The sequence below is a fragment of the Silurus aristotelis genome, assembly GCF_946808225.1.
Source record: "Silurus aristotelis genome assembly, chromosome: 5".
Lineage (NCBI taxonomy): Eukaryota > Metazoa > Chordata > Actinopteri > Siluriformes > Siluridae > Silurus > Silurus aristotelis.
The window spans coordinates 8,777,029-8,919,004 of record NC_139578.1 but is presented as its reverse complement, the minus strand read 5'-3'; the positions used below and the strand labels follow the sequence as shown (position 1 = coordinate 8,919,004).

Here is a 141,976-nt window from a genome sequence, read left to right as displayed (position 1 = left end):
CACTACATGTGTGGAGTTTTGACATTGGACCTCCTGGAGTGTTTAAAGGCTCTGGCATGGAGAAGCTGGTGCTGGATCTGTGATGATCACAAATGTTGAGCTCAGTAGCTCCTAGTTTTATAACCATAAAGACTGTATAAGACTGTAGAAAGAACATTACTTATAATCTTATACTCCAGTACTCATGTTAGTTCTCATTCTCCAGTGTTCTGTACTGTTGAAAGATTTATGATCAAACTCTTGATGTCACCCAAATGAGAATGAGGCTTCCCTTTTGAGTCTGGTTCCTCTCAAGGTTTCTTCCTCATAACATCTGAGGGAGTTTTTCCTTGCCACATTCACCACGGCTGCTCATCAGGGATAAATACACACCATTCACCTTAACTGTTGATTTCTGTAAAGCTGCTTTGAGACAATGTCTGTTGTGAAAAGCGCTATAGATATAAACTTGACTTGACTTGACATTGGAAATAATTGGTCATTTGAATCAAAGATGATTATTAATTGAATGAAAGGAAACAATAATGTTCAGGGATTTAGAGTGATCAGTATTTATTGGGAAAAAATGCAGTTGAATGGTCAAGAATGAACCTATACTCTTAGATTCTTTACTTTATTAACCATGGAGCAACAGTGATGTGAGCTGAAACACTAAATCTGAAACTGCTGTCTCCACAAAAAAATAGATTTGTCACTAGGCACATTTATTTTTATTGCAAAACTCATTCGATTAGCAAATTGTGTTTGGCTGACTAGTGTCTTAACCCAGCAGTGACACTGAAGTGTTTCACGTCTTCCCCTTTTTCTTTGACGAGAAAAAAAGGCTGCTCTAATCATGTATTTTATTTCACCTGGACAGGAGCAGTGCAGCGAGAGTGCATATGTTTTTAAATTGGCTTTACTGTACCCAGATTTAACTCCCATCTGTGGTGAAAGGCTTACTAACTATTTGCGGCTTATGAACCATATCACCACTTTCACTTGTGGTTGCTTTAACACAACAAGGCTGTGAACAAGGAGTCACTTTGATTTTTATGGTTGGTGTAAAGGGGAAGCTGATATAATCTGATCTGATGGTTAATGCTTGGTAGAATATTCATTCATTCATTCATTCATTCATTCATTCATTTACATGCATTACACATCTTGCTTTAATCAAATTTTATATATACGTGTGTGTTTGCGCTACAGCTTTTCATTTTAGAGCCTATCTATCTGTCTGTCTGTCTGTCTGTCTGTCTGTCTGTCTGTCTGTCTGTCTGTCTATCTATCTATCTATCTATCTATCTATCTATCTATCTATCTATCTATCTATCTATCTATCTATCCATCCATCCATCCATCCATCCATCCATCCATCCATCCATCCATCCATCCTTCTATCTATCTATCTATCTATCTATCTATCTATCTATCTATCTATCTATCTATCTATCTATCTATCTATCTATCTATCTATCTATCTATCTATCTAATAAAGGTTCTTTTAAATGATCCTTATAGAGATTTTTGTTTGCTGGATCCATCTATCTATCATGATTAGAGTAGCCTTTTTTTCTTGTCAAAGAAAAAGGGGAAGAAAAGAGGACGACGTGAAACAATTCAGTGTCACTGCTGGGTTAAGACACTAGTCAGCCAAACACAATTTGCTAATCGAATGAGTTTTGCAATTAAAAAAAAAAGTGCCTAGTGACAAATCTATTTTTTGTGGATATATATATATATATATATATATATATATATATATATATATATATATATATATATATATATATATATATATATATATATATATATATATATATATATATATATATATATATATATATATATATATATATATATATATATATATATATATATATATTGGGGAGTGGTGGCTCCAGCGGTTAAGGCGCTGGGTTGCCGATCGGAAGTTCGGGGGTTCGAGCCCCGGTATCGTCAAGCTGCCACTCTTGGGCCCTTGAGCAAGGCCCTTAACCCTCTATGCTCCGGGGGTCCCTTACGAGGGGAAATATCAAGGTCCGTGACGTCGGAGTGACGTGGGGCCGCCTTCCCGTGGGCTCACCACCTGCAGGAGGGAACATAAGGGACGGTGCTGTGAGGATTGGGCAGCAGTCGAAGGCGGGGGCCTGCTTAGACTGCTGCCCCCGCGACCCGAATTACGGATAAGCGGGAGAAAATGAATGAATGAATATTTTTTTTTGGTGGAACATTTTAGTCTCCTCCAAAATGTTTTTCTCTTAAAAAAAAAAAACATCTACTTTAGTAAAACGGATATAGTTATTTTATACCTTTATTTTTTTTAAAAAAGGAAAAATAATTACCTTTAAGTTTTAAATCTGTGCTTTTCTGAATGAGTTATTTAAATTTTTAAAGATATCCCACTCGTGTGTGTTTACATTATGGGTAAAATGTGTTCAGAGAAGTAACCAAAATATTATTTATGCTCTTAAACGAAATCTTTTAAAAGACTGTGAAAACTATAGCTAGATTATGAGATCAGAAAAATAATCGTGTGTGTGTGTGTGTGTGTGTGTGTGCGCACGAGCGCGCGTGTGTTCCCTCCCCTGGGTTCTGGAAGGAAGTTGAACTCCAGATGTGCAGTTTTACGCACTGAGCTTTAGTGAGCCTCTCAGCTTTCAGTTGGTTTCTCTTTAATATTCGGCGCCTGGCTGGATGCTCTCTCATAAAGTGAAAAACAAGCAGAGCAACACACAGCCTGCACACTTCTCCTCAACTTCCTCCTGCTACTCTTTCTCCATCCTTCAGCTTCTTTCAGATCATATACTTTTGCATGGAGAAAGAGACTTTTTGGTAAAAAAAAAAACAAAAAAACAACAACATTAATTTGTGTTGCTTCCTTGGAGCAGTCTGTGGAGCTTTCTGCAGCACTCGTGCCCACCTTCTAACCAAAAGAGTGCTCTCACGTCTCAGGTGGAGCAGCAAACGTTGGACATCTTGCGAGACAAATACGTTTGGAGCCAGGACTTTTTGACAGCTTTCATTTTTTCTTGAATCGTCTTTTATTTTTGCCATGCAGTTGATGTGAACTCAAGCCAGCAACGTCAAGGCAAAGGTGTCCAATGCATTATTCAACAATGAAGGGTAAGTTTTGCATAAATTGCATAAATTAAAAATAAAAAATAATAATAATTGAACGTAACTTTACAGATATATCATTTTCCACATGTAATACTGGGTAATCATTGTAATTATTTTTTTATATAGACCTATTATTTATATTCTATAGCAGTGATCTGTTTTACACACTTAATAATATGGAAGTATGGAATACAAAGAAGTGGTAACCAAAAGCACCGTACTACTTTGCATACTATTTAGTACGGCAGTATAGATTTCAAAGAAAGGGAAACCTGCAGCAGTGTACTATCTTACTTACTACTAAGTATGGTAGTATGGAATACAAATTAGATGATGGCGTACTATTTTACGTGCTATTTAGTACGGAAGTATGTAGTACAGATAGATGGGAACCTAAAGCAGGTACTATATGAGGTATGATAGTATGGAGTACAAGATATAGGAACATAAAGTTCAGTACTCTTTTACTTGCTATTTAGTAAGGTAGTATGGAGTAAAAACAGGTGGAAACATATAAAAAATTTTTTAGTAATGTAGTATAGAGTACAAATATTAGGAATCATACAGCTGTATTTTACTTACTATGCAGTATGGTAGTATGGAGTACAAATAGATAGAACAATATAGGTACTATTTTACATACAATCTAGTATAGTAGTAGAGTATAAATAGTACCTACATTGTTCTATCTATTTGTACTCCATACTACCATACTGCATAGTATGTAAAATACAGCTGTTTTAAGTACTATTACTATTACTAAGTTCTAAAATTCCCATTTTAAGTACTTTTAAGTAGGGTAGTATAGAGATAAAGCTGAATTATTTCACATGCTATTGTGTATAGTAGCATGGAGAACAAATAGTATGTGAAATAATTCAGCTTTATCTCTAATACCCTACTTAAAAGTACTTAAAATAGTAATATTTCCATCTATTTACATAGGTACTATTTTACATATTATTTGGTATTGTGGTATGGAGTATAAATAGATGAAGAATATAGATACTATTTTACATACTATTTAGTATGGTAGTTTGGAATTTAATATATAGGGAAATATAGGTACTATTTTTAGATACTTTTAGTATGGTAATATAGAGTAAAAATAGCTGTAAAACAGCAGTATAGTTTTTACATACTATTCAGTATGTTAGTCTGGAGTACAAAACGATTGAAACATATAGCAGCGTACCATATTTCATATTTATTGCATACTATTTAGTAGGGTAGTATGGAGTACTAAAAGATGGAAACATGATGGAGTAAAAAATAGGTGGAGAAAATAAGCAAGGTTCTATTTGACATACTATATAGTATAGTAGTGTTGAGCACTTGATTGGAAACCTATAACAGTATACTATTATGACCTATTATGTGTTAAAAACAGCTGGAGCAATATTTTGATAGTCTTTAGGCTGTCTGTTTAATACGATACTGTCAGCAAGGAATCTTTATGGAAACCTTTCTATTTTGACTTAGACTACTCAGCAGTATGGCAGTGTGTATATGTGTCGTAACTTCTCTTTCCGTTTTCCAAAAAGAATGTGTGTTACTCCAACATCTGGCCTCTATTAACTTCCCATGGTGTGTCAAGGCTGGTTGGCCGTGTGTGTGTTTTTGGCCGAGTTGCCTGATTTTAAAGAGTTGAACACAAGCATCTGTACAGAAAACACTGTCAGTGACCTCGGTCATTTTTAGAAACTGTTTACCCACAATACGAAAGGTTTATTGTTTAGACAAAGGGCAAGCATTGGTTCAAACATTTCAACATCTGCTTGGCTTTGTGCTAGCCTTTTTTGACTTTATATATAACACATAGTATTGTTGTATTTTTGTGTATTTCTAGCTGTTTGAATTATACATCAAGTTTTGCAAAAATACAAAGCTGAAGTTAGGAGGCATCACCATGAGTTTTAATTCTAGTATAACTTTTCCTGGCTTTAAAAAAAGGTATGCATGTTTAGGAACAGTGGAAAATAAGGAGTCAGGATTATGTAATCTAAAGAAAAAAGAGCCCCAGTGTGTTCCTGTAAACCAAAATGGAGGACTGGGAAGTTTAAAAGTTTGTTTAAATGAGTCATTTTCTTTGAAGGACATTCTAAGAAAAATGTAGTAATGAAAATTGGTAAGCAAGGCAAAACTATACACGTAGTGGCCCTGAGAGCACAGAAAACATCATTAAACCAAACAGATTTTGACAGAATTGACAAATATTTTGTATCAGCACTGACGTTCTTTAACCTCAAGATATTGTTTTACTTTTGGATTTTTGGACCCTACCATTAAGGTAATTCTGAAATTTATGTCACATTTCTCCTTCTCAGACTCAAACAAATGAAAAACAGTCAATTACCATATAATCAACAATTCACAGTCAAAGCAACACCCTTTTAACAGATATAATTATTTCTGGGTGTGAAGCAGGCCCACAGTTGGATAATACAGTATGTAACTTGAGATATTATTATTTTTTTTTTTAGCTGTATCTTTATAAAGTATTAATACCATTTACTAGCAGGTACTTATTATTGCCTCAATTATCAGATTCAGTGTAATGTCTTGTTTGGATTTTTGCAAAATATATCATTAGAAATCAACATTTTTATATGGTAAGAATTTACCAAAAAAAAAGTAATTTTGCACTTATAAACAACATTGGTTTATCATCTCTTATGCAAACTATTGTGTTTCAGCCTGTGGGGCCCTGGTGGTCTAGTGGTTAGGATGCGGCGCTCTCACCGCCGAGGCCCGGGTTTGATCCCGGTCAGGGAACCAACCCCAGCCACTCTTAGTGCCGTTCCCAAGCCCGGATAAATGGGGAGGGTCGCATTAGAAAGGGCATCCAGAGTAAAAACATGTGCCAAATCAAACATGCGGCGAATCCGCTGTGGCGACCCCTAATGGGAGAAGCCGAAAGAAAGTATTGTGTTTCAGCCTGTAACTATGTGGAAGTCTTCATGCCTCCTCCATGACTAGCTTATTATGCTTGTGCTGTTTTCCACTTGCATGTTATGTGTTCTTGCAGGTTTGTTTGTCAATGACGGTGCATTTGCATGAGTCAACAGGGGTGGTTAGGTGCATGACTGTCTTCTTTAAATAACTGTCTGGGGTCATAGTGTGTGCACCTTGCAGGATATTAGAAAGAAGAAAAGCCTTTAGACAAAGAAAGGCTCAATATTCAAGACCCTGTGGTCATCCCTTTTTCATGCAGGTGTGATACTTGTATAAACACTATTAGACCAAAGTTGTCACAGGAAGTGAGGATGGTATCATTTTATAAAACTGGGGATGGACTTTGCAGCCAGTGTTAATTAAATAGTCACAGCAGGAGAACACATGTTTCTACAAAGTATTTCTGCCCTTGGACTCATAACACTGTTATTACATGCTGGGTTTGGCAGTTTTGGGCTGAGAGAAATCCAAATAAATCCTGTTAGTATTATTAATGGTTGGCAAAAGGAGCCATCAGTTTGACAATTTGGATTGTTCAGACTCACATTTACTACAATAGTCTTCTGGTTTACTTAATTAAATCTGTTGAAATTGTTTAACATTTTTACTTTTATCACAATGGTATTGAATTGCTTGGAATTTGCAATGGAAGAACTGTCATTTTTTCTGATATTTTTACCATTTTATTCTCTCTACAGACGACTTTACAGACGAAGAGGAAGTGCAATCCTTTGGCTACAAACGGTTTGGTGAGTAGCCTACACTTCACCCCACAGCGTTTATCCGGCTTTTGAAACAAACCAAAAATTCTCCTCCTTTTGAATTCCATTTCTTTCCCTCTTGAAGTGTTTTAAAGATGTACTAAGCTGTATGGGGAAAGCAGATGAAAAACGGGGTCGTGTCCCAACATTTCACACAGTTCTCCATGTCATCATGTGCTAGAGTCATTAGTCTATCTGAGGTACGAGGGCGTGAACCGATCTCTACACTTTTAACCATTTTGAAGAGCACCGTTTTCTATATATAGCAGGAGGAAGAAAAAGTTGTGCTTTTCGTATCAGAAAAGTCGTGTTTAGTCGTGTCATTTTTTCATAGTGCTTTGATTTACTTTGAATTGCACTACTGGTCCTTTTTCTGGTTCTTACCTTATGCAACTTGCAGTGGTTTTCTCTAATGAAGTACTAAAGAGACTTTACGTCTTGGCTATCTTGACATTGCACGTCCTGTGCATTCCAGAGTATTGCCTAAGTTTCAAATTACTCAAGTCAGAGTCACCGTTTCTCCAAATTTCTAAACTTAATGCCAAAAAACACTTACAGCAGATGTTCTTACTGTTCTTCAACACATGTAAATAATTATTTCTGTAAAAAAAAGACTAAAAGGTAAACTTGCGGATTCTATTACTTCAAGTTTTACCTTATCTTAACGGGATATTGTTCATGCTTTAAATCTTTCTTGCATAAATGAACAAACGTATGCAGATTTTTTACAAGATTACTCAAGTAAACATAATGAAGTAGTGTGGAGGTGACTCCAATCTAATATACAGTATGTTTGAAAAACTTCCTTAAATTAACTATGTCAGTGTGGACACTGTACAGGAAAGGGTTAAGCAGCTGAGGTCCTGGGTATAAGCTCCATATGCAGAATCCAGATGCCTGTTCATAGCATCAGGGAGCCAAGCCAGTAGATCGGAGGATTCATGACAGGGATTGTGATATTTGTGACGTGAGAAGGTCCAGGCAAGGGATCAAAGCACTTTAATCATGCTTTTTTTTTTTTTTCTTTCTTTTTTTTAACTGGCAGGCACAAATTTTTACTGTCTTTTACTGGCATGCAAAGTGGAAATGATTGACCTGAGTAGAGAATGACAGATTTGTGAGAACACCAGAAAAGTACTGGACCTTTTTTTTTTCTGCAGTTGCGTCCAAATGGTTTTGATTTAAATATGCATGAGCATAAAGTAAGCATGCTCTGAAGTAAACGATTAAAACGTTCAGGGCTCTGCAAAGATGATGGAAGTGCCATCCAGATAATCCTCAACATTGGGAGAAATGTAGCTCAGCTATTTAATTTGCCATATCGTTGATGAATGACTGTAGACATTGTACCACATGACCCTTCCCTTTTCTCACATACACACATACACACCTACACACACGTGAGTCTGCAGGAGAGAAAAACAGTGTCAGTGAAATCATATTCCCATATTATTTGACATGTAGTAATATGTAAATGTATGAAATGAACGACCAGGGCGATTGTCGATGCTTTCTGCATAAAGCAAGTTTATCAAGCCCACAGATGGAATACGAGTTGAAGAAGTACATAAATACTAATTATTTAACCAGCCATTCATGTTGCTGGTTTGCTTTTGTAACTTTGGCATACTGTGCTCATGTGCACCCTAATCTGTTTAAAGTTGTACATTAAATAGCATATGTCTGCTCAGGATTTGGTCACTACAGTACAAGATGTGCCAGTTAATAAGTAATTTAAAATCTCATTGAGGTATTTGGTGGGATAAGGTACATTTGATGGTACCAGTATAAAAATGAAAGGAATACATAAATGTACATACTGTTGCACACTGTCTAATGAAAACCAAACCAAAACTGTGATTCTGTTTTTGCCAGTAGTAGTGCAGCCCTTTTCCTGACCCATTAAAGACATTAAGTGGACACTGCTGAGTTTTAGTTTGATGTTACTTCACGTTATTTTCAGCCCACTGAGTCAGCAGCAGAGAAATACCACAGATGTCCTTTATGGCTAGCAACAAAACAGACTAACATTTGTAACTCATTTGTCCTCTCCAAATGAAAGTGTCATGTAACTAAATGCAGTTTTTCATTAAGCCACCAATGCATATACATCGCAGGACCTCACTGAGGCCAGAGTAATTAGATCCACCTTGAGATCTGAACTGTTTAAATAACTGTGTTGAGTTTAAATCCAAAGAGGTGCTGACCTGTTTCCTGCACCGATCTCAAGGGGGTTTGTTTAACTGATCCTCATATTGGCCAAGGAGGGGGGCTGGGAGCTTGGGAGCTGGAGAAGCTGGAGAGAGTGGGGGTCGACTTGCCGAACTCTTGCTGTGTTTGGTGCTGGAGCAAGGAATTGTGGGGGTGCGTGTGCTAGTGGATATTCAGCATCCTAGCACAGGGCATGGTTTTGGAGCCAGTGAAAACATAGACAGAGAAAATATGCCGTTCTCTTTTCCTAAAGCACACCCACATTCTGAGCAAGTAGAGAAACCATTATGACTGAATTCCACATGAGAATGATTAGGTCCCAGAACATTTTCAAACCATAATCAGCACTTTTTTATGTCATAGTCATATAGTTGTGGGCATAAATGCATTGGTGATTTGTGTGAGAGTGTGGTGGCATGAGAGATCAGAATTCAATTGTTTTTTTATTTACATTCATTTTTTACTTTTACGGCATTTAGCAGACGACTTCATCTGGAACAACGTACAAAAGTGAGTCGCCATCAATGAAAATACATCAACACTGGTTCACTAGTTTGCATACTTAGGATACCATCAGACTAAAATCTGTTGAATGGAATTATAGCATAAACAGACAAACAGGAAAAGAAGTGCTAGCTTAGGTGTTTTTGGGAAGAGGTAGGCCTTCAACCGTCATTTGAAGATTGAAGACAGTTGTTCAGACATTTAGGGGAAGTTCAATCCACCACCTTGGTGCCAGAAGAGAAAAGAGTTATGTTGTATCTGCTAAAAAAAAAAAAAAAAAACACTTCTATAGGTCAAAGTGAAAATACAATGACAAAGAGTTTGTACTTGTGTTTATGGTCTATTCCATCTGTGTTTCTGCTTTGTGCTGGTGTGTTTCCTGACAAAATGAATGCTTGACAATTGACAAATTTAAAGGAAAAATCAGTGGCTCCATTATGCTGTGTGAAACATTGTGTTGCTATAATTTGGGTCCACTGGTCTCTTCAGAGCAAATGGTCACTTCTAATTTACGGTATCTAGCATCATTCTATTGATTACTACAAAACCATACTATTTGTATTTGTTTGGTCTATTTTAGGATAAAAAACCTCCACCAGCTCCACTTCCCAAGGCATGAGGACTCTTTGATTGATATTTTGAGCTTGAAAACAAAGCTATGCTCATATGCTAGACTTCTCACAATCATCGAATCAATAGTGATGGCAGATTTGGGGGGGCCGGTGTTCAAGCAACATTATTAAAATACTAATTTAGGGTGTTTTTTTAAATGCTGTTGAATTTCCAGTACAATTCCAAAGGTTTGCACAATCTATGCTAAAGCCATTGAAGCTGTTGTGGCCACTCTTCCAATTGGTTTATTAGTGTCACTCATTAGCTGGATATACAGGTAATGTCATAGTACATTATTTCACATGTGGACCTACATAATTAATTACAAATGCAGCTTTGTTACGAACAGTTGATAAATGTTTTTAATTCTGTCATCACTGTAGTTTTGATTAAACAGTGCACAGCATTGCAACAGAAACTCTAAAAGCTCTGGCATAGATGATTGTGTTGGTGTAACAATCTTGTACATAAATGTCCCGCGCCAATTCTGGTCTGAAATAATTGCCACTAATCAGGTTTTTTTTTTTAGCTTTTTTTATTTATTTTTTGGTGATTTCAGTCAAAAAAAAATAACCAGACATTTTTCTAAAATCCACTCTGGGATCTTGTTTCATGTATATGACTTGCAAATTTTTATCACATGATGGTTGTGAATAGTTCAGGATGTTTTTAGAAGAACATGAGTGTTACTTAAACACTGTAAAAATGTAGAGAAAACTGCCCCGTTTGGTCAAACCTGCTAAGGCATACAGAACCAGTGCCAAAATAAATAACCCACCGCGGATTCAGTTTGGTTAAATTTAATTAACACTCGGAAATATTTATTTTTTATGTTGATTTTAAGCTCTATATGATTCTTACCCCTGCGGCCGAGTTGACACAAGCTGGATAAGGCCAGTTATTAAGGATCGATATGGAACGCTGCCTGCATTAGCAAATGTATATGCAATTTTCTTGACGGGCCAGAACTTTCGATCCTTTTCTTGTGGTAGATTTCAGACACATGCAAATGGCTTTATCTGGACTTTTGGAGTGGTGCTCTGCGTTTGTCTGTTTATTTAAATTATTTTCAGAGGAATAAATAGACCAAATGATCGTTTCCTTATCACCAGCTTCCTCAGTTGAATCTCTATAGGGGGATGGTCTGTATAGTTTTACCATATCTTGCTCCCCAGATTAGGAGAATGGAACAACCACTTTTACCAGAAAACGGGATGCTTTTTATTCCTTGAATCTGAGTTCAGCCCAGGCTTGAATGACGGATATCCAGCAGGAAGTTCTTAGCATGAGCCATGGGGCTGTGGCAAGGGGATTAGTTTAGGAAAACAAAGTCTTTGGAAATGACAAATACAGTCACACAAGGATGAATTTTATCTCACTAAGTATCTCATATCTCTAAGTATTTTTTCATAAGATGAGCCCTTGTGTTTTGATAAGGAGCTAAAACCATAATAACACAGGTAAAAATGATGAGAGTTCCAAATAAACTTGTTCTAAGTATATCAGGATCAATGACCAATGGAGCTAAACTAAAGGTCAGGAAGGGTTGGTCTCTGGGATTAAGCCACCGGTGATTCCCTAACACTCTGCTCTGGACAAATGGATATAAATTGACATTTTAAAGCAGGCCATCTGTTGTTCCCTTTACCAGATGTGAAAAACATGCTCAGATCCAAATCTGAGTTCAGATACCTAGCTTCCAAGAAACAGCATCACAGCAACAGACCTCCAGGGATGCCTGTGTTCATAAGCAGCACCCCTTAACAAGCTTTCATAGCGTAGTGCGCTGCACTGTGATGGATAGACGTACTGTATTTGTTCCATATCAAGCATCAAGTAAAAAATTACACATATGCTAGTGTGTTGCATTTATTTAATTGCAGTCCCAAAGTGCTACACCCCATCTGATATATTAATGAAAGTCTTTTGGCACATCCCCCAGCCAAAACCAACTCCGTACTTCCTGATCTGCGAAAAAGAGTGCTAGCATAAGTAAGATGTGTATTTTCATTCACTTTGTTAAGAATCAAAAGCACTGCTTACTGGAGATTCCATTTTCAGATCTGGCCAAGACAGAGGCACTCTGCTTTTAATATTTATTTTTACTTTTTGATGACTTTGGCAGTCAGGAGGACCTGCCTTCAGGTCATGTTTCATTCATTTTTATTATCCTTTTTCCCAAATGTTTTAAATCATAGTGATTAAGGTGGCACTACATAACTAGCTTTCCATAGGATTTTTCTAATGACTTGCTGAAAATGTGGCACTTAATGAATATAAGACAAGGATCACACATGTATGCATTACTGTACTTTTGTATTCATATATATTTTAGTAATATTTTTGGCTTCATTAGCTCCAGCACGCTTTCTCAGTACTTATTGCACCTTTCTTAATTACGATGCACTCATGCTTATTGCATTGGCTTAGTTGAATATTGTGGTTTTTATCTGCTGAAGGAAGCAGTGGATGCATTTCAGTGTTCAGCTATGGCAGTAACAGACACCCTTTTAATGTGTTTAAGGCCAGTGCTGAGTCAGAAAACAAGGCAGAAGGCTGGACCACCCAGTTGCATGAGCCTCTCCTACTCCAAACCACCAAAACTCCATACTTAGTGTGGGTTGAAATTAAGAGGTTGGGAGAATTTAAAATCTTAGAGTTCCTACATAACCAAAAAAATGTCAATATAAGATACATGTCTTTGTTTGTGTTTGTTTGATTTATTTAATTTGGCTTTTCTGAATACATTTTCTTTTGCCACGGTGTAAAAATGCCTTTGATTATTATTGGATAATGTTTCATTGCTATCCTTCTTCAAAGCTAAAATACTTTTACTCAAGTGAAGGTTTAAAGGAACCAACCCCAGCCATTAGGGTTGCACAAGCCAGTGCACTCTTAGTGCCGGTCCCAAGCCCGGATAAATGGGGAGGGTTGCGTTAGGAAGGGCATCCAGCGTAAAACATGTGCCAAATCATATATGCGGATCATGAATACGGATGATCCACTGTGGCGACCCCTAATGGGAGAAAACTTTAAGAAAGTTTTAAGTGAATGTTTGCAGGAAGCTCTTTTACTTTAACTGGAGTTATATTTTACCAAGTGTATCTCTACTGTAACTCAAGCACATGGTTTGTGTACTTCGTCCACCATTGTACTAGTGACTGAATAACTATGTTGTTTGCAGGGGCCAGAGGTGTATGGAGCAATAGTATGACATCACATAATCACACAGATGTCAAAATAGCTGCATAGGGATGTCCTGGATGGATGTCCTAAAAATTTATCTTGGCTTTATTGCCAAGTGTTATTTCACCAGTCCCTGTGGTGCACATTTTTTGTCCCATTACTTTAACGCTATTAGTGATAGATGATTAAATCCAGGAGCTTTTTTTTTCTGGACTATGCCCTCTATTATTTAGGCCATTACTATCACATTACTTCACTTGAGACAGTTTAAAGTTAATGCACTTCCCATTGTCCTGAAATTGATATCCCTTATGCCATGTCCCCAAACCTGGTAGATGTTTTTTTAATCAGGTTAATATGTGTACAGTATGAATGCATGGTTGCATTTATTGTTTTGTTGGCCTGCTGCACTCTTGGTGGTTGGGACAGTCTGCTTCCCACAGGCCTGTTTTGTAACTTTACCCCATATGGTCTTGCTTTACAGGATATGACCTCATTTTCATATGCTAGCAAATGAGGAAAGAGTAAGATGGGGATAGTTTAATGTTTTTATGGTGCTGTATTATTGGTATGAAGGCGACTGGTACTATTCCAAACTCAAGATGCTTAGCATGCACAGTAAAAAATGACTCCATTTTACAGTAAACATATTTACAATGAAACACTATGAAATCATACATAGTATGAAATAAAACATAATCCAGTAGAATTTCTGGTGCAGAAGGGACTTGCTAAAGAACCAGCCATGGCAGCTGTGGGATTGGAAGCCAGAACTTAATCCCAAACACACAGCCCTAACCACTGAGCCACTATTAGTCTTCCTTGAGTGAATCACTTGTATTCAGCTGCACAGAATCGATGCATTCTATTTGAAGCTTCTTGTAATGGCTCATTGGCTACACATAGGTAGTCTTACTGCTCATATGTTTTGGTGTTTAAATCCCAGCAATGTCAAACTGCCATAACCTTTAGATCGTTTGTATTCTGCATCAATTGTAAGTCTCATTTTAAAAGCATTAGACAAATCAGCAGATGTGCTGACTTATGTTTCATATTACTATACTTTATGGCAAATCTGTTTTTCATGGTCAAATTTCTTTATTACAGTGTGTATAAGGACACATTCCTGAATATTACATGATACTTTGTAGCTGTTAGAAATGGACACTAACCTGGCATAATTATATTTAATTCATGACAACTTACCTGTTGAAATGAGCAACCATTTATTGATGGGAATGGAGTATAAGTAGGTTCTGCTGCTGCTAAGTAAGTACTGAGACTTGTGCTGTCAAATATGCCCAGACATTGTGGTGTTAAGAATCATGCTGCTGATATAAACAGGTAGTGCATGGGAGGTGAAGGGTGAAACAGAGATTTGTTTGCAGATTTACTACATAGCTGGAGAAGCACCACGAGCATCAATAGATCCAGTGGGCAGATAGAATTTCAGGCCTGAACCTGACATATTTGAAGGAATGCTCCATGTTATTTCCCCCAGCAAATGCAGTTGTGTGTTAAGGATCTGTTCAATAACCCAACAGTGATAGTTTGTTGGTGCATGGATATAAACTCGCAATTATATAAAACATAGCCAGAGTCTAAAGATGAATAGCATAATGTATTTCAGTCCAGGATATTTTAGCCACATATACAATAACAATAACAAAACACCGGGTTGCTTTTGCTTTTAGGTTCAGAATGAGACAAATAAAGATTTTTCCGACAAACGGCATATAACATGACTTCAAACATATATCTAAATGAACTGGCAAATGGCTGCACTAACAACAGCATTGCTCAGTCTCAGTTTTTGGATTTGAATCCAAATGTTAATGTGTGTAGACCTCAGATTATTAAAAAGGAATGGTTCAAGATCTCTTTACAGATGTTTGCTGAGGGTGTTGGAAATGATTAAAGAAATGACCAGGCTTTATAAAAAAAAAAAAAATTATGTTGACAGTAAAATGGACAGCACATTCATACATTTTCTATATTAGTTGACACAAAAAAAAGTGAGAAAAGCAAAACCTGCAACATGAAAACAAACAAAAGACAAAGAGTGTAGTGAATGATGAGACTATATACAAGTACTAATTAACCAGAATGTGAATCAGGTGCACAAACAAATATGTGACCCAGAGTTGCAGTGGCTGATGGGACACAATTTGTGTCCATTATCCTGACAAAATGACTAATGGCATCTGTTCTAGAAGTAAAAAATTAAGCAGGGATTTTTGTGATGCTCGTTGAACGAATATCATCTGCTTTTGAGCGTTTTAAGCAAGTTTGAGTTCCCGCCTGAGATCCTAATCCGAATCTGTCTTCCAGGTTTGGAAAGATTTTTGTTAAAAGGTTTGAATTTTTTTTATGAATCCTCTTTCCCACCTGCTGCTTCGGATTAGAGGTAAGTGACTTGTTTAACGGCGTGCCTTATGATAACAGACGGCAAATGGCTCCCCTGGGGCTGGACATAATCACCTCTAAAACCTGCCTCTAATCTGAAGTCTTGAGCCATGTCTCCTCTGACACAACAAACAATGGCAGTGGTGAAATCGAATGTTTCGGGGCAGACCCTCATGTGGCGTCAACACTAGCACTTTCTGTTAAAAAAAATTTAGCCTGGATTGGCTAGGTTTCGTCCAAATGACTTTTTGTTGCATGAGACCATGATCGCATATGGAAGCGATTGGAGCCGAAAACAGTTCACACATGGCCTAATAACCTTGCCAGTATATAAGCAAGAACTTATTGCCTTTGCCTGAGCTCACGAGAGGACACATTCCTGCTCTTCTTTGCGCGTTCTTTTTTAAGTTAGGTGATGTCATGGCGGTTATTAAAGTAGCGAGGACTTATTTTGTTCCGTAGGCAGCACCGTATCTGTCATTTCCTGCAGAAACTTCTTGTTTATGATGACATCCTGTTCAATAGTGTTTCTTTCAGTTGTTAGAAAAATTACAGCAATTTATAATATTTTGTGTCTTTGCTTTTTCATGTACAGTGTAAAAAAAACTTCTTTGCACCTTTTCTTGTTTTGCCACCTGTGTGATCTTATACCTGTTAAACCGTTACTTTGACAGGAATAGCGTTCCACAATGGCACCATTTACAGACGAGCTGTCCGGATCGCAACTGTAATTCGAATTGACATTTTAGATGTTTATCCCGCAGTCATTGGCATGTTGGTGTATCAAATGGTCTCATGCATACTTTGATTCATGCAATGTTTAATGAGCTCCAGATGCTCTCGGAGGCCTGGCCTATTTAAAGAGGTATAAACCTGTTTGTAGTTTTTTTTGTTTCTAAAGCAGGATTTTAAGAACAGACCCCAAACAGAACAGTGCCCAGGATTGCCGGTGTAATAGTGTGGTAATTTGTCTTTATGACGATTTCCCTTTTTTTGCTAGTGTTTACTTGTTAACATTCTTCAGCATGTAGATGTATGTATGAGGGGTAAATATAGGGCCCCTGAAGTGCACTGTAAAATGTTTACAATAAAACAAAGAAAACATATCTAATGTTTAAACTAAAAAATTTATCATTTTAAGAAACACATAGGAAATTTTGAAAAGAAGAAAGAAAAAAAAAAACTGTGACAGGGCTGTGTTTACCACTATGTAGCATCACATGTTCTGTCCATATACATCTGGAACTAAGGAGACCAGATGCTGAAGTTTTGGGAGAGGAATGTTGTCCCATATGGTTCTGATGCCAAATGTTTTCAGCTGGTGAAAGGTGTAGTTTAGCAACCGGACTCTTCTACTATGAAGACTGGGGTTATAATATATAGAGTATATCCTGAATATATACTGTATATTATATACTATATAATATATACTGATATACTAACAATATACATATACAGTGGGTATGGAAAGTATTCAGACCCCCTTAAATTTTTCACTCTTTGTTATATTGCAGCCATTTGCTAAAATCATTGTAATTCATTCTTCTTCCTCATGAATGTACACACAGCTCCCCATATTGACAGAAAAACACAGAATTGTTGACATTGTTGCAGATTTATTAAAAAAGAAAAACTGAAATATCACATGGTCCTAAGTATTCAGACCCTTTGCTGTGACACTCATATATTTAACTCAGGTGCTTTCCATTTCTTCTGATCATCCTTGAGATGGTTCTACACCTTCATTTGAGTCCAGCTGTGTTTGATTATACTGATTGGACTTGATTAGGAAAGCCACACACCTGTCTATATAAGACCTTCCAGATCACAATGCATGTCAGAGCAAATGAGAATCATGAGGTCAAAGGAACTGCCTGAAGAGCTCAGAGACAGAATTGTGGCAAGGCACAGATCTGGTCAAGGTTACAAAAAGATTTCTGCTGCACTTAAGGTTCCTAAGAGCACAGTGGCCTCCATAATCCTCAAATGGAAGACGTTTGGGACGACCAGAACCCTTCCTAGAGCTGGCCGTCCGGCCAAACTGAGCTATCAGGGGAGAAGAGCCTTGGTGAGAGAGGTAAAGAAGAACCCAAAGATTACTGTGGCTGAGCTCCAGAGATGCAGTCAGGAGATGGGAGAAAGTTGTAGAAAGTCAACCATCACTGCAGCCCTCCACCAGTCGGGGCTTTATGGCAGAGTGGCCCGACGGAAGCCTCTCCTCAGTGTAAGACACATGAAAGCCCGCATGGAGTTTGCTAAAAAACACCTGAAGGACTCCAAGATGGTGAGAAATAAGATTCTCTGGTCTGATGAGACCAAAATAGAACTTTTTGGCCTTAATTCTAAGCGGTATGTGTGGAGAAAACCAGGCACTGCTCATCACCTGTCCAATACAGTCCCAACAGTGAAGCATGGTGGTGGCAGCATCATGCTGTGGGGGTGTTTTTCAGCTGCAGGGACAGGACGACTGGTTGCAATCGAGGGAAAGATGAATGCGGCCAAGTACAGGGATATCCTGGACAAAAACCTTCTCCAGAGTGCTCTGGACCTCAGACTGGGCCGAAGGTTTACCTTCCAACAAGACAATAACCCTAATCACACAGCTAAAATAACGAAGGAGTGGCTTCACAACAACTCCGTGACTGTTCTTGAATGGCCCAGCCAGAGCCCAGACTTAAACCCAATTGAGCATCTCTGGAGAGACCTAAAAATGGCTGTCCACCAACGTTTACCATCCAACCTGACAGAACTGGAGAGGATCTGCAAGGAGGAATGGCAGAGGATCCCCAAATCCAGGTGTGAAAGACTTGTTGCATCTTTTCCAAAAAGACTCCTGGCTGTATTAGATCAAAAGGGGGCTTCTACTAAATACTGAGCAAAGGGTCTGAATACTTAGGACAATGTGATATTTCAGTTTTTCTTTTTTAATAAATCTGCAACAATGTCAACAATTCTGTGTTTTTCTGTGTCAGTATGGGGTGCTATGTGTACATTCATGAGGAAGAAGAATGAACCTAAATAATTTTAGCAAATGGCTGCAATACAACAAAGAGTGAAAAATTTAGGGGGGTCTGAATACTTTCCGTACCCACTGTATATACATTTTCTTTAATGTACTCCTATATAATAATATACCTTTCAAATAATGCTTACTTGAACTAATCACCAAAAAATGTAAAAAAAAAAAAAAGCAAGAATAACACAAATGAATTGCAGGTTCAGCAAGCTAAAAGGCATCTCTAACAAAGCTGACCTCGGGCAAAAGCTCGTTGAAACTGGCACTAACAATCACCGCTGTGTTTAATAAAAAATTTTAAGAAGATTATCTGAAAAGGAGGAATGTTTAGCACTTTGTAAACAATAGTGTATATAATCGCCTGGCTCTGGTAATTCTATGACAAAGAATTGGCCTCTGCAGCAATTTTCATACCTGCACTGCCAACAGGATGCTTATAGTTCTTATCCAGTTTGACTGGAACCTGCTGCTGATTCGCTTCTGCTGAGTCATCATCATCGCTATTATCTGTAATGTAAAAAAAATAAATAAATAAATTTGGTGAATTTAGGAGACACTTGCCTTTCCCATCCTTGTGATGTCTTGTGCTTCCTCTAAGACCTATAAATTCAGCAAATATCTTTTTGGATGGAAAATGTGTATGCCATCCCTACAGCCCAAAAATCACCCAATAACTTTAAATTCCTGTCATGCCAATAAGTTTGATTCTTGACCCACAATTTTGTTGGCCACTTTGGTGAACAAAAATAAATAGTTAATGTGAAGATATTAGAGAAATTTAGTTTATAGGCTACAAACTAATACATAAACCATTAGAATTAATCATTAAAGATACCAGGTACTTCATTTACTATCTAAAGCTTTGTTTTTTTACATGTACATTATGGCACACGGTGAAATTCTTCCTTTACATATCCCAGTGATGTTAGAATGCTGGGGTCAGACATGACACTGCACCTCTGGAGCACAGAGGGTTAGGGGCTTTGATCAAGTGCCCAAGAGTGGCAGTTTGGCAATGCTTCAACACCAGACCTCCCAATCACTAACCCCAGAGCCTTAATAACTGAGCTAACAGTAACCACTGCAATGAAATTAATGGAGTGTTTTCACAATTAACATTCATTCATTCATTCATTCATTTTCTCCCGCTTATCCGTAATTCGGGTCGCGGGGGCAGCAGTCTAAGGCATACCCCGCCTTCGACTGCTGCCCAATCCTCACAGCACCATCCCTTACGGTCCCTCCTGCAGGTGGTGAGCCCACGGGAAGACAATTAACATATATAAGGTAATATATATGGAGGTGGTATCCTACTGTTTAATGCATTGGACTGTTGATCTGAAGGTCATGAGCTTAAATCCCAGCCAGAGCAAGCTGGCAATCCTGGGCCCCTGAACAAGGCCCCTAACCCAATAAATGCTCAGTTGTATAAGTTAGTTACATGTATTTTGCTCTGAATAAGGGCATCTGCCAAATGCCATGATTGTAAATGTAAATGTATATGCATATGCTTCTGAAATCTATAGCACAGGAACATCTGGACCGACTCACAGTGACGGCCTGATTGTACTGTATAAATGATAGGTAATTGCTCAGAGTTTGACTCTGCTTCTATGATGATGAATGTTCATTATAAATTAATCTGCTTTGTATCAAAATTCATGATGTCTTTTTTCTTTACTAGCAGCTAGTAGAGTGTGATTTTTCTTATGGTTGAATGCGGCCTTTTTTTTATTATTATTATTAACAAATGTGCCAAACATGCGTATCATATTTGGGTCCATAGCATGATTCAAGTTTTATTGATGCTTTTTAAAGTTACGGCGCCGTACTCTGCAGGTTGTTCTTTTTGTACATCCCTTTAGCAGCTTTTTATTTGCGAAATATCATCAATATCATCAGGTTTTTTAATTAGGCCAGTGTTTACAGGCCAATATGCACAGATTACTAAATAGACATTCTTAAAAAAAAAAAAAAGAATGGGATTTTTGATGCATTTTTTTCCCTTCTGTATTCTCTATGGAAAATGGTCTGTGATAGATTTTGTTCCTGGAGCATCTGTGGTCAGGATATAGTTGTTTTTTTCTTTCCATCACCACTGACTGGGCTCGTGCTCCAGGTACAGGCAAAAAAAACAAAAAAAACAAAAAAACGAGCAATACAGGAATTCTCTAACTGACTTCCTGAGTCCAAATGAAACACAGCTGTTTTACATGCATTGATGTGAACCTCAGCATTCTTTCTCTATCTTCTCTTTCACTCTCCCCCCACCCCCTTTCATTCACATACCCCTCTGAGCTTTCAATGGCTCCAACACCTCCTCCACAGAGCTCTTTCACAGTGGTTACTTCTTTCATCAGCCTCCATCAACAACATAAAATGCAGAATGTTTATGACTCCCATCTGCAATCTACAGCCTTTATTTTTTTTCATATTTGAGCTTCACCACTGTAACAGGAAAAGGATTACTTTTAAACACGTTCCTTGACAGTTATGGCATGGAGAGCACCAAATTATTTTCTGCTATACCTTAACACACAAACAGGAAGTTGTAGTATTTATTTACTCTTTGGGAATTTCCTGGCATATACCCTGCAATTAAGGCCAGGTCTGCTGAGCAATACATCTGGCTTTCTTATAGCCTTTATTTAATAAGCATGTCAGTTCACTATACCTAAACTAAGCTGTCTGTTCACCTCGGGGTCCATCAGATTTCTGTGTTGCTTTGCTGTGATTGGATTGTACCGTTTGAGTACAATAACATATTGGTGCAAAAATCACAAAATATAACAATGTTCTGAATTCTAATGTTTTAAATAACCGTCAGCACATTCTTATTCTCCACATATTCGTATAAATAGGAAAGAAAAAATTTGATTCAAATCCAGTAGATTCAACTTTATTGTCATTGTGCAAAGTACATGTACAATGGCCAATGAAAGGCAGTTAGCATCTAAGCAGAAGTACATAACTGGCATTTTTGCAAAAAAATAGCAATGTGGTATATGAGGGTATGGGTCTATGTTTACAGGGGTGAGAGTGATTAATGTACAGAAGGTGCAGGAGATTATAAGGTTTTCAGAATTTAGCAGCATATCTAAAATAACATCAAATGAATCATTTATTTAGCCTAATGAGTTCTTCTAACTGTAACACTTACCAGTCAATTAAGCCTCTCTGGCTCTGAGTGACATGCCCTGTAGCCAATCAGCAAAAAGAGCCCACCCTTTCCGCTTTGAGTTTATGCTAATGTGTCTTTGTTTTTTGTTTTTCAGTTGTGTTCTTCCATCTATGGCAGCTGTCTTGGTTTTGCTGTTGCATTTCAATTTGGTTGTTTTTCATTCCTATGCTTCATATTCGCTTTTGTTTGGTGCGTTTTCCAATATGCAATCTATGAGTGACAATAACTGAGACAATAACCAAAAACTTGACCGTTTAACAATTCTGTCCAAAGTCACACATTCGTTCGCCACATCAGTAGAACTTCGGCTAGCAGTGTGCTGTTCAAAAGACTGATTTATGCCCCAGATCAAAGGATGCAGAAAGAATGGAATAACTTCGCTGGGAAAATACTTTTCATTCAATGGACCAAATAGGACTGTAAACACATACAGGGCAGTGTACCCACTAGTGCAGTATTTTCCACAGACTGTTCCCCCTCTGTTTTTCTATCTTTGTTTAGTGGCAGTGCTTGTTTACGTTCTGATGTTAAACTTGAGCTTTTAGCTGATAAGATCTTAAAGGGGAGCCTTTATTCCCCCCACACACAGACCACTTTACAGAGTTCTCAATGTGAGCAGGGCCACTGGGGGCCACAGTTCCCACATCCGGGGCCCTTTGAGGCGATGTTTACACAGATGTTTGGCTCCAAAGATGTGACCTGCCCTCTTCATCCCCTCCATCTCCCTCCTGGGGCTCTTATTAGAGCACAACCTAAATGCCAGGGCTGCCACTGTGACCATCTGCTGATGAAGGCTTACATTCGGATCAAATTGGGAAAAGGGGGGGAGAACGTCAGGGCAGCTGTGGTATGTCTGAATGTATTGTGGTTGTGAATGTTTATTTGCTGAAGCTTGACCACATCAGCTTCAACTCCACATGACTCCTCCCCTGCCTACACAGACAGCTTCTGCTGACTATGAACATTGTTGTGTTTTTGCTGAAACATGAGCTTAAATATGGATTTTGACATTGCATCATGATTTACATGAAACAGATTTGCAAAGGAAATTTGCTTACACTGGAGACTTTATATATTTTTGGCTTGAAAACCTGAACGACTACTATTTACATGTATTATTCATTATATTACAACAACCTTGGATTCTTAGTTCTAAATGATCTGTTGATTTCATTTTTTTTCCAACTTCATTGCTATGCCATTTCCACCTGCAAATTTCACCTTCACATTTCACCTTCAAATTAAACAGTTGCTTGTATGGGAAATATGCCATTAGCAGATTTAAAAAACTTGCGGATTCCTAAGGACATCGTGAACTTTTCTGTGAAGAAATGTTTATTTAGCATTTATGGAAAGTCTGTGCTTTTCCAAGACATAAAAGTCTACAGGTTGGAGCACTTTGTGGTTTCTTGGGAACATGGCAGACCGCTTTTTTTTTTTTATTATTATTAACACTGAGTGAGAAAAAAAAGAGAGGATCATGAATGATGTTTTATGTGTTATATAACTGAAGGGAATATTTTTTTTGTGGATGTTTCTCAATGTAAAATGTAATTTTGAATGGATGACAATAAACAAAAGCTTGGATGCTGTTTGGGTATGAGAGAAATTAAATGATGCTATTACAGGAATATAGTCGAAACATTATTTTAGTATAGTTAGTATTTGCTCAGCCACTTTCTAACTGCATGAGTAGAAAACATATAATGAGGTTTTAAAATTTTAAATTAAAATGCGTAAAAAAGGAAAAACTTCCATTGTCTTGATCATTCATTCTAAGAGTCTGTGAATGAGACTGTTAAATTGGTTGATTTGGTCCTTTTTCTTTCAAATGATTCTCAAATTTTTCTAACGAAGAAGGTTCAGATCAGATAAAGAAATTCATCAGACTTTACAGAAGAACTCAAATCAATGCAAGATTCAGTTACAGCATCTTATAGCTGAGTAGAATGTGCTTTATCTCCTCTTTTCACTTTTCCAGCATTGTGAAACTGAAGTGTCTTTCTTTTCTTTTTGTTACAGGTATCCAGGAGGGGAATGAATGTACTAAATGTAAAAATGACTGGGCGCTAAGGGCGGCCATTGCTCTTCTGTATGTCCTGTGTGCACTGCTCACAATAGCTGTGGCTGTTTTAGGATACAAAGGTATGAACTGCCTTTTTCTTTAATATTCTTATACAGATCATATAATCAGTTATTTATAAATAAAAAATAAATACACATACACAGTTCCCTTCAAGAGTATTGGAATATATTTGTTTTTGCTATATGCTGAAGAGATTTGGGAAAGAGATCAAAAATGGATACAAGATAGATCACTTATTCATCCTGATATTTACATTTCAGTGTAATAAGCAAACTTAGAACAGGACACCTTTGGTGGAAGACCACACAGATTATAGAAGAAAATACAAAAACAGAGATTTTAAAATAACGTAGAATAAATTAAAGTTTGGTTGTATATTGCTTTCTTGCGGTATGACTACATAAACTGGTATGCAAATATACCAAATATATTAAAGTGATGCATTTGTCTTTTGTAATGCTCTGCCAGGCTTTTACCACAGCTTCTTTTGGTTGTTTTTGTTTCGAGGGTTTGTCCCTACTGTATAAAACCCTTCACTTTTTCCCTGATGTACATTATTTTAGTGTGTTTTTGATCATTGTTTTGCTGCCTAATGAAGTTCATTTTAATTAATCTGAAGGCATTCATCTATAAACGGGCAGTTTGGTTTTTGTAGAATTCTGAATTCATTCTCCCTCCACCATGTTTTACCAGTGATCTTGTATGTTTTGCCTCATGTTCAGATCCTTTCTTACTCCACACCTTGCCATTTCCACTACTTTAGTAGAGCTTAATTTTGGTTCCAGAAATTATGTGGCTCATCTCTGTATTTCTTTGTGTACGCCAAAATGGCTCTTGGGCGAAAAAAGCGCCAAGCTCATGCAACAATATTAAGCTTTTCTACTTCAAACAAGTGTGTTTTCATCTTGGATTCTAAATCTGCTATTTTGAAACACGGTTAATGGTGAAGTTTTTTTTTTTGTTGTTTTGTTGTTTTTACAGCTCTTGCAATGTTTCTGCTGTCAAACGTTTTGATGTCTGGTTGTTAGTACAAAAGTGGTTTTCTTTCTTCTTCAGGACCATTCAGTTCCTCTGCAATTCCTCTGAGAGATTTGTTGTTTTCTCTCCTTTAAAATAGCTGAAAATATTTTCAGGATTTCTCGGTTCCTCTGCAATTCCTCTGAAAAATGTTCTGTTTTCGCTGCTTTAAAATAGCAGAAAATATTTTTCAGGATTTTTCGGTTCCTCTGCAATTCCTCTAAAAAAATTTCTGTTTTCTCTGCTTTAAAATAGACTGCTTTTCCCCATAAACAGCTCTCTGTTCCTCATTTCGGTTTATACTTTTTAACAAATGCAGCCTTCGCAAGGGAAAGTCAAGGTTCAATCCAAGAATAGTCAATTCAGCTAAAATTTTGCTTTATAGTCTTTATAAAGACTTTTCCTCATAAAGACTTAATAAAGACTTTTCCTTTATTTTTGCTGTACACTAAAGACATTTGTTTTTGAGATCAAAGGATTATCATCCTTTTATATCAAGTCTTTTGTCACTGCAATACATTTGGAACGTAATGCGTGATATTCTTTTTGATTTATTTGTACACAGTAACAGGAAGTTGAATTGAATACAGTTACATTAATGCATGATGTATCTAGCCAATGATTAATGTTCAGGCAAAACAATAACTTCTGTCTGAACACTTTGCTTGTTTAGTCTACAAGCAGCTGTAAATTGTCAAAACGTTTCCACTGTTTGTTTCGAACATTTGTGTTATACTGCCAAACTTTTTTGTCCGAAGACCATATTGTTTCTTAGAAACGGGATGTTATTACAAACATCAGCTTCATGATCTTAATTCTAGTGACATTTCTCCTCCTTGTGATTATTGTAAAATCCACTTGAGAATCATGTTCATGTTGTGTATTTTTTGTATATTTGTTAACCATGGCTTTTAGGCAGAAGGGTTTTAAGTAAAAATGTCACAATCTTACTTACTTTATTTTTTTTGGATTATTTTGGTTATATACGCCTTTTCAGTGTCAGTTTCTACTGATTTCTGAATAGTTTAGTATTTTGGACAGACCAAAACTAAATATTAAATATTTGGTTAGTGAGAATTCCCCTTCAGGAACTCGAGCTGCGTCGAAACGCTATGGGAACGCCCCTGCGTGACCACGCTCTGAACCATGTGTGAAATCTAGCCAATAGGCAAGCCGTGACGTCATAGACAGGCGACGTCGCGTAAACCAGGAAGCTACAAGATGGCTGTGCGGTGGTAGCGACATTAGCTTCTGCAAAGAGAGAAGGTAATCGCCGCAGGGATGCAGGGAGTGTGGCACGGAGACGCAGCGTCTCGTTCCCTCGGGGAACTATGGTTACAATCGTAACCTAGAGACGTTCCCCTTCAGGAACTCGAGCTGCGTCGAAATGCTATGTGTTGGTCCGCGCGGACAATACTGCGGTGGTCTCGTACATCTACCACCAGGGGGGCCTCCGGTCTCGCCCCTGCAAACAGCTGGCGCAGGGGGTCCTCTTGTGGGCCGTTTACGTCCCGGGACGGTTGGATGTCTAAACAGATGCCCTGTCGAGACAGTGGCTGCCATGGGACGGTCTTGGCCGAGGCTACGCCTGTACGCCTTTCCCCCCAGTCGCGCTGCTCTCGGGAGTTCTGGTATGAGTTCGCCGGGAGGAAGTCTTCTCCTCCTGGTGGCACCTCGATGGCGGGCGGAACCCTGGTTCACCCCCGCCCGGGGTTGTGGAGGCTGTGGCCCCTAAGAGTCACAGCTGTTCTCTCTACCGAGGTAGTAGAGGCCCTTCTCCTCTCCAGAGCTCCCTCCACGAGGAGTTCATACGCCGCACGGTGGCGACTGTTCGCGTCACGGTGTGAGCACCATGACTTGGACCCAGTTAACTGCCCGGTCGGTTCAGTTCTGGTGTTTTTGCAGGTACAGTTTGCCGCAGGGTTAACCCCTTCGACCCTGAGGGTTTCCGTGTTCACTGGGTAGGTCCCATTAGTGACACGTTTCCTCCGTGGCGCCCGGAGGCTGTGGCCTGGAGTTGCCCCCTGGCATGGCCAGGGTGTTACTTACACGCTGGGTGCTCCCACACGATGTGTCGTGTTACAGGCATTCTGCCCTCCTCTGTTTATAGCCCCCGGCCAGGGGTTACGAGACCCGGCTGTGTCCAGTGCGAGCACTGGGTGCTTATCTCCACAGGACGAGTCCTTGGAGGTGGTGGGTGCAGTTGTTTGGCTGCGAGTCCTGGTCCCCGCTCCGATCGCGGTCAGGGCTCGCTCCGCCGGAGTGTGGCGGCCTCTGCGGCCGGATCCACTGGAGTGTCACTCTGGGACGTCTGTGACGCTGCGGGTTGGTCCACCCCGCTGTCCTTTGTCTGGTTTTATGGCCTTGACCTCAGAGCCACCCCGGGCTCCTCTGTTCTGCGTGCTGGTGCCGAGGCCCTCACTCTTTCGGCAGGGTCTGGTCAGTGTGGCGTGATTGGACACTCATTCCCATAGCGTTTCGACGCAGCTCGAGTTCCTGAAGGGGAACGTCTCTAGGTTACGATTGTAACCATAGTTCCCCGAGGGAACGAGACGCTGCGTCTCCGTGCCACACTCCCTGCATCCCTGGGGCGCTTACCTTCTCTCTTTGCAGAAGCTAATGTCGCTACCACCGCACAGCCATCTTGTAGCTTCCTGGTTTACGCGACGTCGCCTGTCTATGACGTCACGGCTTGCCTATTGGCTAGATTTCACACGTGGTTCAGAGCGTGGTCACGCAGGGGCGTTCCCATAGCGTTTCGACGCAGCGTCTCGTTCCCTCGGGGAACTATGGTTACGGTCGTAACCTAGAGACGTTACCTCTCTACTGAAATAAAATAGAATGTACCGAGATGTTGGACTTGGTAAAATGTGTTGTGTTTTTTTTTTAATGAATATTCTTTATGGCATAGCACAAAATAATTGCATTTCTTCTAGTAGCAACCACACACTGACAATTGATGTGGTTGCCTCAATGAATGTATTTTTTGCCTTCCAATACTCTCAAAATACTGTTAACCGGCTACACATTAATCATTACTCAAGCGTCACCCTCTTTCCCCCAACAAAACTGAAATCTTAATAAGTCAGCATATATTCATTTATTTATTTTAATTGCTTTTATTATGGCCATGAAAAATCTGATGATGGTGTTTTAAAGTAGCAGATTGACTATAAGGCATTTATGGCCTCTGGTCAGAACAAGAATTCGAGTGGCGTGACATTATTGTTTGGCCCTGTATGCCTGAGGATGGAAGTGAGGATAGAGACAGACAGCAAGACAGCTTGGGCCTCCCACTGATGGGCGCCTAGTGAGAAGCGAATAAACAAGCCTTTGAAATGGACCTCCATGTTATGTTGTTCTGCAAAGCATGTTATTGCTTTGTGTTTGGTTACACAAGTGCTGTGTGGAATGATATAATTCAGGGTTATTTTTTTTTTCCTTTGTAACGATGATGAAATACTGACTAACAAATCAGTGGAAGAAAAACACAATTCAGTGAGGAGTCAAAAAAAGGATTACTGCTTCCATTTTTCTGAGTTTTTAACTCGTTTCTATTTGTTTTAATCAGAATACAAAATAAATAAATGTGCTAGGTTAATAAGCAGGTTTGTCATCATAGTTATGAGTCTTGAAACAGAAGCAGAACTATTGTTTTCTCCTGCTTTTTTCTGTTTATGAAAAGATACAAGTGAGGACGATGAATATTGCCCCCTCTAGTGTTGAAAGAAATATAGGACAAGAATCGAAATGTGAATAAGAAAATAAAAAAAAATCTTTATCTCTGTGAATATTTGTGTATTGCGTTGACTGGTCATACTAATTCCAAAATGGTTTAAATGCTTTATTCCAGTGTAATAAGTACATAATTTAATACATAATTGAGAAATTTCCCCACTGTGGGATGAATAAAGGTATATCTTAGGTATATCTTAAAACATAATATACAACAACATGGCTTGAAATTGTGTTACTCTACTTATACTACACTTATTTGCTGATGATTACAATTTCTTATTTATTAAACAACAAACACAACATTTTATCTTGTAACATCATGGTCCTGGAGGAATTGTTTCATTTAATTGTCTACTTGTACAACCTGTACATAACTGACATGACGAAGAAGCCACTTGACATTTAATTTAACTCACTGAAAGATTCACAACAAAAGCACTTGTTCATTTTTTTATTTTCTATTGCATTAGATTATGTGGCATGTTTTCTATGCAAGTCCCTGCGAAAGAGCTGTTACTATAAAAACAATAACATATTGAAACGATATCAATTGATTACTTATATCAGAGCCTGTTTTAATCAGCAGCTTCTGATTCAAGAAATCAGACATGCTGTGGTATAACTTACAGTAACAAGTTCAAAATGAAGATGCTACCCAGTAAATTCTAGAAATGTAAAATATAAAATATAAAATAAAAATGATAAAAAAAAAAAAAAAACACAAAAAGAACAATGCTTAATTAAGCAGTTGAATGAGGCTGGTGACAGGGAACACCAGTTCAGGAGACACCCAAACATTTGGAACATGACCTCTTAGTGGATGCTTCACATTCCAGAGGAAATTAAATGTCATGCATTTCTTATGTGCATATGCTATGCATTCCCACTGTGCATGGTAAGCATGTGTGTGTTTGGCTTTTTTTTTTTCTTCAGACTCCTACAATTCTACATACTCTTTGGCTTACACTTCTACACGCTGTACAAATTGTCTGGTAATTCTTTTTCCCCAGCTGGGATACATTGTCTGCAATTTATTAAGAGAGGATAGGTTAATGGATGTGGTGAGGGAAGACATGCAGGTAGTTGGGTTGAAAGAGGCAGATGTAGAGGACAGGGGTGTATGGAGACGGATGATCTGCTGTGGCGACCCCTAATGGGAGCAGCTGAAAGAAGAAGAAGTAGTTACACAGTTAAATGACTTCACAGTTAAATGACATCAACTTGCTCAATAAATAACCAGATTAATCCAGTTCCATAATTTGTTGCTGTATTGGTCAACTGTTTTTAAGGACCATGGTGTGCTACTTTAATTTGCTAAATATTAGTTGACTAAGAAATAAAGCAACTGGATGAATATTTTATTGTTGGTTAATTATTGAACAATTTTTGTTGTTGACAAATGTACAAATGAAAATTTAAGTGTAAAGTAGTTTAATTCAGTGCTCAGAACCTGAAAACATAACTTTGCTAAAAATGCAGATAGAAATAAAAATAATAATAATAATAAATGAAGCATGAAGAACACTGAGCTAACACATACTAACTTACTATGTATTGATTTACTATCTATTATACAAATAATTATATAAAAAACGTATTGTCTCTTTTTGTTTTTTGTCTTTTTGACAGTACAAATGTTCTGGAAACATTGTGATTCTGTAGTTGTCCAGCTTTGTCTTAGTTTGCTGTCTTGTAGCTCAGTTTAATTGTACATGTAAAAATCAACAACCCAAAATACGCAGCTAACAAACGGGCTAGAACTAGAACCGGATTGCATGGTTTGGTTTCCAGCATAGTGTGATTGCTGTGTTTTCGCTCTTCTAAACAAACCACAACAAATATGAAGACACTTTAGAGTCTGGGCAGGCTAAGTGATAAAACTGTGTGTGAGATATTCTGAACCAAGATGGATCTAAGGTGTTATAGATTTGTCAGTAAAGATGGCTGATGTTTCTATTTGTTTCCACATATGTGTATTTTATATGATTTTTTTTTCCCGTGAAATAATTCTAAATAAAATGTTTTAGGTTTTTGGTTTAGTCTAAATTCCCTTTCTTGTGTTTTTATTGTGTGTGTGTGTGTGTGTGTGTGTGTGTGTGTGTGTGTGTGTGTGTGTGTGTGTGTGTGTGTGTGTGTGTGTGTGTGTGTGTGTCTTAGTGGTCCAGAGGATGGATTATGTGACTGAGGGGCTGGAGAACTATGAAGGCAAAATTATTTCTGTAGAGAACGACTTGAAAAAGCTTGGTCAGTACTATCCAAAGGCAAACTCCATCTTCTCCTCTGACGTGCTTTTATTTTCATTTGGGATTTATGCATGTGTGATTTAACGGAATTTATTATTTCAATCCAGATGATCAAACAGGTGAGAAGTCAGAGAATGCTACAAGTGAAATCTTATCATTCAAGGCAGAAATCCAGACGTTGCAGAACCAAATTACTGACATTGCCCAGAGTGCATCTAAAAACAGGGCCGCTTTGGAGGAGCTACGGATTTTAGGTGAGGACATGCAAAGTGGCCATGTATCACTGAGAGACCTTCTAGAAAGCAATACCAACATTATTCTCACTGTCAACCGTACACTGACCAAATACAACAACCTGATTGGTGGACTGAAGTCAGATACAGAACGGCTCCAGTCAGACCTTCAGGTACAGACAAAGGATCAGAGTCGCTCCGTCCACAGCCTTAACATCCTCAACTTCACACAGAGCCAGCAAAGAACTCTCATCAGCACCCTCCAGAGTTCAGTGGAGGATACTAGCCAGGCAGTCCAGAAGCTAAAGAATGACTACCAGAGCCTACAACAGGTGGCCAGGCAGACCAAGGCAGATGCTGACTGGCTCAGAGAAAAAGTGCAGAACCTCCAGCTGCTCACTGCGAATAACTCAGCACTGGCCCGTTCTAACAGTGATGCACTTGAGGACATAACATCACAGCTCAGTTCACTGTCCGAGCAGTTTCAGAATGCCTCAGCTATTACGGATAATCATGACCAGAATCTGCGTGAGCTCATGGATCAACAGCGTGATCATGATAATGCCACCACCAACAGGTTTAACACTTTGGAGGTGCGTCTGGATCACAATGAGGAGAATACGGACCGCATCACAGGGAATGTGAGTTTTGCTACACAGCTGCTTGGATCTATCAGTACTGACCTGAATGGTCTCCGCACCTGTGCTGAGACAGTAACAAGGCACTCGGACCTGCTGCTGGCCCTCAACAGCAGCATCATGGAAGCCAGGACAGATGGCACTGAACTCAAAACCCAGCAAGAAGAGCTTGCTGCAAGGCTTGACAAAGAAGTAACCAGCCTCTCCATAGTAATGGAAGAAATGAAACTGGTGGACAGCAAGCACTCCCAACTCATAACCAACTTCACTATCCTTCAAGGTAGTGATTAAATATACTAGAGGTTTAAATATTGATTGCTTTTGTAAAAGTATAAACTAAACGAGTTTTTATTATATTCTGTTTATAGGTCCTCCTGGTCCTAGAGGCCCTCGGGGTGATAGAGGGCCCCAGGGTCCTGCAGGAAAACAAGGTGAGAAAGGTGACAGTGGAGAAAAGGGTGCTCCCGGTGTGCCAGGACCCAAAGGAGACAAAGGGCCCCCTGGAATTCCAGGGATCCCTGGCTTTAAAGGTCCTCCTGGGTCAAGGGGAAACCCTGGGTCAAAAGGCTCCAGAGGATCAGGGGGGCGTGCTGGGCCTCCAGGGGAGAGGGGTGACCCTGGTTTACCTGGTCTTGCTGGCAGAGATGGTCAACCGGGTCCTCAAGGGCCCCAGGGACCCCCAGGGCTACAAGGGCCAGTGGGACCTGCAGGACCACAAGGACCTTCTGGCCCTGCTGGTCCTATCGGCCTACAGGGACCACCGGGCCCAACTGGACCTCCTCTTCAAGTGGCTAAACCTTTGCGACCGATAGAACCACAAGGCTCACTTTCTCGTCAAGTTCAAGACGATCCTGCCACCAGCACACCAGGTAAAAACTTCTGGAAAAGTTAAGGTCTTGTTATAACAATTACAACAAATTGAATAATCTTTCATTGCACCAAAAGGGTACCACCAACGATTCATTGAATGGGTCACTTTAATTAAAAATGCAATAATCAAATGGTTAATAACATTACTTACCAGTAACATTATTATGCATGTGAATAAAATGTATACAAATTGAGCCTTATCTCATTGCATTGTCTGATCAAAATATTGCTGGGAAAACTGGACTTGCTGGTCTACAATATGTTTTGTATCCTCAGCAGATATTATGTGCTACAGTTGATAAGCAGACCGGTGGTGCTTGTTTTGAAAAGTAATTTGAGAAGCCTGGGATGAAAGACAATTTTCTGCAACTATCAGCAAATTTAAAATATTGAGAATACTAGAACAAAGGCAACTGAATTATTTTGGAAGTAGAGTACTAATGTAAAAAAAAGGGTTGTTCTGGTTTCCAAGCCATATGTGTCCAATTATGTGAAAGATTTATTTTATTTTTACTCTATTTTACATGAAATATAGACAGGAAATAATCAATACTTTTCATTTCTTTCTTTTTTTCTATTTAGGATGCCCACCCCAGTGGAAGGCCTACAAAGACAAATGCTACTACTTTTCAGATCCATCAGAGGAATTTAATTTCGAAGAGGCAAAAGAAATGTGTAAAAATAAGACTTCTACTATGCTCACCATTCATAATGAGGATGAACAGGTATACAACAGTTTACAAATTTTGTTTTAGTTGGTAGCAAATTTTTTGAAGATTGGCAAAAAAACTAAATAAAAACTAAAATAAAAAAAAAATAAAACTAATATATTTTTTTCCATGGACAAAACTTACTGCAAAATTAAGCAAAACACAAACCTGTTTATATGCAAATGTGTGTATCTGTGTGTTGGTTTTAGAATTGGATTCGGAGGCAAATTGCAGGAAAAGGCTACTTTTGGCTGGGTCTTACAGACCTGGAAGAGGAAAACATCTGGAAATGGACTGATGGGACCCTCATCTCCTTTATGTGAGTAAATTTTAAACATCATATCAAACAAAGGGATAATATATCTTATAGATTTGTACATTAGTATCCCTGTGAGCCTTTTACATATAGTATATAATAAATCTATGATATCCACATGTCCCTTTAGGAATTGGAAACCAGGCCAACCAGATAACTGGAACCATGGACATGAAGAAGGAGAAGATTGCGCAGGACTCATCCACGAAGCTAAGTGGAATGACTTTTTCTGCACAGACCGCATTGGATACATTTGTCAACGTGCGAATGAACGTAAGTAATAAATTCACTTGCAACATGTATTTATTTGTAAAGGAAATTCTAAACCGTCTTGTTAAAATTGCAGGTTAAGTACTCCAGTTGTTTCAATTAAATCATTTCACAATCAGATTTACATCTTGGCTTTGACTAGGCAAATCCAAGACATTAATCTACATCTAAAGTTTTTCTTCAACTTTTGATGGCTAACAGAGGCTTGTAGGTTTTAAGTAAAAAAAAAAGATTGGTATTTCGTGGCTGTGTATGAGTACATCCAGCCTCATTAGGTGAAGCCACCACCACCATTCTTCATGTGGTCTTTGGGTGATAAGCCTTTGTTGCTCCTGACACATCCTTTAGAATTATACCCTAAATGTTTTGGTCTCTTGGTCTCAGAATGTAGCAAATCTTGCCACATGGCCTTGATTTCTGTATTTAAAAAAAAGGCTTCTGTCTGGTCGCCCTATGCAGTTTTATTGTATTTGTGTAGGTGTTATTTAGGTTTTTTTCGCAATGAACATCGTCAAAAAGAAAAATTAATGTATACAGTGCTGTACGTTTTGAAAATTTTGCCTGGGAGAGACTGTTGTCGCACACTTCCTGCCCAACGCAATAGAGAAGAGTTGCTAAGTGACACCAAGGCAGGAATCAGACAGTGAAATTTCTCTCTCTCTAAAGTTTATTCAGAGAACAAAGAATATATATACTACAACAAAAAAATGTCTCAAAAATGTGTGGCTTAGACTAAAGCTTTTGATTTAAAACAACAAATCCTGAAGCATGCTTGCCATATATGGAACAATGCAACGGTAAGATCCACCAGACAATAAAAAAATGCATAGAAAGGCTTTTTTTATATTGAAAATGAAAAATTTTGCATGTGATTTATGATTCATAAAAACATGCCATTCTGACATGGTAATTCCTCTTTATCCCTACAGTGCAAGTTCCAGTGTTATAGCATCAGTTGCTGAGAAAAGAGAAGAATTGACATGACAGTCAAGGAGAATACTCAGGTGGTCACTGTTCCTAAGCAAGGAGCATCATGGTTTTGCCAAAAGACATTTTTATATGATACTAGATGAACAAGAAAGAAGGCAACAAATGATAAGTCAAATGCCATTGGCCACAAACTGTGTTAGACTTAAAGCTTGCCAGTCATGTTCATGTAAACATGGAAATGCTGTAATGTATTATAAGCACACAACTGTAAATAACTTTTTTTATGAATTATGTAAGAAACAAAATACATGCCAGTTATCCAGTGCAATATAGCAAGCTTTATCTACTTTAATTGCATTGAGCTAAAATCACTTAATATCTTAAGCTACACAGATAAAAAAAAAATCAATTGTTTATTCATTTGTGAATATTCTGTTGTTCACGTGAAGGCCACTAGATTATATTTTTGTGTCATTTATTTTTCTTGTTTAGATTATCAGTGGTATGATTTATGAATAATGAATCTCACAAATATATGCAGTAGCTAGTTATAAATCAAACGGTACATTTGAACTTGCAGTATGCATGTAATCATCCTAGAAAACCTTTCTTTTCTTTTCTTTTTTTTTTATCTGAAATAAACCACAGTTGGTATTTTTCCAATAATTGTCGAGTTAATGAATGGAGTGTTTGGCTGAAAATGGAAAAAGTCTGTAAGGTAATGACTAAATGATTTTTTACAAATCTACTAGCCCTATAAAAATCTATCGCCACATAGGATGTGAGTGTATAGACTTTTTTGGAATAACAATTATATTCTTACTCAGCAGACTGAATTTAATTGAGACATTATTATTACTCCATGTAATTATCCATGGAATCAATATGATTAATTGTCATTCTGTAATAATGTTTCTTTTGTGCAATGGATGTACATTATGATGCAACTTTCAAGCCTGCTGCTCTATAAACAGTTTATTGTCTGCAATGATTGTAATCAAAAATGTCAAAGGAAGTGTTGAAGCTCTGAAATGTTTTCCATATGTAATGCAATAAATCAGATATACACAAACACAGCATGTAGTCTAACCTACTACTACTAGCCACTACTAGCAATTAATTATTTTTTTTTTCTTATAAATTACTAATTTAAATAAAAGTGTGAGCAATTGTTTTTTTTCTAAAAAATGAAACAACAGTTTTGAGTTTAATATATAAACCACAGTGCAAAAAATTGATTTTCTGCTAAGAAGTCATCGAATCAATTTTATGACTTTTGTGTAGAAATTGTTAAAACGGTTTTTCTGCTATTACCACATAAACCTGTCAGGAATCCCCCTGCCACGCCCCCTTCGGAGGCTGTCATACCCCGGGATTCCCCGACGCACCTCGCTCTTGCTCTCGGGCGTGCCCCGCCCGCATGAGGCTCATTGCAATCGGGCTCATCCCGATCACCTGGGACTAATTTCATGCACCCATCACACCACCTATAAAAGCCTCACACTCACATACGCTTGCTGTCCGTTATTGTATGTTCGTGCGTGCATGTTCGTGTGTGTCTGTGCAGGTTCACGGTGATGCTTCTCTCCGCGTATGCTTCTCCCGCTACGCTCCGTCTCTTCCCGGACTCCGCGCTCTCTCCACGGTAGCGTGCATCATCCCCAGTGCACCTCGGACTACCGACGCTTCCCCGTCGCTGCCTCCGCGCCGCGCTTCCTTCCTCCTGCACCGTGGATATTATTTACGGACTGCCGTTTGCCGGTTTATCCCGCGCTGCGGGTGCTTTATGTTGGCTCTGCCTTTTTTGGTTTAATAAAACGCGAATTTGCTTTCACTTTGGCTTCCGCCTTCGTTCACGCCTGACAGAATAACGGACCCCTGAAAAGGAATAAAGGACTGAGAAAAAAGAAAGGACATGATCGGATTAACGCCGTGTTCCCGGCGCGAATCGCACCTCGGTGGGCGGGTTCGCTCGGCCGCGATGCCGAAGCAGCCAAGCCCCGCCTCCAGGAAAACCCGGAAGCTCGCGGCCGGCTCGCGGTCATGTTCGGCGGCGCCACACCCCTACGATGACGTCACGGGATTCCCAAAGCGCTTCTCTGGCAACAGACATGAATGGGGCGAATTTGAGAAAGTATATGGAGACGAATCCGTCCCGTTTCCCGACGGAGAGAGCCAGGGTCGCGTGGGTCACGTCTCTTCTAACGGGGAAATCGCTCTCAATCGCTGTAGAGCTGTGGGATGCTAATGGTGGTGAGTTCGGCTCGTGCACCCGGTTCCTCCAGCTTCTCACCAGGGAACTCGGGATGGTCATGGCTGATCTCCATCTCCTCACCTCCACCTTTAAGAGCACGGTTCCGCACCTGAGTCTCATAGAGATCTCCGCCCTGCTTCGAGACCTCCAGGAAAGCTCCGCTCCGCCTCAGGTTCTCCAGGGGATCTCCGCCGTGCTCCAGGCCATCCTAAACGGCTCTGTTCCGCTTCAGGACCTCCAGGAGCTCTCCGTCCTGCTCCAGAATCTCCGGGAAGGCCCAGTTCCGCTCCAGATTCCAGAGGAGAGCTCGGCTCCGCCCCAGGCCCTTTCAGAGAGCTCGGCTCCGCCCCAGGCCCTTTCAGAGAGCTCGGCTCCGCCCCAGGCCCGTCCCGGGAGCTCGGCTCCGCCCCAGGCCCGTCCCGGGAGCTCGGCTCCGCCCCAGGCCCGTCCCGGGAGCTCGGCTCCGCCCCAGGACCTACCGGAAAGCTCGGCTCCGCCCCAGGACCTTCCGGAAAGCTCGGCTCCGCCCCAGGTCCCACCTGGAAAGCTCGGCTCCGCCCCAGGTCCCGCCGGAAAGCTCTGCCAAGCTCCAGGTCCCGCCGGATAGCTCGGCCCAGCTCCAGGTCCCGCCGGATAGCTCGGCCCAGCTCCAGGTCCCTCAAGAACGCTCGGCCCAGCTCCAGGTCCCTCAAGAGCGCTCGGCCCAGCTCCAGGCTCCTCCCGAGAGCTCCTCTCCGCTCCAGGCTCCTCCCGAGAGCTCCTCTCCGCTCCAGGCTCCTCCCGAGAGCTCCTCTCCGCTCCAGGCTCCTCCCGAGAGCTCCTCTCCGCTCCAGGCTTCTCCCGAGAGCTCCTCTCTGCTCCAGGCTCCTCCCGAGAGCTCCTCTTCGCCTCCGAGCGACCCCGAGAGCTCCTCTCCGCCTCCGAGCGACCCCGAGAGCTCCTCTCCGCCTCCGAGCGACCCCGAGAGCTCCTCTTGTCCCGCCGGATAGCTCGGCCCAGCTCCAGGCACCGCCAGAGAGACACGCCCTGTTCCAGGCACCGCCAGAGAGCCACGCCCTGTTCCAGGCACCGCCAGAGAGCCACGCCCTGTTCCAGGCACCGCCAGAGAGCCACGCCCTGTTCCAGGTTCCGCCCGAGAGCCACGCCCTGTTCCAGGTTCCGCCCGAGAGCTCCGCCCAGCTCCAGGTTCCGCCCGAGAGCTCCGCCCAGCTCCAGGTTCCGCCCGAGAGCTCCGCCCAGCTCCAGGTTCCGCCCGAGAGCTCCGCCCAGCTCCAGGTCTCCGAAGAGAGCTCCGCCCAGCTCCAGGTCTCCGAAGAGAGCTCTGTTCCGCTCCAGGTCTCCGAAGAGAGCTCTGTTCCGCTCCAGGTCTCCGAAGAGAGCTCTGTTCCGCTCCAGGTCTCCGAAGAGAGCTCCGTTCCGTCCCAGGTCCTCCGTCAGAGCTCCTCTCTGTTCCTGAGCGACCCAGTGGGCTCCTCTCTGTCCCTGAGCGACCCCGCGAGCTCCTCTCCGCTCCAGGGTCCCGAGGAGGGCTCCACTGCTGCCCAAGACCTCCGTGAGCGCTCCCCTCCGCTCGAAGGCCTCCAAGAAAGCTCAGCTTCACTCCCAGGACTCCCGGCTAGCGCCTCTCCACTCGTGGCCCTCCAGGCGAGCGCCTCTCCGCTCATGGACCTCCAGGCGGGCGCCTCTCCGCTCGTGGATCCCCAAGCGGGCTTCTCTCCACTCCCAGGCTGGCCTGCAGGCTCTGACTTGCTCCCAAGGGTCCCCAGGAACGCCCCTTCGCCCAGGGGTTTCCCTGTGCACTCACCCCGGCTCCAGGACTGCGAAAGGGACGTCGAACCGCTGCCCCCGGGTTCGACCGAAGGCGACGGCTCGCCCCACAGTCCTGCAGAAGGCGAAGTGACTCCTCCGAGTCCCTCTCCGGACGACGCCACGTCCCCGAGCTCCGCTCCCGGCGACGTCTCGCTCCCGAGCTCTTCCTACGGCGACGTCGGTCCTCCCGGTCCCTCTGACGGCGACGTCAGGCCTTCAGATTCCTCAGAGGAGGATATGGCACTCCAGGGGTCCTCCAAGGGCGTCGCTCGGCCTCCTGACTCCGCCGAGGACGTCCTCCAACCTCCAGTCGGGATCGTGAGCACCATCCAGTTCCGGTTCCCCGCCGTGGAGGTCGTGCCGCCTCCGAACACCACCGGGAACTTCACTCCGTCTCCGGCCTCCATCCTGGGGGTCCACCAGCCGGTAAGCCTCGCTGACTGCTCACCCCCGCCTCTGGCGGTCTGTCCCTTCCAGGTCCCCGTGGGTGAGAATGCTCCGGTCCTCGCCGAGGTCGTCGTCCAGGTCTCTGTGGTGGACAGGGTTCCGTTCCCGGCCTTCCTGGATGTCGTCGGTCCGCCCCAGGCCTCCGTGGTGGACGTCCTCCCCCATCCGGTCTCCGCTGAAGGCATCACTCCGCCTCCGGTCTCCGTTGAGGAGGTCTCTCCGCCTCCGGTCTCCACTGAGGGCGTTGCTCCACCTCCAGGCTCCCCTGAGTGCATCGTGCAGCTCCTGGTCCCCGTGGGAGTCGTCTCTCCGTCTTCAGTCGACGCCAAGGGCTGTGCTCCGTTCCTGGCCGCCGCGTCGGGCTGTGTTCTGGTTCTGGGTCCTGCGGTGTCCGTGGTCGACTTCCGGCTGTCCACGGTAGTGGTCCCTCAGCTTCGGGTCCTTCCCGGCTTTCCCCGGCTCCAGGGCGGTTCCAGTCGGGTCCCTTCCGGCCCTGGACGAGCAGGAAGGCCCTCCTCCGAGTGCCCCGGCCCTCCGGGCGTTCTGTGGGTTGGGGGCGTCCGGTGCCACCCCTTCGGGAGGGGGGTGGTGTCAGGAATCCCCCTGCCACGCCCCCTTCGGAGGCTGTCATACCCCGGGATTCCCCGACGCACCTCGCTCTTGCTCTAGGGCATGCCCCGCCCGCACGAGGCTCATTGCAATCGGGCTCATCCCGATCACCTGGGACTAATTTCATGCACCCATCACACCACCTATAAAAGCCTCACACTCACATACGCTTGCTGTCCGTTATTGTATGTTCGTGCGTGCATGTTCGTGTGTGCCTGTGCAGGTTCACGGTGATGCTTCTCTCCGCGTATGCTTCTCCCGCTACGCTCCGTCTCTTCCCGGACTCCGCGCTCTCTCCACGGTAGCGTGCATCATCCTCAGTGCACCTCGGACTACCGACGCTTCCCCGTCGCTGCCTCCGCGCCGCGCTTCCTTCCTCCTGCACCGTGGATATTATTTACGGACTGCCGTTTGCCGGTTTATCCCGCGCTGCGGGTGCTTTATGTTGGCTCTGCCTTTTTTGGTTTAATAAAACGCGATTTGCTTTCACTTTGGCTTCCGCTTTCGTTCACGCCTGACAAAACCAATGTTATTTCTTTATCATTTTTGTTCTGTATCTACAGCTGCAGTATGAAACAATCAGCACTTTATGCTTCTCTCCTGACCCATAAATCTATTTATTCAAATCGGCGTTGTTGATAGTAAAGTACAGTTATTGATCCTTACGGTTTAGTACCAGGCTCATCAACAGTATTTGACTTAATTTCAATTGTCTTTAAGCAAATATAAAATGCATCATATGCTCAAATGATTCCTTAACTTTAAGGCATGACATCGATCACATATCAGAGGATAATAAGCAGGTATAAACAGCCAATCAGGTGATTGTGAGAGTTAAAAAAAAAAAAACAGTAAAAGTCAGTATAATAAAATGTAAACTCCAACATCCATTTTACACACATACTCACCCTCTCTGCATCTCCAAGCCAATGACTGAGCATGGGTTTGGTCAATTACACACACACACACACACACACACCTACAGTAAATAGAGATTTCCATTTACCAACTCTATATGAAGTAACACTTCACTGACTTACTAAGCTTTATAGTTAATGATTGATATGTCATTACTTCATATTTTACATTTATGGCATTTGGCAGATCGCCTTGGTCAGAGCAACTCACAACTGAGAGTTTAAGGTTTACGGAACTTGCTCAAGGCCCTGCTCCAGCAGGGATTTGAACTTGTGACCTTCCGATCCACTGGGGTACCACCTCCGCTTTTTCTTCTTGTTTTGCCCCTTGTATTCTGTTTGCCCATCTTATGCCTTTTGACTACTTTTTTGACTATCATTTTGAGATTGATAACTTGGATTTTTAAAGACTGTCTGTTTTTACTTCATTTGCATTTGCTTAAAAGTTTCATGACAATAATACTATAAGACTGATAAGACTTGCTGAGCATGTAGTGTTTTATTGCTGTACAGATAAATAGATAGATTGGAAATGTGCATATTCTATTTTGTAGAATAAAAGTCTCTAATAAAACACTGTAGCGGGAAGTCCTAAATTAAACTAGTACTGCAAAATACTGTTCTTTATTCTGCAAGCAACTGTACATTAAAGAATCCTGACAATTGAATGTAGAACAGATTGTAGAGTTTGTTTAATCATTTTAATAGAGAGATGAGATAAGATAATACAATACATGGAACCACACAGATAGAGGTAATTATTTGTTACCAAGGTAAAGGAGTTTCATCCAAAACATTACCTTACCTGGCTCTCATAAAATTTACACTATGTGATCAAAGGTATCTGGACACCTGACCATGACACCTATATGTTCTTGTTGAATTTGAATTCCAGATATACTCTTTATTTGCTGTTATTACCTCCATTGTTCTAAAAAGGCTTTTCACAAATTTTTGCATCGGGCTGTGGGAATTGTTGCTCATTCGGACTGTGAGATAATTAGTGAGATTAGGCAGTGATGTTGGGTATGGGGGCATCAGAGGTGCGGTTGGCGTTCCATTTCATCCCAAAATTGATCAGTGGGGTTTAGGTCATTGCTTTCTTCTTAAACTTTAAAAGTTTTTTTTTTTTGGCCTTTTCACTCCAGTAAAGGGAAATTGTATTGCTAAAGCATACAACATTTTCTTAATACATTTGTGAGCTTTCAAGTTTGTGTCAGCAGCTTGAAAATGGCTGATTTATGGGTGTGACCATGAAGCGTCTTACCATGATTCATTATGTAAAAGCTGTAATTAAAATGGTTCAACACTTATTTTGACTCTCCACTAGTAACACTGCTAATTCTATGCCGATCTTCATTGCTTTGATCAGTAATTAGGATCAAATCTTAGAAATGCTAACGATTAGTCTAGTTTTATTATAGTTTTAGTCATTAAGTTTCTGGAATGTGCTTGCACACGGAAAAAAAATGTGTCTAGCTCTGCAGGGTGTTTACTGAATGTCGTCATGTTTTCTTTTCCAAACATGCTGGACTGAAAAAAAAACATGGACTGAATGTTTCTAGAAAAAGGCCAGTGCAAACACAAGCAGGCATTCCGCACTGAGTCACAGTTTTCCAAAAGGTTATTTTTCCTTATACACTTGTGTTAATGTCATTTCTTAACCAATTAATATTTTCCTACTTATTAGTTAGCCAACTATGAAGATTTTGTTTATTGTGCGCCATGGTTTGAAGCGATTGACATAGGACAGGCAAATATTAATGTATAGTATGGAGCGGTCTGAACACCAATGTGTTTGATCATTGTTAAAGAAATAAATATTTATTTTTGTATTGAAATGTCGTGTTACACTAAAGTCAGAGCTTTTTGTATATATTGTAACTCAATTCAGCATCTGATAGTTTGGAAATGTACATATTTTTTGCTGTAGCATATAAGTATCCAATAAAACAAAGCATGAATCTACACAAGTCCTGATTTAAACTAGCATAAAATACTATTGGGTTTTTTTTGCAATCAATTGTACATCGAAGAATCCTGACTGTTTTGTCAAGCAGCTGATACGATAACATTTAAAAGCAACAGACATAACATTAATGACTTCATTGCTTGCATTGCTAGTTGTTACAGGGAAAATTAAGTGTGTTAATGTAAGAGGAAGGAGCTCATCTACAGTCTTGGACCATTGGAGCCCAATGTCATGAATGTTTTGACTACTGTTTCAGTATCTCCAGGTTTATCAACATCGTTCAGTCTTAAAAGCACTGTAATTGCAGAGCAGATGAAGATAATTTAAAACATCCTGTTTCTCTGGAAACTTTCTCTACAAATGCGTTCGCTGGCATGATGTAAGGACATACGTCCTGGGTTATTCTACAATGTCATTAAACCGAATATAAAATTACTGATTGAATTTTCTTTTCAAAATTTTATTTAAAGATCTTCTTGCATATTCTTTATTGGAGACTGGTCACCTTTCCCAGACTTTAAATTATACTTAATTATATATTACAGAAATAAGATAAGATTTGTTAATCCCGAAGAAAATTATTTTGCCAGAGCACAGCTTCAGATTAGAAGGGAAATATATATAAATGAAATATAAATGAAATTAAACCCAAATAACACAAATATTATATACTCTAATTTGTTTGACTTATTATTATTAATAATAATAATAATTATTATTATTAGTTTTTTTTTTTTTTTTTTTTTTTATTATTAAATCCCAGACAGACAAGGATGATTTCATGCTTGTAGCACGTGGGACTGTGCAAAAGGTCAGTCACGTGATTCTATCATATGATGAAACGAAGTTTTTCCTTTGACCTCTTTTTTCCTTTCGTTTTAATAAGATTTATATGGAATAATTGCGAAAATATATTACATAAACCAATCACCTAAAATACAGAAGATCTATATTTAAGAAATCGTCCTGACACGTTCAAAGTTGAGTATTTATTGTGTGCGCTAATTCATAAAAAACCCCGCCCACTGAACACTGATTGGCTATAGTCTGTTCTCTGTTCGCCCTGACTGATCCCGTTCGTTCACTGGATTGGTCAACAGAGCCACAGTAGGCGGGACTTAGAGAAATCCGGATGGAAAATAAGGCAGGCTTGGGGGTATTTTTTTCCCCCATAATGCACCATCAATAGTCTGCAAATAAGGAGTGACTGTTATAACCGTTAGAGCTGCTGTATATTTTTATTTCTATTGTTTTTATTATGTCGGTTCATTTATTAAACAGCTAAAAGTAGAGATAAAGAGGAGAAAAGACGAGGGGACGAGCTGAGACGCGACTTGCTGTTGTTCCTTATTATTATTATCCCCGGCGATGCCTCTTTTCACGTCCAATCCTTTCGATCAAGATGTTGGTAAGTTAGCCAGCTAGCATACATACATATGTATATATTGATATGTGTGTGTATATACACAGGTTAGCTTAGTGATGCTGTATTGTTGTTAGCGTCTGTCCATATTTAGCCAGTGCACGTACAAAACTGCGACATTTGTGAGTGTGCGTGTGTAGCGGCAGTAGGCGTTGTTAAAACGGGCTACTTAGCATTAGCTGGCTGATGCTTATAACATAGGGTTTCCACAGTGTTTTGAGTCCACGCGCAATGTGTCCACGGGTGTACCATATCTGAACCTACTTTCAGCCCGGAATAAAGCGTGTAGTGATGCTTGTTATGACCAGGGCTGGTGTTTAATCTTTACACAGGAGCTACAGTGACACTGCAAATGCTCAGCTCATCTTGTAGAAGCTAAGGAGCGGCTAGCTAACGGGTTTAGCCGGCTTTGCTTCGAACTAGCCGTGTGTTGACGGAGCGTCGCTGTCAGGCGAATGGGGGTGCTGATGAAGCTGAGGGTCATGAGATGCTGCATCTGAAAAATAGGGTGTATAGAGAAATGAAGTGGTGTTATGTGGGGGGGTGAGGCAGGGGCAGATACTGACTTTCCATCACAGGGATGCTGGTCAGATGTTGGATTTCTGATCAGAAGGTTTTGTGTTCACATCCCATCACCACCATGTGCTTAACCTTCATCTGCTCAATTGTATAAATGAGATAATTGTAAGTCACTTTGCACAAGGGTGTCTGCCAACTGCTGGAAATGTAATGCATCTGGACCCATTATGACGTCCACTCACATAAAGAACCGATCACAAATGATTTTGGATTACGAACCAGTTTCATGCAAACACAAATGTTCTACGGCCCGGGCGGCAGGGTGTCGGGGTGGCCAGTGGCCAGATAATCTTTATATAATATAACTGGTTTACTTATTTAACTTAATATAATGAAAATTACTCTAGCTTACCTCAATGCAAAATCAGTGGGAGCTTGGTGTTTTTTTTCTTTTAGCGATACATCGAAAAGAAGACTGAGTGAACCCAAGGAAGGAAATAAGTGCAAGTGGTATTTTTTGTTTTTCAATTGCTTTATTTTTTCCATTAAATTATTTTTTAACATTTTTTGTCAATAAAACGTCTTCCAGACAATGAAAGTTTCTGGGGGCTTTTGGAGCATACAGAGGGAGACGGCTATTGTAGAAATTAACACCAGCCGATTTATTAGTAGTAGAGATGTGGCACAAACCCACATGCACATTATTTACCTACACATAAACTCTCTTCATCTCTCTGTATTAAGTGCCTATAGAATACCATTATACCCCTTTGAAATATTTACTTTCAGAGGTTATCAAATTATTGAAAGAAAAAGAGAACAGTTCTGAAAAATTAGATTAACCGGGTTGGAAAAGTCATTCTTCCCCTGTTAATACTTCGCAGAGACACATTGTTTTAATCTCAGCCATTAATCTTTTTTGGCATATGTCTGTTTCAGCTTTGCAAACCTACATTGGGGAATATTTGCTCATTCTCCTCGCAGAATCGATCCAGTCAATCGGATTCCATGGTGAGTGGCAATGGCCACTCAAGGACATTAACCGTCCTATCCTTAAGTCGTTTGTTTCTTCTATTGGCAGTATGTTTAGGATCATTGCTATGTTGAATGGTGAATGACCTACCCATATTTAGCTGCCTAGCAGAGTGATGCAGATTCTCTTCAAGTATTTGGGTGTACTTGACAGCATCCATTTGTTTTCAGTCCTGACCAATTTCCCCGTCCCTGCTCAAGAGAAAAAACCCCACAGCATAAATCTCCACCACTACGCTTTACAGTAAGTATGGTGCGTTTTAGGTGGTGTGCTGTGTTTGCTTGCAGTTGGAGTTCAGTCGAAAGGGGGGTCGTATTGCTCTCATCAAACCATAGCACCTTTTGCCTGATGGCATCAGAGTCTTCCTTATTCAGGAAAGGCTTATTCTAGGTCATCTTTGTGTAAATCTTGTGAGTTACTTGTCACATGCAGAGACTGACCACTCTTAGTCATAAAGCCTAGTAAGTCCTTCAAAGACAAAAAAGCTCCTCTGATCAATGCCCTTCTTGCTCAGCCACCCAGTTTAGACAGACAGCCTGATCCAGGCAATGTATTGGTGGTACCAAAAAAGTCCTCAATGCAAACATCATTGACCATTTTAACTCGCCAGTGTTGGCAAAAAATAATTGTAAAAGTCACTGTTTATTGTGCTTTTCAAGTTGTGTTATTAAACCAGTTGTTGTGGTACTGCAAAACAGAAAGTCCTCTCTTCTGAAGACTTTCCTAGAGGCAAAAAAACATGCTGCTGACTGTTGCAAAGTGCTGGTACCCCAGACTCCTTTATTTATTTATTTATTTATTTTCTTCTTCAGTGTAAAATAGACGCCTTAAAGAAAGTGTAACATCGTAAATACAAATAACATGGGTTCTAAATCAATTTAGTATCATGCTTAGAAAGCCCACCATGCAAGACCCAGTGAATCAGCTGTAACTATAGTAATGATAGTGTATTAAAACCGGCAGGTTAATATAAACCTCTTAGCCCGCTGTGTTGTCACAGCAATGCCATTTTAGAAAACGGAATAACGTTTCAATCAGATTTGAGAATTCAATCTTGTGTAGTATCCATTCACTTATTATACACAGACTTGAATTAATTGAAGGGCTTGAATAGACACCTATGTATGGAAAAAGTGACCTGCTATCTGGTTAACATTAACCTTTTCAAATGATTAGATTCACTGGTTTGTTACACCAGTCTATCTAGATGACTACATGGTTCATGCGTTGGACCGTGCAATTTTCTGGCACTCATTTCCAGACACCATTAATTCAGAAAAGTATGAATATTAAGTTATCAGACGAGATATACTACAGCATCCCGCCTATACTAAATCCACTAACTAGTCTGGCACGCTTTACCGATTTTCCATCTCGGACATCTGAGTCAGCCAGTTAAACTTTAGGCATCCTGGTGTGTACTATCAGGACAATCTGTACAGCACCCTACATCTGGAGACCCTGTACTACACTAAGCACTAGAGACCCGCACTTCTGTTGGAGTACTGCGGGATCCGAACAAAACAAGTGCGACGCGGGACAAGATTTGATGTGAATGTGGGTGCGGGTGGTAAAATACTCATGTATGTTCGGGCTGCGGGAGAATCAAATCATTTGCGGGACTCCCACAAAATGATACAAATAAATAAACTGTTATGTATTTACTGCACAAAAGAGACAATGGCAACTAAAATAAAATACAACGATTTACAGGCACAAGGTCGAACACGAACTCTCGCGTGGCTCATGTGCGGTAGACCAGTGGTCCCCAACCTTTTTTGCACGAGAGTGAGGTAATTTTCCAAAATAAAAACATAATTCAGAATCAGATAGTAAATAAAACGGAAATAATGTAAGTTATGTATTCATGACCACTGTGGTAGACTACTAGAGCGCACAGAGGCAAAATGTCAAGCGCAAGACAGAGGAGAATCTCTGAGTGCTACAGATATTGCTTCATTATTAAAGAAAGGAACATACAACACAACAAAACATTGGCCTGTTTTTTAGTTGATTTTAGTTGATTTATTTATTATTATTTTAAATAAGAAAATTAGATTATTTGCGGGAGCAGGACAGAACTAAGACTTTACACATTCACTGAATTTTTCTTTTCACAAATTATATTTTTTGTCAAACACGTTTTATATATTTTTTTTTAAACAATTAGTACTTTTGCAGATTTCATTGCTTTTGGGTAAAAGTAATGAAAACAAGAAGAAAAGCATAAAGGCATATAATAAAGCCAGAAAGAACGAAAAACGGAACACATAATCGGGAATTTATATGTGCTAAATATTAGTTTTATACTTCAATAACAAATAATATGGTGCCAGAGCTTATCAAATGGTTCAGTTTTGCCCTTCAGACAATATCTCATTTGTTCCAGGTAGAATAGATGTCCCCAGATTTCCCCAGAACACCAGTAGCAACTTCTCAGCTGTAATGAAACTGCATGCAAGCCATTTGTTTTGCAGTCTGGTCAGTAGATGTGTAAGATGGGAAGGTTCCAGAATGATGAGAACAGGGTTTAGATTAATATACTCATTTAGTATTTCAAAAAAGCACCCCAACGGACATTTTTAGTTAGTCATCGAAAAATCACACGATTATGTTGATTGTCTCTATTCTATTATCTTTGATGAAGGATAATGTTCGTGGTGCAATTACACAGCCCCTATGGAAGTACATTCTTTGGGGTGACATGACAGGTTAACTCTTTACTGTTAATTATTGAAGAGAATGCTTCATGACTTGCATTAGAGTAAAAGGATGAACTGTATGGCAGAAGTGTATAACCACACAAGTTTAATTTGACTCATCAAAAAATATATTAACAACCATCTTCAGATGTAGTTTCAATGTAATGTATATTCTAAGTTGGTTCAAATGATTATTTTAATATACAGGCTCGAGAAACAAAAGCCAAGTCTGGTATTTTGCAAAAAAATTTTTTCCTTTTGCAGAGAAAGCAACCAGTGAGATGAATACAGCGGAGGACTGGGGCCTCATACTGGACATATGTGATAAGATAGGACAGTCACGCACTGGGTGAGTCACATCGGCTTCTGTCTAGTCTGAAATTTTATTCATCTAGCTGTTTTGAGTTCAATTGTTCAGTATGTCAAACAAGGGTTGATGGTTTGTTGCTCTACATTTTTCTGCGCAGACCTAAAGAATGCCTTCGTTCTATTATGAGGCGAGTCAACCACAAGGATCCCCATGTAGCCATGCAGGCTCTGACAGTACGCTTGTTCATTCTTAAGCCTCTCTCGAAGCTTGTGAAGTGGTTTTGGTTTCGCCGATGTCATACAGTTCTCCAAGAAAATATTGCAACCGCAAGGCCGATTTTTGTTTTTGCTATTTGCTGAAGACGGTTGTGTTTGAGATCAAGAAACAATGAGACGATAAACAATTTGGAACACGCCAACTTTTTTGTTCAAACTGATTTTTCCCAATCAATTAAAAGATTGGAATATGCGATTGGCAGGTGTATCTTAACGGCCAGGTTTCTCCTGTTTGTTTAAACAGCTTATAGCTCTGAATAGCTGAAATTCTGATCTTTTGTCTCATATTATTTACAATTTCTCAAACTCAACTCTCTTTAGTGCATAATCCCCTGCCCAACCAACCAAACGGCTGTTCCATTACTTTTGGGAGGAGACTATATTTTAATGTACTGCCATGGAGTACATGTTTGCTTGTAACTCAATATAGTATAACTGACTCTCGCTTTTTTCCCCCACTCTGCACTTTTCAATTTTTATTTCCTCCAACACAGTTATTAGGGGCTTGTGTTTCAAACTGCGGGAAAATCTTCCATTTGGAGGTGTGCTCGCGAGAGTTTGCCAGTGAAGTTAGTAACGTCTTAAACAAGGTATGTTCACTGGTTTATGAAAGTGTGGTCGTTCCATTCATGTTAAGCGAACAAAGCGACTCAGAATTGTCTGTTGTTTTAATCAGGGTCACCCAAAAGTATGTGAGAAGCTCAAGGCCCTCATGGTGGAATGGGCCGAAGACTTCCGAAATGACCCCCAGCTCAGTCTCATATCAGCTATGATTAAGAACCTGAGAGAGCAGGGTGTTACCTTCCCTGCTGTCGGATCCCAGGTTGGTACACTAATGCTACATAAATGTTGGTTAACCTCCTGGCCTACAGCTGCTGGATAGTTTCAGTGTGTCCTGAATAATTAAATGAGTTTTGCAAACCCTAGTCATGTGGCTTCCATCAGTGGCTTGGGGCCCTGGAGAGGAAAATGGTGACATGCTGACCGGTTTTACGTGCCTGAGGCTCTGTATGTGGAAGAAGGCGGATAGCATTTTCCTCCGAGTGTTTCAAGCCTTCCTGGGACGCAGCGCCAGCAGCAGCTTAAAAAGATGCATCTAGCCATCACTCTTCTCTGTTGGTAGCTGCTGTATAATAGGAGAGACTTGGTTGGGTGGAGGGAATTGGACAAAATTTAGGAGAAAATTTTAAATAGCAAAATCTGTCTCCATCTATCTGTTTATTTCTCAAACATTAAGTTACTTGACCGGTATCTAAAGCGTAGTTTATATTTTGGGAATGTGCAAGTTGGACCATTTACTTATATGTTTTGCAGGCAGCAGAGCAAGCTAAAGCCAGCCCCGCTTTAGTGGCCAAAGACCCAGCAACATCCACAACCAAGAAAGAAGAGGAGGACTTGGCCAAAGGTGCACCTTTTATAACAGTGCTGCAAAAGTGACCTCGTATTTTTATAGTATTCTATTTTACATACTGAGGCAAAAAAAACAAAAAAAAACAAACAAAAAAAAAAAATAAAAAAAAAAATATATATATATATATATATATATATATATATATATATATATATTATTTTTTTTTTTTATATAACTTTAGCAATAAGTACAAACTGAACAGACAAGTTAAATCTGAAATAATATGCAAACAAAGTTAATAAAGGATAGGTTGTCCATTATTTTGTGATCAACCTGCAGAAAGCCTTACACACAGCTATATACCAGTACTGTGTCTTTCAGTTGTAATGACCCCAAAAGAAAAAAAGGATAGAAGGATTTTGACTTTTTGATTTTATTTTCCTACACGCAGCCATTGAGTTGTCCTTGAAGGAGCAGCGGCTGCCAAACCAGGCCTCGTTCTCTGGGCTTTACCCGAGCGCGAGCAGCCTTCTCACCTCCCACAAAGCAGAGGGAAGGAAAGTCCGGGCTATTTACGATTTTGAGGCAGCAGAGGACAACGAGCTGACCTTCAAATCTGGAGAGATCATCACCATCTTAGACGACAGGTCACCCTCTACCTTAGAAGCGTAGTGGAATTAAAAAACTTTGATGAATTTGAGCATACTTAAGTTTTTCTTAATGTAAACAGGATATGCTTATACGGCTTGATGAAGAACAAATTATTTATTTATTGCAGTGACCCCAACTGGTGGAAAGGTGAGACTTATCAGGGCGTGGGCCTTTTTCCATCCAACTTTGTCACAGCAGACTTGACAGCAGAGCCAGAGATGAGTGAGTAGAGGGGTTATTTTTGTCATCTTTCACCTGTTTTCACTACTAACCAGCATGGGTATTTGTATTTTATTTTATTTTTTCGCTTCCAGAATTTCAATTAATTATTCTGTTACCATTTGACTTCTTTAAATTTCTGTTTCATGATGTTCTTACATTATTATATTTTACAAAAACCTATTTCACGCAGAACTCTGTTACTCTGTTCGACCAGTGAAAACGGAGAAAAAGACGGTACAGTTCAGCGAGGACGTCCAGGTCGAGACTATAGAACCAGAGCCTGAGCCTGCCTACATAGATGAGGTGAGGGTTAATCCTATGAAGAAAGTCTTCTACACAATGAAATGCACAACGTTGCACAAAACAGCGAGCTATGCTCCGATTAGGAGTTTGAGTTCCTGTGTAGTGTGCTTTTTAAATGGATTGGGCTTGATCAGTAGCTGTACAAACTCAATAAAAGCTACCTGGCGTTATTAATAGTAGCACTAATGGACTGTAATGCATGCAGGAGAAAATGGACCAGTTGCTCCAGATGATCCAGAGCGCAGACCCAGCAGATAACGAGTCGGATGCCTGCGAGCTGCTCCAGCTAGAGGGTAGGGCGCAGGGCCTTTTCTTAGCTATGCATGCGACATATTAGTTCTTCCTCTTTAGTATTTTATTTGGATATGGGTGTTTTTATATATTTTTTTTCTTTTTTTCCCCTTTTGTTCAGCTAGCTGCAACCAAATGGGTCCACTCATTGATCAGAAACTGGAAGAAATTGACAGGTATTGATAAACATTTTTTGTATTGATCTGAATTGTCTGTCTTTCCTTCTAAGAAAAAAATCTTTCTGTTCTTCATGGTGTCTTTCAGGAAGCACTCGGAGCTGTCGGAGCTTAACGTGAAGGTGATGGAGGCACTCTCGTTGTATGCCAAGCTGATGAACGAGGACCCGGTGTATGCCATGTATGCCAAACTGCAGAGCCAGCAGTACTACATGCAGCAGCCTGGGACCTCACAGCAAGTGAGCGACTCCCTCAAATTACCTTCACTAGGACCAGATCAAAAACAAAATCATCTTTATTGAAACCTGAGATATCTTGTATTTTGCATTTGGGTTTTATTCTGGAAGAAGATCTCTGTACTATTGTGCATGCTTCCTAGTTGAGTAATGCTGTGTTGTCCACAGGTGTACCAAGGACAGACAGCTGCAGGACAGTATGGAGTGGCTGCTACAGGGGTGCAGGGTTACAGTGTTCCTGTGGAGCAGATTTCTGCCATGAACCAGGTGCCTGGTCCTTTACCAGGGCAACCAGCACCCGGGTAATGACTGAACCCATTTTTCTGAAAAAGATTGTTGTGAAGGCTTGAAATTATCATCCATTAACTTTATCATACTGCAAATTGGACGTTATTATATAAAAGGTTATTGTAAGTGCTGGAAAATAATATATCAAGAAACATACTAAATAGTATGCTTTCATAAAGTCATAAGCGTGGAATTAAACACAATGTGTCATGCTGTTATAGTTTGTTGGTAAAATGGAAACCACCTTGAAATGTTTTTTCCCCCCCTATTCCTGTTGCTGCATTATACAAGCAGTTTGCCAGTGATTATAATTTCTTATTTTAGAATGATTAACAAAATATTTCCTATTTTAGATTAGTTTAGTCATATTTAAATTGGGTGTAACATTCACAAAACCAGTTACTTCATCGAAACCTCAAGAAACGCACACTTAGCTTGTGTGACCTCGGTCCATGTGGATGTATTGTTAATATAGAAAGGATTCAGCCTATTGATGAAATCCTGTGAACCGAACCGCAACACCTGATTGAGAATTCATAAGTGCTGTGGTATAAATACAAATAAAATGAAAGAATTTGTTAAAACCCTCATGACGTCGATAAACATGAGGTTTACACGGTTTAGAGACGTTCAAGAAGATTGTGAAAAATCTTCCTACACGATTGGAGAACTACAATGTTCAATTTCAAGCCATGTATGTTCCATCATTCATTGTAACGCGTTAAATGTGTGTATTTCTTTCCCAGTGATGTGCACATGTACATGGGCCAGGCGCCTGTGTACAGTGCCCCTGCAGGCAGCATGGTTCCGGCTGAAGTGCAGCAGGCGTACCAGAGCTCCGGCGGTGGACAGGCGGGCCTGACCCAAAACCCCAGCTACAGCTGTGCCAATCCCACAGACCCACAACAGAGCCCTTACCCAGAGAAAGCCCTCTTATAGGACCCACGTACATGCCACTCCCCTCTCCAGTACACATACCACACCTTACTCCTAAACAAGAGACTGTGCAGGCTAACACTAAAACATGGCTACAGGTCACTGGAACAGACTGATCCATGCTCCCAGTTCAGTTAATGTTTCTGATCAACGTGTACGTTCATCAACACTATGCTCAATCTGTAATGCACCCAGACAGTAGAAACCACAAACGCGTAGTCAAGTAAAAGACGCAGGATTTCGATTCACTACTGACTGGTTACATTATGTAATTTGAAAAAAGGCAGACAGTCTCTTTCTCTTTATTCATCTCTCTAGCGCTCATGCTCTTTCTTTTTCTCTCTCTCTCACTCTCATACACACCACATCTCTCTGTCTCACTGTTTTAAAATATCTCCCTATCACTATCTCCATTTCCTAACTGCACCTCTCTCACTGTCTTTATCTCTCTTTCTGTTCACACTATATTATATCTTCCATGCTGCCTATCTTCTTTTTTTGTCAGTCTGACTCACTAGCTCTATCTCGTGTGTCTATCTTTCTCGCTTTGTTATTCTGTATGTCTAAAGTTCTGTCTCTCCCCCTTAAGTTATTTGAGTTGGTGCTGCCCTAATGCCCACTAAAGACTACACACTTACTAGGAAAAGCTGAAACACAAAACGGAGCATGCACATGTACATAATTTTCCCTTATGTTATGGAACTGTTATGAAACAGTCTAGGTGTTTGTTGCTACAGGGTTTCATAGGAGATGTTTTTTTTTTTTTTTTTTTGTTTTTGGGTGGGTGTGGGTGTGTGTGTGTGTGTGTGTGAGCGTGCGTGAGTAAATGTGGGGAGCTCAATAGGCATACGAGTGTATGGCCTTCATGTGTCATTAGTTTTCAAAAAGCATCGCAGCCATTCCACCTCTCCTGCGGGGCCGTGTAGCACAGCACCAGTAGTTTCCTAACAGTGGCAAATCTTTGCAGTTCTCAGCAGGATGGAGCAGCCCATCAGCCTTCGGTCTTGAAGCATTTCTTTAACACAGTGTTAAATTGATTCTTACTTGTAGTATGTCTTTTATTTATTTTGACTGTCATTTTTAAATGCACTGTACTTTGATATAAGAGAAGGATGATCTGCTTCATAATGTAGATGTGTGTGTGTGTGTGTGTGTATATATATATATATATATATATATATATATATATATATATATATATATATATATATATATATATATATATATATATATATATAATATATGAAAACCTGTGTCGCAGCAGCTGCTCCTTCTGTCGAAAGAGCACAGTGAAAGGCATGTAGTAATATTACTCGAAGATGTTATGCACTTTTGATTTGGACTTACAGTCTCAAGTTGTAAAACGTTTTAACCACAGAAGGACTAAAGCGGCTAACTGAAAAACGTTTAGGCACTGAGAATTTTTTCAACACCCTATAAATGGCCTTGTGCATTTTGCTAGGTCTAATTCCCCCTGCATCAAGAACCAGTTGTGTAGGATGTATGTGGGAATGAGTGTAGTCCACCCTAATGTCACTACATTTTTAATCATTGTGGGAGTCAGCGGAGGCCGGAAGTCGGTCCGTTTTGATGTGTTATCGGGATCAGCGGTTGTGTTCTTTTTTTCTGGTGTCATCTGTGTAGGTGGAATATCTATATATTAAGAGTTGCTAAAAGATCTTGACCAGGGACAATGAGCCAGTTCCAACATGGTCTGCCGCTTTTTATACACAGCTGTGATCCCGAAAAACTTTATTCACAGGGAGAATGACCGTTTCCATGTTTGAAAGGTTCTTGATGTATCGGTTCTCTTAAATGTACCTAGTTGTTTATGTACTATTTTAATCATCTGAATGGTTAGTATTCACAATAAAATTAGCCCAAATATACATTGTGGTCTGGTGTGTTTGGGGTTTATTAAAATGGGAATAAGTAAGGACTAAAATAGAATCTTTATAGACAATTGTATTGCTTAATACACAAGTATTTAGCTTTAAAATAAAATTCAAAATGCTTGCATGTATATAAGCAGTGCATGAATTTGGGAACCTTGTATTTTATGCTCCTTTTGTGTATATGCAAGGTACAAGGTAGGTAATTGAACTGTATGAAGATTTACTTTCAGCAAACAAAAATATGAATTTACAAATGTTGAACTTTATTTCAATTGCAAAATTCTCCCCTAGCATGAATAACTTTACACACTCTTGGCACACGGACAGTTTCTCCAGACATTCAGCTGAAATACTTTGCTATTCCTCTACTAAAACTTGCCAAGGATGTTCATTAGTTGAAATGTATTTATTATTATTATAATTTTTTTTTTTTTTCTACTTTGTGATCCAGTTCATACCAGAGAAGTTCAATAGAATTTAGGTGCGATGACTGGGCAGGCCAGCCGACTGTTCTCTCTCAAAATATTGCTTAAAATGAATGCATTGAATGCATTTCTAGTTATTGTCTTCTTGTTGGCTGAAATTAGTTCCAATTAGCCACGGTCAATATGAAATAGCATGGCTCTAAAGTACGGAATGGAAGCCATATTGGTTTAGCATTCCTTTCAGCTGGAATAAGTCTCTAACTTTCCTTGCTTCAAAATAACCCCAAACCATTAAGCTTCCACCTCCATGTTTGACTGTGGGTGTGAGCCAGTCTGTTAATGTCTCCTGTTTTCTGTCTTGCACAAGTTTTGTTAGAGGTAGAACTTTCTTCCAATCATTTGCTGTCTAATTCTTGTGTATTTTGCCTTTGTAACATGTTTGCTGCATATAAGGAAAAGGAACAACTATGTGCCTAAAAAAATCCTAAAAGCTAAAACCTGCCATGGCCACCTCAGGCCCCCCTTTTACCCCGTGAGAAACCTGTGAAGTGGAGAAATATTCTCAGACCAATCACGACAGTGATGCGGGGAGTCCTGCCTCCCTATATACACCGCTGCTGACGGTCCCTGCCTCATTCTCGTTCTTTTCCCTGTGAAGATCCTTTTCAGGAAGCTATCCTCAGCAGATCTTCTGGGGTGGCCGCTAAACTGTTCATGGACGAGCCATTGAGGTGCATCTCCGAGCGCGGCTGCTTCTTTTTGAGGGGATACTCACTGTTAAGGCGAATATTTTTGCTTCTGCTGTACCTTTTTCACCTTGGGTTAAGTGAGGTAAGGAAGGTAATTTTATGAAACCTTTTTTTTTTCGAGAGGCACGTTGTGGTGATCTCGTTTATCTCCCGGTGTTCGCATCTCCGTTATGGCGACTGCAAGCCCATCCGGTTGCACGGTGGCGGGGAAAGATCCCTCACGGCCGTGTGCATGCGTGGTGGCATCTCAGCCAAAGACTCTCATACCCTGTGCATAGTGTGTTTGGTAGTTAGGCACGCACAGGCTGTGCTCGCTAACCCCGAGTGCTGCCCGCACTGCTCTCATTTCCCGTTAAGCATTTGAGAGCGCCGAATGCGAGTTGCGGCCGCGAATAAAGGAGACCCTTGTGCTATGGGCCCTTCCCCCAATGCCAGGTGAGCTCGAGGTGGACCTCGTTGAGATGTGTAGGAGAGCAGCCAAAAAGCTCTCCATCGACTGGCCATCTCAACGGGTGCACCAGGACGCTGAGAGGGATTTTTATGATGGGAAGAGGCTGCCATTGCACGCTTCCCCAGTTAAGCAGCTGATTCCAGCCGTCCCTGCATGTGTCGCAGAAATGCTGTGATTTTGGGACAATCCCTTCTCACATAGAGTACCAGTTACGGTTTCTATAGACTGGAGAGATGCACAATATGGAGGATTTGGGGCTGTCCAACCCCCCCGTTGAACTGTTTGTGACATGTCACCTCCACTCTAATTGACAGGCTGCCCTGTCCTCCTCCTTCCCTTCACTGCCGGGATGGAAAGAAAGGCTGTCCGCCTCTCTTTTCCAAAAGATTTACCACTCCTCTACCCTGGTGGGTAGAGCTTTAAATGCCACCTCACTGCTCACAGCATACCAGGCGGAGCTTATGGAAGAGACTGGGAGGCAGACTGATGCTGGGTCACCTGACTTGGCCTTGTGGGAAAAAATCTGCATCATTGCAGATCCCAACCTGCGTTCATCAAGGGGAGCAGTCCAGAGCTGCGGCCGCAGCATGGGTCTGCCCGTGGTGGGCAAAAGAGCCCCATGGTTGGGATTGACAGGTTTATCAGAGAGGGAGAAGGTGAAATTTCTTGATGCTCCAGTAGAGCCGAAAGCCATTTTCAGGGCTGCGGTGTCAAATACGCACCAACGCAAGAAAGATGGGGAAGTGTTTGAAGCATGCCTCCCGAGAAAGCCCCTAGGCCCCCTCACCCCAGCAGTAAATGCAGGTGAGGCTCGCCAAAAACAGCCCCAGCACAGAAGCAAGGCCTCTTTTGCGGCAGCAGCAGCTAGACATTGCCCAGCTAACCCTCAGGGAGGGAAGAAAAGACAGATGACCTAACCAGTGGTCTGATTTTGGGTCAAAAGAGGGGCTACAGCAGTCTCTGTAGCACCCCTCAACTCATCTGAGAAATCTTGTCCTCCCCCTCTAGTGAAAAAGCGTTGGGGAGTGATTCAAGAACAATGTACAGTGAACAGAGTTTCTCCGGTTAGAGTTTTGGCACCAGTTCCCCCAGTGCCCCAAAAGTTACTTCTCCCCTCTCCACTTGCGAGGTTATTTAAGAGGGGACTTCAGAGAAAGTTCTCTGTTCATTCTCTTTCTCAAACAATAAAAATGTGTTCTGTGCATCCAGACAGTGGGCAGAGGGCATAGACGTGTTTAAAGAAATCACATAAAAACATACACAGTAAAACTCGAATCAGAGTTGCAACCCACAGCTCCGCCGCTAAATGGCGCTTTCTGCTCGTGCAGAGAGTTGGCACGCATGCACAGTTCACCCTTGGGTTTTGTCCACAATACAGCAAGGGTATCGTCTGAAATTTGCTGTGAGACCACCACTCTTCAACAGTGTGATATGGTCAACAATGGAGGGGGAATCAGCTCAGGTTTTAGAGGACGAAATAGCCTTTTTATTGAACCAAGGGGTAATTCGATGGGTACCACGGGAAGACAGCCAGCACGGTTTTTACTCCCGGTACTTTGTCATTCCCAAGAAAGCGGGATCCCCATCCCATTCTGGATTTATGGAACATCAAAAAACACCTCAGAAAGTACAAGTTCAAAATGCTCACAATAAAAGCATTGTACAGTGTTATTCGTCCCAGAGACTGGTTTATATCAGTGGATCTGAAGGATGCTCACTTTCACATAAGCATTTATCCGGCACACAGGAAATTCTTACTTTGTCTATCGGGGCACAGCCTACGAATTTTTGACAGTTCCGATTGGGCTGGCACTAGCCACAAGGATCTTTTACCAAATGTGCCGAGGCTGCACTGTCACCGCTGAGCGCAGCGGGTCTCAGAGTGTCAGTGTATTTAAATGATCTTCCCCTCTGCACTCCGTCACAGCGGCAAGCGGAGGTAGATAATGCGAGTGTGCCTTTTTCGTACCTGAAGGGCTAAGGCTTCAGAATTAACGAGATGAAAAGCTGCTTGGTGCCCACGCAGAAAATAATCTACCTGGGTCTCAGGCTGAACTCAGACCTGTATCAGGCTTTTCTATCAGAGGAGCGCATCAATTCGCGGTTGTCTCTCCTAGAGGAAAGAAAGTCCCATTCAGACTCTGGTCATGCCTTCTGGGGCTAATGGGATTGGCAGTGTCATCCCATTGAGACTGTTGCGAATGAGAGTTTCAGTGCTGGGTAGCGGTGCAGCACTTATGTCCAAAGTGCCACCTCAACCGCAAAGTGATGGTGTCATCACTTTGCTTGCGCGCTCGCCGTCACTAGAGAAATTACACTTATCTCGAATCGGGAACCCCGCTGGGAGCTGTCTCCCTGAGAAAAGTAGTGCCAACGGATGCTTTGCTCACAGGTTGGGGCACAGTGTGCGAGGGCAGGATAGCGAAAGAATATGGCCCGTTTTGCTAGGGTATGTGCACATAAACTTTATAGAACTTTTAACTGTGTTTCTAGCTTTGAAACATTTCGTGCAGTTTCTTCTGCGTTTCCACGTCTTGGTCAGATCGGGCAACACAACGGCGGTGGTGTACATAAATCACCAGGGCAGAACACATTCTCCTCGACTTCACAATCTAGCATGAGAACTCATGGTGTGGGGCATGAGCATTTTCAATTGAAAAAAAATACTCATTGCACTGTATTCTTTTCTCTGGCGAGAAACGGTGCACCTATGGGTGTAGATGCGTTGGCTCACCCGTGGCCAAACGTACTGCTTTACGCATTTCCTCCGGTAATACTGATCGCTTCAAACTGGCCAGGGAAGTTGATTGAGATAATCCAACTTCTGGACAATCGACCCTGGTCTCTCCAGTTGCGCAGAGATCTCCTCTCGCTAGCGCGCCGAGAGATTTTTCACCCAGCACCGGACAGAGTGGCTCTCTGGGCCCTGGCTCGTGAGAGGTTGAATCTGAGTGTCACTGGTTGCCTCCGAGGTTAATTGAGACGTTTCAGAATGCGAGAGCAGCTTTGATGCGCTCTGCTTATGAGAGGAAATGGAGTATATTTGAGCTATGGTGCGCACAAAGGCAGATTATCCCTTTTCACTGTTCTGTGGCAGAGGTTTTGTGCTTTTTGCAAGAACTTTTAGATAAGGGCAGGGCGTTTTCAACTGTTAAGGTTTACCTCGCTGCTGTTTTTGCATGCCACGTAGGGATTGACGGAAATACTATTGGTCATCACCCGCTTGTGTGCAGGTTTATGAAGGAAACGCGGCAACTGAACACGTTTCCAAAGCTGCTGATTCCGCCGTGGGATCTGTCTGTGGTCCTTAGCGCGCGCTCTCAGCCTCCTTTTGAGCCAATAGAGAGTATTGGTTTGAAGCTCCATTCGCTGAAGGTCGCTTTGTTATTGGCTCTTTCTACCACAGAGTTGGTTAGTGAATTTCATGCTTTGTCGGTTCATAACTCCTGTATGCGGTTTGCTATGGATTTCTCACAAGTGACTCTCAAGACTAATCGGGCATTTGTCCCTACGGTCAGCTTTCGCCTGCAGGCAGGTGGATTTACTGGTTTTTCACCCTCCTCGCGCAGCGGCATCACTGTCTGCGCCCTGTCCGTGCGTTACATCACTATGTGGACAGGACGAAGGAATTGAGATGGAGTAATCAGCTGTTTGTTTCATGGGCTGATTCTCGTAAGGGAAAACCTGTTTCATGGCAGTGCTTGTCCGACTGGCTCGTGTGAAGCGTCCGTCGTTAGAGTTACGCGATGACAAGGAGACCCTAAAACGGGGCCTTGGGACAGAAACGTTGGGTCCTTCCACACATCGAAGGCTCAAAAGGCACGCCATGAACCTTGATGGTATGATACAGATTCCCTCTGGGGTAGAACCCTCTGCCCCGGAGCCACCACTGGAGGGGCCTTATGTGGAGGAGGCCGAGTGGAATTGGAGCTGCTTCACCGTGAGTGACTAGCCTTCTCTTACCATCCTGACTGTGGTGAGGATGACTTTGATCCGGGCGGGAGCCAACCGTGCCCGCAACCTGACTGAGTCCCGCACCACGCACAGAAAAGTGTTTCTCTGTACTGGAGAAAGTGCACTCTTCCCGGGGTTCAGTCTGAACCCCAGTTCCTTCATGCAGGCAGGCGAGAACGACATCTCAATGCCGAACTGCCTGGTGCTCTGAATGAGCCAGTATCATCCGGTCGTTGATATAATTCAAAATGCGGATGCCCTGGAGCCGCAGCGGGGTCAGTGCTGCATCCACGCATTTCGTAAAGGTACTGGGTGAGAGTGCTAGGCCGATAGGGAGGACCCGATATTGGTAAGCTTCGCCCCCGAATGTAAACCTCAGGAACCTCCTGTGTGCAGAAAGAATGGAAATGTGGAAATATGCTTCCTTCCGATCTATCGTAATGAACCAGATGGACCTGATCTAAGTCACAACCTCTTTGAGGGTAAGCATCCTGAACCTGAGCCTTATAAGTGGGTGGTTCAAGGAGTGAGGATCCAGACTAGGACGCAACCCGCCATCCTTCTTCGGAACAACAAAGTATGGACCGTAGTAGCCTGACTCTGGAACCTAGGGGGGAACCACCTCGATGGCCTGTTTCCCCAGGAGAGTGTGCACTTCCTGTTCCAGGACCAGAGCCTGCTCTGTGGGACACAACCAATTGAACTGGGGAGGAGAAGACGCGAACTGAATCGCATAGCCCGTCTCTATATTCTGCAGGACCCACTGGGAGACCTCCGGCAGCCCCTCCCAAGCTGCCTGTAAGTTCCTCAGGGGAACCAACCCCTCGGGGCTGGCCTTTGACCCACTCAGAGCGGCTAGTGTATTGCCCCGCAGCTGATGACACCCCCATCCGCAGTGAACTTTCGAGTAGAAAGATGGGGAGCGAACCACTGGAGTGAGGCTGTGCCTTGAAGCACGTCTTGTGGCAGGTCTAACAGATGGCCTCCTGGACCCGAACGGCCGGAGCAGTGTACTGCGGCTGTTGACACCTCCTGAGAGGTGGCAGGTCTCCCCCATCCGTACCGAGACTTTGGACGGAAGTGGACATCGTAGATCGTACATCATCAGGATCTACGCACCACAGCCCGCTTGTTGGAGGCGAGGGTGACCCTCAGGTCAGCCTGCTCCTTCCTGGGCTTAGAGCGTCGCCGGGGGCCCTTAAGCCCTGCCTGCGGAGATCGGGTGGCAACGCTCTGTTTCTGGGCCTCATGGGGCTGCCGCCGAACAGCCCCACGAGATCGGCGAACGAGGTACTGCTAAAATGCAGCAGACTGCATTTTTGACTCCTGGAACCTGTTCACGACCGCCGTCACCGCGTCGCCAAACAGCCCAGAAGGAGTCATTGGTGCGTTCAACAGCACAGCTCTATCCTTATCTGGGAGGTCAGATAAGGTGAGCCACAGATGCCTTTCTGTGGCTACCAGGGCCGCCATGGACCGACCAACGGCCCGTGCCTTGTGCTTAGTGGCCCGAAGGGTTAGGTCAGCAGCGCAACGCAACTCCTTAATATCGTCGACCCTGGAGCTAAGTCCCTCATCCAAATCACTTAGAAGGTCAGCCTGGTATGCCTGCAACACACCCATGGTGTGGAGGCAACCCGCAACCTGGCCCGCTGCTGCGTAAGCCTTCCCTACTAAGGCTGATGTTGCACACAATGGCTTAGTAGGGAACACTGGGGCCTTTAGCGACGATGCTACACTAGGGGAGAGATAGCTAGCTAGCGTCTTTTCCACACGTGGCATCGCCCCGTAGCCGCACTCCTTAGCCCCAACCACGTTCGCATAGAGCGAGGAGTGTTGAGAGAAAGTGCACGCGGCATAAGAGGTCTCCCAGGACCTGTACACCTCGGCGTGCAGGTCGGGGAAGAACAGAAGGCCTCGGCACCGAAGTAGTGACACAGGACACAGGAAACGCTGCATCTGCATTTCCACCGGCCAAGCTAGATCCAGCTTGGATACGGCATGTGTCACGACCTCGAGGATCTCCTCATGCAGCACAGGCTGTAAAGAGTCCACGGGCTCGCTAGCATCCATCATCTCATCCTTCTCGGAGGGAGAGACATTTAATACCGCGCTACTCAGGCCGGGAGAAGATGCAGCCATCGGGCCTGCTTCCCTGAAAGAGCAGGTGCTCGATTCAGCAGGAGAGGCTGGAGAGGACTCATCCAACTCCAAACCTGCTGCTAAATCGGCCTGCGAGCCCCACGAGCGCCGGCGGCGCTTTGCCTCGGCAAGAGCAGGACCGGAGCCACGAGGGAGAGCGCTCTTCTCCAAGAGCGCTCTCTGGGAGCAAATTGTGCGCTACTCGCCTATTGGTCAGATATCACACGTGGTTCAGAGCACGGACAACGAAGGGGCGTTCCCAAAGCCTAACGACGCAGCCCGAGTTCCCGAATGGGGAACTTGGGTTATGAAAGTAACCTCAAGTATTCCAACCTCAAAAGCCAATATATGAGAAGAATCATAGCTGTTGTCTTGGCAATGAGAGGAAGTGCAAAGATACATACACACACAATAATAATAATAATGGTAAAACAAGCTAAAAAAAAAAATTTTTTGTTTCTTTAACCAGAGGGAAATCCATTTTTTGAAGCTTATTTAGATTCAGGTTTGCATGCAGTTCTTAAAAGTGCTTTATTTTCTCACCCGCTTGTGACTTTCATTTTCCTTTCACTTGTCTTATTGTCCAGTCATGTGATTCAGCAGAACACTATAAAAAAAAAATAAATCATAAACTACTCTCATTCTGCTTTACCCTTTTTTATTAACAAGAAGCCCTTGGACACTTTCTACATGTTTATAGGTTTCACACCAGTCGGTTATTTGTGAAAATCTAATGATTGCCATTTCTTAAAAAACTGAAACTATCCTGTCTGGCATGGACAACTGTGAAGGCCAACGTCACTGAAATAAAATTTTTTCCATGTTTAATTTGATTAAATGAAGCTGATATGTTTTGTGCTTTTGCCACATGATTGGCTAATTAATAGTGGCATAAATTTACAGATGTTCCTATTAAAGTGGTCACTGTGTGTATTTCTATATCCATTACCCGTGCAGAATTTTATACAAAAATAGTAGTGGATTTCAGATGACTTCTGTAAAAAAAAAAAAAAGAGAGAGGGAGAGAGAGAAGCATGGCTTCATCATTATGACAATAAAAATGAATAGGACTGGAAGTGCAGTGTAAGCAGTAGCAGTGTCCAGAGTCCACAGCAGCAGTCAGTTTACTGTGTGAACAAGTGTGTATCAGTGGGGGTAGTGGATGCACCTGTCTTGGCTTTAACTCTATTAACTTTACTATTTTCACACAGACAGCACCAAATCAGGATGCCTTCTGGAAGGACTGTCAAGCTTATCCTGTATGAGGTGTTAGAATTTGCATGTCTGTGTGTGCCTGTGTTTGTGGTTCTGGAGCGCTTTGCATCACTTCTAAGCTTTGTGGAATTAAATAACAGGACGGCTTACTGGTTGGTGGTGGCAGCATCCATAGCCTATGTGACCTCTGTGTCCTTGTTTGTCTGGGTGCCACTAAAGTACTTCATCCTGAATTCCAGGGGTTTCCTTGAAGAAGTTACCCACTGGTAAGTATGTTTTGTCTTTGTATGTAATGACCCTCAGTCACCATTCACCGTGTATCCTTCTGTGTGTCTTAACTGCATCTCACATATTAGAAATAGAATTTGCAGGTTGGGCAGATATACACACAAAAAATCTCTGAAATGCTTTGGAATCCCATTGATTGCTTGTGTGTGTGTGTGTGTCTCTCTGTGTGTGTTTCGAGGTGTGACTGCAAATAAGTTGGGGTGTCATGGTGCTGAAGTGGGTAGCTAATAAATGTGATTTTTTTCAAAATTTGTAATGAAGTAATATTCTAATTGTGCTTTGATTAAAATATATAACAATGCCTGTTTGAATCATATTAAAAAATATAGGCTATATACTCTATAATTGCGCCTGTAATGAGAAGTGGGTAAAACGTTACACTTCCGTCCTGAAGGGAGTTTAAATCATTGATGCTCATGGGCCCTTAAGCAAGGCCTTTAGCCATCAACTGCATAGTTATATAAATAAGATAATTGTAAGTAATTCAGAGAAGATTATTAATATCACTATATCTACTACAATGGCTCAGGACCACAGGGTGCATTTTATCGCCTATCACTGCACATCTCAACAATGATGGAGTTGTAATAAATGGACATTTGCTGCCACCCAGATGAGGGTTTCCTTTCGAGTCTGGTTCCACTGAAAATGTTGCTTCCTCATTCCTCAAGTTTTTCCTTGCCACAGTCACCACTGGCTTGCCCAAACTTACAATTATAAGGTAAAAACTTACATTCTTTTATAACTGCTTTATCTCTATAAAGCTGTTTGAGACAATATCCATTGTTAAAAACACTATACAAATAAAGATAAATTGAATTAATTACTCAGAATAGAGTGCCTACCAAAGGCTAAAAACATAAATGTAATCTCGTGCAGTTTAGCCTGTCTCTATAACAAGTAGAAATAAATTTGCGATACTTTCCTGTTGTGAGAATTATTTTCACCCTTATTCAGAGCGATTAACAATATTCGCATTCATACAACTGAACAGTTGAGGGTCTTGCCCTAGGGTCCAGCAGTGGCAGCTTGGTGGTGCTAAGAGTTTAACTCATAACCAGCTGATCAGAAGACCAACAACTTAGCAACTACTTCCCTTTATACTGTATATCCAAGGAGTTCCCTTTGTACCAGAGATATTTTTCTTGAATAAACTAAACATGTGAAAATCTCTTCTTCTTCCACAGGAGACCTGTCACTCTTGCCCATGCACTTCTCTGCACGCTACCATGTTTTGCCATTGTCATTTCCAGCTCGAAGGTAAAATTCCACTCTGGTTGTACATCCACTTATAATCTTGTTAAACATTTCATTATATGCAGATTCTAAATTTAATTATCACTGAAGGTCTCTACTTTACCAAGCATGTGACAGTTTGTGAGTTGGTGTTGAAAGCTGAACCAACTTTTAAAGGAACTGTTTAATTCTTTTCAAGAAATTAGTTATAAAGTTTTTATGTACATTAATTGTAGGTAACAAAAATAAAGATAGCCAAATGTAACTTTTTTAGCCTCAATGAATCTATCAATACCATTAGCTGGAAACAAACTTTATGTTGTAAGCTCTAATGCACTAATATGACCAAGCAACTTTGGTATTCTTCAAATAATAGTAGAACATTTAATTTGTAGTTAAACCGAAAATTATAAATGGTAGTGGCAAATGTGTCATCATTTTTCACTAAGGTTCTACTTCTACAGTTTTAAAAGAAAGGTGAATGGTCTTGTGTGTGCTATTCAGTAAGCCACACTCAAAACAACGGTTTTATCATTAACTCGGGTCAAACCAGTGGAATGTCAATGGTTTTTCTATTACAGCTAACATAAAGCTATAATAACGATCGTTACGGGTTATAACTCAGTGGCTAACAAATACAACAACTTCCTTGATGAAACGTGACATATACTGCTGCGCAATATTTATTAACTTAAAAGCTTAATAATCTTTAATGCTGTATAAAAAATATATATATAATATAATTATATATATATATATATATATATATATATATATATATATATATATATATATATATATATATATATATATATATATATATATAATCTGTCTAACAATGTAACAATGCTCTTCTGACTCCAATTTACATCTTGGCAGGTTCAGTTGGATGCAGAAATTTTACATGACCATTTTAACGAGCTTCCTGTCTCTTTGGTGCTCTTTGCCCTCATCTGTGTGGACATTGTAGAGAAAATTCGTCCATATCGCCTACGAGGACAAGGTATTAATTTATGACAAATTATTGAACTGAAGTAAAGTCAGTTCATTTATAACCGAAACGAGTTTTCAAATATTCATTAACTGTAGATAAATTTACAAACATTTTACAATGGTTTTGAAAATAGTTCAATATATATATTTAAAAAGTGTTAAAATTGCAGTACAATTCACGCCATTATGCAGTCAGCAAATCATGAGGCAAATACACTAAAAATCTATTCAGATACAGGTTTCCAGGTAATATATGATGTGCCATCAAAAGGTTTTGAGACTAAAGGTGCTAACTGATGCTATTCTGACCACCTGTGTTACCATGTCTGCGATTTCATCAAGGAAAGCAAGTTAGAACAAAGAGCAAACATTAAATTCTGAAGACCTTTAATAAGCTCAACCCCCGGAAAATGTCAAAACTATTTGGCAACTTGTGCATGGTGATCGTCCGGAGAACAATCCACACGATCTCACATCCACCCACACCCTACTGGCCAAACTTCGCCCATTTCCCGGAGATGAAGATCCAGTTCATAGGTCACCGTTTTGGCACCACTCCGGAGATCCAGCATGAATCGCATGACGTGCTTAGAAAAGAAGACTTCCAGGACATATTGCTGAAGTGGCAGAAACTGTATTGCAGTGTAAGAGGATTATTTTGTGTGTAAATATAGATAAATAAAGTACATTTTTATATACATAGCTAGCCTTAAAACTTCTTGATACCACCTCATACACATCAAACATCAAAATGGGAAAAATATAGTCTATGTGAATTTGAGGTCTGTGGGCACTCATTAAAACTGGACAAAAAATTGACATTTAATGTTACATTTCTGTGAGCTTATGCCTACTTGTATTGGTGTTAAATTCTTAAATATGACTGTCAAGAGTGGAATTATTTTTCCACTATTCAGTGGAAATTCTGTAGATTCTTGTATGTACTGTAAGGTACTGACAGCCACACCATGGTCAAAGTAATGCAAATTTATGTTTTGTTAGTGTTTGGTTTAAACATTAGCTGAAGCAAGTGACCTATATCTGCATGATTTTATGCATAGAACTGCCACATGATTCAATAATTTGCAGATAATTGCATGAAGCTTACAGCTGTTTGTATTAAAGTGGTCAGTGATTGTTTGCAATTGAAACTTAATTGACAAAGTATTTATTGGTCAATTTCTATTATTCTTAATGTATTTTCTCAATAAACAGATAGGCTAGACTTTGAGGTTCCTGGGCCTGTTCTGACTCACCTGGAGCAGGTGTCCACTGTGTCATCGCAACTGCAAGCTAACAGAGTTGCAAATGGCTCGGTGCCGAGGTCAGAAGCCATAAACACATCACCGACAGGACGCTGGGCCAACATGGATGGCATCTCACGTACCTCCAGTACGGCCTACCTATACTCTCAATCCTACTATGACTTCGGGTGTCTTCGCTTCATGTGTGTTAGAGATCCTCGCCATGAGCTCTTCCTGGATACATTTGTATTCTGGCTGGATACAGTGGAAATGATCAGAGTAGCTGGGGTTCAGAAGATTTACTACTCAAATTGGGTCTTTCCTATCTACATTCTAAGCTTTTTCTCAATTTTGCGTGGGGTTTTAACTCCTCACAATCCAATGCTAACTACTTTAGGAGTAGTAGCCCAGGACCTGCCTTTTCTGGTTTTACGGGTCTGCCTGGTCATTCTCTATGGTTATGTGACTCCAATACTCTATATCATGAAGAATTTGCTCTCATGTCTGACTTTTGTTTACTTTCACTTTTTGACAAAACTGAAGGTGTTTAACAGAGGAAGCATGTTCTGATACCTCAGAAGAGTATGTGTGTGTTTGCGCGCGCGTGTGTGTATTAATTGTAAACCACTACATTATATATAATATACAGTGCCTTGCAAAAGTATTGACCCCCCTTGGCGTTTTTCCTATTTTGTTGCCTTACAACTTGGAATTAAAATGGATTTTCATTTGGATTTCATGTAATGGACATACACAAAATAGTCCAAATTGGTGAAGTGAAATGAAAAAAATAACTTGTTTCAAAAACTTCTAAAAAATAAATAACAGAAAATTGGTGCATGCATATGTATTTATATGTATTTGTACTTTGCTATTAAGCCCCTAAATAAGATCTGGTGCAACCAATTACCTTCAGAAGTCACGTAATTGTGAAATCTAAGTGTCACATGATCTTAGTATATATAATATATATATATATATATATATATATATATATATATATATATATATATATATATATATATATATATATATATATATATATATATATACACCTGTTCTGAAAGGCCCCAGAGTCTGCAACACCACTAAGCAAGGGGCACCACCAAGCAAGCGGCACCATGAAGACCAAGGAGCTCGCCAAACAGGTCAGACACAAAGTTGTGGAGAAGTACAGATCAGGGTTGGGTTATAAAAAAACATCCAAAACTTTGAACATCCCATGGAGCCCTATTAAAGCCAATTATTTAAAAATGGAAAGAATATGGCACCACAACAAACCTGGCAAGAGAGGGCCGCCCACCAAAACTCACGGACCAGGCAAGGAGGGCATTAATCAGAGAGGCAACAAAGAGACCAAAGATAACCCTGAAGGAGCTGCAAAGCTCCACAGCGGAGATTGGAGTATCTGTCCATTGGACCACTTTTAGCTGTACACTCCACAGAGGTGGGCTTTACGGAAGAGTGGCCAGAAAAAAGCCATTGCTTAAAGAAAAAAATAAGCAAACACGTTTGGTGTTCGCCAAAAGGCATGTGGGAGACTCCCCAAACATATGGAAGAAGGTACTCTGGTCAGATGAGACTAAAATTGACCTTTTTGCCCATCAAGGAAAACGCTATGTCTGGCGCAAACCAAACACCTTACATCACCCCGAGAACACCATCCCCACAGTGAAGCATGGTGGTGGCAGCATCATGCTGTGGGAACCCCAGCGGAACCCATCCAACTTGAAGTAGCTGGAGCAGTTTTGCCTTGAAGAATGGGCAAAAATCCCAGTGGCTAGATGTGCCAAGCTTATATATACATACCCCAAGAGACTTGCAGCTGTAATTGCTGCAAAAGGTGGCTCTACAAAGTATTGACTTTGGGGGGGTGAATAGTTATGCACGCTAGTATAGTTAGAATAGTTAGAATAGTTTTCTGTTTTTTTGTCTTATTTCTTGTTTGTTTCACAATAAAAAACATTTTGCATCTTCAAAGTGGTAGGCATGTTGTTTAAATCAAATGATACAAACCCCAAAAAAATCCATTTTAATTCCAGGTTGTAAGACAACAAAATAGGAGAAACGCCAAGGGGGTCAATACTTTTGCAAGGCACTGTATATATACCGTATTTTTCGGACTATAAGCCGCTACTTTTTTTCCCCACATTTCGAACCCCGCATCTAAGACAACGAAGCGTCTTATTTAAGCATTTTTCCTGGATTCACAAATTTCAAGCCAAAAAACTGAGCGACATAACATTAGACCAATGAAATTTCCAAACGGAAACGAAATAACGTACCTCACCTCACGCACACACCTCACCATTCCAGCACGACGATTCAATTCAATTTCAATTCATTTTTATTTGTATAGCGCTTTTAACAATGAACATTGTCTCAAAGCAGCTTTACACAGATAATGTGGTGATTAAAAGTAAATATGTTCTTTGTAAGTAAGTTTGTCCCTGATGAGCAACTGTGGCAAGGAAAAACTCCCCGAGATGGCATAAGGAAGAAACCTTGAGAGGAACCAGACAAAAGATAAACCTCCCAGAGAAATACATTGGTATCTTGACCTATGAGTATAATTCGTTCTGTGGCCAAGCTCGTATCTCAATTTGCTCGCACATCAAATCAGTTTTCCATATTGAAAATACTTAAATATGGCATTAAAATAGCGGAGGCGAAGGGAAAACTCATTTTTTACTATCACTCCTGTACACTACGTATCCCTAAACTTTAAAATTTTAATCTTTTTTTCTTTGCTTATCTTAATTTTCGTAACAATCTTCGCTTTCTTGCTTCGCTTCGCCATCTAGCAGCGGCGTCTCGAGCTCGTACCTCAATTTCTTGCTCGCGTAACAAAGCAAAAAAATCAACCGAGTGACCGCTCGTACCTCGAAAAACTTGTACATTAATGCACTCGTAGGTCAAGTTACCACTGTAGTTGTGAAAGGAAGGAGGAAGACAGAGAACAATGACTTACTTGGTCGGCTACTGTTTAGATACAAGCCGTTGTAACGCGTTGAGTCTGGGTGAAGGGAGAGCTCACTGCTCAGTTGCAACAGAAATCATATAAGCACAGACAGGTTTCCAAATATTCGTGCTTTTTTATTTTTCTTGGCAACAGCGTTAAGGGTTAGTCAAAGAAACTTAGAAATGAGCATCAAAAAATAATAAGGACATAATCATCGTCTTGAACACACGCAGTAATACCGGAAAAATGCTGTGCCGGTCTTTTCCCAAAATACCACTATGCCCCTAAAGGAAGAGCAAAATATTTCACCTGTTACACCGTGTGTAACGTGTCTTTGTTAAAGCCTGTGTAAAATACATTAGTGTAGACACCTGCGGCTTATAGACAGGTGCAGCTTATTTATGTTAAAAAAAAATATATTTGTCGGCTTATATAAGGGTGCGCTTTATAGTCCGGAAATTACGGTGTGTGTGTGTGTGTGTGTATATATATATATATACAGTATATATATACAGTATATATATATATATACTGTATATTTCTGTATATATATATATATATATATATATATATATATATATATATATATATATATATATATATATATATATATATATATATACAGAAATATACAGTGTGTGTGTATATATATATATATATATATATATACACACACACACACACACACACACACACACACACACACACACACACACCGTAATTTCCGGACCACATATACAGTATAAGAAATCCAGAAAATCCAGAAATAAGAATACAGTATAAGAAATCCAGAAAATCCAGAAATCCCCTGGTTATCACGGGGGTTATGTACCAAAACCACCCTTCCCCCCGATAAAAGAAAATCTGCGATAAACTGATGCCACCCCAAAAATGCTATTTTATGTATGCAGTACTTTACTGTATTAACATTTTACTTCATTTTATAATTAATACATAATATTTTTATTTATAAATTTCATTATTTTATCAGCGAAACAAATTAACTTGTGGCAATAAACCAAGGGCGCGAGATTCGAACCACGGTAAAGCAGGAAATTACTGTATATATACAAAAGTACTGGGTCACCTGACCTTTCCTGCTATATGCGGTTCTTTTCTAAACTGTTATGACAAAGCTGATGAACTTGGAAACCCAAACCTGTTCCAGCCTGACAATGCCCCTGTGCACAAGGTGAGCTCCTAGAAGATATGGTTTACATGCTTTGTAGAGGAAGATCTTGAGTGGCCCTACAGAATTGGAACTCTGACTGCTCCCCAGGCCTCCTCACCTATATGAGTACCTGCCTTTCTTAGTACCCTTGTGGCTGATGAACACAAATGTCCACAAGCACACTCAAAAATGTAATGAAACAGCTTCCCAGAAGCCATACTTATGACTAGGTAACCCAATACTTTTGGCAATATAGTGTGTATATGTGTGTGTGTGTGTGTGTGTGTGTGTGTGTGTGTGTGTGTGTGTGTGTGTGTGTGTGTGTGTGTGTATATATATATATAAAACAATCAACATGCCTTGAGGCAATCCTAATGGCAGTTATGTATATCTACACATAATATAAAACCCCAAAGCTTTAAACCTGTACAACCAACATTGTTTTGTTTTTTTATTTAAACTTCATATAGTGTCATGCATTTTGCAGTGGTACAGCCTGAAACTCAAATCAATTTCCTTTGTTTTTTACTGTATATAATGGGTCTGCACAAAATATTTTAGTATAATTGATGAAGGTGGTGTGTAATGTAGTTTGCAAAAATTATTTAAATTGAAAAGTAAAAAGTAAATAAAAAAGTATAATTTACTTAGCTATATTTAATCCCACTTCTGCAAAACCGATAGATCAGCCCTGGTGCAAACTATTTCCAGTTGTGTTGCAGTGAGGGACTCAAAGCCAACACTACAATACAATTGAGAAAATTGCTGAATAAATGTCATCTCTATCCAAGCTGAAAGGGGTTAAATGATGTGGAATAAAAGGGATGGGCAAAATATAGAATAAAAGTGCAAAGCTAACAGAGAAAAAAAAAAAAGTGAAGTTGTAATTGCAGTCAACGCTGTTTTTGCCATATACTGTATCGATTGTAGGGGGGAGGTGGTGCAGGTTTTTTTTTATGTTATGTAAAAAGATGGAACAGTCTGTCCAAAGTTCAATTCATATTACATTATATTACATAATTTTGAACCTTTAAAATATTTTGGTCTGTAGAACAATTAGAAAAAGCTTAAGTGCACTGTACTTGCATGATTTATGTTAATAATCCAGATGATTTTTTTAGTTGTTCAATGTCACTGGCTTTATAGCTATGTCACACATTGTGTTATATTGTAAATATTATGAATATGGTCATCAATATGTTCATTTCAACGCATGTAACATTTTATTTTTATTTTTTTTTTACATTCAAGCATAACTAATGCCATGGTTTTATATAGTAGTGAGTAGTGGTGTGTTTCTTAGCATACACAAGGTTCAGTATATATTTTTAATATATGTTGTGTGTCAAGTGATCAAGTCTCCATTTTTCCATTGATGCCAACCATAGAAATCAAAAGTCAGCCTAAAAACACTTTGAAAATGGGTTTTAAGAGCATTTGTGTTTGCAATAGAAAATTTTACCTGGAGTAATCTGTTTTGAATGATTTTTTTTTTTTTTTGTAATCCAGAAAAAAATGTGATGATTATATCAAATCTGATCTGTATCAAATCATTTGGCAAATCACTGTATAGAGGAATTAGAATCTGTTGAACCACTTTCACTTTTTGTTAGTTTGGATGTTTTACGTGGTCACAAAAAACAAAACAAAAAAAAACTTTTTTTTTTTGTTATGATAGATTATCTATTAAATGTCCACAATGGAGCATTGTGTAATGTTTTAAAGGAGAAGCTGGAAGCAAGTGCAGACTATTTTTATAATGATACAGTAAAACCCCGTTGGACGAGCATAATTCGTTCTTGAAAATTGCTCGGAGGTCCATTTGCTCATACGTTCGATCTGATTTTCCCCATAAGAATGAATATAAAAGCGATTTAATCCGTTCCGAGATCTCATTCGATCGCTTTTTTCTGCACTTAAAAAGTATTTGTAACCTATTTTAACAAACAAATACACCGCAAATTACCGTAATGTAAACAAAATTTAACACTTACTCATGTGGTAGTGGTTGATTGCGAGTGTATGACGAGCACCACGCTCATAACCTCCTCGGTTTCCATGGTAATTCTATTTACTTTCGTTATAACAGCACCATCACTGATTTTCTTGGGAGACATTTTTCAAGATTTCTAGTGAAATAAAAATATAAAACTAAAAAAATTAACGTTTTTGCTGCAATGAACAACGAGAGCGACCGAGTGATACGTCATCAACTAAGCGACTGATGCTTCCCTCTGTCGAAAACGGGGAACCGGCAGCGTGGGTTTGCTCGTGCCTTCGAAATTTGTTTGTGAAACAGGGAACAATTTTGCGAACAAGGTCGCTCGTATCGCTGTTTGCTCGTACTATAGGATGCTCGTACAACGGGGTTTTACTGTAATGCTTTTTTTTTTATGATCTGTGACATACAATTGTGAGTAAAATAAAGAATTAAACAAGAATAAAGTAATAAAATTGAATGTACAATATAATAAAATAAATATGCAATACAATAGCACACGTGAAAGAGAGAACAATGAAAACAAAACAAAAAAAAACATAACCTGAACATGGTGACTAGGCTCATGAAGATTAAACATGATACAATGAGTTCTATAAAAGATGACACTTAATGTATATAAAATACATGCATATAATTACAAGACAATGTGATTTCGGTGTGGAAGTGGTACCTCCAGTGATGGGCTGTGCATTTTACACCTAGGCCTTCAGTGGTGTCCTGTCTGAATCAGTCCACCTCTTACTATTATTATTACACCACGGTTATAGAAACCATTAGTAGTTTACAGACAGGTATCTTATGCAGAGGGAATACATTTTCATAACAATTACTCTGACTTGTGAGCTCTGACCATCTAATCAAAGGCTGACGTGTTTGGACACCTGCTAGATGGCCTCAGTGACTCCAGCTTTTAATCTGAGTGGTTAAAGAAACAGCTTCAAACAATATGGATTTTTCGCTACAAGAGCCTACAGTGCTGACTATGAAGGGCTTCCTGTTGACCCCAGCATCTTGTGAAGTGATGGCTAAAATCTGATTGGATAGAAACTCAAAAATAAATTTACACTATTTGAGAGAAAGCATGAAAAAAGAATAAACTATTGGGATTAATTTAATACATATTCATTGACAAAAATGTAAAAGAAAAGTGATTCTAATAGAGTTCTGGCTAGCAGAAAAGGCCCTGATGGCCTGCCACTGGGTACCTCAGTGGTTTAGGTGTCAGATTTCAAAACAGAAATTCATGAGGTCAAATCCGGTCATAAGCTCCACCAAGCTGCTACTGCTGCCCTTGAGCGAGGTCGTTAACCCTCAATTGCTCAGTTGTATTAATGAGATAATTGTTGCTCTGTATAAGGATGCCTTCCGAATGCAGTAAATGTAAATGTAGGTGTAAATGATCAGTGACATGTGACTAGGTCATGTGACATGGAGGGGTCTGATGGGGATGCAGTCCTTTGGCTCTAGGCACAATCTTAACACTAACACTGACAGTGCAGTAAGTGACCTCCTAAATACCTAAACCTAATATTGAGTATTTAATAGTACTTAATATTTGTGACTATTAAGAAAATACAAAACAATTACAAATAGATATAAACGCAGCAAAATAACACAATATAATGTTGCTTTTCAATCATCTATGCCATGAGAGAAAACAAAAAACCTGAGTAGGTAGAACTGTTTAATTGCCTCCTAAGGCTACAGAAAATAAAGAAGATACAGAAAAGACATGCCAATACAGTACACACTTAAAAGAATCTAAAAAAAAATGATGAGAATGATGGGTGGAGAGTGTGTGATCTGATTGGCTTACAGGAGAGGAGATGAGCACTATACAGCATTGAACCCCATTTGAATTCAGGCAGTGTGTTTCATGCGCTATGTACTCTGTGTACATGGATTTTCTCGTGGATGGAAACGAAAAAGGTGAAAAGTCACAATATAGTGGTTTGGGTATCAGGTAATTGGAGGGGACAGATAGAAAAACAGGGCTGTGGGGAATAAAAGAGAATAATGACAATTGAAAAGGATGTAATGTAACAAGAATAAGGGAAAGACACAGGGAGAAAGAGTTTTCTGAGGAGGGACGAATGTGAGGAGCTGTTGAGGTAAAAAAAAAATAGACAAAAAAAGAGAAAGGGAGGGAGTGTTTGCTCATGCCTCTGCCTAAATGGACTGGAGACAGAGATGCTCACAGAGACGCGGCACTACTCTCGGCTCTCATTGGCTGGCGTGGGAGGGAAAGACTGACGCAGGGAAAGTCAGATAGGAAAATGACATTTACGCTGCTGTGAATCAATCTTTAAACTCTAAGCTTGTGGGAGTGTGAGTGAGTGTGAGTGAGTGTGAGTGAGTGAGTGTGTGCGTGCGCGTGTGTGTGTGTGTGTGTGTGTGTGTGTGTGTGTGTGTGTGTGTGTGTGTGTGTGTGTGTGTGTGTGTGTGTGTGTGTGAGTGAGAGTTTATAAATAAATAAAGCAGGCTCACATCAGAGGTATCAAAGGGATGCTCGCAAGAATGAGACACACACACCTGAAGCCAGTTAAGTGTGTGGCTGTGGAATCCCAAGCCAGCGAAGATCCGAGTCATTTTTTTTCGAATGTAACATTCAGTCTGTTGCTCCAACTCATGCACTGCTCGTGTCTGTGTGCTGCAGATATGAGTGAAGTCTATATGGACAACATTCTCTTAAAACATATCTAACGGACCTCTCTTATATGGGAAATTATGAGCTCCATGGGAGCCATGAAGTGACCAGTGCTTGCTTTGGATGTCACCTCATCTTGACCTCTGGATGTGCTCTTGATGCTTTGCTGTGGTCTGGGACACTGGCGGCAAGTACAGTCCACCTATGTAAGTAAAAAGTGCTTGATTTGATCTGTGTTTGGCAAAACATGAGGTTCAAGCAGTGAGAATGTGTTCTCAGCAGTTTACAATTATTAAAGAGTATTCATTTCAAAGCATTGAAAAGTACAGAAAAGAATGTTGTAGGTCTGTTTGTGTAACACAAAATGTTATTAGATATTAGATATTAGATTTCTGCGATATTAGATTTTTCCATATTAGATTTTTTGGCTAAAACAAGGTTTTCCATGTTAATGTGAATGGAATAATACCAACCTGTTCCTACATAGACAGATGTCCAGGGTGGCTCCTTTCTGCATGACTCTCATGTCATCTATCAATAATTTATCTATAGCAGAACTGCTACAAGTGTATATGGTCCCATATTTTTGTAGTTTCTGCAACAATTATTTATAAACTGTTGTATTAGACACAGATATTAGTCATTGACCTGTATAGGTAAACCCTCCAGTATATTGCAATCACAATATTTCACTGAAAATAGATTGTTTCTTTGTGTTTTATTAATAAAGACAGCAGTCTACAATAAAGCCACACAGTTTATTTCACTTTTCAGTACATTTGATTTCCAGTCTGGTACTCTTCAAAAAACAAACAAACAAACAAAAAAACCCTGAGCTACTGTACACCTCACACTAAGAGTGAGTCAGTCTTATTTTTAAATCCCTGCATTGTCTATTAGAAAATGATTCATGCAGGTGTCTGCATTAAGTTCATCAAGTTGTTTCTCAAAACCTTCTGTTTAGATATTTGCAGCACTATACATACAATTAAAAAAACTGATGAGCAAGGCACTCCAGAATAACTGCAAACATTAAGGGACCCAGTTTGGACCCTTGAAGATGCATCAGGGAGTCTATGAAAAGGCACGCCAAATGGCCTGTTAATTTATTCGATGTGATTAAAAAGGAAAACAGGAATGAATCATACGTCAAGGGTAAATCTTGTGAACCTTTATTGTAATTGGCGAGTGTATATGAAAAGAGTAAAAAACACGGATTTACAATTGTTGAAAATGAACAACTAGGAAATGAACATGGTCAAGAGCCAAAAATAAAAATTGCATGCTGGAAGTGTAAGGAGGCAAAATAGAGGAAGAGGAAGAAGAGGTCAGAGACATAAACACATTTCACATGAAATTAGAGCCACTATTGTGGACCATGTTGTCAATCATGGCCTCACAATGGTATTGCAAGAGATGATATCTGTTGTGATGTGGATGAAAATCTGTGGCCCGACAGACTGGGACGTCAGGGGGTAGAGACAGATTACACTGTATAGTGCGGCATGTGCAGTTCTGCCTAAGAAGTGTTTCCTATGTTTAACTTTTGTAATTTTCATTTGTGTCTTTTTATTTTCTATCACAATGACATTATATTGTAATTTTTTAGTCAGTCCACTAGTAAAGAACATTTAAAAAGTGTGAATCCTGTGTGAAGTCTCTTACAATCAATATCCCACATACAGTAAATTTGTGCTGTTGAAATTCATAGTTCATAGTTCCTCATGCATTTTTAATACTTGTAATCCAAAACATAGTTTACATCAGAAAATACTAAAATAAAACATTGTAATATTGAAAAAAATGACTAAACATTTTGGCTATCTTGTTCGTAAACAATGATAAAAGGACATGTTATTTTGATGGTAATGATATGTTCATTGACACAAATACTTTCTTTTGAGAGAAGTACTAAGGATTTTAAGCAAAAAACAGGCTTTTGCAAGAAATCCAATGTATTGTGCTGTTTGTACACATTGTTTTGAGAATGCACTTACTGATTTGCAAATATTAAGGATGATTCGAGAAATGCTCCAAAGCAACTGAGAAAAACTGTAAAAAAAAAAGCTTTTTCACACGTTATTCATGCACTGGTCAATATATAGACATGTTTCTTGTATTGCTAAGATTAAAGTTAGTGCATTAAATTGACAATTGATCAATCTAGTACACAGAAATCTTTTGCTTAGAAAGCATAACACATCAACCAAGGACAAAGTAAATAAAATGGAGTTGTATGTATACTTTAAGGTTCAGTTTATTAGCCCTTATTCAACACACTCTTTCCCACCCTCACTCTTTTGCTGGCACTGAGAAATGCGGAATTATATTAAGTGATTGTCTGGCTGTCTAGCCACTGGCCTACAGCAGGAGGATTTTCTCCATTTGTGTGTGTGTGTGTGTGTGTGTGTGTGTGTGTGTGTGTGTGTGTGTGTGTGTGTGTGTGTGTGTGTGTGTGTGTGTGTATGTTTGTGTGTGTGTGTGTGTGTGTGTGTGCATGCGCCAGTGTGCCAGGCCACACAGAGCACTAGTTGAAGGACATCCGATATGCCATATTATAAAAATGAAAACGCTCCAGCAGGCTTTTGATGCTGTTTCATTTGGCATGGCACCATACACTCTATTTGTGCTACACCACTGCTTTGTTCATTCCCTTTGCTCACCCTTCTTATTTTATGTCTTTGGCTGGCAATGTCCTCCTATGCAATTTCCTTTACTTTGGCAAGTGTGCTAGTGAACTTGGTAGTCTTGTTAAAAACAAACAAACAAATTAACAAACTTCTATGCGTCTATGTAAATGTTTCACAAATCTAAAAGCACTGAGAATTTAAAAAAGCCACCAATGTTATTGTGAGCTCAGACATAATAACAGACCTTAAACACTATCCAGAAGTTGAGTGCTTCATGCAGGGTAGAATTTGATTAAAATGAATCCTCACTTACGCAAGGTTCCGACCCTGAATTAAAGGTCATTATTGTTACGTGATTTTGGCTCAAGTCAGGAACAATATTATGTCCGGTGCCAATTTCTGACAGTCTGATGTGACCACATTGTGTAAGGCTGAAATTTATATTCAGAATGGAAATATGCTTAAAAGGTTTTGGTTATTGTTTTTTTCCAGCACAGAGAAAATCAGAGTTTATATCTGAGACCTTATCTGCCGAATGGACTGTATCTTAAAGTGTTGTTTATGTGTAGCTGAAAAGCGCTTATTTTTTAAATGAACACAAAATACTCTCATTATTTCATTTATTTATTAAATCAAAATAGAAAATAAAGCATAATAAAAAATAACATGTTATGATTTCAAAAGCAAAATTTAGATTTTGGGTGTATGTGGAACAAAAAAAACCCTGAAGGCACTGTATAAAGTCATTCAAATGTAAAACAGTAGGATGTTCTAGATCTGTAGATCAGTTACTTTTTAAAGCTATGAGATTTTTAGTTTTAATGTTTGCCATCTTTCCATTAATTCCATTCATGCAGCTTTTATGTTTTTATAGGTTACATTTGGCAACAAAAACATTTTCTTCTGTCTCCTTTATTTATCCCTTTAAAGATTGAAAGATGATGGCTCTTAAAGGTACCTCCATGTGTTCTAATGAGAACTGAATAGTTCGCTTTACATACATAAACTTTATTAATGGTAATAATATTATTCAATAGCAAAAATTGTGCTTGGTTCGCATGTTTACCTTTGGCAATTTGGTGGGCAAAACTGTATAACCAAAAGATGAGGCTCCACCTTAAACACACCGGTTTTGACCAGTTACAGAGGATTATACAGAGCAAAGACGGAGTCATATAGTGCTGCTTGATATGTCTGAGGCCTATGGTCTTCTCTTATCTCTTACCATGTTTCTCTTAAACCTCTTCTCCCATCTGTTTGATTGACTTAGGTTGGCTATTTCCTGTCGTTTAGGGGGTCCTGGCTCATGTGGTGTTCTCATATATTTAGTTTTCAGAGAAACTTCAGAAGGCTCATGTCAAGCTAGCAGAGGTAGAAAGTAACGAAGTACAAATACTTTGTTACTGTACTTAAGTAGATTTTTTTGGTATTAGTACTTTACTCCACTATTTATTTTCCGTTACTTTAGTTTTAATCCATTGATTTGGTGAAATATTTTCAGCCGAACAACCGTTTTCCTGTCATATCCACCGATATATATATATATATATATATATATATATATATATATATATATATATATATATATATATATATATATATATATATATACACACACACACATATACATATGTGTATGTATGTATGTACAGTGGTACCCCGCTTATCGACTTTAATCCGTTCCTTAAAACCGGTCGAAATGCGAATGTAATTATCCCATAAGAAATAAAGTAAAAACCAATTAATCCGTTCCCGACCTCCACCGATACCCATTTATTAACAATTTTTGCCCTGTTTTTAGCAGTATTAATACTAAATAATACAGGTACATAAATAATACTGTATGTAATTGTTATGCAGCGTAATGAGTGGAGGCAAAGCCGGAGCACAGTTCGCTTTGATTTAACGAAAACACGGAGAGTTTAACACAAAAACACACACACACACACACACACACACACACACACACGGCAGTCCATAGAATCCCGACAAACAAGAGAGAGATATCCGTGGTACGCCCTGGAGGGGCGAGGTCCACAGGCAAACGCATGGGAGGAAAAAGGTAATCCGGGGTGCGCTTTGGAAAGAAAGCGCAGCCGTGGAGAGCGCATGGAGTCCGGAAAGTAAAAAAACGCATAAGAATACGTGAATTTTATTAACGCGCTATCAATTCAGCGTGCATTTCTGTTTCACCATTTTTATACAAAATTTTAATAAATAACTAAAAAAAAAAGAGGCGAAATTTAAACCTTTGGCAAAAAATACATTTATCCACGACATCCTTTCTTTACTTAGATCTAAAATAAATAAATTAACTCCAGATAAAAAATATTTTAATCAATTCAATTCAATTTATATTTATTTGTATAGCGCTTTTAACAATAAACATTGTCTCAAAGCAGCTTTACACAGATAATGTGGTGATTAAACGTAAATATGTTCTTTGTAAGTATGTTTGTCCCTGATGAGCAACTGTGGCAAGGAAAAACTCCCCGAGATGGCATAAGGAAGAAACCTTGAGAGAAACCAGACTCAAGAGGGAACCCATCCTTATCTGGGTTGCACCAAATGTCCATTTGAAGCAGATATACAATGTTGCGGGGTACAGTGATGATGATCAGAAGCAAACAGTATTCCTGAGTCAGTGTAGCATACTGCTGACATTAACTACAGTCCAATCCATCCTTAAAGCACCCATTCTAATCCGGAATTACATGGAACCACCCAAGGTGTTGATGACAGACCGTCCCAAGCTGCACAGAAGTGTGAAGATCCACGGAGGGGAGAGGGGCAGGAACAGTGGTCACTGGAGCCTCAGGAGCATGTTTATTTTGAGAGAGAGAGAGAGAGAGAGAGAGAGAGAGAGAGAGAGGAGGGTGACGGGAAGAGAAGGATATGGATTATTAAGTGTCCCTATTGGTGTATGAAAGTTAATGTCACTGTGCAGTTTGGACTCCGGCAAGACTCGCTATGGCAGCATAACTAAAAGGGAGAACCAGAAGGTAACACAGACATGAGGGATCTCTGGGATAAGAGACGACCCACCACACCACCGTCAACAAACCTGAGTGAACGTGTGAATGTGAGGGGACGACAGCATACAAATATACCAGTTCACCAAACACTCTATATCCATGCTCCCTCCAGATCTGAGCCTTTACCTAAGAAAAATCTACTGATAAAAGGCTTGACTAAATAAATACGTTTTCAACCTCGACTTGAACACTGAGACTGTGTCTGAGTCCCGAACACTGGTTGGAAGGCTGTTCCATAACTGTGGGGCTTTATTAGAGAAAGATCTGCCCCCTGCTGTAGCCTTCATTATTTGAGGAACCAACAGATAGCCAGCACCTTTTGATCTAAGTAGGCATGGAGGATCATACTGGTCAGTAATCAGTAAATCTTTGTTTTATTTATGCACCAAGTTTAAAATTAAACCCCAAAATCCGCCATGATTCACACCATTAACCCTCTAGGTGGCGTTTTGTGGGGTTTTCCCTCATAATGGCGACACAAACTTAAATTACTGTCTTTATTGATCGTACAGATAAAAACAATACATCATTTAAATCTGTATTTGTTTCTCACTCTTTCTAAAGCTGTGTCTGTGTCTCTTTGTCTTTGTCTCTGTCTTTCCTGCTTATTTACATGTCTAACAAAGTTTTGAGTTTTGAAGTGATGCCATTAGCGATCTATGATGAAAGACTTCCCTGGTTCGATTCTTACCTCTAGTTTCATATTGAACATTATAAGAAGTTTTTAAAAACAGAACAATGAAAGGTCATTAAAATTGGTTGCTGGTAAATCATGGTATATCAGTGGTGAAGGTGTTGGAGATGTGGTTCTTGTACCTGAGTCACTTCTCATAGACTTCCGGTTACTGAGAGAATGTACAGGAAGGAGTAGTTTTGACCCTCTACCATTGTGATCTAAGAGAAAACACTGGTCTCCCAACTATAGAAAAGCCAAGAGTCCAAAAAGCAAAGGCTTGTTTACCCCTCCTGTGTTGGTGTAATGGTCAGTTAAGTGGTCTCTGCTATCTGACTCACCCGGTTCGATTCCTACCGCTTAGCTTTCCTTTAAATAGTTTAAAAAGTTTTAAAAAAGAACCAAAAAAGGTCCTAAAAATCAGGTCCTTGGAGGAGATCCTGTGGCTCAATTGGAAGAGCTTTGCCTCTGGGTTGAGAGGTTGTTGGTTCAAAACCTGGCCAGGGCTCAAAGTTAAGAGTGTGGAAGGTGTCAGGAATGGCTGCGTGGAAGGTTGGATGTGGATTCGGGTTCGGAGGGCGTACCCTGAAGCAGGGGGGCAATATCCGGGCATCTGCCCCCCAGCGTCTGAGAAGCTGAAAACAGGGGGTTATGAAGCAAAAACGTCCAAAAAAGTATCGACTTAGTTTTGCATATATAGGGAAAAATCTGCCACCCTCACTTTTTCTAAGGCTGTGAAGCAGCAGGTCTTTACAACCTTTGTTCACAGTCAACCACTCCATTGTTTACCACACACTACTTTCCATACAGCTTACCCAGTGTGGGGAAAAGCCAGAATCGAACCAGCAACCTCTGAGCTCAGAGGCAAGGCTTTTATCACAAAGCCATCAAGTCCCACAACACACCTTCTTTTTTGGGGGGGGTTTATCCTTCGTTTCATGCTTCAAAGCAAGAAATTCAGACCACACAGAAAGCAGGATTCGAACCCTGAACCCCACTAACGGCGAAATACCAGTCTTAACCCACTGAACCATCAGGAAGGACCGGCTGCGACGATTGTTTAGAGGAGGTCTATCTTTTCTTTCAAACCATCAACACAAGAATATAATGCTAAAGACAGATGTAGGAAACAAACCCATATCGTGACTAGCAGGGACAAAGCAGGATTTTAACCCTGATTTACACCATTAGCGAGGCACCAGCATTAACCCACTGAACCATCAGGAAGGACAACTTGGAAAGCCTGATTAGAGCAGGTCTATCTTTCTTTTTGACCCATCAAAACAAGAATATGAAGATGTAGGAATCAGGAATTTAACCTACCTCATGACTAGCAGACAGAAAGCCAGGTTTGAACCCTGACCACCAACATTAGCAAAGAAACAGCCTTAACCCACTAAGCCATTAGAAAAAAAACAGGATGGGAAGCGTGATTAGATCAGGTCTATCATTCTTTTCAAATCATCGACACAAGAATTTAACGCTAAAGAAAGGTGTAGGAAGCGAATACAGATGTAAGCAGCACAAGTTGAACCAACCTCAACTTGAACACTGAGACTGTGTCTGAGTCCCGAACACTGGTTGGAAGGCTGTTCCATATCTGTGGGGCTTTATAAGAGAAAGATCTGCCCCCTGCTGTAGCCTTCATTATTTGAGGAACCAACAGATAGTCAGCACCTTTTGATCTAAGTAGGCGTGGAGGATCATACTGGTCAGTAATCAGTAAATCTTTGTTTTATTTATGCACCAAGTTTAAAATTAAACCCCAAAATCCGCCATGATTCACACCATTAACCCTCTAGGTGGCGTTTTGTGGGGTTTTCCCTCATAATGGCGACACAAACTTAAATTACTGTCTTTATTGATCGTACAGATAAAAACAATACATCATTCAAATCTGTAAAATGTCTATAATTTTCTAGATATAATCTTCCTGACTTGACTCGAAGAGGTGCAGTCTCTCCGGTATCATCTCATTAACTGTCCGTGTGGAAACATAGCAAAGGCTTAATGATGTCCCCACATCTCTGCACTGATATAACCGTTATATTTAATCACTGTACATATGCTTACATACATATCACATGCTGTAAACATGATACATGTTAAACACCTCCAAGCTGCCAGTTTTGGGCACCTGAGCAAGCCCTTAACTCACTACTGCTCATTTAGTAAATGAGATCATTAAGAGTCGCTCAGGATAAACACTTCCAACAGGAAGTGGCTATATCTCGCTATCTTTGTCTCTCTATTTTCTCTATCTAATGGTCTCTGTGTCTCTTTTAGTAAATCTCTCTGTCTCACTGTATATGTCTCTCTCTCTTGCGGTCTCTCTATTTGTTTCTCACTCTTTCTAAAGCTGTGTCTGTGTCTCTTTGTCTTTGTCTCTGTCTTTCCTGCTTATTTACATGTCTAACAAAGTTTTAAGTTTTGAAGTAATGCCATTAGCGATCTATGATGAAAGACTTCCCTGGTTAGATTCTTACCTCTAGTTTCATATTGAACATTAGAAGAAGTTTGTAAAAAACAGAACAACGAAAGGTCATTAAAATTGGTTGCTGGTAAATCATGGTATATCAGTGGTGCAGGTGTTGGAGATGTGGTTCTTGTACCTGAGTCACTTCTCATAGACTTCCGGTTACTGAGAGAATGTACAGGAAGGAGTAGTTTTGACCCTCTACAATTATGATCTAAGAGAAAACACTGGTCGCCCAACTATAGAAAAGTCAAGAGTCCAAAAAGCAAAGGCTTGTTTGCCTCTCCTGTGTTGGTGTAATGGTCAGTTAAGTGGTCTCTGCTATCTGACTTACCCGGTTCGATTCCTACCGCTTAGCTTTCCTTTAAATTGTTTAAAAAGTTTTAAAAAAGAAGCAAAAAAGATCCTAAAAAGGTCCTAAAAATCAGGTCCTTGGAGGAGATCCTGTGGCTCAATTGGAAGAGCTTTGCCTCTGGGTTGAGAGGTTGCTGGTTCAAAACCTGGCCAGGGCTCAAAGTTAAGAGTGTGGAAGGTGTCAGGAATGGCTGCGTGGAAGGTTGGATGTGGATTCGGGTTCGGAGGGCGTATCCTGAAGCAGGGGGGCAATATCCGGGCATCTGCCCCCCAGCGTCTGAGAAGCTGAAAACAGGGGGTTATGAAGCAAAAACGTCCAAAAAAGTATCGATTTAGTTTTGCATATATAGGGAAAAATTCTGCCAAAAACCTATCACCCTCACTTTTTCTAAGGCTGTGAAGCAGCAGGTCTTTACAACCTTTGTTCACAGTCAACCACTCCATTGTTTACCACACACTACTTTCCATACAGCTTACCCAGTGTGGGGACAAGCCAGAATCGAACCAGCAACCTCTGAGCTCAGAGGCAAGGCTTTTATCACAAAGCCATCAAGTCCCACAACACACCTTCTTTTTTGGGGGGGGTTTATCCTTCGTTTCATGCTTCAAAGCAAGAAATTCAGACCACACAGAAAGCAGGATTCGAACCCTGAACCCCACTAACGGCGAAATACCAGTCTTAACCCACTGAACCATCAGGAAGGACCGGCTGCGACGATTGTTTAGAGGAGGTCTATCTTTTCTTTCAAACCATCAACACAAGAATATAATGCTAAAGACAGATGTAGGAAACAAACCCATATCGTGACTAGCAGGGACAAAGCAGGATTTTAACCCTGATTTACACCATTAGCGAGGCACCAGCATTAACCCACTGAACCATCAGGAAGGACAACTTGGAAAGCCTGATTAGAGCAGGTCTATCTTTCTTTTTGACCCATTAAAACAAGAATATGAAGATGTAGGAATCAGGAATTTAACCTACCTCATGACTAGCAGACAGAAAGCCAGGTTTGAACCCTGACCACCAACATTAGCAAAGAAACAGCCTTAACCCACTAAGCCGTTAGAAAAAAAACAGGATGGGAAGCGTGATTAGATCAGGTCTATCATTCTTTTCAAATCATCGACACAAGAATTTAACGCTAAAGAAAGGTGTAGGAAGCGAATACAGATGTAAGCAGCACAAGTTGAACCAACCTCGACTTGAACACTGAGACTGTGTCTGAGTCCCGAACACTGGTTGGAAGGCTGTTCCATATCTGTGGGGCTTTATAAGAGAAAGATCTGCCCCCTGCTGTAGCCTTCATTATTTGAGGAACCAACAGATAGTCAGCACCTTTTGATCTAAGTAGGCGTGGAGGATCATACTGGTCAGTAATCAGTAAATCTTTGTTTTATTTATGCACCAAGTTTAAAATTAAACCCCAAAATCCGCCATGATTCACACCATTAACCCTCTAGGTGGCGTTTTGTGGGGTTTTCCCTCATAATGGCGACACAAACTTAAATTACTGTCTTTATTGATCGTACAGATAAAAACAATACATCATTCAAATCTGTAAAATGTCTATAATTTTCTAGATATAATCTTCCTGACTTGACTCGAAGAGGTGCAGTCTCTCCGGTATCACCTCATTAACTGTCCGTGTGGAAACATAGCAAAGGCTTAATGATGTCCCCACATCTCTGCACTGATATAACCGTTATATTTAATCACTGTACATATGCTTACATACATATCACATGCTGTAAACATGATACATGTTAAACACCTCCAAGCTGCCAGTTTTGGGCACCTGAGCAAGCCCTTAACTCACTACTGCTCATTTAGTAAATGAGATCATTAAGAGTCGCTCAGGATAAACACTTCCAACAGGAAGTGGCTATATCTCGCTATCTTTGTCTCTCTATTTTCTCTATCTAATGGTCTCTGTGTCTCTTTTAGTAAATCTCTCTGTCTCACTGTATATGTCTCTCTCTCTTGCGGTCTCTCTATTTGTTTCTCACTCTTTCTAAAGCTGTGTCTGTGTCTCTTTGTCTTTGTCTCTGTCTTTCCTGCTTATTTACATGTCTAACAAAGTTTTAAGTTTTGAAGTAATGCCATTAGCGATCTATGATGAAAGACTTCCCTGGTTAGATTCTTACCTCTAGTTTCATATTGAACATTAGAAGAAGTTTGTAAAAAACAGAACAACGAAAGCTCATTAAAATTGGTTGCTGGTAAATCATGGTATATCAGTGGTGCAGGTGTTGGAGATGTGGTTCTTGTACCTGAGTCACTTCTCATAGACTTCCGGTTACTGAGAGAATGTACAGGAAGGAGTAGTTTTGACCCTCTACAATTATGATCTAAGAGAAAACACTGGTCGCCCAACTATAGAAAAGCCAAGAGTCCAAAAAGCAAAGGCTTGTTTGCCTCTCCTGTGTTGGTGTAATGGTCAGTTAAGTGGTCTCTGCTATCTGACTTACCCGGTTCGATTCCTACCGCTTAGCTTTCCTTTAAATTGTTTAAAAAGTTTTAAAAAAGAAGCAAAAAAGATCCTAAAAAGGTCCTAAAAATCAGGTCCTTGGAGGAGATCCTGTGGCTCAATTGGAAGAGCTTTGCCTCTGGGTTGAGAGGTTGCTGGTTCAAAACCTGGCCAGGGCTCAAAGTTAAGAGTGTGGAAGGTGTCAGGAATGGCTGCGTGGAAGGTTGGATGTGGATTCGGGTTCGGAGGGCGTATCCTGAAGCAGGGGGGCAATATCCGGGCATCTGCCCCCCCAGCGTCTGAGAAGCTGAAAACAGGGGGTTATGAAGCAAAAACGTCCAAAAAAGTATCGATTTAGTTTTGCATATATAGGGAAAAATTCTGCCAAAAACCTATCACCCTCACTTTTTCTAAGGCTGTGAAGCAGCAGGTCTTTACAACCTTTGTTCACAGTCAACCACTCCATTGTTTACCACACACTACTTTCCATACAGCTTACCCAGTGTGGGGACAAGCCAGAATCGAACCAGCAACCTCTGAGCTCAGAGGCAAGGCTTTTATCACAAAGCCATCAAGTCCCACAACACACCTTCTTTTTTGGGGGGGTTTATCCTTCGTTTCATGCTTCAAAGCAAGAAATTCAGACCACACAGAAACACAGAAAGCAGGATTCGAACCCTGAACCCCACTAACGGCGAAATACCAGTCTTAACCCACTGAACCATCGGGAAGGACCGGCTGCGACGATTGTTTAGAGGATGTCTATCTTTTCTTTCAAACCATCAACACAAGAATATAATGCTAAAGACAGATGTAGGAAACAAACCCATATCGTGACTAGCAGGGACAAAGCAGGATTTTAACCCTGATTTACACCATTAGCGAGGCACCAGCATTAACCCACTGAACCATCAGGAAGGACAACTTGGAAAGCCTGATTAGAGCAGGTCTATCTTTCTTTTTGACCCATCAAAACAAGAATATGAAGATGTAGGAATCAGGAATTTAACCTACCTCATGACTAGCAGACAGAAAGCCAGGTTTGAACCCTGACCACCAACATTAGCAAAGAAACAGCCTTAACCCACTAAGCCATTAGAAAAAAAACAGGATGGGAAGCGTGATTAGATCAGGTCTATCATTCTTTTCAAACCATCGACACAAGAATTTAATGCTAAAGAAAGGTGTAGGAAGCGAATACAGATGTAAGCAGCACAAGTTGAACCAACCTCGACTTGAACACTGAGACTGTGTCTGAGTCCCGAACACTGGTTGGAAGGCTGTTCCATATCTGTGGGGCTTTATAAGAGAAAGATCTGCCCCCTGCTGTAGCCTTCATTATTTGAGGAACCAACAGATAGTCAGCACCTTTTGATCTAAGTAGGCGTGGAGGATCATACTGGTCAGTAATCAGTAAATCTTTGTTTTATTTATGCACCAAGTTTAAAATTAAACCCCAAAATCCGCCATGATTCACACCATTAACCCTCTAGGTGGCGTTTTGTGGGGTTTTCCCTCATAATGGCGACACAAACTTAAATTACTGTCTTTATTGATCGTACAGATAAAAACAATACATCATTCAAATCTGTAAAATGTCTATAATTTTCTAGATATAATCTTCCTGACTTGACTCGAAGAGGTGCAGTCTCTCCGGTATCACCTCATTAACTGTCCGTGTGGAAACATAGCAAAGGCTTAATGATGTCCCCACATCTCTGCACTGATATAACCGTTATATTTAATCACTGTACATATGCTTACATACATATCACATGCTGTAAACATGATACATGTTAAACACCTCCAAGCTGCCAGTTTTGGGCACCTGAGCAAGCCCTTAACTCACTACTGCTCATTTAGTAAATGAGATCATTAAGAGTCGCTCAGGATAAACACTTCCAACAGGAAGTGGCTATATCTCGCTATCTTTGTCTCTCTATTTTCTCTATCTAATTGTCTCTGTGTCTCTTTTAGTAAATGTCTCTGTCTCACTGTATATGTCTCTCTCTCTTGCGGTCTCTCTATTTGTTTCTCACTCTTTCTAAAGCTGTGTCTGTGTCTCTTTGTCTTTGTCTCTGTCTTTCCTGCTTATTTACATGTCTAACAAAGTTTTAAGTTTTGAAGTAATGCCATTAGCGATCTATGATGAAAGACTTCCCTGGTTAGATTCTTACCTCTAGTTTCATATTGAACATTAGAAGAAGTTTGTAAAAACAGAACAACGAAAGCTCATTAAAATTGGTTGCTGGTAAATCATGGTATATCAGTGGTGCAGGTGTTGGAGATGTGGTTCTTGTACCTGAGTCACTTCTCATAGACTTCCGGTTACTGAGAGAATGTACAGGAAGGAGTAGTTTTGACCCTCTACAATTATGATCTAAGAGAAAACACTGGTCGCCCAACTATAGAAAAGCCAAGAGTCCAAAAAGCAAAGGCTTGTTTGCCTCTCCTGTGTTGGTGTAATGGTCAGTTAAGTGGTCTCTGCTATCTGACTTACCCGGTTCGATTCCTACCGCTTAGCTTTCCTTTAAATTGTTTTTAAAAAAGAAGCAAAAAAGATCCTAAAAAGGTCCTAAAAATCAGGTCCTTGGAGGAGATCCTGTGGCTCAATTGTAAGAGCTTTGCCTCTGGGTTAAGAGGTTGCTGGTTCAAAACCTGGCCAGGGCTCAAAGTTAAGAGTGTGGAAGGTGTCAGGAATGGCTGCGTGGAAGGTTGGATGTGGATTCGGGTTCAGAGGGCGTATCCTGAAGCAGGGGGCAATATCCGGGCATCTGCCCCCCCAGCGTCTGAGAAGCTGAAAACAGGGGGTTATGAAGCAAAAACGTCCAAAAAAGTATCGACTTAGTTTTGCATATATAGGGAAAAATTCTGCCAAAAACCTATCACCCTCACTTTTTCTAAGGCTGTGAAGCAGCAGGTCTTTACAACCTTTGTTCACAGTCAACCACTTCATTGTTTACCACACACTACTTTCCATACAGCTTACCCAGTGTGGGGACAAGCCAGATTCGAACCAGCAACCTCTGAGCTCAGAGGCAAGGCTTTTATCACAAAGCCATCAAGTCCCACAACACACCTTCTTTTTTTGGGGGGTTTATCCTTCGTTTCATGCTTCAAAGCAAGAAATTCAGACCACACAGAAACACAGAAAGCAGGATTCGAACCCTGAACCCCACTAACGGCGAAATACCAGTCTTAACCCACTGAACCATCGGGAAGGACCGGCTGCGACGATTGTTTAGAGGAGGTCTATCTTTTCTTTCAAACCATCAACACAAGAATATAATGCTAAAGACAGATGTAGGAAACAAACCCATATCGTGACTAGCAGGGACAAAGCAGGATTTTAACCCTGATTTACACCATTAGCGAGGCACCAGCATTAACCCACTGAACCATCAGGAAGGACAACTTGGAAAGCCTGATTAGAGCAGGTCTATCTTTCTTTTTGACCCATCAAAACAAGAATATGAAGATGTAGGAATCAGGAATTTAACCTACCTCATGACTAGCAGACAGAAAGCCAGGTTTGAACCCTGACCACCAACATTAGCAAAGAAACAGCCTTAACCCACTAAGCCGTTAGAAAAAAAACAGGATGGGAAGCGTGATTAGATCAGGTCTATCATTCTTTTCAAACCATCGACACAAGAATTTAACGCTAAAGAAAGGTGTAGGAAGCGAATACAGATGTAAGCAGCACAAGTTGAACCAACCTCGACTTGAACACTGAGACTGTGTCTGAGTCCCGAACACTGGTTGGAAGGCTGTTCCATATCTGTGGGGCTTTATAAGAGAAAGATCTGCCCCCTGCTGTAGCCTTCATTATTTGAGGAACCAACAGATAGTCAGCACCTTTTGATCTAAGTAGGCGTGGAGGATCATACTGGTCAGTAATCAGTAAATCTTTGTTTTATTTATGCACCAAGTTTAAAATTAAACCCCAAAATCCGCCATGATTCACACCATTAACCCTCTAGGTGGCGTTTTGTGGGGTTTTCCCTCATAATGGCGACACAAACTTAAATTACTGTCTTTATTGATCGTACAGATAAAAACAATACATCATTCAAATCTGTAAAATGTCTATAATTTTCTAGATATAATCTTCCTGACTTGACTCGAAGAGGTGCAGTCTCTCCGGTATCACCTCATTAACTGTCCGTGTGGAAACATAGCAAAGGCTTAATGATGTCCCCACATCTCTGCACTGATATAACCGTTATATTTAATCACTGTACATATGCTTACATACATATCACATGCTGTAAACATGATACATGTTAAACACCTCCAAGCTGCCAGTTTTGGGCACCTGAGCAAGCCCTTAACTCACTACTGCTCATTTAGTAAATGAGATCATTAAGAGTCGCTCAGGATAAACACTTCCAACAGGAAGTGGCTATATCTCGCTATCTTTGTCTCTCTATTTTCTCTATCTAATTGTCTCTGTGTCTCTTTTAGTAAATGTCTCTGTCTCACTGTATATGTCTCTCTCTCTTGCGGTCTCTCTATTTGTTTCTCACTCTTTCTAAAGCTGTGTCTGTGTCTCTTTGTCTTTGTCTCTGTCTTTCCTGCTTATTTACATGTCTAACAAAGTTTTAAGTTTTGAAGTAATGCCATTAGCGATCTATGATGAAAGACTTCCCTGGTTAGATTCTTACCTCTAGTTTCATATTGAACATTAGAAGAAGTTTGTAAAAACAGAACAACGAAAGCTCATTAAAATTGGTTGCTGGTAAATCATGGTATATCAGTGGTGCAGGTGTTGGAGATGTGGTTCTTGTACCTGAGTCACTTCTCATAGACTTCCGGTTACTGAGAGAATGTACAGGAAGGAGTAGTTTTGACCCTCTACAATTATGATCTAAGAGAAAACACTGGTCGCCCAACTATAGAAAAGCCAAGAGTCCAAAAAGCAAAGGCTTGTTTGCCTCTCCTGTGTTGGTGTAATGGTCAGTTAAGTGGTCTCTGCTATCTGACTTACCCGGTTCGATTCCTACCGCTTAGCTTTCCTTTAAATTGTTTAAAAAGTTTTAAAAAAGAAGCAAAAAAGATCCTAAAAAGGTCCTAAAAATCAGGTCCTTGGAGGAGATCCTGTGGCTCAATTGGAAGAGCTTTGCCTCTGGTTTAAGAGGTTGCTGGTTCAAAACCTGGCCAGGGCTCAAAGTTAAGAGTGTGGAAGGTGTCAGGAATGGCTGCGTGGAAGGTTGGATGCGGGTTCGGAGGGCGTATCCTGAAGCAGGGGGGCAATATCCGGGCATCTGCCCCCCCAGCGTCTGAGAAGCTGAAAACAGGGGGTTATGAAGCAAAAACGTCCAAAAAAGTATCGACTTAGTTTTTCATATATAGGGAAAAATTCTGCCAAAAACCTATCACCCTCACTTTTTCTAAGGCTGTGAAGCAGCAGGTCTTTACAACCTTTGTTCACAGTCAACCACTCCATTGTTTACCACACACTACTTTCCATACAGCTTACCCAGTGTGGGGACAAGCCAGATTCGAACCAGCAACCTCTGAGCTCAGAGGCAAGGCTTTTATCACAAAGCCATCAAGACCCACAACACACCTTCTTTTTTTGGGGGGTTTATCCTTCGTTTCATGCTTCAAAGCAAGAAATTCAGACCACACAGAAACACAGAAAGCAGGATTCGAACCCTGAACCCCACTAACGGCGAAATACCAGTCTTAACCCACTGAACCATCGGGAAGGACCGGCTGCGACGATTGTTTAGAGGAGGTCTATCTTTTCTTTCAAACCATCAACACAAGAATATAATGCTAAAGACAGATGTAGGAAACAAACCCATATCGTGACTAGCAGGGACAAAGCAGGATTTTAACCCTGATTTACACCATTAGCGAGGCACCAGCATTAACCCACTGAACCATCAGGAAGGACAACTTGGAAAGCCTGATTAGAGCAGGTCTATCTTTCTTTTTGACCCATCAAAACAAGAATATGAAGATGTAGGAATCAGGAATTTAACCTACCTCATGACTAGCAGACAGAAAGCCAGGTTTGAACCCTGACCACCAACATTAGCAAAGAAACAGCCTTAACCCACTAAGCCGTTAGAAAAAAAACAGGATGGGAAGCGTGATTAGATCAGGTCTATCATTCTTTTCAAACCATCGACACAAGAATTTAACGCTAAAGAAAGGTGTAGGAAGCGAATACAGATGTAAGCAGCACAAGTTGAACCAACCTCGACTTGAACACTGAGACTGTGTCTGAGTCCCGAACACTGGTTGGAAGGCTGTTCCATATCTGTGGGGCTTTATAAGAGAAAGATCTGCCCCCTGCTGTAGCCTTCATTATTTGAGGAACCAACAGATAGTCAGCACCTTTTGATCTAAGTAGGCGTGGAGGATCATACTGGTCAGTAATCAGTAAATCTTTGTTTTATTTATGCACCAAGTTTAAAATTAAACCCCAAAATCCGCCATGATTCACACCATTAACCCTCTAGGTGGCGTTTTGTGGGGTTTTCCCTCATAATGGCGACACAAACTTAAATTACTGTCTTTATTGATCGTACAGATAAAAACAATACATCATTCAAATCTGTAAAATGTCTATAATTTTCTAGATATAATCTTCCTGACTTGACTCGAAGAGGTGCAGTCTCTCCGGTATCACCTCATTAACTGTCCGTGTGGAAACATAGCAAAGGCTTAATGATGTCCCCACATCTCTGCACTGATATAACCGTTATATTTAATCACTGTACATATGCTTACATACATATCACATGCTGTAAACATGATACATGTTAAACACCTCCAAGCTGCCAGTTTTGGGCACCTGAGCAAGCCCTTAACTCACTACTGCTCATTTAGTAAATGAGATCATTAAGAGTCGCTCAGGATAAACACTTCCAACAGGAAGTGGCTATATCTCGCTATCTTTGTCTCTCTATTTTCTCTATCTAATTGTCTCTGTGTCTCTTTTAGTAAATGTCTCTGTCTCACTGTATATGTCTCTCTCTCTTGCGGTCTCTCTATTTGTTTCTCACTCTTTCTAAAGCTGTGTCTGTGTCTCTTTGTCTTTGTCTCTGTCTTTCCTGCTTATTTACATGTCTAACAAAGTTTTAAGTTTTGAAGTAATGCCATTAGCGATCTATGATGAAAGACTTCCCTGGTTAGATTCTTACCTCTAGTTTCATATTGAACATTAGAAGAAGTTTGTAAAAACAGAACAACGAAAGCTCATTAAAATTGGTTGCTGGTAAATCATGGTATATCAGTGGTGCAGGTGTTGGAGATGTGGTTCTTGTACCTGAGTCACTTCTCATAGACTTCCGGTTACTGAGAGAATGTACAGGAAGGAGTAGTTTTGACCCTCTACAATTATGATCTAAGAGAAAACACTGGTCGCCCAACTATAGAAAAGCCAAGAGTCCAAAAAGCAAAGGCTTGTTTGCCTCTCCTGTGTTGGTGTAATGGTCAGTTAAGTGGTCTCTGCTATCTGACTTACCCGGTTCGATTCCTACCGCTTAGCTTTCCTTTAAATTGTTTAAAAAGTTTTAAAAAAGAAGCAAAAAAGATCCTAAAAAGGTCCTAAAAATCAGGTCCTTGGAGGAGATCCTGTGGCTCAATTGGAAGAGCTTTGCCTCTGGTTTAAGAGGTTGCTGGTTCAAAACCTGGCCAGGGCTCAAAGTTAAGAGTGTGGAAGGTGTCAGGAATGGCTGCGTGGAAGGTTGGATGCGGGTTCGGAGGGCGTATCCTGAAGCAGGGGGGCAATATCCGGGCATCTGCCCCCCCAGCGTCTGAGAAGCTGAAAACAGGGGGTTATGAAGCAAAAACGTCCAAAAAAGTATCGACTTAGTTTTTCATATATAGGGAAAAATTCTGCCAAAAACCTATCACCCTCACTTTTTCTAAGGCTGTGAAGCAGCAGGTCTTTACAACCTTTGTTCACAGTCAACCACTCCATTGTTTACCACACACTACTTTCCATACAGCTTACCCAGTGTGGGGACAAGCCAGATTCGAACCAGCAACCTCTGAGCTCAGAGGCAAGGCTTTTATCACAAAGCCATCAAGACCCACAACACACCTTCTTTTTTTGGGGGGTTTATCCTTCGTTTCATGCTTCAAAGCAAGAAATTCAGACCACACAGAAACACAGAAAGCAGGATTCGAACCCTGAACCCCACTAACGGCGAAATACCAGTCTTAACCCACTGAACCATCGGGAAGGACCGGCTGCGACGATTGTTTAGAGGAGGTCTATCTTTTCTTTCAAACCATCAACACAAGAATATAATGCTAAAGACAGATGTAGGAAACAAACCCATATCGTGACTAGCAGGGACAAAGCAGGATTTTAACCCTGATTTACACCATTAGCGAGGCACCAGCATTAACCCACTGAACCATCAGGAAGGACAACTTGGAAAGCCTGATTAGAGCAGGTCTATCTTTCTTTTTGACCCATCAAAACAAGAATATGAAGATGTAGGAATCAGGAATTTAACCTACCTCATGACTAGCAGACAGAAAGCCAGGTTTGAACCCTGACCACCAACATTAGCAAAGAAACAGCCTTAACCCACTAAGCCGTTAGAAAAAAAACAGGATGGGAAGCGTGATTAGATCAGGTCTATCATTCTTTTCAAACCATCGACACAAGAATTTAACGCTAAAGAAAGGTGTAGGAAGCGAATACAGATGTAAGCAGCACAAGTTGAACCAACCTCGACTTGAACACTGAGACTGTGTCTGAGTCCCGAACACTGGTTGGAAGGCTGTTCCATATCTGTGGGGCTTTATAAGAGAAAGATCTGCCCCCTGCTGTAGCCTTCATTATTTGAGGAACCAACAGATAGTCAGCACCTTTTGATCTAAGTAGGCGTGGAGGATCATACTGGTCAGTAATCAGTAAATCTTTGTTTTATTTATGCACCAAGTTTAAAATTAAACCCCAAAATCCGCCATGATTCACACCATTAACCCTCTAGGTGGCGTTTTGTGGGGTTTTCCCTCATAATGGCGACACAAACTTAAATTACTGTCTTTATTGATCGTACAGATAAAAACAATACATCATTCAAATCTGTAAAATGTCTATAATTTTCTAGATATAATCTTCCTGACTTGACTCGAAGAGGTGCAGTCTCTCCGGTATCACCTCATTAACTGTCCGTGTGGAAACATAGCAAAGGCTTAATGATGTCCCCACATCTCTGCACTGATATAACCGTTATATTTAATCACTGTACATATGCTTACATACATATCACATGCTGTAAACATGATACATGTTAAACACCTCCAAGCTGCCAGTTTTGGGCACCTGAGCAAGCCCTTAACTCACTACTGCTCATTTAGTAAATGAGATCATTAAGAGTCGCTCAGGATAAACACTTCCAACAGGAAGTGGCTATATCTCGCTATCTTTGTCTCTCTATTTTCTCTATCTAATTGTCTCTGTGTCTCTTTTAGTAAATGTCTCTGTCTCACTGTATATGTCTCTCTCTCTTGCGGTCTCTCTATTTGTTTCTCACTCTTTCTAAAGCTGTGTCTGTGTCTCTTTGTCTTTGTCTCTGTCTTTCCTGCTTATTTACATGTCTAACAAAGTTTTAAGTTTTGAAGTAATGCCATTAGCGATCTATGATGAAAGACTTCCCTGGTTAGATTCTTACCTCTAGTTTCATATTGAACATTAGAAGAAGTTTGTAAAAACAGAACAACGAAAGCTCATTAAAATTGGTTGCTGGTAAATCATGGTATATCAGTGGTGCAGGTGTTGGAGATGTGGTTCTTGTACCTGAGTCACTTCTCATAGACTTCCGGTTACTGAGAGAATGTACAGGAAGGAGTAGTTTTGACCCTCTACAATTATGATCTAAGAGAAAACACTGGTCGCCCAACTATAGAAAAGCCAAGAGTCCAAAAAGCAAAGGCTTGTTTGCCTCTCCTGTGTTGGTGTAATGGTCAGTTAAGTGGTCTCTGCTATCTGACTTACCCGGTTCGATTCCTACCGCTTAGCTTTCCTTTAAATTGTTTAAAAAGTTTTAAAAAAGAAGCAAAAAAGATCCTAAAAAGGTCCTAAAAATCAGGTCCTTGGAGGAGATCCTGTGGCTCAATTGGAAGAGCTTTGCCTCTGGTTTAAGAGGTTGCTGGTTCAAAACCTGGCCAGGGCTCAAAGTTAAGAGTGTGGAAGGTGTCAGGAATGGCTGCGTGGAAGGTTGGATGCGGGTTCGGAGGGCGTATCCTGAAGCAGGGGGGCAATATCCGGGCATCTGCCCCCCCAGCGTCTGAGAAGCTGAAAACAGGGGGTTATGAAGCAAAAACGTCCAAAAAAGTATCGACTTAGTTTTTCATATATAGGGAAAAATTCTGCCAAAAACCTATCACCCTCACTTTTTCTAAGGCTGTGAAGCAGCAGGTCTTTACAACCTTTGTTCACAGTCAACCACTCCATTGTTTACCACACACTACTTTCCATACAGCTTACCCAGTGTGGGGACAAGCCAGATTCGAACCAGCAACCTCTGAGCTCAGAGGCAAGGCTTTTATCACAAAGCCATCAAGACCCACAACACACCTTCTTTTTTTGGGGGGTTTATCCTTCGTTTCATGCTTCAAAGCAAGAAATTCAGACCACACAGAAACACAGAAAGCAGGATTCGAACCCTGAACCCCACTAACGGCGAAATACCAGTCTTAACCCACTGAACCATCGGGAAGGACCGGCTGCGACGATTGTTTAGAGGAGGTCTATCTTTTCTTTCAAACCATCAACACAAGAATATAATGCTAAAGACAGATGTAGGAAACAAACCCATATCGTGACTAGCAGGGACAAAGCAGGATTTTAACCCTGATTTACACCATTAGCGAGGCACCAGCATTAACCCACTGAACCATCAGGAAGGACAACTTGGAAAGCCTGATTAGAGCAGGTCTATCTTTCTTTTTGACCCATCAAAACAAGAATATGAAGATGTAGGAATCAGGAATTTAACCTACCTCATGACTAGCAGACAGAAAGCCAGGTTTGAACCCTGACCACCAACATTAGCAAAGAAACAGCCTTAACCCACTAAGCCGTTAGAAAAAAAACAGGATGGGAAGCGTGATTAGATCAGGTCTATCATTCTTTTCAAACCATCGACACAAGAATTTAACGCTAAAGAAAGGTGTAGGAAGCGAATACAGATGTAAGCAGCACAAGTTGAACCAACCTCGACTTGAACACTGAGACTGTGTCTGAGTCCCGAACACTGGTTGGAAGGCTGTTCCATATCTGTGGGGCTTTATAAGAGAAAGATCTGCCCCCTGCTGTAGCCTTCATTATTTGAGGAACCAACAGATAGTCAGCACCTTTTGATCTAAGTAGGCGTGGAGGATCATACTGGTCAGTAATCAGTAAATCTTTGTTTTATTTATGCACCAAGTTTAAAATTAAACCCCAAAATCCGCCATGATTCACACCATTAACCCTCTAGGTGGCGTTTTGTGGGGTTTTCCCTCATAATGGCGACACAAACTTAAATTACTGTCTTTATTGATCGTACAGATAAAAACAATACATCATTCAAATCTGTAAAATGTCTATAATTTTCTAGATATAATCTTCCTGACTTGACTCGAAGAGGTGCAGTCTCTCCGGTATCACCTCATTAACTGTCCGTGTGGAAACATAGCAAAGGCTTAATGATGTCCCCACATCTCTGCACTGATATAACCGTTATATTTAATCACTGTACATATGCTTACATACATATCACATGCTGTAAACATGATACATGTTAAACACCTCCAAGCTGCCAGTTTTGGGCACCTGAGCAAGCCCTTAACTCACTACTGCTCATTTAGTAAATGAGATCATTAAGAGTCGCTCAGGATAAACACTTCCAACAGGAAGTGGCTATATCTCGCTATCTTTGTCTCTCTATTTTCTCTATCTAATTGTCTCTGTGTCTCTTTTAGTAAATGTCTCTGTCTCACTGTATATGTCTCTCTCTCTTGCGGTCTCTCTATTTGTTTCTCACTCTTTCTAAAGCTGTGTCTGTGTCTCTTTGTCTTTGTCTCTGTCTTTCCTGCTTATTTACATGTCTAACAAAGTTTTAAGTTTTGAAGTAATGCCATTAGCGATCTATGATGAAAGACTTCCCTGGTTAGATTCTTACCTCTAGTTTCATATTGAACATTAGAAGAAGTTTGTAAAAACAGAACAACGAAAGCTCATTAAAATTGGTTGCTGGTAAATCATGGTATATCAGTGGTGCAGGTGTTGGAGATGTGGTTCTTGTACCTGAGTCACTTCTCATAGACTTCCGGTTACTGAGAGAATGTACAGGAAGGAGTAGTTTTGACCCTCTACAATTATGATCTAAGAGAAAACACTGGTCGCCCAACTATAGAAAAGCCAAGAGTCCAAAAAGCAAAGGCTTGTTTGCCTCTCCTGTGTTGGTGTAATGGTCAGTTAAGTGGTCTCTGCTATCTGACTTACCCGGTTCGATTCCTACCGCTTAGCTTTCCTTTAAATTGTTTAAAAAGTTTTAAAAAAGAAGCAAAAAAGATCCTAAAAAGGTCCTAAAAATCAGGTCCTTGGAGGAGATCCTGTGGCTCAATTGGAAGAGCTTTGCCTCTGGTTTAAGAGGTTGCTGGTTCAAAACCTGGCCAGGGCTCAAAGTTAAGAGTGTGGAAGGTGTCAGGAATGGCTGCGTGGAAGGTTGGATGCGGGTTCGGAGGGCGTATCCTGAAGCAGGGGGGCAATATCCGGGCATCTGCCCCCCCAGCGTCTGAGAAGCTGAAAACAGGGGGTTATGAAGCAAAAACGTCCAAAAAAGTATCGACTTAGTTTTTCATATATAGGGAAAAATTCTGCCAAAAACCTATCACCCTCACTTTTTCTAAGGCTGTGAAGCAGCAGGTCTTTACAACCTTTGTTCACAGTCAACCACTCCATTGTTTACCACACACTACTTTCCATACAGCTTACCCAGTGTGGGGACAAGCCAGATTCGAACCAGCAACCTCTGAGCTCAGAGGCAAGGCTTTTATCACAAAGCCATCAAGACCCACAACACACCTTCTTTTTTTGGGGGGTTTATCCTTCGTTTCATGCTTCAAAGCAAGAAATTCAGACCACACAGAAACACAGAAAGCAGGATTCGAACCCTGAACCCCACTAACGGCGAAATACCAGTCTTAACCCACTGAACCATCGGGAAGGACCGGCTGCGACGATTGTTTAGAGGAGGTCTATCTTTTCTTTCAAACCATCAACACAAGAATATAATGCTAAAGACAGATGTAGGAAACAAACCCATATCGTGACTAGCAGGGACAAAGCAGGATTTTAACCCTGATTTACACCATTAGCGAGGCACCAGCATTAACCCACTGAACCATCAGGAAGGACAACTTGGAAAGCCTGATTAGAGCAGGTCTATCTTTCTTTTTGACCCATCAAAACAAGAATATGAAGATGTAGGAATCAGGAATTTAACCTACCTCATGACTAGCAGACAGAAAGCCAGGTTTGAACCCTGACCACCAACATTAGCAAAGAAACAGCCTTAACCCACTAAGCCGTTAGAAAAAAAACAGGATGGGAAGCGTGATTAGATCAGGTCTATCATTCTTTTCAAACCATCGACACAAGAATTTAACGCTAAAGAAAGGTGTAGGAAGCGAATACAGATGTAAGCAGCACAAGTTGAACCAACCTCGACTTGAACACTGAGACTGTGTCTGAGTCCCGAACACTGGTTGGAAGGCTGTTCCATATCTGTGGGGCTTTATAAGAGAAAGATCTGCCCCCTGCTGTAGCCTTCATTATTTGAGGAACCAACAGATAGTCAGCACCTTTTGATCTAAGTAGGCGTGGAGGATCATACTGGTCAGTAATCAGTAAATCTTTGTTTTATTTATGCACCAAGTTTAAAATTAAACCCCAAAATCCGCCATGATTCACACCATTAACCCTCTAGGTGGCGTTTTGTGGGGTTTTCCCTCATAATGGCGACACAAACTTAAATTACTGTCTTTATTGATCGTACAGATAAAAACAATACATCATTCAAATCTGTAAAATGTCTATAATTTTCTAGATATAATCTTCCTGACTTGACTCGAAGAGGTGCAGTCTCTCCGGTATCACCTCATTAACTGTCCGTGTGGAAACATAGCAAAGGCTTAATGATGTCCCCACATCTCTGCACTGATATAACCGTTATATTTAATCACTGTACATATGCTTACATACATATCACATGCTGTAAACATGATACATGTTAAACACCTCCAAGCTGCCAGTTTTGGGCACCTGAGCAAGCCCTTAACTCACTACTGCTCATTTAGTAAATGAGATCATTAAGAGTCGCTCAGGATAAACACTTCCAACAGGAAGTGGCTATATCTCGCTATCTTTGTCTCTCTATTTTCTCTATCTAATTGTCTCTGTGTCTCTTTTAGTAAATGTCTCTGTCTCACTGTATATGTCTCTCTCTCTTGCGGTCTCTCTATTTGTTTCTCACTCTTTCTAAAGCTGTGTCTGTGTCTCTTTGTCTTTGTCTCTGTCTTTCCTGCTTATTTACATGTCTAACAAAGTTTTAAGTTTTGAAGTAATGCCATTAGCGATCTATGATGAAAGACTTCCCTGGTTAGATTCTTACCTCTAGTTTCATATTGAACATTAGAAGAAGTTTGTAAAAACAGAACAACGAAAGCTCATTAAAATTGGTTGCTGGTAAATCATGGTATATCAGTGGTGCAGGTGTTGGAGATGTGGTTCTTGTACCTGAGTCACTTCTCATAGACTTCCGGTTACTGAGAGAATGTACAGGAAGGAGTAGTTTTGACCCTCTACAATTATGATCTAAGAGAAAACACTGGTCGCCCAACTATAGAAAAGCCAAGAGTCCAAAAAGCAAAGGCTTGTTTGCCTCTCCTGTGTTGGTGTAATGGTCAGTTAAGTGGTCTCTGCTATCTGACTTACCCGGTTCGATTCCTACCGCTTAGCTTTCCTTTAAATTGTTTAAAAAGTTTTAAAAAAGAAGCAAAAAAGATCCTAAAAAGGTCCTAAAAATCAGGTCCTTGGAGGAGATCCTGTGGCTCAATTGGAAGAGCTTTGCCTCTGGTTTAAGAGGTTGCTGGTTCAAAACCTGGCCAGGGCTCAAAGTTAAGAGTGTGGAAGGTGTCAGGAATGGCTGCGTGGAAGGTTGGATGCGGGTTCGGAGGGCGTATCCTGAAGCAGGGGGGCAATATCCGGGCATCTGCCCCCCCAGCGTCTGAGAAGCTGAAAACAGGGGGTTATGAAGCAAAAACGTCCAAAAAAGTATCGACTTAGTTTTTCATATATAGGGAAAAATTCTGCCAAAAACCTATCACCCTCACTTTTTCTAAGGCTGTGAAGCAGCAGGTCTTTACAACCTTTGTTCACAGTCAACCACTCCATTGTTTACCACACACTACTTTCCATACAGCTTACCCAGTGTGGGGACAAGCCAGATTCGAACCAGCAACCTCTGAGCTCAGAGGCAAGGCTTTTATCACAAAGCCATCAAGACCCACAACACACCTTCTTTTTTTGGGGGGTTTATCCTTCGTTTCATGCTTCAAAGCAAGAAATTCAGACCACACAGAAACACAGAAAGCAGGATTCGAACCCTGAACCCCACTAACGGCGAAATACCAGTCTTAACCCACTGAACCATCGGGAAGGACCGGCTGCGACGATTGTTTAGAGGAGGTCTATCTTTTCTTTCAAACCATCAACACAAGAATATAATGCTAAAGACAGATGTAGGAAACAAACCCATATCGTGACTAGCAGGGACAAAGCAGGATTTTAACCCTGATTTACACCATTAGCGAGGCACCAGCATTAACCCACTGAACCATCAGGAAGGACAACTTGGAAAGCCTGATTAGAGCAGGTCTATCTTTCTTTTTGACCCATCAAAACAAGAATATGAAGATGTAGGAATCAGGAATTTAACCTACCTCATGACTAGCAGACAGAAAGCCAGGTTTGAACCCTGACCACCAACATTAGCAAAGAAACAGCCTTAACCCACTAAGCCGTTAGAAAAAAAACAGGATGGGAAGCGTGATTAGATCAGGTCTATCATTCTTTTCAAACCATCGACACAAGAATTTAACGCTAAAGAAAGGTGTAGGAAGCGAATACAGATGTAAGCAGCACAAGTTGAACCAACCTCGACTTGAACACTGAGACTGTGTCTGAGTCCCGAACACTGGTTGGAAGGCTGTTCCATATCTGTGGGGCTTTATAAGAGAAAGATCTGCCCCCTGCTGTAGCCTTCATTATTTGAGGAACCAACAGATAGTCAGCACCTTTTGATCTAAGTAGGCGTGGAGGATCATACTGGTCAGTAATCAGTAAATCTTTGTTTTATTTATGCACCAAGTTTAAAATTAAACCCCAAAATCCGCCATGATTCACACCATTAACCCTCTAGGTGGCGTTTTGTGGGGTTTTTCCTCATAATGGCGACACAAACTTAAATTACTGTCTTTATTGATCGTACAGATAAAAACAATACATCATTCAAATCTGTAAAATGTCTATAATTTTCTAGATATAATCTTCCTGACTTGACTCGAAGAGGTGCAGTCTCTCCGGTATCACCTCATTAACTGTCCGTGTGGAAACATAGCAAAGGCTTAATGATGTCCCCACATCTCTGCACTGATATAACCGTTATATTTAATCACTGTACATATGCTTACATACATATCACATGCTGTAAACATGATACATGTTAAACACCTCCAAGCTGCCAGTTTTGGGCACCTGAGCAAGCCCTTAACTCACTACTGCTCATTTAGTAAATGAGATCATTAAGAGTCGCTCAGGATAAACACTTCCAACAGGAAGTGGCTATATCTCGCTATCTTTGTCTCTCTATTTTCTCTATCTAATTGTCTCTGTGTCTCTTTTAGTAAATGTCTCTGTCTCACTGTATATGTCTCTCTCTCTTGCGGTCTCTCTATTTGTTTCTCACTCTTTCTAAAGCTGTGTCTGTGTCTCTTTGTCTTTGTCTCTGTCTTTCCTGCTTATTTACATGTCTAACAAAGTTTTAAGTTTTGAAGTAATGCCATTAGCGATCTATGATGAAAGACTTCCCTGGTTAGATTCTTACCTCTAGTTTCATATTGAACATTAGAAGAAGTTTGTAAAAACAGAACAACGAAAGCTCATTAAAATTGGTTGCTGGTAAATCATGGTATATCAGTGGTGCAGGTGTTGGAGATGTGGTTCTTGTACCTGAGTCACTTCTCATAGACTTCCGGTTACTGAGAGAATGTACAGGAAGGAGTAGTTTTGACCCTCTACAATTATGATCTAAGAGAAAACACTGGTCGCCCAACTATAGAAAAGCCAAGAGTCCAAAAAGCAAAGGCTTGTTTGCCTCTCCTGTGTTGGTGTAATGGTCAGTTAAGTGGTCTCTGCTATCTGACTTACCCGGTTCGATTCCTACCGCTTAGCTTTCCTTTAAATTGTTTAAAAAGTTTTAAAAAAGAAGCAAAAAAGATCCTAAAAAGGTCCTAAAAATCAGGTCCTTGGAGGAGATCCTGTGGCTCAATTGGAAGAGCTTTGCCTCTGGTTTAAGAGGTTGCTGGTTCAAAACCTGGCCAGGGCTCAAAGTTAAGAGTGTGGAAGGTGTCAGGAATGGCTGCGTGGAAGGTTGGATGCGGGTTCGGAGGGCGTATCCTGAAGCAGGGGGGCAATATCCGGGCATCTGCCCCCCCAGCGTCTGAGAAGCTGAAAACAGGGGGTTATGAAGCAAAAACGTCCAAAAAAGTATCGACTTAGTTTTTCATATATAGGGAAAAATTCTGCCAAAAACCTATCACCCTCACTTTTTCTAAGGCTGTGAAGCAGCAGGTCTTTACAACCTTTGTTCACAGTCAACCACTCCATTGTTTACCACACACTACTTTCCATACAGCTTACCCAGTGTGGGGACAAGCCAGATTCGAACCAGCAACCTCTGAGCTCAGAGGCAAGGCTTTTATCACAAAGCCATCAAGACCCACAACACACCTTCTTTTTTTGGGGGGTTTATCCTTCGTTTCATGCTTCAAAGCAAGAAATTCAGACCACACAGAAACACAGAAAGCAGGATTCGAACCCTGAACCCCACTAACGGCGAAATACCAGTCTTAACCCACTGAACCATCGGGAAGGACCGGCTGCGACGATTGTTTAGAGGAGGTCTATCTTTTCTTTCAAACCATCAACACAAGAATATAATGCTAAAGACAGATGTAGGAAACAAACCCATATCGTGACTAGCAGGGACAAAGCAGGATTTTAACCCTGATTTACACCATTAGCGAGGCACCAGCATTAACCCACTGAACCATCAGGAAGGACAACTTGGAAAGCCTGATTAGAGCAGGTCTATCTTTCTTTTTGACCCATCAAAACAAGAATATGAAGATGTAGGAATCAGGAATTTAACCTACCTCATGACTAGCAGACAGAAAGCCAGGTTTGAACCCTGACCACCAACATTAGCAAAGAAACAGCCTTAACCCACTAAGCCGTTAGAAAAAAAACAGGATGGGAAGCGTGATTAGATCAGGTCTATCATTCTTTTCAAACCATCGACACAAGAATTTAACGCTAAAGAAAGGTGTAGGAAGCGAATACAGATGTAAGCAGCACAAGTTGAACCAACCTCGACTTGAACACTGAGACTGTGTCTGAGTCCCGAACACTGGTTGGAAGGCTGTTCCATATCTGTGGGGCTTTATAAGAGAAAGATCTGCCCCCTGCTGTAGCCTTCATTATTTGAGGAACCAACAGATAGTCAGCACCTTTTGATCTAAGTAGGCGTGGAGGATCATACTGGTCAGTAATCAGTAAATCTTTGTTTTATTTATGCACCAAGTTTAAAATTAAACCCCAAAATCCGCCATGATTCACACCATTAACCCTCTAGGTGGCGTTTTGTGGGGTTTTTCCTCATAATGGCGACACAAACTTAAATTACTGTCTTTATTGATCGTACAGATAAAAACAATACATCATTCAAATCTGTAAAATGTCTATAATTTTCTAGATATAATCTTCCTGACTTGACTCGAAGAGGTGCAGTCTCTCCGGTATCACCTCATTAACTGTCCGTGTGGAAACATAGCAAAGGCTTAATGATGTCCCCACATCTCTGCACTGATATAACCGTTATATTTAATCACTGTACATATGCTTACATACATATCACATGCTGTAAACATGATACATGTTAAACACCTCCAAGCTGCCAGTTTTGGGCACCTGAGCAAGCCCTTAACTCACTACTGCTCATTTAGTAAATGAGATCATTAAGAGTCGCTCAGGATAAACACTTCCAACAGGAAGTGGCTATATCTCGCTATCTTTGTCTCTCTATTTTCTCTATCTAATTGTCTCTGTGTCTCTTTTAGTAAATGTCTCTGTCTCACTGTATATGTCTCTCTCTCTTGCGGTCTCTCTATTTGTTTCTCACTCTTTCTAAAGCTGTGTCTGTGTCTCTTTGTCTTTGTCTCTGTCTTTCCTGCTTATTTACATGTCTAACAAAGTTTTAAGTTTTGAAGTAATGCCATTAGCGATCTATGATGAAAGACTTCCCTGGTTAGATTCTTACCTCTAGTTTCATATTGAACATTAGAAGAAGTTTGTAAAAACAGAACAACGAAAGCTCATTAAAATTGGTTGCTGGTAAATCATGGTATATCAGTGGTGCAGGTGTTGGAGATGTGGTTCTTGTACCTGAGTCACTTCTCATAGACTTCCGGTTACTGAGAGAATGTACAGGAAGGAGTAGTTTTGACCCTCTACAATTATGATCTAAGAGAAAACACTGGTCGCCCAACTATAGAAAAGCCAAGAGTCCAAAAAGCAAAGGCTTGTTTGCCTCTCCTGTGTTGGTGTAATGGTCAGTTAAGTGGTCTCTGCTATCTGACTTACCCGGTTCGATTCCTACCGCTTAGCTTTCCTTTAAATTGTTTAAAAAGTTTTAAAAAAGAAGCAAAAAAGATCCTAAAAAGGTCCTAAAAATCAGGTCCTTGGAGGAGATCCTGTGGCTCAATTGGAAGAGCTTTGCCTCTGGTTTAAGAGGTTGCTGGTTCAAAACCTGGCCAGGGCTCAAAGTTAAGAGTGTGGAAGGTGTCAGGAATGGCTGCGTGGAAGGTTGGATGCGGGTTCGGAGGGCGTATCCTGAAGCAGGGGGGCAATATCCGGGCATCTGCCCCCCCAGCGTCTGAGAAGCTGAAAACAGGGGGTTATGAAGCAAAAACGTCCAAAAAAGTATCGACTTAGTTTTTCATATATAGGGAAAAATTCTGCCAAAAACCTATCACCCTCACTTTTTCTAAGGCTGTGAAGCAGCAGGTCTTTACAACCTTTGTTCACAGTCAACCACTCCATTGTTTACCACACACTACTTTCCATACAGCTTACCCAGTGTGGGGACAAGCCAGATTCGAACCAGCAACCTCTGAGCTCAGAGGCAAGGCTTTTATCACAAAGCCATCAAGACCCACAACACACCTTCTTTTTTTGGGGGGTTTATCCTTCGTTTCATGCTTCAAAGCAAGAAATTCAGACCACACAGAAACACAGAAAGCAGGATTCGAACCCTGAACCCCACTAACGGCGAAATACCAGTCTTAACCCACTGAACCATCGGGAAGGACCGGCTGCGACGATTGTTTAGAGGAGGTCTATCTTTTCTTTCAAACCATCAACACAAGAATATAATGCTAAAGACAGATGTAGGAAACAAACCCATATCGTGACTAGCAGGGACAAAGCAGGATTTTAACCCTGATTTACACCATTAGCGAGGCACCAGCATTAACCCACTGAACCATCAGGAAGGACAACTTGGAAAGCCTGATTAGAGCAGGTCTATCTTTCTTTTTGACCCATCAAAACAAGAATATGAAGATGTAGGAATCAGGAATTTAACCTACCTCATGACTAGCAGACAGAAAGCCAGGTTTGAACCCTGACCACCAACATTAGCAAAGAAACAGCCTTAACCCACTAAGCCGTTAGAAAAAAAACAGGATGGGAAGCGTGATTAGATCAGGTCTATCATTCTTTTCAAACCATCGACACAAGAATTTAACGCTAAAGAAAGGTGTAGGAAGCGAATACAGATGTAAGCAGCACAAGTTGAACCAACCTCGACTTGAACACTGAGACTGTGTCTGAGTCCCGAACACTGGTTGGAAGGCTGTTCCATATCTGTGGGGCTTTATAAGAGAAAGATCTGCCCCCTGCTGTAGCCTTCATTATTTGAGGAACCAACAGATAGTCAGCACCTTTTGATCTAAGTAGGCGTGGAGGATCATACTGGTCAGTAATCAGTAAATCTTTGTTTTATTTATGCACCAAGTTTAAAATTAAACCCCAAAATCCGCCATGATTCACACCATTAACCCTCTAGGTGGCGTTTTGTGGGGTTTTCCCTCATAATGGCGACACAAACTTAAATTACTGTCTTTATTGATCGTACAGATAAAAACAATACATCATTCAAATCTGTAAAATGTCTATAATTTTCTAGATATAATCTTCCTGACTTGACTCGAAGAGGTGCAGTCTCTCCGGTATCACCTCATTAACTGTCCGTGTGGAAACATAGCAAAGGCTTAATGATGTCCCCACATCTCTGCACTGATATAACCGTTATATTTAATCACTGTACATATGCTTACATACATATCACATGCTGTAAACATGATACATGTTAAACACCTCCAAGCTGCCAGTTTTGGGCACCTGAGCAAGCCCTTAACTCACTACTGCTCATTTAGTAAATGAGATCATTAAGAGTCGCTCAGGATAAACACTTCCAACAGGAAGTGGCTATATCTCGCTATCTTTGTCTCTCTATTTTCTCTATCTAATTGTCTCTGTGTCTCTTTTAGTAAATGTCTCTGTCTCACTGTATATGTCTCTCTCTCTTGCGGTCTCTCTATTTGTTTCTCACTCTTTCTAAAGCTGTGTCTGTGTCTCTTTGTCTTTGTCTCTGTCTTTCCTGCTTATTTACATGTCTAACAAAGTTTTAAGTTTTGAAGTAATGCCATTAGCGATCTATGATGAAAGACTTCCCTGGTTAGATTCTTACCTCTAGTTTCATATTGAACATTAGAAGAAGTTTGTAAAAACAGAACAACGAAAGCTCATTAAAATTGGTTGCTGGTAAATCATGGTATATCAGTGGTGCAGGTGTTGGAGATGTGGTTCTTGTACCTGAGTCACTTCTCATAGACTTCCGGTTACTGAGAGAATGTACAGGAAGGAGTAGTTTTGACCCTCTACAATTATGATCTAAGAGAAAACACTGGTCGCCCAACTATAGAAAAGCCAAGAGTCCAAAAAGCAAAGGCTTGTTTGCCTCTCCTGTGTTGGTGTAATGGTCAGTTAAGTGGTCTCTGCTATCTGACTTACCCGGTTCGATTCCTACCGCTTAGCTTTCCTTTAAATTGTTTAAAAAGTTTTAAAAAAGAAGCAAAAAAGATCCTAAAAAGGTCCTAAAAATCAGGTCCTTGGAGGAGATCCTGTGGCTCAATTGGAAGAGCTTTGCCTCTGGTTTAAGAGGTTGCTGGTTCAAAACCTGGCCAGGGCTCAAAGTTAAGAGTGTGGAAGGTGTCAGGAATGGCTGCGTGGAAGGTTGGATGTGGATTTGGGTTCGGAGGGCGTATCCTGAAGCAGGGGGGCAATATCCGGGCATCTGCCCCCCCGCGTCTGAGAAGCTGAAAACAGGGGGTTATGAAGCAAAAACGTCCAAAAAAGTATCGACTTAGTTTTGCATATATAGGGAAAAATTCTGCCAAAAACCTATCACCCTCACTTTTTCTAAGGCTGTGAAGCAGCAGGTCTTTACAACCTTTGTTCACAGTCAACCACTCCATTGTTTACCACACACTACTTTCCATACAGCTTACCCAGTGTGGGGACAAGCCAGATTCGAACCAGCAACCTCTGAGCTCAGAGGCAAGGCTTTTATCACAAAGCCATCAAGTCCCACAACACACCTTCTTTTTTTGGGGGGTTTATCCTTCGTTTCATGCTTCAAAGCAAGAAATTCAGACCACACAGAAAGCAGGATTCGAACCCTGAACCCCACTAACGGCGAAATACCAGTCTTAACCCACTGAACCATCGGGAAGGACCGGCTGCGACGATTGTTTAGAGGAGGTCTATCTTTTCTTTCAAACCATCAACACAAGAATATAATGCTAAAGACAGATGTAGGAAACAAACCCATATCGTGACTAGCAGGGACAAAGCAGGATTTTAACCCTGATTTACACCATTAGCGAGGCACCAGCATTAACCCACTGAACCATCAGGAAGGACAACTTGGAAAGCCTGATTAGAGCAGGTCTATCTTTCTTTTTGACCCATCAAAACAAGAATATAAAGATGTAGGAATCAGGAATTTAACCTACCTCATGACTAGCAGACAGAAAGCCAGGTTTGAACCCTGACCACCAACATTAGCAAAGAAACAGCCTTAACCCACTAAGCCGTTAAAAAACAGGATGGGAAGCGTGATTAGATCAGGTCTATCATTCTTTTCAAACCATCGACACAAGAATTTAACGCTAAAGAAAGGTGTAGGAAGCGAATACAGATATAAGCAGCACAAGTTGAACCCACATTGTAACTAGAAGGAACAAAGCAGGATTCGAACCATGATCCCCACCACCAGCGAGATAACAACGTTAACCTATTGAACCATCGGTGAGGACAGGCTTGGAAGCTTGTTTAGAGCAGGTCTATCTTTTTTTTCAACCCATTAAAAACAAAAATATATCGCTAAAGAAAGATGTAGGAAGTGAATCCTGATCGTGACTGGCAGGCAGAAAGCAGGATTCAAACCCTGAACCCCACCCAAGACAAGACACCTGAGTTAACCCACTGAACTATCAGGGAAGACAGGCCAGGAAGTTTGTTTAGAGCAGGTCTATCTACCTTAAAACCATCAACACAAGAAAACAAATCTAAAGAAAGATTTAGGAAGCAGGAACATAACCTACATCGCAACTAGCAGGCAGAAAGCAGGATTCAAAGCCTGATCCTCAATATCAAGTCAAGTCAAGAGGCTTTTATTGTCATTTTTACTATACACAGTGGTACACAGTACACAGTAAAAACGAGACAACGTTTCTCCGGAACCCTGGTGCTACACTAAACAACAACAAGCTACATAAAGTGCATCGAGTGCAACCTAGTGCAAACAGTGCAGACAAAAAACAATACAGACAGACAGTGCAGACCGAAAACAGTAGTAAACCTACTGTATACTCTGAATATACGGTACTGTATGAGGAGAACTGTAAAAACTATACCTGGGACTAAATATAAACAGACACAATGTAGTGCAAAAAACAGCAGCAGTCAAGAGGTGCAAAAGACAGCATGTAAACAGTATAGTATAATAACAGTATAGTGTAATAAGATACAGTAAAGGTGCAAAAAACAGCATGTAAACGGTATAATAGAGCCAAAGGTGCATGTAAACAGTGTAGTACGGTAGAGTATAAATAATAATAAAAAAATGATGGTGGAATGGGCTGAAATGAGTGTGTGTCAAGTGTTAAGTCTAGGACTTCAGTGAGGCACCAGCCTTAACCCACTGAACCATGGAAGAGATCAAATTGGGAAGCATGTTTAGATGAGGCACAAGCCTTAAACCACTGAGCGACCGCTGCTGAAAAGCATGTGAGCTTTTTTGGAGGGTTCATACTTTGTTTCATGCCAACGCAGTAAGAAAGAAGGCATGTAGGACTGGCTTTGAAACCTTATCACCAGCATGGAGTATATTAAGGACCATGTTCAGGCACAAGCTTTCTCCCACTGAGCTACCACAGAAGTGCTTTTTTTTTGGTGGAGTTATCTTTCATTAAAGACCAGGAAATCAAGAAATTAATCCAACACAGAATTGAAATGTTTTCAGAATGGACACGGTCCAGAAGTTTTATTTACCAACACAGCAACCAGCTCGACCAGGAATCAAACTCTCAAACTCATCCTCGTGGGGACCCTGACATTAACCCACTAGGCTATCACATCTATCTATCGATCTACCTATCCATCTTATATGATGTGAGGTCCAGTTAACAGCTAAAACAGGCGGAAGTAATAACTACTTTTTACTTAAGTACATGTCAGAGCCAAGACTTCTTTACTTTCACTTGAGTAAAAAAGTATAATCAGTACTTCAACTTTTACCCAAGTATTTTAAAACATGAGTATCTGTACTTCTACTTAAGTTAAGGATTTGTGTACTTTTGTCACCTCTGCACCTCTGCTCTGGTTTGACACTGATCTGTAAGTGTTGGCTTTGTAGAGTCTACAATGGTACTGTTGGAACTGATAACCCACCAAGCTCAGACAGGATATAGGAGCTGCACATGAATTTTAAATAAAAATAATGTGTAGTCAGACATTTCAGCATTCAATTACAGTGTGTCCAGGGTGAGTATCATAAGACATTTAAGGCATATTAGGGTTTTACTCTGGCTGTGTTGCATTACTTGTTTAACCAAGGAAGGATGTGCACTGACGAATAGGTGCTTATTGACATATCGAGTTTTCATTATGTCATATGGCGCACATGCCTTTCCCTTTCACTCAGCATTCTCATGGGAAAAGCTGTGAGACTGCAGCCATCCCTGATAAAACTATCATGTTGATGTTAGGTTGCACCACTAATGGGAAAAAAACACTACATGCTTTATTTCTGTGGTAAATAATATTAAATTTGTTACACTTAGGTATAAAGTTCTGACTGGTTGACTGGTTATGCTCACATTTGCTAACAAATTAGCAAAACATTTTCAGAGAGTGGCTGTAAAGCCAGGCTCTGGAATCTTTTGTTAAGTTTCATTTAGTTTATTTTTATTTTTTATAGCACTTTTAACAAAGGACATTTTCTCAATTCACTAGAAATAACTAAGAGATACAATTGAATGGAAGGCAGAGATTAAGCAGTTTTAAAGTTGTATAAGTATAAAAAGTTTAGTGCCTATAAGTTTGCTCCTTGTGTGTGTTAATCCTGAATGAGTGAGCCAGTGGCGACTGTGGTAAGGGAAAACTTCCTGATGTAATATGAGGAAGAAAGCTTCAGAGGAATCAGACTCAACTGGGTGCACCGAATATTCATGCATTACATTTCCATGATTATTGAGATGTACTGTTCAGTGATACCCGCGCAAATGCAGAACTGTTTATGTAGCTCTGGTTCTGAGCCATAATTCTTGAGTTGCTCAGAAGCTGCATGGATCTTTGGGCTGTGGATGTGGAAATTAAGAGGAGTATAATCCTTCAGTCCAATTGTATATCTTAGTTATTTCTGGTTAATTCATTGAATCTTAAATTTGCATGTCTTATATCTACAATAGGGTAAAAAAATATTAGTGCCATGTGAGTGTGGGATGGTTGATAATTATTTTGAACCTATGAAAAAATAACTGGAACCTTAAAACATTTTTATAAGTAAGATCCTTCAAACAGAAATATAGAGTGCATCCAGAAAGTATGGTAAAACCTTATCTCAAAATAGATACAAATGTATTATTTTACTCAAAATTACAGACATGATGCAGATTTTAGATTTTTTTTAAATGCAGATTTGAAGGCAGGTGTGTGGTTAGTTCATGCTGATAGAATATTTATTGCAATTGTTCTTTTTTTATTTTTTATTATCTTTTTGTCAATTAAGTTTAATACATTTTTTAGTTATTCTACTGGTATTTTTCTATTGAATGCATCCATTGAACCTACAATATGATAATCTCTTTTGTTTCTTTGATAAAATAACCATAACTCAAGTGGCAGCAGACATCGCTCTAGCTAAGCGGTCAATCTTAAACAGCCCCAGCAAGCATTCTATAATGAATCTCTCCAACACACACTCTAGCCTTGGTAAGAGATCAGTATTATTTCAAGTGGACAAAATGAACAAGTTATTAGTGTTTCAAGGTGACTGTCAAAGAAACAATCATTTTATTGAATACATTTTCACTAATCTTTGTAATTTTCTTGTTATAGAATGTTTTTTACACATACCCAATGCAAAGGTTTACAGCACAGTGCTACTGGAAAGTATTCACAGTGCTTCACTTTTTCCACATTTTGTTATGTTACAGCCTTATTCCAAATGGATCAAAATTCTACAAACAATACCTCATAATGTCAACGTAAAAGAAGTTTGTTTGAAATCTTTGTTAAAAGATTAAAAAATAAATAAAAACGAAAGAAAATTACATGTACATAAGTATTAACAGCCTTTGCAATGACACTAAAAATTTAACTCATCAGGTGCATCCTGTTTCCAATAATCATCCTTGAGATGTTTTTACAGCTTGACTGTAGTCCACCTGTGGTAAATTCAGGTAATTGGATACGATTTAGAAAGGCACACACCTATCTATATAAGGTTCCACAGTTAACAGTGCATGTCAAAGTACAAACCATGAAATCAAAGGAACTGTCTGTAGATGTCCGAGACAGGGTTGTATCTTGGCACAGATCTGGGGAAGGGAACAGAAAAATGTCTGCAGCATTGAAGGTCTCAATGCGCACAGTTTACATCCGTAAATGGAAGAAGTTTGGATCCACCTGGCCATCATGTGCTGATCCATATGGAAAAAACATTGCTGGTCTCTTACATCAACTACCAGTGGGGTCTGCGCTTTCGCATCCTTTACAAGCTGGCACGACAGAGCCTCCTGTGGGCCCAAGTGAAGCTGCTCTCTCTGAGGGCATTATACATTTCAGGGTGCTTGAACCAAGGAGCAGACGCCCTTTCAAGGCAAAGGCCGAGGCCTGGGAAGTGAAGGAAAATATGTAGGGAAGTTTTTCAGAGCACAAGTGGACCTCTTTGTGACTTAAGAGACCTCACATTGTCCTCTCAGTTGCGCTGCTCCCGAGAGTTCTGGTAAAAGTTTGCTGGGATGGAGTCCGTCTCCTTCTGGCAGCCCCATGCATAGTAGTGCCCATGGTTTGCTGATGTGGTAAATATTCTTAAACACCCTCCCTGGAAGATTCCTCCCAGGAGGTATCTTCTGTCTCAGGCAAAGGGTGCTTGCTTCACCCCCACCCCGAGCTGTGAAGGCTGTGGCTGTGACCATTCTCCAATCCAGAGCTCCCTCTGGGGGTCATATGCCACAAAGTGGCGCCTGTTCACTATGCCATGCAAAGGCCAACAGTTAGATCCAGTTAACTGCCCGGTTGGCCCAGTGTTGGAATTTCTTCAATAACAGTTCGCCAAGGGGTTGTCTCCTTCCACCCAAAAGGTTTACGTGTCCGCTGTTTGTATCTTATCGTGCTGAGCAGTCGCTAGGGAAGAACGAGCAAGTGAGATGTTTCCTCCACGGTACCCCTAAGGTAAGACCCAGAGTGCCTTAGTATCTTCGTGCAACGGAGAGTTGGGGACCTTCATGCCCTTTCAGTTACCCCCTCCTGTTTGGAGTTCACCCCAGGCATAGCCAGTGCTTACCTCCACCTTAGGCCAAGGTATGTCTTCAAGGTGCCCTCAGCTGCCCCACGACCAGTTGTTCTACAGGCATTCTATGCTTCTCCATTTCAGGCCCCCGACCAGGAGAAGCTTAACTGGGTGTGTTCAGTGTGAGCACGGACACATACATCTACAGAACTGTCTTTTGGAGAAATTCGGACTAGATGTATGTCTGCTACGGTCCGTATAAGAAGGGTCTCCCAACGGATAGGCAGACTCTGAGCAAGTGGATTGTGGGTGCTATCCAATCCTCTTATAAGTGTTTGGTCTACCCGCCTCTTTCGGGGTCAGAGCTGTGTCACTCGACACAGATTGTGGCGACCTCTAAGGCCTTTTCCTCCGGAGTGTGTCTCCAGGACATTTGAAATGCTATGGGGTGTTTACCCCACTGACGATTGTCAGGTCTTATAGCCTTGACATTAATGCCACTCCTGGCCCCTCTGTCCTTTGACTTAGCTGTGCCATACACGTTAGCAAGGATTGGGCAGTCTATTGTACACTCATTCCCAAAGCGTTGTTGACTCAGTTCGAGTTCCTGAAGGGCAACGTCTCTAGGTTATAAATGTAACCGTGGTTCCCAGAGGGAACGAGATACTGCATCTTGATGCCACACTACCTGCATCTCTGCGAGCACTTCCTTTATGTGCTTTTGTACTTCCTGGTCATGACGTCACCCTGCAGGTCACACTTTTCCGTTATACTGATTACACACGTGTTTCAAAGCGTGGTCACGCAGAGGCATTCCCAAAGCATCGTTGATGCAGCATCTTGTTCCCTCGAGGAACCAGGGTTACATTCGTAACCTAGAGACGTTTTCAGTGAACTACTGCTATAGGTCCTGGGCAGCAGTTTCAACCCTTGCAGTTCAGTCATCTTGCCAGATTGGGAAAGGAAAGAGAAAAAAATTCTTGGACATGTGGACAGAACTGGATTCCATTCTAAGGACTGAAGTTCAAAATGTAGATATTTAAGTGAACTGTTTTTAAAAAAAAGGTAAAAATTTTTGTATTATTATTATTATTATTATTATTATTATTATTATTATGTTTTACTGTGGATATAAAACTAGGTACTGTGACATAATCCTAACACCATTACATGTTACATTTGAAATGGCACTGTTCAAGCTCCAAATCACAGCAAATAATTCTGCATTGACACGGATAAATTGTTTTTTTTGGATTTCTGAACGTTATAAGAAAGGTTAACAGATTTGTACCTTACTTTCGGTGATCTAGGATTTAGAGTTGATTGCTGGAGTTCAGATTATAAAAGAATGCACGGAGAAAGCAACAGATGCCATGCTCGAGAAATAATCCCTTAAAGCTGTCCCCACCCACCAAACACACACACACACACACACACACACACACACACACACACACACACACACACACACACACACACACATTTATGAGATGCACTCAAGCTTATGGTGTTTCCAGACAGTCTCCTTTTTTGTTTTTGTTTTGCATTTTTGATAAAGCAGGAGGAACAATGATGACCAAATAACAGGAAGCAAGTCTTACTTTAGTATTGCAAATTTATGAAATTGTTCATCTGGTCTAGAAAGAAATGGATTAAAGGGGATCTCATGTACATTCCTAGGAAAGATGGAAACAGCTCACTTTCTCCAGTAGTTGTAGAGGGGACAAGCGATAAGCAATTGTTGTCAGTATGCCACCCAAGAAAAAGGTAAGCTGCATCCCTTTTGAGTATTATGTAAATGTGGGGTTTTGAATATACCAGTTGCATTTATAATACCTGATTATTGTAGGCTGTAAGTAAAAAAACTTAATAACAATTAAATTATTTGTATTGTATTTTTTAATATAAATAATTTGTCTAAATATATTTACAGCTTTAACAATATGATGCATTTCAAAGCAGGGCAATTGGTTTACCAGGTGGTCATCATACAGTCATAATCCTGGTTCTGCTAAAATGCTTTTTAAGTTTCATAAATATATGCACGGTTTATAAAATGCAATTGGTTGATACTTTCCCAGATTTAATGGAAAGTTTTTTCGGGTTTTTACTCTGAAATGCATCTATTTGTTGCCGTGTAAGGCTGCTTGACCGAGAGGATTTATCATTTGTCGCTCCCTCTGTCTCTCTAAATCCTGGACTGACCTATGTGATCTTAATCTCCTTACAGACAAGCAATCGTGACTGACAGTTGTAAGGCAGAGATAGAAGACCTAGCTAGCATTGTAACTCAGTCTGGTCGTTTCGCTCACTCGCTTGTTATTTAAAGTTAATTCATTCATCCATTCATCCATCCATTCATTCATTCATTCATTCATTTATTTCTGCATTTGTTTATTCTTCTGTAGTAACTGCATTGTCCTGGTCAGGGCTACTGTGGAACTTGGGAATTCTGGTGTGAAGAAATCCTAAGGCATAGTAACTATTCTTGGCAGCAGTAAGACAGAAGCTGCAAGCAAAAGTAAAGCATAAGTATGGCCAGGCAGGTCCACCGGACAGAGGGAGTCAGGAGCAAGCATCACCCTGAGATAGTATATATTATACTGTAGTTTCCAAAGAGAAAGGGATGCATATTGCGATTAGACTGCATAACTAATTGGAAAAGAGAGAGAGACAAAAATACACACAAACATGAATGAACCCTGGGACAGAAAATGTCCTAATATGGCTGGCACCATCAAATATCCCAGTTTACCAATAGTTTCTATGGCAATGAACTCCCAGACAAGACTTTAAAGCTTGCCTAAACAAATAAGGTTTACACAGGAGGCTTTTCTGCCACTTGCCATAGTGCTTATTGCAATATGAATAAATAATAAAAGTAATTATAATAATAATATTATCAAGTTCACTCAGGTTTTGTGAGATTGGAGCATTTATTGCTTTTTTGTCATTAGTAATATTTTATAATAAATGTAGAATAGAATTTTACTGGAAGATGGTGCTGTATGGATATGATAGAAAGAATATGATCAAAGCTACTAGATCTACTAAAAAGCCCTGCTTCTGTATTCTGGATTAACTGGAGCTTTTTGCATGAATGCAGCAACAGAAGCATTCAAACAGGAAGACATTAATTCAACCTATAGGTAAGAAAACAATAAACTAGTTTTTGACATTAAGTATTTAAATAAGGCAACAATGTAATAATTTGGTAATAAGGGTATGACTTAATAGCAGGCATGCTGTCATGTATAAGTGGGACAATGATTTGAGCATTTGACCCTGGCACGATCAGGATAAATGAATACGCAGGCAAGCTGCCAGTTGCTCACAGGCAGGAAAATAGTCTAAATTAGTTTATAAGGTGTTTTACATCAGGATATACTGAGCTCCTAGAGACAGGCAGCATTTTTAACATCTGATGTATAAGGTCAAGTCTGTGCAGAACATCCCAGATGTCCTATTATAGTAATGTTATCACTCAGCACACAGACCTTTTGAAATACACTTTATGCTTATGAATGTGATGGATAATTCCTTTAACTTTTTAATAGTCGGTGATAACGTTCTAAATAAAGCAAACATATCAAACAATCTGTTTGATAAATTTCTATTCATTAAAAATAAATCAATCCAAAAGAAAACTCTAAATATGGAAACATTAACTTTTCAGTTAAAAAACAAAGAGGAATAGGCAGCTGACATCTGTATTACTGGAATAGTTAGTGCAGTCCTCTTTCATGAGGCACTCATTCACCATTTGGTCAACATTTGACCATTTAAATGTAAATCGGCTGTGTTGTAAATACTCTTCTGTAATTAATAGGTAATATCAACATGCATGTACACCAACCAGACATAAATTTATGGCCACTGATCAGTCATAACATTATGATCGCCTGCCTAATATTGTGTTGGTTCCTCTTTTGCTGCCAAAACTGTTCTGACCCAGTGAGCATTAACAGCATTAACTTCTTCAGCAATTTGAGCTACAGTTGCTCATCTGTTGGATCGGACCACATGGGCCAGCCTTCTCTCTGCTTGTGCATCAATGATCCTTGGCCGCTCATGACCCTATCACTGGTTTACCACTGTTCCTTCCTTGGATCAATTTTGATAGATACTGATCACTGCAGACCAGGAACATCCTACAAGAGCTGCAGTTTTGGTGATTCTCTGATCCTAATATATCCCATGCACTAACAGGTGCCATGTGAACCTATGAAGCTGGTCAGACTATTTTGTATGACTTGGTCTTTACCAGCCGTCGATTCCATGTGTAGTATGTTTAAAGTTCAAAAATAATTTTTTTTTTATAATTAATCTAAGGTTCTATTCCACAAAAACAAAAGCTTTTTTTACATGGCTTCCTGTTCCCCATAATATCAGATTTGCATGAATTTTTTGTGCTATTTTTCACAGAAATATAAGTAGCCTAGCCTTTAAGGTTCAAGGTTCAAGATTTTTATTTGTGAATGCCACCATATGTGTAGACATACAGAGGAATCGAAATACCGTTTCTCTAGTCTCTCAGTCTTTTTATTGTCAATGCAATATAGAAAGTTTGTATAGGCAGTCAGTGCAATATCAGCAGCCAGTACAATATAGAACAGATTTTGTATGAGGTGAACTTCCAATAAAGCCGGGTAAACATATCTCATAAACACCTGAATGAGTATGAACACATTTGGAAGGTGCAAGACAGATATCAGCAATATGACAGAAGTAAAAAAAAACAAAAAACAAAACAAAACACGTGCAACAGTGTTTTGAATTAAAGAAACTAAAATGCTGAACTAAAATCCAGGTGTGTAAGGGATGGAGAGCAGCTGAGATGGAAAAATTGATTTTATGTGCTGCATGACCACTCGTTTTAAGCACTTTATAATGATGGGGGTCAGTGCAACGGGCCGGTAGTCATTGTGACTGGATGGGTGCGGCTTCTTTGGCCTTAAAACACTTTGGAACAACTGTTTGACTCAGTGAGATGTTAAAGATGTCCGTTGCTGAAATGTCCAGATATTTTATTGTTGTATTGATGTTCTGCTTCCCTGATTCCATGGGACAAGTTGGCTCTTTCTGTTGCTAGGCCTGCAGTGTCACCAGCTCTAAAGGCTGCATCCCGAGCCCTTAGAAGCTTGTGTACTTGATTGTTTTTGATGGTTTTCCTGTGTGTGAGATGTCATTAGTGCACTTTGAGATGTAAGCAGTACCAGCCTCAGTATATTCATCAGTATTAATACTCAGTATGTGGTCATTGTAAGTTGCTGCTTCTTTGAAGATGTCCTATTTTGTTGTCTTAAAACAGTCTTTAATTGCGGACCGGACACACAAATACCTCCTATTTTGGTTGGTCTGGTGACTCTCACCTTCAGTCTGAATGCAGGTAGAAGCATGGCTGAGCAGATTATGGTGTTGTTAAATAATTCTGCACTGTTTTGTACTGGGCTTGGCATGACACTGAGCAGCAGGAGGTGTGATGCTGGGCAAACAGATGCCTATGGAAAACAAAGATAAGAAATAGTCTTCTTTACTGAGCTCATCAGCTTTAATCACCACCTTTTCTGTAAATCTTATGAAAACAGAAATTATTTCAGAAATTACACCCATGAGGATAATATATTACATGAAATATAAGTGAATCACTGTCTGTCTTGGGGATTGCCTCACTGAAATTCACAACAATCTGACAACAGGTGAACTACACTACACGATGTAGACAAAAGTTTGTGGACACCTGACTGTAAGATTTGCATGTGCTTTTTGAACACTCCATTCCACAATTAATCCGTATTTTCTTTTATAAGAACATGCTCATTTTCTTTCAGGGTTCGGCGGACCGTCAAGACTCAGGGACCACTGAGGAAAAGGAGAAGAATGCACAGGTCCAGCTGGAGAAGGCGAAGGTACAATATGTTTCTTATAGTCCAGGCTACAATAGATCTATATACTGCTTCTGTATATGCATTGTCCTATAGGCACATTTTATGCACAGCCTAAAAAATAAACCATAATGGTAAATAAATTGCTGTGATTTGTAATGTATTTATCAAAGTTCATAACATTGGTGAAAATGAGGAAGGCAGTCTCATAAAAGACAGATCCATGATTGAAACAAAAGGAAAAGCACAATTTCCAATTTAGCACAATGGTAAAAAAATTTGAATGAGAAACAAACCAACAAAAGAGATAAAGAACCATTAGTACAGATAATTAAACTAATAAAGGGCTGATGTAAGAACCAGGTGAACACTTAAAGGTAAAGCCAAAGATGGAAAAGGGATGAATACAGCAAACAGAACAAACAAAACAAAAGGTATGTATGTAAAGGTACATGAAGCAGCAACCATGCCAAGAAACGTGCTGTGCAACTAGTTGGGGAATTTGTGACTAGTATTAATGTATTAGGAACATTCTTTTCTCTAGCATTAACACTAGGAGTGGAAAAGTGAAAAAATTAGAGAAAAAAACAATGATTCCACTCATTTCAAAGATAAAAAAAAAAAGAAGGTTGGCAGTTTATTTCAATCACTATTATGTCCAACTTTCGAGTAGTCTGCTTTTAATGTTGATGTGTGATCATTATACCATTATATATTTTGAATGGGGCTACATTATTTCTAGTAAAGTAAAACAATGATTTTTAAGTGTTCTTTCACTAAAAAGAAGGTAGTGTAATATCTGTTATACTGCCAACAACAGATTCTAGCCAACCGACCCCAATCTTAGCCTGCTTGTGAAATCAAATTTTATTTTTGTGGGACTAATTAAAACCCATATCCAGTCTATTCTTCTGGGGATGCTAAAACTCTGATGCAAATTGCCCACAAATTAGAACAGTTTGCATAGTCTGTAATGACACTGCATAAAAGTTGTGTCTTGATCTGCCCAAATCTCTTTTGGGATTTCAGCTCTGTAGATTATTCATGGAACTGTAGAGACACTGCCAGAACTAGTACTTAAACCTCAAAGCAATGCTCTTCTGCATTTCTGTCAAATAGGCAGAGATGGCAAAAGTACACACATCCTTTACTTAAGTAGACGTACAGATACTTACGCACTAATTACGCTATTTCGCTCAAATTAAAGAAGAGAAGTATGCACTCTGACATGTACTTAATTTAAAAGTAGACATCACCACTACTATTAATATTAGTGCTGTGAACCGATTAAAATATTTAATCACATTATTGCCATTAGTTAACACACGATTAATCTCACATTTTTATCTGTTCTAAATGAATCTTAAATGGATACTTTTCATGTATTTTAATACTCTAATCAGCATGGTCATGGACAAATATGGATGCTTTATTAAACATAGAGCATAAAAACAAATAATTCTTGCAAATGTATTAAAGTAATTATGGTGTTTTGTAGTAAGTACGTAAATCGTCAAGCTGATACAGCACGTAAATCAGGACACCAAACGGAACCTTTGCTATGTTTCCACACGGATGGTTAATATCCATATGGTGATATTAGAGAAACTGTACCTCTCCTAACTTTCATACGGATGAAATCATCAGAGAATATTTGTTTTGTGAATTGGTTTAATTAAAAGTCGACATTTCGTGATTTTTATTTATATATTTTTATGTCTGAGAGGTAAGTATTCACTTAAATTCAATTTTTTTTTATTTATGTCTGTGAAGAGAGATGATAGAGACGGCAGAGCGCGAACCCTGCCTGTTTTCTTTATTTTACAAAAGCACAGCGTTTTTTTATTATTATGAGTCTATACAAATAAAACAGGACCCTTTACAGATTCAAATGATGTATTGTTGTTATCTGTATGATAAAAAAGACGTGAAGAGGATGAGGAAAAATTCCACAAAACACAGCGGTGCCTTTGCGGTCGAGTTTATATATATATATATATATATATATATATATATATATATATATATATATATATATATATATATATATATATATATATATATATATATATAACTGTAAACACTTTATCCAGCTCTGCCTTCCATTAAAAAAACAATGCTTAACCAAGTCCCCGCTTTCACACATTATGTTTATGGTATATCACATAAGGTTTTTTTGCCTGTGTCTCTTTGGCAGTCTAAACCTGTTGCATTTGCTGTACGCACAAACTACACCTACACCCCTGCCGATGATGATAACGTTCCTATCCCAGGACATGGAGTTGCCTTTGAGGCTAAAGACTTCCTGCATATTAAAGAGGTAAAGGAACATTAGACACTGACACTAGACAATAAATATGATAATGCGGTTACACTGAATGTCCATCTCACTGTTTGACAGAAATTCAATAATGACTGGTGGATTGGGCGGCTGGTAAAAGAAGGTGGGGAAGTGGGTTTCATCCCCAGCCCAGTCAATCTGGAGACTATTCTCATTCGGAGGGAGGTGCAAGCCAGGAAGGCTGCCAAAGCTCTAGCCAAGTATATAACTCATTCCTTGCAAAGCAGCGTATCCCTATTTGCAGTGGTGGGCCGTGCATTTGGTACCTGGGCCTTCAGTGAGGACTTACCCCACTACCTCTTAATAACACTTCTATTATGTCGCGATTATAGAAACCATCAATACTATACAAAAACGCAATATAACAACACGTGGCATTACAGAGAGAAAGGAATTTCACAGATGGAGGGTGAGGAAATCTGATTGGACAAAACAATCTAACATCTACATACCCGTACTGGAAGCAGTGCAGCCAAGAGAAACGCTACGAAATAAAGGGAATAAACTGTTGGGAATAGATTAATACAATTTCATGGAACAAATATTAGAATTTAGGTTGTAAATGTAGGTCAGTGCTTCTGATAGTGTTTAGGCCAGCAGCGAAGGCTTTGCTTGGCCTGACCGCCCACCACTGCCTATTTGTTAAGCTCTTTTTGATGTTATCAACTGCTAGAAACCAGTTGCATAACAGTTTAATTTTTAATATCCAAAAGTTGTCTACAAATGGTCCTATTTGCACCTTGTCACTGCAGCAAAACAGCAAGCTCTGCCAAAGATGATTTAAACTCGAAGAAAGCTACTCCTCCTCCAACAGGTGAGCACAGATGAGTTGGTAAGCATGATTAACTTGCTAAATGACTGCAGTGTTTTAACCTCCTCATTCATTTATAAGCATGCCAATTAGGTTAAAGCATTTGTACGTAATTGTCAGATTCTGTCAGGTGGACTGACTATCAAGACTAATTCCATTAAACTGTACACATTATTTGGTTTGAGAAGTAAAAGTAGTTTTTTCAATATGCACCAAATGTAATCTCTGTTCTCTAAATCTTACACCACAGTTCAGCAGGTGAAGAAGAAATCAGTAAGTATGCAGCTCTTAAATAAGAATTTACAAAGCTAACTCCCTTTCCTCTAACAGTTTTTCCTCCTTTTTGTCAATCATTGGCTTCACTCTGCCTATCAATCAATGTTCTCTCATTCTAAATAGCTCCACCTAGCTTAAACTGTAATATCTAAAACATACTTTGGTAGGGAGAACAACTGGCAGCATATGATGTTGTGCCTTCAATGCGACCTGTCGTGCTGATGGGGCCTTCACTCAAGGGTTATGAGGTAACTAAATCTCTTCTACTGTCAGACTCGGACCCTGCCTTTGATCCAATTTATATGTAATTTTTAGTTGTTGTTGGTTTTTTTTACAATGCGCATGGCTTTGGATGTCTTTGGTTTTAGAATTTCAGGTTATTATGAGGCATCTTTTTAAGATTGTATGCATACATACTGAACTGATGAAACCTCTTAAATCTGCTGTAACTAACCCGATTTACTCATTTTGGAAAAACATCAGCTGAAGTAATTATAAATTCAAACCCAAGAAAGCCATTTGGAATAAGAATGAGATTTTTTTTCATGATTAAAGATATTGCACAAGAGTTGCTATATAAACAGGTTTTAGTGCACCCTCTGCTGTACAACCTGAATTTTGCAGTCTCCTTTTTTGATTTAACAAGATTTTGTGGCGGTTAACCATCCTCTGCTATGTCTACTGCAGGTTACAGACATGATGCAGAAGGCCCTCTTTGATTTTTTAAAACGTAGATTTGAAGGCAGGTGTGTAGTAAGATCATTTTGGTAGAATAATTATTGCAATTATTTAGTTTTTTTTTTATTATCTTAATGTCAATTATGTTATATTTCTATTGAGCCTACAATATGATAATCACTTTTGTTTCTTTGATAGAATAACCATAACTCGAGTGACAGCAGACATCGCTCTAGCGAAGCGGTCAATCTTAAACAACCCCAGCAAGCATGCTATAATGGATCGCTCCAACACACGCTCCAGCCTTGGTAAGAGATCCGTACTATTTCAAGTGGACTGACTGAACTAGTTGTTAGTGTTTCAAGTTAACTGTGAAAGAAACAATCGTTTTATTGAATAAAGTTTTACAAATTTCTGTCATTTTCTTGCTATATTTATGTTTATTTTTTATACATAACTGCAGAGGTTTACAGTACAGTGCATCCAGAAAGTATTCAGGAAAGCAAGCACTGCTCATCACCTGGCTAGTACCATCCCTACAATGAAGCATGGTGGTGGCAGCATCATGCTGTGGAGATGTGTTTTTTTGTGGCAGAAACTGGGAGATTAGTTAGGATCGAGGGAAAGATAAATGCAGCAATGTACAGAGACATTCTAGATAAAAACCTGCCCCAGTGCGATCTGGACCTCAGACTGAGGTGACGGTTCATCATCCAACAGGACAACGACTCTAAGCATACAGCCAAGATAACAAAAGAGTGGGTACAGGACAACTCTGTAAATGTCCTTCAGTGAAGCGCTGTAAATACTTTCTGGATGCATGGTATGTGCTTTGGAATAACATAGAATACTTTGTTTACTTAACAATAGAATGCACATGTGTAAGGTGTGGACAATTCTGAAGTATTATTAGGAGAATCTAAATCGGTTCTCTCCACTCTGTTACACATATTGCCTCAGATGCTGCTGGTATGTATTGCTCCTAAAAATATTACTGTTTGGCATGATAAATAGTAGTAATAAAAAAAAACAAATGCTAAGAAACAATTATACATGTAGTTTGTTAAAAAGGAGCCTGTGAAATATGCTGTGTTTTTTGTTTTTTTTTATATTCTGTAGAAAAATGGAGTTTTAGTATGGAGTTTTAATATAGTAGCCACCTGCAGAATATACTGTAAAGTACAATTGTATTATGCATTATATTTCACAAGTAGTGTATACATATATGTAACCTTAAAGAGATTGTGTTTTAAGAAAACTCATCTTGCTCATTATCATGTTTCTACTAGAAAGTGATTTTTAATATAAAATAAAATATAATATGTGTGCCTGTAGCTCAGATCCAAGGGGAGATTGAGAGGATCTTTGAGCTTGCACGTAGCCTGCAGCTGGTGGTTCTGGATGCAGACACTATAAACCATCCACTCCAACTCAGCAAGACCTCCCTGGCCCCAATTCTCGTCTATGTCAAGATCTCCTCTCCTAAGGTTTAAGTCCACATTCTGTAACTGTGATTCTGTAAAATCTAGATAACTGCCAGGAATCACCTGGATATTAAAACCTCAAATAAATATGTCACTCTGGAGAAGGGTTACTGCCAAGAATGTCACAAATGTAAATGTAATACCTTCATCAAGTCACAAAGCAATGTATCACACTATACTTGTAATAATACAGTTGTAATATAACCATCTGCTAGCTTTAAATCAGAACAAATTGTGGCATTTATCTATGATTCATAAACCCACTGTTAGATATTTAACTAGTATTCTATTTCACTACTAACCTCCAGGCACAGACATAAATATATCTCTCAGAATTTTCTTCAGGACAACTGGAATTGTGTGTATTGTGAGCAGTGTATGGTGATACCCAAGTAGAGTGACATGGTAGCTCAATGGTAGCTATCCAACCCAAGCCTTGATGAAAACATAAATTTAGTGTGCCAGTCTGAAAAATTTATACATCGTTTCTTTAGAACACATGGTCTAAGAAGTACTGTAGGTCATGTGCATAGCACAACATGCAATGCTTCACAGGCTCACCTTTAAACCTGATAAAACATATGGTGATATGACCTTGGGAAAAATGCTGATTTGAACTACAAGGTCATCCCACAGACATCTGACCAACAATGCATGCAAGGTGAGCTGTCAAGAAGGATGCCTTAGAACCAGTATGAAATATTTAATAGTTACGTTATGTTCTGCTCATCTTTACATGTACTATAGTTGTGTTATTATGTCACAATTGGGGGCACTATGGTGCTAAAGCACCCAGCCTAAACAGGACCTCCAGGTATAGATTTTCCTATTAGCATAGATACAGACTGTGAACAATGCATTCCTCTGTGGAGAAAACTACAAAGAGCCATGCTAGCAGTATGTAGCGGAAGACCTATTAATTGCCCAGCCAGTGATAGAACACTCAATGGAGAGCACAGTGAGGCTTTGTGGACTCAGAGTAAAAAGGGAAACCCTGCTCCAGCCCAGTGATGCATGTTAGTTCAATACATTCAGTGCCTCCTTTAAGTCAAGTCAAGTCAAGTTTATTTGTATAGCGCTTTTCACAACAGACATTGTCTCAAAGCAGCTTTACACAAATCAACAGTTAAGGTGAATGGTGTGAATTTGTCCCTGATGAGCAAGCCGTGGCGACTCATCCTTTAAGGCTAACTACACTAACACTAGCCTTTCAATAGTGCTACAGAAGGAGGCAGCTCTATGAACAATGAGTGTGTGTCTCAGAGGTCTCGTGTGAACATGTGAAAGCTGCTGGCCTCTGCATCATCATATATATATACATATATACAGTACATATAAGTTCTTATCCTGTAGTCCTCACATCACTCATCGTAAAGTTTTTTGAGCGGCTTATAAAAACTGCTTTCAGCTCCTCCACTACTGACACAACTGATTAAGGATGCCACCCACTTCCTCAACTGTAATTAGGCAAGCTCCTAGTGTTTAGTCTTAGGTGTGCTGGTTGTGTGGAAGGTGGGAGTTTCACAAGTTTTGCTAATTAGTAGAATTAAGAGAGTTACAGGCAGTTGAGAAGGGAGCAGTTTAGGAAGAGCCTGGAGAGGTGGAGGTAAATGCTGGAGAGAAGGGGAATGAAAGTCAGTAGGAGTAAGACAGATTACATATGTGTAAATGAGAGGGAGGGCAGTGGAGTGGTGCGGTTGCAAGGAGAAGAGGTGGAGAAGGTGGAGGAGTTTGAATACCTGGTAGCAGAGAGTGTGTTAGAGAAGTGAAGAAAAAAGTGCAGGCAGGGTGGAGTGGGTGGAGAAGAGTGATAGAAGTCATTTGTGATAGAAGGATATCTGCAAGAGTGAAAGGGAAAGTTTATAGGACTGTGGTGAGACCTGTGATGTTGTATGGTTTAGAGACAGTGGTATTAAGTAAAAGACAGGAGGTGGAGCTGGAGGTAGCAGAGCTGAAGATGTTTAGGTTTTCATTGGGAGTGTTGAGGATGGACATGATTAGAAATTAGTTTATTAGAGGGACAGCGCATGTAGGATGTTTCGGGGACAAAGTGAAAGAGGCACAATTGAGATGGTTTGGACATGTGCAGAGGAGGGACATGGGGTATATTGGTAGGAAAATGCTGAGGATGGAGCCACCAGGAAGGAGGAAAAGAGGAAGGCCAAGGGGGTATGGAGATGAATGATCCAGTGTCGCAACCCCTAATGGGAGCAGCCAAAAGAAGAAGAGTAGTCAGTTCTGCAGCCAATCTAAGTCTAGCACATATAGGAATTAGCTAATTATGTGAAATAAATAATAATAAAAATAAAAAAGAGACCAGGACAGAATAGATAAAAGGAGGCTTTTGGAAGCTTTGGAAAACAGATTACCTGTTGAAGTGGTTAAGCATGTAGATCTACAGTATATAGTGTAAGATGAAGACTAATGTGTATTTTACAATGTTTTTAAATGTAAATAATGTCACTGTCCAGCTTTGTTACAGATCTTTATGTTTAGGGTATTTCCACTGCCTCTGTTAGTTCTGAGGGATAAAGTAGAACAAGAGTTTCAATTTCTTCAGTCACAAAACTATTGTAATAGTCCACAATTTTCTAAAAACATTTACCAAACTGAGACAATATGAGGTAAAATATCTCAACTTTCTCCCACCTATTTGTCCATTTTTGTTTACTGTTATATGATAATTCAGGTTCTCACCAGGTTGATAAAAACCAGAGGAAAGTCCCAGACCAAACATCTCAATGTTCAGATGGTGGCTGCAGATAAACTTGCCCAGTGTCCCAATGTAAGTTCACCTTCATGCTCATTTTATTGTCTCCCATGCTTGTATTACAACCCTGATTAAAAAATAAGTCCATAAAAACATTCTCATAAACCTATATTTTATTCACAAAAGAACACAGAAAACATCAATTAACTTAATTAACTAGGTTATTAAGCAACAGGTAAGTAACATGATTGGGTATGAAAAGACTTCCTTAGAGTGTGAGAGTCTCTCAGAAGTAAAGACAGGTACAGGTTCACCAATCTGCAAAAAATCACATCTACAATTTCAATATAATGTTCCTCAATATAAAATTGCAAAGACTTTAAATATCATCAACAGAACATAATAAAAAGATTTAAAGAATCTGAAAAAATCTCTGGGTGCAAGGGACAAGGAAGAAAATTCACATTTTCACATGTGGATTCACATGATCTTCAGACCGTCAGGCAGCACTGCATTAAAAACAGTTATGATTTTGTAAGGATATTACTGCATGGGGTCAGAAACACTTTCAGAAATCATTATCTGTGACCACAGTTTACTCTCATTCACAAATGCAGGTTAAAGTTCGATCATACAAAGAAGAAGCCATATGTGTACATGATCCAGAAGCACTGCAGTGAGTCTGCAGTCAGGCCAAAGCTCATTTAAAATTGCCTTTGGAACAGTAGAACAGTTTGGTATTGACTTCCTTAGTGCCATTAATGGGCCGCATTCAAATCTGGAATGGCACCATCAATGCTGAAATGTATATAAAGGTTTTAGAGCAACATATGCTTCCATCTAGATGACGTCTTTATCAACAAAGGCCTTTTATATTTAATCAAGAAATAGTTAACCATATACTGCATTTGTTACAGCAGCATGTCCTGATGTAGTTGAAAACATTCAGGGCATTAAAAAAAGGTAACAAAGAAAAAAAACATGATTAAAAAAAGACCCAGAACTGTTAAGCCGATAGAATCCTGCAGTTTAAGAACACCAACTTGTGTTGTGTTGGAATGTGGTTGTGGAGATTTGCCAAAATTAACCAGACTGTATTAATTTATAAGGCCAAACACTGATAGCATTCCAGTTCATGTCAAAGTTGTTCCATGGTGATAAGATTGAGGCTCTATGCAAGCCACACAAGTTCTTCCACTGCAAGATTCTACTTGATCAACAGTCCTGGGGCTTTGTCATATTTTTAATGATGCGTCAAATGCTTTCATGGTGAAAGGTATGGACTGCAGGCAGGTTGGTCTAATGCTCTTCTACTACAAAGCCATTCTGTTGTAATAGATGCAGCATAAAGTGTAGCATTGTCTTGTTGAAATATGGAAGGCTTCCCTAAAAAATATGAAGCATACTTTGCTCCGAAATCTGTATATACCTTCCAGATTTGTTGGTGCCTTTCCAGATGTAAAAGCTGCCTGATTCATGGGCACTAATTCGCCCCGTACTATCAAATATGCAGGAATTTTTATTGAGTACTGATAACAAGCCAAATTATTCTTCTCCTCTTTGGTTGGTTTCCAAAAAGAATCAAAATTTGTGATCTGACCACATAACAGTTTTCCACTTTGTCTCAATTAATTTTAAATGAGCCCAGAGAAGAAGGTGACATTTCTGGATCATGTTTGTATGTATCTTCTTCTTTGCATGAAAGATAAAGACAATAGGTTCTGGAAGTGTTTCTGAGAACATGCAGTCATTTCCTTTTCAGAATCAAGCCTGATTATAATGTAGGAATTTAATATAGATTTTTGCCCTTCTCCCTTTTCCAGATTCTCAGAAACATTTGATGATATTGTGTACTGTAGCTGATATTTAGATTTTACGAAATTGTATGTTGAGGAACATTGTTCTGAAATGTTTTTTCACAATTTGTAAATGCATTTTTTTAACAGATAGTGAACCTCTGCCCACTTATACTTCTGAGAGACCCTACCTCTCTAAGATACTCTTTTTTATATCTCATCATGTTACTGACCTGAGCCAATTAACCTAATTAGTTGCAAAATGTTCCTCCAGTTGATTTATTGTGAAATAGTACATTTCCTAAGTTTAAACATTTGATACGTCTTCTATATTCTACTGTGGATAAACTGTGAACTGTGTGGGTTCATGATATTGCAAATCACTGCATTCTCTTTTTAATTTACATTTTACACAACATCCAATTTCTTTGGATTGGGGTTCTGCATGCTACAGCATGCAAGGCTTCCAACTTTGTGGCAACAGTTTGGGGAAAGCCACCATATAGTGTATCTTTGCAGTTTTCTAGAAAGGATTAGAATTGAGTTGTAAGACCCAACTTTTATTTTGCAAAATCTGTTACATTTCGCTAACAAACTCCAATGCTTTCACTTTTACAAATGTTTGCCAGTGAGTTATTTTCCCATTATCAGCTCTCCAAAGCAAACATTCAGTAAATGAAGGCTAGCAAAATGCTGCCTTATTGATTCTATTGGCTCTAGATATCTGGGCTACTGCTTTACATGGTTTGTGGACTGTTGTGTATGCTGGCAGATGAATGATACACAGCAGACAATTTAGTAGTTTTAACTGACATTGTTTTTACTCTGAACTTTTAACTTCAATACATCACTATATGAGTCACCACTAGAGGGCAGGCTTATCACAGAATGCTGATACCCAATAGTACATACATTACATGGACATTGCAGTCCTTTCTAAAAAAAAAATAATAATAATAATAATAATAATAAATCTAGTCCAAATGCCCTTGCTTGTTTATTGGGTGATGTTATTAGAGTTTTGGAATGCTTCAAATGTCTGGTCAAAAATGTTCTTATTAGGTGGGCCTAATGTTACCATAATTAATTGTAACTAACTAAGTCTTTGCCATGTCTGAAAAAGAAAACATAGCATTTAGAAATACTTTTCGAAATGTTTCTTGTTTTTTATTCCCTTTCATCTAAGTTTTCATTGAGGGTTACTTTTCTTTGTTTCTCTTAAGCATAACCAATAAATAAAGATATTAAATGAAGAAAATAAAACAAATCATTTTCATTTAAGCATTCAGAGTTTCTTTTGATTTTGCATACTATAATTGTGCATCATAAATGTATATTGTTTCATTTTAGTGACTGCCCTTAGAGTTACATTATACATATAAATGGCATTTTAAAAGGATCAAATGAATTTCTACAAGTTTAATTCTCATCCCCACATTTCTCTTTAATTCCTAGGAGATCTTTGATGTCATCTTAGATGAGAACCAACTGTCAGATGCCTGTGAGCACATAGCTGAGTACCTTGAGTCTTACTGGAGGGCCACTCACCCACCAGAGATGGAGACAGCCAAGCCTGCAGTAGAGCCCCCAGAGAGCACACTCCCCATCAGCCCCACACCTGCCAAGGTAGACATGCATACATAAAGTCGTTTAAAAATCATTTATTTAGTTAAGTACTGTGGTTGAGACCATTTACCAGCTTGGGGCGTTGTCATTAATAATCCTTTTTCTTCCCATCAATTAAAACTATTTAAAGAAGACAGATATAAGGTAGAAGGAACTATGGTGAGTGATCATGTGATATTCTAGTATTAGTATAAAAGTCAGTATAGAAATTGGAAGTAGTATTAGTTTTTAGTCAGATGTTCTGTTAGATTACCTTAGTTTGAATAGTTACATGGAGTTTCCTCTTTCTTAATATTAAGGACAATATTACATTTTAAATCATTTAGAATGTAGTTGTTAACCTGATAATATATGAGCAAAAGGTAATGGATGAATGACTTCATATTTGTATAAAAGATTGATCTGCCTATAGCCACATCTTGTCAGCTTTTTAAACCAGAACTTTTTTTTATAAGTAAGAACTTTTACTTTAAAATGACCTAGTCCCTTTTCTGTAATCTGTTACATTTAGCAATCAATAAGTTACACATACATACATTATATTAACTGGATGATAGAGTGGCCTTCCTCTGTCATCTAAATGGATACTTAGTGTTAACTTTAAATACACATCATACTTGGAAATGTCTAAAACGTCGTGGGATTTTTGGACAGTATTTCTTTAGAAATGTTTACAACTAACCTATCAACCAAACCACATCCAATTATATACATCTTCCTTTTTAAAATACTGAATGAAATAATAAAACAATTAAAGAAATTTAAGTCCTCAGAGTGAGCTCTCTGCATACATATAGTGAAGAGACTGTTGCTTTTTTAGGAAATGCTGTTCTTACGGTACCTACTATACTGTACTGCTGTAAAAATATTAAATAAAAAAAAAGGAATCTTAGCATATCTAAACTCAGAAGATAAAAAACTTGCTTGAGTTTTTTCCAAGCTAATTTTCATAAAGCATCTTAAAGTGACCACTAAATTAAATGTTTTTGCTGCAATATTGGAGTATTCATTTACCTTCATTAAAATGTTATCTGAAATTAGGATGAATCAAAAAGCAAGAGGACAGTAACCACTAAAAGGAAGGAATCTCTGGAGAACCAACAAAAGTATCACCAAAATGAGGAGCCAAAAGCGGAGGAAAAAAAAGAAGCACGAGAGCAAGAGGCAGCTGAGGAGGAGCAGCCCTTGAAGGGTGAGCCCAAGAGGACCCACCACCACCACCGCCACCACCACCGTCACCATCACCGCCGCACCAGCGCAGATCACAAAGAACAGCACAACCACCACCCTGCCCACTTACAAAACATGGACACTGATAATGTTACCAGTAAGAACTCAGAGTCTCAAAGCCATCATCTGCTGCTAGACAAAGAAGGATTGGACCAAACTGAGACACATTCAACCCAGATCACAATCCATAAAGACCAAAACCATTATCACCACCACCACCACCATCATCATCATCATCGCAAGACCATGGACATTCACAATGAGTATGGACAAGACTATAAGCTGAAGCACAATCAGTGCAACAGGCAGCATAGTCATCACAGACAGCTACGTCCCTGTAATGAACAGATGCTGCACTCCCTTCATAAACAGACACTGCCTTTATCCCACTATGAATCACCTGAACATGAACAGCAGTACAGCCTTGAACATCAATACCACTACCGTGGCCAAGAAAGAGCCAGAGACAGGAATAAGGAGAAGAACAATGATAGACACGATGAGGCGGGAAACTGGAGCAGAGATATGCATGTTCATCACTGACTGATGTGGATTTGTAGTGAAACATACATGTAATGCCACTACTTGTACTGTTCAAATGTCTCACCAAAAGCATGCACAGATCTTGTATATGCTTAGAATGTAGTTACAAATGCAGGTTTTCCACTTATTTTTAAATGTTTTTTTTTTTTTAACCCATTTCTTAGAAGAATGGTTTAATGTTAAATAATTGCTTAGGATAGTGCTAAGCAGGTACAGCCAGTTACAAGCAGGTATATTCTTTTCAGTTTTATCTATTTGACATTTCTATTACATTTTACAGACATGTGCTGTTATCCCTGCCTAATAGGATCATTAACATTGTAAAACAAAACTAAAAAACAAAATTAGACCGGCCTTCTCAGTCTGCCTTAAGGACCCTTTTTCTATTACACTACTATTTACTGTTAAAAGTTCTTACAAAAAGGTGTGAAAAAAAGTCATAAATAATGCAAAACATTTTTGATAACAAATGTGTAAAGCATGAATAAGTATTATTATGTAAAGTATGGTTTTATACCATACAGGTTGTTCCACAACTTGTATAAAAACCTGGAAAAATGGAAACTTTCCATTTTCAGCATTGAAAGAAAAAAAAAGATTTTCATTTATATATTAACATATCATTTACATTTACTTATTAACTGAATGCCTACAGGGCAAGTCTACTGTAAATATGCACAGTATCGAGTTTAATTTTAAAAATTCTATCAAATTGCACACAAAATACTCAGAGGTTATTGATGGATCTTTTAGCACAGTACAGGTAATTGCATTACAATATGCACTCTGTTTCTCCCTCCACTTCTTATTTTCTTTCTTCCACCTGCAGTCTTTCATTCTGCCTTTTTTTAGCCCCTCATGCTTTCTGTGGCTGATCATTATAGCAATGATTTGTTTTGAAAGTACATTGTTCAGATTTTTTCACGAGTACATATGGTGCCATTGCCTACTTCTCAAGTTCTGTATGCATACATCATGACATTGCACTTTTTTGCCAACCTGTCTGTTGTCTATTACTGTTGTGTTCATAACTGTTTTTTCTAAATATTTATTTTACAATATTAGAAAGAATCATAAACAAGAACTGGCAATTTATTTTCACTTCTTTTAAAAGTAGATTTTGCACTAATATTGTTTTTTTTTGGTAAGGTCTGAAGTATTTGCACACATTGTCCCAGGGCAAAAACTTTTATTCCCCTGACACAGATGACAAGTTTCTTTTTTTTCTTCACTTTAATATGGTAGAATGTCTATTTTATTAATTGTTATAGGCCATTCTCAAGAATTCATTAAGAATAATTTTAACACAAAACTAGTAAATGATCATTAACTTATAACAGATTTGGTTTTTGTTTTTTTATGGTGAAGAGGTATGGCAAATGTAATACAGTATAATAACGATTTTACACTTCACTGTGTGCCCCTATATTTGCCACATAAACACCAACAACGCACTGTGTTATCCGCCATTCTGATTTAATAATTCATTTCAAATTATAAGTCATTTTTGATGCAATATAAACCACTTATCTTTACTTTATCTTTTCAGACCTAAAGAAATTATAATAATTACTCTATGCATAAATTTGTGATCGGTTCTATGCATTTGTGTATACCTCATTAATGCCTTGCTAGGTTTGGATTTGGAGTGAATAGAGGTTAGTTTGTGCTGTTATATCCAATTTATTGTATTAAAATTGCTGTAATGGTTTGATTATTTATTACTTTTTTTACATTCTACATATTACTGTCATGCTTTATTGTGCTTGTATGTATTTTCTTTCTTTTTTCTATAATATTGGATACAGTAGATACTGTTAGATTGGAGGGAATCTCAGCAATGCTACCTGCTGCACCATCATTTATGCATTTTTAAAAAAAATATTCTTACATTCAAACAATTGGATAATACTTGAAAATTTCCCACTGTCTAACAAAAATAAACTTTCTTTTCGGCTTCTCCCGTTAGGGGTTGCCACAGCGGATCCTCCGCACGTTTGATTTGGCACATGTTTTACGCTGGATGCCTATCCAGGCTTGGGACCGGCACTAAGAGTGGCTGGGGATGGTTCCCTGACCGGGAATCGAACCCTGGTCGCAGCGGTGGGAGCGCTGCATCTTAACCACTAGACCACCAGGGGACCACTCTGTCTAACAAAAATAATGATTTTATTTTATTTTTTAAGAGTCGTACTGACTTAGTCAATGATAAACAGAAGTTATGTGTCCAGGTAGGACAAACAAAGTGAGCACTGTCCAATAAAAAATGCAATATATTTTTTTCTATGCAAAACCAACCCACACTTTCTCTCACTGACTTGTAATTAATCTGTGTCTGTCCTCGTGAAAGATAAAATGATTACTTTAAGCTTTTTGCTCTATGAATGTTAATCTTTGCACATATTAAACGCACATGAAAATTAAATGCACATAAATGTCACACATATGGATTGTGACATCACAGTGAGACTTGTGATCATGTGGATTTGTTCGAACAGTGAGATTTTTTTTTTATTTAAAGGTTAAAGTTAATAATGACACATTTCTACATTTAACATAGAAAAATGTTGTTGCTACATTAAAAAAGTTTTTTGTTGAGGGGTGTCTATGTCTGTATATTGGAAACTTATTTGCCATTCATATGTTGATTAGGTCATGCCACATTTATTGTAGAAAAAGAAAAAAAAGAGCTCTTTTTGACATATTTGTAAGTGACATAAAAATTCAGAGCTCCAAACTTATAGTTTCAGAATAAAAAAAACCTAATAAAAAAAAAAAATTATTAAAAAAATAAATTATATATTTTTGTCTATGAATATATATTTAATTATCCATAAGTGTATAAGTTTCTATCCACTCAGATTTTAGCCATCACATACATTGCCAGGGTCAAAGGAATCTGCCATGAAGCCCTCAGAATCAGCAGTTCGGGTGCCTGTAGCATAAAGTACATTTAGTTTGAAGCATGTTGCTATAACCAATCAGATTTTGAGTTGGCCACACTGAAGTTATTTAGCAGGTGTAATGGATAGTCAGAAAGTGCACTAGTCAGAGCTCGCAAATTGCATCTGTAAAAAAAAAGAATGCACAGTAAAACCAGTTTACTGTTATTTAATGATACTAATAATATATTAATGCTTCTGCAAGTGATGATGTATGGGAGTGGCACAGCTGTGGCTGCAGTGAAAGGAGACATGTTAAATTGGGTTAATTGGGTTTCTTGCTTTAGTAATTGCATTCATTATTATTGGATGAGATACCTGTTGTGACATAATCCCAGGGACAGGCATGGTTAAATCCATATGCAGTTTAATACGATTAATAGAGCAAGCATAATCTAAAATCTAAAAGTCATGGTCACAAGCAAATAAGTGCGATACACATGAAAGCAGTCTGTAAATTTTTAAAAACACAATGACCATTTTTCCTCTGTGCCGTATCCTTCCCAGTTTTTAAGGTATTGAAGTCTGCCCTCCCTTCGGCATGATCTTAGGATTGCACGCACGGTATAAGCGGGGGCACCATCAATGTACAGTGGAGGTGGGGGACTTGGTTCTGACTCATCCATTAGAGGGGTGTGTGCTGGCTTAATTAAAGAAACATGAAAAGATGGTTATATACAGTAGTACTGTGGTGGGAATTACAAACGTTGGCGACTGGGTTGCTATGGTGAATGATTTTGAAGGGTCCTATGAATCTTGGGATACGTTGTTTGCAGGGTTTAGCTTTATATTTTGTGTGGACAGCCACACCATTTGGCCGGGTTGATATAGTGAGTGAGGTGCCTTCAATGATTTGCCTGTATTTTTTTGGTGCAGAACTGCCCTCTGAAGATATACATGAGCCTGTTAACATACATCTCTACTTCGGCTGAACCAGTCATTTACAGCAGGGACATCTGATTGTTCCTCAGACCATGGAAAGAGTGGGGGGTTGGTAGCCGAGTATGCATTGGAACAGGGTAAACCCGGTGGAGGAGTGGACTAGAGAGTGTTGGGCGTATTCTGAAAGATGAGAAACTCGCTCCAACAGTGTTGTTCCATACTGCAATTTGCCCACAGGAAATGCCCCAGTTGATGTGGGTGATATCCAGAGGTGAGACTGGCTTAGATACCCAGCTTGTCACAGAATTCCCTCCACACTTGTGATGTGAATGTCTTCCGGTAGGCCATAATTCCAGGAGACATGTTGCAAGAGCATCTTGGCAGTTTCCATTCCTGTGGCTAGTCCTTTCAGTGGTATAAATTTACAGGCCTTTGAGAACCCATACACCCCCAATAACACATAACAAAGTCCACTGTGATGTGGGACCAGGGTCATTGTGAAAGTGGAAGGGGCTCTAATTCACTATATAGTAACTGGCATGAGGTTCGTACTTGGGCGCAGATAGCACATGCCTCGACATATCTCTTTATGTTTGCCGGGAGTGATGGCCACCAGAATGCGTTCCAAAATCAAGGCAGTAGCACAGTTAATCTCTGGGTGCCCTTTACTCAAAGATGTGTAAACCCACTTTAGGACAGCTCAGTAGGGACATACTGTTTGCTCAATTGGCAGTTTGTTGGCACTGTTGGCATTTCTCTGGGGAACTCTGCTTTCCCCAGTTGCATGGCTTCAGAGCAGAGGAGCTGGAGATGGTTTGTGGCACAGGACCTGCTTGGAAGGAGCTGAGACACCATGTCGGAGCTGGTTATGAAGGAGAATGTCTAGGCAGATGTGAAATGTACAGGCCATTTTTACCTGCAGCGTAGAATTCAGCCCCTCAAGGAAGATGGCTAGGAGCCGTTGTAGCTTCTGTCCCATAATACTCCATCTGATGTGCAAAGTAGACCACACTGATGAGGAAACCCCCGGCATTGGTCAGCCATTTAAATGTTAATTTTAGGCAGAGCCATTGTCAGTGGTTTGGAATACCTAGTCGGCATAGTGTGCAAAGCTTGCAGGAGATGATCATTAGCTGTTTAGTGCTCCTTGAGTTGTTCGAGATATGTCAATAGCTTGTCTCCCTGATGCTTAATCACAGATTGCAGCCTCTGAATCTCAGCTTGAATCTTGTTAGGTCAAGTATTCTGGATCTAATCCTTGGGTCAGGCATGGTAGAATCCATATGCGGTTAAATAAGAATTATATTTTAGGATTTACAAACGTAATCCAAAACACAAGTCGTGGTTACATGTCCAATACACATAGAAGCACTCTGCGAAGCAACCAAATCCAAAAAAGCACAATGACCAGACAGAGATGTGAGAAACAGAAACAAAGTTTGGTACACAATAAAGCAAAAGACATGAACTACGGGAAATGGTTTGGTACGAGCTGAGAAACACAATACTTCGCAAAACAGTGAGGCATTAATATAGCACAAGAGGGCTAAAAACAGGAAGTAACCTTTGAACAGGAGGTGTTGAGAAATCAGGTGGAGG

The 141,976-nt window shown here is 40.1% G+C and overlaps 4 protein-coding genes and 1 long non-coding RNA gene across 7 annotated transcripts; 4 read left to right on the top strand and 1 right to left on the bottom strand.

Moving 5' to 3' along the window:
• Positions 1–2,586: 2,586 nt before the first annotated feature.
• Positions 2,587–36,064, top strand: colec12 (collectin sub-family member 12). Its single transcript, XM_083541707.1, has 10 exons — positions 2,587–3,108; positions 6,759–6,809; positions 23,960–24,082; positions 30,936–31,022; positions 31,129–32,172; positions 32,261–32,761; positions 33,345–33,487; positions 33,682–33,791; positions 33,919–34,061; positions 34,988–36,064. Exons 1-10 carry the CDS (start codon positions 3,087–3,089, stop codon positions 35,005–35,007), a joined length of 2,244 nt encoding a protein of 747 aa, XP_083397833.1. The 5' UTR covers positions 2,587–3,086; the 3' UTR covers positions 35,008–36,064.
• Positions 35,854–41,078, bottom strand: LOC310726409. Its single transcript, XR_014533744.1, has 2 exons — positions 40,632–41,078; positions 35,854–36,311 (listed from the first exon to the last, which is right to left on the bottom strand). It is a non-coding gene; the product is annotated as an uncharacterized lncRNA (long non-coding RNA).
• Positions 41,079–44,109: 3,031 nt separating this feature from the next.
• Positions 44,110–54,346, top strand: stam (signal transducing adaptor molecule (SH3 domain and ITAM motif) 1). 2 transcript variants are annotated; one of them, XM_083543132.1, is made up of 14 exons: positions 44,110–44,404; positions 48,938–49,022; positions 49,141–49,216; positions 49,753–49,848; positions 49,935–50,081; positions 50,573–50,663; positions 51,061–51,256; positions 51,388–51,482; positions 51,697–51,785; positions 51,991–52,078; positions 52,198–52,252; positions 52,341–52,491; positions 52,657–52,790; positions 53,523–54,346. In XM_083543132.1, exons 1-14 carry the CDS (start codon positions 44,365–44,367, stop codon positions 53,713–53,715), a joined length of 1,536 nt encoding a protein of 511 aa, XP_083399258.1. In that variant the 5' UTR covers positions 44,110–44,364; the 3' UTR covers positions 53,716–54,346. The 2 variants fall into 2 exon arrangements, with proteins under 2 accessions (XP_083399258.1, XP_083399257.1); XM_083543131.1 differs by having other exon boundaries at positions 44,170–44,404; positions 51,673–51,785.
• Positions 54,347–64,491: 10,145 nt separating this feature from the next.
• tmem236 (transmembrane protein 236) lies at positions 64,492–69,090 on the top strand. Its single transcript, XM_083543084.1, has 4 exons — positions 64,492–64,809; positions 66,019–66,091; positions 66,947–67,070; positions 68,276–69,090. The coding sequence occupies exons 1-4, from the start codon at positions 64,556–64,558 to the stop codon at positions 68,872–68,874; spliced, it is 1,050 nt and encodes a 349-aa protein (XP_083399210.1). The 5' UTR covers positions 64,492–64,555; the 3' UTR covers positions 68,875–69,090.
• A 7,718-nt stretch (positions 69,091–76,808) lies between these two features.
• cacnb2b (calcium channel, voltage-dependent, beta 2b) lies at positions 76,809–137,906 on the top strand. Of its 2 annotated transcripts, none has more exons than XM_083541760.1 (13): positions 76,809–77,292; positions 123,005–123,082; positions 125,256–125,378; positions 125,460–125,599; positions 126,152–126,213; positions 126,461–126,483; positions 126,654–126,734; positions 127,174–127,232; positions 127,363–127,472; positions 128,500–128,651; positions 131,338–131,433; positions 134,610–134,780; positions 135,822–137,906. In XM_083541760.1, exons 1-13 carry the CDS (start codon positions 77,245–77,247, stop codon positions 136,551–136,553), a joined length of 1,875 nt encoding a protein of 624 aa, XP_083397886.1. In that variant the 5' UTR covers positions 76,809–77,244; the 3' UTR covers positions 136,554–137,906. The 2 variants fall into 2 exon arrangements, with proteins under 2 accessions (XP_083397886.1, XP_083397887.1); XM_083541761.1 differs by lacking the exon at positions 76,809–77,292 and adding an exon at positions 117,453–118,940.
• Positions 137,907–141,976: the final 4,070 nt, after the last annotated feature.

Bases quoted from the DNA above. Each gene is read 5' to 3' on its own strand.
- colec12 (XM_083541707.1), top strand. From the start codon at position 3,087: ATGCATTATTCAACAATGAAGG. The intron at 24,083-30,935 runs GTATGAACTGCC...TGTGTGTCTTAG, and splicing joins GGCTGTTTTAGGATACAAAG to TGGTCCAGAGGATGGATTAT. The intron at 32,762-33,344 runs GTAAAAACTTCT...TTTTCTATTTAG, and splicing joins TCCTGCCACCAGCACACCAG to GATGCCCACCCCAGTGGAAG.
- stam (XM_083543131.1), top strand. From the start codon at position 44,365: ATGCCTCTTTTCACGTCCAATCCTTTCGATCAAGATGTTG. The intron at 49,849-49,934 runs GTATGTTCACTG...TGTTTTAATCAG, and splicing joins TTAGTAACGTCTTAAACAAG to GGTCACCCAAAAGTATGTGA. The intron at 50,664-51,060 runs GTGCACCTTTTA...TCCTACACGCAG, and splicing joins AGAGGAGGACTTGGCCAAAG to CCATTGAGTTGTCCTTGAAG.
- tmem236 (XM_083543084.1), top strand. From the start codon at position 64,556: ATGCCTTCTGGAAGGACTGTCAAGCTTATCCTGTATGAGGTGTTAGAA. The intron at 66,092-66,946 runs GTAAAATTCCAC...ACATCTTGGCAG, and splicing joins TTGTCATTTCCAGCTCGAAG to GTTCAGTTGGATGCAGAAAT. The intron at 67,071-68,275 runs GTATTAATTTAT...CTCAATAAACAG, and splicing joins ATATCGCCTACGAGGACAAG to ATAGGCTAGACTTTGAGGTT.
- cacnb2b (XM_083541760.1), top strand. From the start codon at position 77,245: ATGCTTTGCTGTGGTCTGGGACACTGGCGGCAAGTACAGTCCACCTAT. The intron at 128,652-131,337 runs GTTTAAGTCCAC...ATGATAATTCAG, and splicing joins TCAAGATCTCCTCTCCTAAG to GTTCTCACCAGGTTGATAAA. The intron at 134,781-135,821 runs GTAGACATGCAT...ATCTGAAATTAG, and splicing joins TCAGCCCCACACCTGCCAAG to GATGAATCAAAAAGCAAGAG.